Raw genomic sequence first — 144,179 nt, 5'->3', positions numbered from 1 at the left:
GGGCATCTGAATGTCCCACAAAGCAAGATTATTAGTTGACCGGGCTGGTGAGGTTTGAACTATTATTAAGGAGCCATTGGGAAGGAGGATGCGGTTTGCTTGCATGACGGAGCGGTCTGATCGGTTGTCTTTGTTGTCTGATTGTGTTTGTGCATCGGATCCACCTTGCGGGTTTTGGTTAAGTTAATTGTTATCTTTTTGTGAAGAGGACAAAGATTTGATTGTAACATGCAAAGCAAAGGCAGTTGATGTCATTTAGAACCACCCTAACTAGTAACTACAACTAAATCATTTATCTTTTTTCTTTATGGTTGTATTTAGAGGAGTTGATTTTGTTTTGAGAGTCACTTTGAGTTTTAAGAATTCGAAAAAACTCAGTGTAACTAATTTCTTTTTGAATTTTTTTTCTTTGCATATGTGTAATACGTAGGCTACATGTACGTAAAAAATTACAATTTTTTTTACATACCGAATCGACATTTTACATAGGTGTAATTAACATTTACACTAGTGTAATCACCACATATCTTTATTCTCTCTTCTAAATTATTTTTAATCTTAGCACGTATTCCATACACATTTAAATGAGTGTTTGGTTCATATTGAGTTTTTAAAGATTTTATAACTCATCAAGTTCTCCATATTTATACATCTATACTATATATAAAACATGAGTTAGGGACCTTTTAAATTTTAAGAGGTATATAAAACCATGCACAAGCTACAACATACAATGCATAAAATTATGAGATTTTATGGATAATATGGACTTTTCCACCTATTCTATGGTTAACAAACAATATTTAATTCAAAAATATCTACAAGTATAGTCCTTTAACTTCAATCACATTTTGTCAATATATATAATGGTTACATATTTACCCCCTTATTCTAAATTAACTACCCTTACGACTTTTAAACGGCCATAACTTTTCCACGTTAATATTTTAAAAAAAATACACCAAAAAAAGCATTTTATACTCTTTAATTTGAGTATGGTATTGCCATATTTTTAAAATTTTAAAAACTTAACGTTTTATGTGATTACCAGTTAGGACCAATAAACGGGCTCGGTCGAGTGGGCTCGGGTCATGGGTCAAAAATGGTTACGAGCAAAACACGTGATACAAAAAAAGTAAATTTTTACTCTAGTCTGGTTGAGACCGATTACGCGCATACCGATACTGGATTGCGCACGTACAACCATTGCGTGGTGCGTGTACCGACACCGGACGCATGCCCGATGTCACGTTACACGCACACTATCGTTGGGTTACACACATGCCGATGCGAAGTCAGGCGCGTACTAACACCGGTTACGCATTTGATGTCGTGTTTGCACGCATACCCCGCGACATCGCATGGACACCCAGTTAGTATATATAATGCAGGAGTGATAGGCAAAAGTAAGAGTATTGATTTTAGGAGTTTTACTACTTATAAAGCACATATTACAAGCTTAAAGTGAGGCAAAAGGATCATAACGTGCCTTTCCATTTTATTTAAATTAGTTACAATTTTTACCCTTTAACTTTAAGTATCTTTTGTAAATTTTCAAAATTTTTACGTGATTGCGCACATCATCTTTAACCCTCAATTTGACAACTTTATTTTAAATTCTTATTATTTCCATATCTTTTAATATATTATGATATATAAAATAAAAACCGATAAACTGTTGCGACACACATATTTTTGTTGACGTTCTGAAAATTTGGCTCAATACCGACTTATCAATTCTAATATACAAGTGTGACATTTGTCAATTTCGGGTTATTTTATACTTGTATTCTTAATGTAAACCCGACCCGTTTTGTATCCCGAACCTTTCGATATTATCAAAATGATGAATTTTATGTTACATATTTGTTTTATAGTTGTTGGATCTAAAAAAAACACCCTTTTCGGTTCTTAAAATGCCCCGAAAACGCTCAAAACGAACTCCAGGGACTAAAACTACCAAAATGGAGACTTGAAGGACCCATTTGTAGTTTGTGCTTTCTTGGGTCTATAACCAACCCATTTTTATGCAACACCCTTTATGAAAGACCCATTCAACTTACCCTATATATACACACCCATATTCTTCATTTGTGCTTGCTCATTTCCTCATTTCTCTCTCAAATTCTTGAATTCTAAGGTTGTTCTTCATAAGTTAATCTTTTATTTTAACTAACTTCTTAATACTTAAAGCTTGATGTTACAACATATATATAATATACACTCCTTGTTTACCTTCGGTTTTTCATTTCTCCGGTCTCGGCCGGTTGAAATGTCGGGCTAGTAAGGCAAGGTTACATGGAGGACTTTGTAGTCTTTGTTTATATATTTAACAAATATAACCATATAACTTGTTATACTTGCTTAACTTCTGCATATTTTAATTTATTGTTTATATTTGTCAAGTTCCATGGTATTGGGTATTGGTGACTAGCCTCGGTTTCATCCCGAGTTGAGAACCGAACCAAAAACCGAACTTTTGTTTAAAAGCTTTATTGTTAACTTTTTGAATGTAAAACTTGAGTATTATTATTTATAAGTTATTTTACAAGTTCCATGGTAATTGGGTATGTGGTAACCATCCTCGGTCTTATTCCGAGTCAAGGACCGAACCAAAAAAAACCGAACTAAACCGAGTTCACTCGCTTAAGACACACAAGTGTGTTTTTAGCCACCAAAACTCTTATTTTTCTTCAAGATTATATTTTAAATCAATTTTAGTTAATTCCTAAACATACTTGGCATGTCGGTAACCAACTTGATCTTATAACAAGTTCGGACCGATAAAGTCGTATACTCGCTATACGAACGTTAAGGTTCTTCACAATAGAACTACATACTTGGTTAAGTCTATTTTGATTTTTATGGAGTTATCTCATAACATTTATAATTTTGGGAAGTTAACTTTGAGCTTGGTCAATTATCAAGTCTCGAACCGACAATCCCGAACACTCGTTTAAACCTCATTTTGGTATTCATATAACCAAGGGTTTTGCAATATTGCATTTTAACCCACATTATTACTTAACATAGGTTGAGTAAAAAAAAAGAAAAAAACTAATGAATAGAATACCGAGACCTGGTTTCGAGTAAACTTATTTTACAAAACTCGTTTATTTAATTTCTCAAATATTTACATTTTAAATCCTAAATTTATTTATTTACTTTATTTGTCATGTATTTTATTTTAAACCCTTCCAAGACTACCTACTAACACAAGACTTGTTTAATATAGGTCTTGCTCGTTAAACCGATCTCTCCGATTATTCACGACACTATCTTTCAAGTTACTTGTTAATGTGAGTACTTTTTCATCCCCCGTTTTCCATCTTTCGTTTTGGGAGTGACATTGCATACTTATTTAAATTCAAATGATTTATACTTGAGTCTTAAACCATAACAACTATTGTATATGTTTACTTAAATAAATGCTCGATTTGGTGTTATATGCTTTACATGATTATGTGCAAATTCTTGAATGCTAAGGCGGGTAGCCTCTTGAATGCTAAGGTGGGTAGCCTCATCAAAGTATGATCATACGTTAATTCCGAGTATGTATGGTATCCCCATATAGATAGGTGTCGTCAATGTATTCTTATTGACGATTTCATTATTGTCGTCAATGTATTCTTATTGACGGTTTTATTATCTAAATTGTTGCTATTATTTATTGTTTTCATATACTAGTTGTGGATTTCATACTATATACTTATTGTCCAAAACTATGAAAATTGCTCACCAACTTTTGTGTTAACAAATTCTATTTTATGCAATGTTACAGGTTTGATGTTAGCTTGATTGGATTACTTGAAGAAACTTATCATCTTGGCTTTAGGATATTAGAAAATGAAAGAACAAGTTATTTGTTTATCTATCTATTTGGCATTTTGTATGAACAACTGTTGTGTTATTTATGATGATATGGATTTAAATGAGCTGTTTAAATATTGTAACTTTATAGTGTCGTTGTGCAATGAGCAATCATGTTGCGCCTCCACGTTTCCGCCTTCATTGGTTGGGGTGTGACAATAACTCTAATATGCATCAATGTACAAGTTGTTGATGATTATGTAAAACACTTTTTTTTAGAACGACGACTTTCTTATATTTAGGCTACCGCACTCTCCAAATTTGGAGAGCCCCGATGCCCCACTCTGGCCAGACTATCTTGTCTTAACCGAGCCCATGCTGGCTTTAGAGTTTGGCTTGGGCGTTCCCCCGGGAAACCTTACCGTCGACTGCCACTTGACAGCTGTTGTGCCACCACAAGAGCAGAACTCTCTGGCGTAACACACTTAATGCATACACTATGAAGAAACCTATTTCCTTCAATCTAGCAATTAGGCTTCATCAATTTTTTTTCCTCAAACCACCCTTCTTTGGCCATATGATCATAATATCCGTTTTTTTAAGTTAATACTTAAAATGATCATTCTAAGACTTGTTACTAGATTTAATAATGTATTTATTTGATAAGACTAAAACTTTGTCGTCGCTGCAACATCGTGAGGGCTTATTGCTAGTATTAATATGTCTCGCTTTGAAAGACTTGCTAGATATATTTAATTTAGTGCTTAAAATATTGACTGAGGCTGAAATTTTTTTAGCTAAGTTTTTAAAATATTAATGGTTGGAACTAGGAATTGAATTAGAACGATTGTAAAACTTAAAAAAAATGTTTTGAAAGTTAAGTTCATTTTTGTTAAAATGACTCATTTTGAGTTTTAATCATCAACTAGTAACAGTATCCCGCGTGTTGTCATGGGACACGTTTTATACATGAAAAAGTTGGGATACAAACATAATAAGGTTGCCAACCAACATAAGTTCGAAAATGATTATGTGATCCTTAAGGTTAAAAATAGTAACTTAAATAGTCATTGTCAACTGTACATGTATGTCGTCTTCCACAACCATGTGGAGGAATCGCATTTGCATCCAAATGCCCGTGGGTGATTTGTTATTGAGAGTGGTGAGGAGTGAGGACCTTTGTGGTGAATTCTTGGTAGTTTGTCATTCATGTATGAAATCTTCATTGGGTTATGTCCTAACACATAGTCCACCTACCAAAACATATACAAATTGATAAGTTTTTCTTATTGATTTTACACTAAAATAACTATGATGCTATGTCGCTTTATATATTATATTTTCAGATACACGTTTGGTATGGTTCTTTGTATTTTTTGATTTCAGATATATATAAAGCAAAAGAAAAGTTGTGAGTGGAATGCATAACTTGGTTACCTGATTAGCTGAATATGGGCACTTGGAAAGAAAAATTTGAGACTTGATCCAAAACGTTATAAGTAGATTGAACCTCACTAACAGACTATGAGTAGATGAAAAAATTAGCTCTTACTCTATAATATATGATTGTTTATTGGATTACATCGAAACAGAAGGCAAGCGGGCAACAAGCTGCGCCGCTACCCCTTTTTGAATCGCAAAACCCAATCTTTTAAAAACTATATTTGCTGATCTTGGAGTCATAACATTACTATGCATGACCCGCTGATCTTGGACTGCATTTTTCTCTTTTAATAGCATGTTCTCAAACTCTAGGCCCATGTTCTCATTGATAAGGTCATAGATGTTTGGGCTGGATGGTGGTGTTTCTTGAGTTGGTTTAAAAGCTGGTTCAGATAGTGGTTTAGATGAAGAGGTTTCTGGTGAGGGTAATATGTATGATTCAGGTTCTGTAGGAATGGGTTGGGAAGGTTGAATAATGTCAGTAGATACTTGTACGTGTATAGGTGAGGTTGGTGATGTGAGAATATGTGTATCTTGAGTAGTTTCGGCTGGTGGTGAAACAGGTGGTGAGGAAATGATTGGTTCTTGTATTGGGGCTGAATGTGGTGAAGGAATATGTATATCATTAAGTTGTTCAGTGTCAGACAATGCAGGTTCAGTAGTAGCAGGGGAGGAAGGGATATTGTCATCAGCATCTTCATCCTCAAAAGAGTCAGTATCAGCATGATGTTCTTCAGGTAGTGGTGAATCCGGTGGAGTGATCTTTTGGATAGTGTCAGCAACATTTGATATTACAGAGGCTAAATTCATCATCGTCTATCTGCTCAGTCGCCATGTTGCTAGGACCCACAACTGGTTCATCAGTCTGTTCATTCACCTCAACTTCTGGTCCTTTACCACCTTCTTGAGTCTCTATGTTTACATCAGATGCAGCACCAGAAAACTTAACCATCTTAGTTCCAACAGGATCAAGAATTAGGTCATTCACTTCTGCATCATGACCCATATCGTCCACATTCTCTGCTTCATGAGCAACGGGATCATTTACAGGCTCATCTTCAGTACTAGCACCTTGATTATCATCACCATGCGGACCATCATTTCCTCCATCATTCTCATCATCACTATTGCCTGGAGTGTGAGGTACATCAATGGCACCTAAGGCAGGAACAAGTAGACATGGGAGAACATCCCAATCAGCATTGTCAATGAATTTGCTGTTGGCATCCTTCATTCGTTGACAGATGTTTGGATCCTGTAATCTCAGAACTTCTCCTGTTTGTTGTAGCATCTGCAAAGACCTGTTAATGAGGATTTCTAAGAATCTCGGATACATCAGAAATCTCCGAGCCACCCCCTTTTCTGCCAAGTTTTTGGTTGTATATAATCTGATAGTGGTTCAAAGTTAACTGCATATGGTCTTTAAAGATCAGAAAGTGGTACTAGGGGCTGCTGATTGATGTTAGAATATTGTAAAGTGCTTCCAGTTTCCAAAACTACAATTTTTCAAATTGCCACATATGAGCCCAGCCGATCCTGATTCGAACCAATATAATCCCTTTCTAAAGTGAACCGTTATGACCCGAACCAAATAACACCCTTTTTAAATCGTCCCGCTTGACCGAATCAGTTAAGCTCAGCATGCCACCGAACTTGGCCTGCCTGTTTCATCACCTCTAGTTTTGATTTGTGGGTTTATGCTCCTTTTGTTTATCACTTACAATTTAGGCATATTTGGTTTGATCACTAGTGTTTACTGATTGCTATTGTACTTATAAAAGTTTGAAAATTTGTGGTTTTTCTTATAGGAACTGATGTAATTGACTTAAAGTTATGTGTGGATCTAATAAAGAAATAACACATAAAAGTGATCATAGTTGGTGTTTAGATCATGATCATAAAGCAGAACGATTTTTTCTTATTCTAATTTACTGGCGACGATGATTCATACAAGTGGATCACTATGTTCAAAAAATTTGACCCATTTTCTATCCTATTCATAATTTGCTTTTAGAAGCGAGTGTTGCTATTCATACCTCCTTGTTCACATTCTCATTGTTGGCAATTTCTGTCTTCTTTGCGATTCATCTGTACATTTTCTTCCAGTAAAAGAATTTAAATATTGGAAACCAACTATAGTAATATTGTATTCAAATTAAATGGGGGCATTGTAATCGTAATTGAAATTCATGGTCCACACACTTTAGAACTACATATAGTCCAAGTAAAAATAATATTTTCTATATAGCTTGGAGGTTGGTTCTAAAAAGTTGCATTATCCTAATTTTTTAGTAATGACAAATGATATAATAAATAGTCCAAGCAAAAATAATATTTTCTAAATAGTTGGGAGGTTGGGTCTAAAAAGTTGCATTATCCTAATTTTTTAGTAGTGACAAATGATATAATAAATTGCAAATAACAGGTAGTTAAAATAATTAAGGGTTGTCTTGTATTAAAAATGATAATAAATAGTGTTATTTAGTTTTCAACGATAATATGTATAGCAATCATGAATCAGTGGCATTGAAGCCGAATGTCGTTATAAATGTGGGCCAAGCAAATATGGCATACATTAAGTGGCATTAAAAATATAAATCTTAGTGACACAAATACTAAATGACACTAAAAGTGTGTGTCAAACAAATATGGCACACACAAAGTGTCAATAAACCTACATTTTAGTGGCACAAATGCTAAATGCTATTAAAAATGTGTGACATGCAACTATGACACACACAGAGTGTCATTAAAACCTAAAATAGCGGCACAAAAGTTAAATGACATCAAAATTATTAAAAACAAGTTCCCAAAACCCGGGAATTATGCCCAAAACCAGATTTCAATGTATTTAGTAACAGTTTAAAAGAAAAATGTTAATTATTAAAACTTCTGACTAAATATGCCCTCCACCGTCCAAGTAGCCTCGTGCACGTCCAAGCGGTAAAGCATCCTTCTTCTAACCTGAAACTCACACTAACATGCACACAAAGTCAGCTTGAGCTGAGTGAGTTCAAGTTTTAATAATTGACATTTACAATAATCATTCCAAAAATTTTATAATAAAACGGGATACAAACAGTTAAGCCATCATCACAATAAGTATTCATACTTATATGTATACATCTATATAATTATATCCCTATAATTATCATCCAAGTAATAACATCAGGGTCGAGCACACTACAACCCAAACACGTAACATCTTATCCAACGTATGCAAACACGAAGTAGGCATACGTAAACATCCTTAGTCGATAACGACTAATTAACATTGCCAATTATTGGCCATACAATAATACATGTATAAACATACATACAGACATACAATAATACCATCCCAAAGCCTACCCTGTACAAGTAGGCCCATACAAAATAATTTAAACGGTTCATCAAGCAAAATCACTTAGGTGTGCAAGCTAGTCCAAAAACTTAAAAAGAGCAAAAAAGGGGCATCATGAACTCACCTGACACAAGGCACGAGTTCACCACGAGCTAGAGAACCCCTAAGTATCCCCACAACTCAAACGCCTATCAGTTTACATACAATCATTACTAACGACACCGAAAGGACTCGATTATCCTACGAGACGTTCTAACATGGTTCGAGTTACCTAAAGCCTTGACCTCATCAAACTCAATCATAACAGCCCCCGGGGCCTTACATTTACCAACACAACCCTTAGATACTCCCGGGAATAAAGAATTCCCAAATTACACCCGGAAGCACTTGGTGATACTAACACACGCGTTTAAGAGTTGTTTGGGACATTAACATCCAACTCAGCCCCGTGTGGACCCAATATGAGAAATTCACAGCCAACAAGTCCACACGACACTACACGAGCCGAAAGGGTCGGTAATTGCAAGTACAACGCACTAACTATTCAATAAACGTGAATACGCATTGTACCGACCCATTTGAGTAACCGACAACCGATTCAGCCCCAATACTTAAAAAAATCATTTTCCAACAACCTGTACATTAAACCGAAGCTATCCGAACTGAATTGGTCATAATTTACTACATCCCTCGCGTTAAACGCAACAATTCACTATTTTAGACAACCGAAAACTAGTTTTCAATCTACAACTAGTTGACCAGTCAAACGAACACCAATGGACATGATTTTAAAGTATGTTATACTAGACATACCTTGGAAGATGTTGGTGCAAAAACCCCACCCAAACAGTCCCGGAATTTCTCAATTGGACAGCCACCCGGTTAGCATAGAACAAGCCGTTTATCGATCAATACGCGAGATAGAATGACCAATTAAGGTGTAAAAGACTTGGGGAAACATAGAACTAACCTTCAATTGAAGTTTTAGACCCTAATCTTGGCTGCACAAAAGAAAAACGAATGGTTTGGGGGCTTGCCTGCTGCCGATCGGACGTAGGAGAGGGGAGGGGTTAGGGTTTGTTTATGATATAAAATTTGTACACTATAGCACCTCAAATTTTAAAGAAGCAACATCTTGATTGAAAAGTTAAATAATTTAACATACCAGAAAGGTGATAAGGTCATCGAGGAACGCCGGATAACTCCCGAGAAATATACATACTTTACAAGCTTTACATCTTTGGACCGAAAATTAACGAGCGTTACATCGTGTGAAGCTGGGCACTCCAAACATGAAAGATGATCGGCGGCAACATTTTCCGCACCCCTTTTGTCTTGAATTTCAATATCAAATTCTTGTAGCAGCAAGATCCAATGTATTAGTCGAGGCATTGCATCTTGCTTGTTGAAAAGTTATCTAATGGCTGCATGGTCGGTGTAAACGATGGTTTCGAAAGAACAAGATAACATCTGAATTTGTCAAATGCAAACACCACGGCCAACAACTCCTTTTTGGTGGTTGTGTAATTTTGTTGTGCATCGTTAAGAGTCTTGCTGGCGTAGTAGATTGGGTGAAAATGCTTATCTTTTCTTTGGCCTAGAACTGCTCCTACAGCAAATCGCTAGCTTTACACATGATTTCGAATGGTAATGTCCAATCTGGAGCAACCATGATTGGAGCATTGACAAGTTTTTCTTTCGAATGATTGAAAGCTTCCAAACACTCTTCATAAAAAAATGGTGCATCTTTTTCTAGGAGTTGGGTCATTGGTCGAGCGATTTTTGAAAAATCTTTTATGAAGCGGCGGTAAAAACCCGCATGACCAAGAAAACTCCTAATTGCTTTGACAGACGTTGGAGGTGGGAGTTCGGAAATTGTCTCGATTTTTGCTTTATCAACTTCAAGACCAGCTTGGGAAATCTTGTGACCGAGAACAATGCCTTCACGAACCATGAAATGACATTTTTCCCAATTAAGAACAAGATTCACCTCTTCACATCTTGTCAACATTTTCTCTAAATTCTTAAGACAATGATCGAAAGAGTCTCCACAAAACAGAAAAATCGTCCATGAAGACTTCCATTGAGTGCTTGATCATCTCATGGAAAATGGCTACCATACAACATTAAAAGGTAGCAGGTGCATTACACAGCCCAAAGGGCATTCGCCGGTAGGCAAATGTGCCATAAGGGCATGTGAATGTAGTCTTTTCCTGATCTTCAGGAGCAACAGGAATTTGAAAATATACAGAAAAACCATCAAGGAAACAATATAACATTTTCCCAGACAAACGTTCGAGCATTTGATCAATGAAAGGGAGTGGAAAATGATCCTTCCTTGTAGAGTCATTAAGCTTTCGGTAATCAATGCATACCCTCCAGCCTGTGATGGTTCTCATTGGTATAAGCTCATCTTTCTCGTTCATTACCACAGTCAGTCCTCCCTTCTTGGGTACAACTTGAACCGAGCTTACCCAAGGTGAATTAGAGATGGGGCAGATTAGCCTTGCATCAAGGAGTTTGATTACTTCTTTCTTCATAACATCCTGAATGTTGGGATTTAGACGCCTTTGATGCTGAACTACAGGTTTGTAGTCTTCCTCCATAAGGATTTTGTGAGTACAGAACGAAGGACTAATGCCTTTGATATCCATAATTTTCCATGCGATGGCTTTCTTATGAAGTTTAAGAACCTCAAGCAACTTTTTCTTTTCGTCAATCGACAAGCTGGTCGAAATGATCACAGGGAGTTGGGATTCACTTTCCCAGAAAGCGTACTCCAGGTGAGCTGGTAGTTCTTTTAACTCAAAGGCTGGTGGTTCCTTGGTGGATGGTTTATCTTTGGGTCCAAGTTCGCGATTTACAACTTGGAAAACTTCTTGAGATAAAGATTTCTCTTGACTCTCCAGTTCGATGATTTCTTCGATGATGTGATCCTCTCAAATGGGTTCAGAGAGAGGTTTCTCGAGAATTTGTGTATCAAGAGAATTTGAGATGACAGAATCCCTTACATGGAAACTCACAATCGAATCAATAACATCAATGCAATAAAGTGAATCATCATGGTGTTGTGGGTGATGCATGGATCTACCTATGTCGAATGTAACAATCCTCATCATTTACTCTAAAAGTCAGTTTGCCCGTGCAAACATCTATGAGTGCTCTAGCCGAGGATAGGAAGGGTCTCCATAAGATGAGGGGTACATTCTTGTCTTCATCCATGTCGAGGATCACAAAATCTACTGGGAACACGAACTTGTCAATCTTGACTAGTATGTCTCAACAATTCCCTGTGGGTATTTTATGGATCGGTCAGCTAACTGGATGCTCTTGCGGGTGGGTTTTGTTTCACCTATCCCTCATTTTGCAAAACCCGAATAAGGCATAAAATTGATACTAGCTCCTAGGTCGGCCAGGGCATTGCTGACAAACAAATTTCCTATAAGGCAAACTTCCTGGATCAGTCATCTTTTCTAGAAGTTTGTTTTGCAAAATGGCTGAGCATTCTTCATTCAATGTGACATGGGATAGCTCCTCCAGCTTCCTCTTGTTGGTGAGAAAATCTTTCAAAAACTTGGCATATTTTGGCATTTGTGAAAAAGCTTCAACGAATGGAATATTAATGTGAAGTTGCTTGAACAGCTCGAGAAACTTTTCATATTGAGCCTCTAACCTTTCTTTCTTCAAACGTGCTGGATAAGAAATTGGTGGGACGTAGGTTCTAACTGGTTCCTTTGGTTGTGCGGTACTTTCTAGGAATAGTCTCTCTTGCACCTCTACAGGAATCTCAGCTTCCTTTTCCTTGGTTGGTTCTGAAGTTGGCTACGCATTTGTAGTGGTTCTGCCACTCCTCAGGGTGACTGCATTCACAGCTGCATTCGGGTTATTTACTGTGTTGCTTGGAAGGCCACCGGGTTGTCTTTCAGAAATAAGTTGAGCAAGTTTCCCCACTTGAGTCTCGATGTTTTGCAAATGTGCATTCTGATTCCTCAGCTCTATCTCATTCTTCTGGAATCTCTCTTCGGTTAGTCGGTTCCTTTGCTCAGCTAATTTTTTTGCGGTTTCAGTGCTCACCAACAATTGTGCTAAAAGACTATCTGTTGTAGTTCCATTGTTTGTTTGTTGGCTGGTACTTGGCTCTTGGTTTTGGTATTGAGGATTTGGTTGGGAGGTTTGGTTCTGGTTGAAAGGGCATTTGTCAAAACCAGGTGGTGCTTGATTGTTTTCCCCATCCCTCCAGTTGAAATTAGGATGATTCTTCCAACCAGGGTTGTAATTATTCCCGTAGGAGTTGCTTTTCCGGCTTATGAAATCGACTTCTTCAACCTTCATGCTTTGCTGGCAATATTTTGTTTTGTGTTCGCCCCCACACGTGTTGCACTTGGTCTTGGCTTTCACCAACTCCGTTTATAGTTGCTGAAATTTCTTTGAGAGTGCTTCGAGTTGTGCAGTGACGAGAGTGTTGGAGCAACTTGGTGCATACCCTTGTGTGATTGGGTGGATCTTGGTGGGTTGTAAGCAAAGCTTTTCTTGGCTGCTTTCTCTAGGATTTCGAATGCTTCGTTTGGGAGATTTGGTTCTGAGATCTCCGCTGGCCTGTTTGTTTTGGCTTGACTGGGCGTCAAAGAATGTCTGGACTTGGAGCCATTTGTTCAGTCCATGGTGTGGGCATCTTCGTAGCAAGCTCTTGTACCTCTCCCAGGCTGGTCCTCAGAGCAGTTCTGGATTTTGAAAGTATCGCAGATTCGTAAGAATCGAGAGATATGAGACAAGGGGTCTTCATCGAGAAGCCCTTGGAATTGAACAGAATTTTCCACCATATGAATGGTGCTGGATTTTATTTCGAAATTTTCAGTGATCGCCAGTGGCGCCACACCATTGCCATAGCCTTCGAGGGTAGGCTTGCCGTATTGGCTCATGTTAGGTTCGTTGTCTGGATTATTTGGAGCCGCCATGTTTTGTTCCTTTGTGTTTTCTTCGGTCGCTATATCCGCAAACGCCTCGTTTTTTATCGTCTCAGCTACTACGTGTGAACGGTTGCGTAACCTTTGGTGATGTGCGTGCGATGTATATATAAATATTTGATTATTTTCACACGAAATCGGGTTTTAAATTTGTTTTCACCTAAACTTAATAACACACACAAATGACAAGTGTACCAATTGAGTGGTAGTAAAGTATGGGTAAAAACGAGTATCAATCCATGGACATGTAAATTTCAATACTTAATCTTTGCAATTAAAATAACCGTAAGAAATGATCTTAAAAGTTTTTGTTTTTAAAAGTAATTTTAAAACTAGTTACTTAAATAAAACAAGCTAAAAAGTCTAAACGAGATAATAAAGTAATAAAGGCTACCACCATAATTTGGAATCCACTTGACTCTTTTTGACGACGAATTTCTTAAACATGTGATAAACTTACTTTTTAGATAAAGATAGAATAACCTCTTGTTAAAGACAATTATTCTCATGACACGCTGGAAAACTAGAATGAACAATTTACAAACTAATCACCGCGAGTCATGCATAACATAAGTGAGGTAATCTTAAGAAACATATAATGATTAGATTCTATTTCATGTTTATGACATTCAAATCTAACAATCCTTTGGAAAGATTAAATGAACAACAAATAACCCACCTAAGATTGATTAAAATAGACAATATTCATGCATTCCGTTGGTTTATAATCTTTCAAGACTAGCATAACAACCTAAGTATTTTGCGTTAACAATAACTTAAAGAAATTACGACTAGTTAGATTGATTATAACAAGTGTCTTCTTTTTTCAAATATAACACAAGGATGTTATGAGCAAAGACTTTATAATGATTCAAGACTCCCTTTTTATCTTTTCTAGTTTAAAGGCTACATGTTGCATGCATGCATACAATTTATAAACAAATGATATAAATCTAAAGTCTTTTACAAAGGATTGTCATTTATTAATCTTGAAATCATTAATCGAGCATTTAAACACAACTTTTCACCAAAAGATAATCATGCATATGTCATTGCTTCAAAGATAATTACCACATGTTTATTACAATCATCAAACTAGTCACGTTTCATCACAAATCATGGTGGTAAATAAAAATTTAGCTCATGATGAGCATAATCAAAACATCAAGAAAACAAGAGCATATAAAACTCATGGTAATTAGAGTGATCTAACCAAAAATTCTATTAAAGATGTATGGAGATGATAATGCTCTTTTTCAAATGTTGTTGAATCTTCCAAGCCTTTCTTCACCCGCAAAAATCCTTGAATTAAGGAGATGCTGATACTAATTTTTATCAAGTTTTGATGCCCCCCTTTGAATGCAACAAGTTATTCTATTTATAGGCAAAATTCAATAACTGAACATGGGGCGTGTTGAAGCTGAGCATGGGGGAATGCTACAGTTTGAGCATGGGGGCGTGTTCGTTTCCTTTTCGTTTGTTTCGAGAAATATATCGATCAATTCCGATTCTTTCTTTTTCTCTTGATTCTTTTCCGATCGAGATGTATAGATCCTGTTCATGGATTAACGAAAATGTGCAAAAGCTCTATTTGCCTCTGCCATTCTATGAGTCTCTTCCCTTTTGCGTATGGCATCGCCACTCCCTTTGGCAGCATCCACTAATTCGGAACTTAATTTGAAAGCCATATTACCAGTCTGCCTCCTTTCTCTTGAGGGATTATCTCAATCCCCGAGCTCCTGCTTTCTTTGTGTTCTTCACCCGCGCTCGCCGGATGTATCACTCATCCCGCTCCTAAGGTAAGGAGTCTTCTGGAGTTGAGCACGGCCCATGTCCGACCAAGTTGTCAGAGTAATTAATGCGCATGCGCAAGTACATCAGAGCCTTTGACCACGGGGGCGTGTTGGGGTTGAGCAGGGGATATATGTAAATGCCCCAATTAAAAAATATATCCGAGCTAAGAAAGCAAAAGCAAAATCTTGAAAAAGAAGTACAAGAGTTTAACAAAACTGAAAAATGAGTTTTATTTCTCAAAAATTAGAACAATTCTTTGATAATCAGCTTGAGACATGCTCAGCCAAACAAATAAACGAACTAGTTCAATTAATGTTACTAAGTCATAAAGAATGCGAACAAAAATTTTCTGAAAATAAGAGTCTGAGAGACAAATATTTTCCAGATATGAAAAAACAGGTTTTTACTATAAAAGAACCTAAAGCTGAAAAAGAAAACACTTCAGAGCCTATAACCGAAGGAGAAAATTCTTCTGAAAGAGAAACTCCTATGCATAATAGTAGAACAAACCATGCCAATACTAGCTATACTAGCCACAAAAAGAAAAATACAGAATTTTCTATGCCTTATCATAAAGGTATACCAAATTCTAATAATGGAAGTTCAACCGCTATTGACACCATTAAAATAGAGTGTATCTTTGATCTTGACAAAAGAAAAGAAGTTATAGATAAATGGAACACTGAGATTAGTCTCATTATCCAGTCCAATCCAGAAGAATTCTCTAATGCTAAAGCATTATTGCTACTTATCGATCACAGATCTCCGGGAATTGTTCATTGTTCAAGATTTCATTAAAGGCACAGTCTGGAATGAAGATTTACAAGGTGAAGATCTTTTTGATTAAATAATCAACGTTATGTATATGATGTTCTTAGGTCTTTATTTTCTAACAAATAAAGATCATGAGAATCAAAAATTACTTGAAAAAGCGAGACAAAATCTCACAAAAGCTCAACTATGTGATATATGTCTTTTAGACGATTTCACTTATTTATTCAAAAAAAACTTATACAAGTTAGGTACAGGTGAATATCACTCTTGGATAGAAGCCTATTTAATGAAAATTCCCATCATAGGTGAAAAAGCCAAAGAAAGATGAAATAAAGAAAAGAACAATTTAACTATGCATTCTGTTGGATTTGCTACAAGAATTGTTAAAGAAGAAATAATATTCTACTATGATTTCGCTAATAAACAAAAACAGTTAAAAAGATTTAACAAAAAATGTTGTAGAACTTTAATGGAAACACCACTATTATATTTTGGATGCATATTTTAAAAAATATTTTGGAAAGTATAAAAGAAAATACAAAACAAAAAGAAAATTTTGGAAAACCAAGAAAAGAAAGTTGACCCCTGGTAAATACTTTTCAAAAGAAAAACCAAAAATCTGCCCGCAAGAAAAAAAGAAATGTCATTGTTGGATACGTTAAAAAAAAAGTGCATTATCCCAACGAATGTCCTAACAGACAAAAATTCCCAGAAAAAGCAAAGCTTATTCTAGAGGCAGAAAAAGAAGGATATTTCCCTTCAGAAAACATTTACGATGGATAAACTCAAGTATATTCAGTGATAATTAAATTTGATCTGACAATTCTATTTCAAATGACTCAGAATAACTACGACCCTTAAATGGGAAGAAACTGAGACAGACAAATTACATTTTTGTCAAAATATTTTAAAACAAGAAGAATTGGTTTATGCTAATATAACCAATCCCAACTTTATTTATATTAAAGGAAAAATTTTCTTAAAATGATATAAAACAATAACTTTACATTGCTATGTAGACACAGGAGCAAGTCTTTGCTTAGCCAGCAAATACGTTATTCCCGAAGAACTTTGGGAATACACTCATAAAAAAATTAAAGTAACAATTGCACATGAAGAAACAATTAAAATAAATAAGGTTTGTAGAAATTTTATAGTTTATTTTTCAGGAGAACAATTCCCTATTCCTACCATTTATCAACAGGAATCTGGAATAGATTTGCTCATTGGAAATAACTTATGTCAGTTGTATGGACCCTTTACACAATGGTTAGACCTAATATCTTTCCACCTTAATCAAGAAATGATTTTGATTAAGAAAATAACTAAAGCACTTCCTGTAGGAAAACCTGATTTTCTTGAATCAATGAAAAAGAATTCAAAAATAAAACAAATCCCTGGTACCAATATAACTCAAGAAGTTATAAAACCAGAAAAAAAGTATTTTCTTGAAATACAAATATATCAAAAAATTGAAGCATTACTCGAAAAAATATGCTCAGAGAATCCTATTGACCCAGAAAAATCCAAAAATTGGATGAAAGCGTCAATAAAATTAATATATCCTAAAATTATAATCAGGGTAAAACCAATGAAATACAGTCCACAGGATAGAGAAGAATTTAGTAAACAAATTAAAGAATTACTTAAACTAAAATTAATGGTTCCAAGTAAATCACCTCATATGTCACCAGCCTTTTTTAGTAGAAAGTGAAGCTGAAAAGATTGAGGAAAAAAGCGAATGGTCGTAAATTATAAAGCGGTTAATGCAGCAACTATAGGAGATAGTCATAATCTTCCTTGCATGCAGGAGCTATTAACCCTCTAAAGAGGAAAAACCATATTTTCTACTTTCGACTGCAAAAGTGGTTTCGGGCAGGTACTGTTAGATGAAGAATCTTAGTTATTAACTACATTCACATGTCCTGATGGTCATTACCAATGGAAGGTAGTTTCTTTCGAACTTAAACAAGCACCTAGCATATTTCAAAGACATGCAAAATGCCTTAAGGGGATTAGAAGATTTTTTTACCGTCTATGTAGACGATATTATAATATTTTCTAACTCTGAAGAACAAGACTATTTCTATGTTTTATTAGTTCTAAAAACAATTGAAAAACATGGAACTATTTTGTCTAAAAAAGAAAGCAAATCTTTTTAAAACAAAGATAAATTTTCAAGGACTTGAAATAGATCAAGGAACTCACTGCCAACAAAAACATATTTTTGGAAAATTTACATAACTTTCCAGATACGTTAGAGGATAAAAAACATCAAGAAAGGTTTCTAGGTGTTTTAACTTCTGCAGAAAGCTACATTCCAAAGCTAGAACAACTCAGAAAACCACTACAGGTAAAGCTAAAAAAGGACTACGTATGGGAATGGAAAAAATCCGACACGCACTATATCAAAAAGATAAAGAAAAACTTAACAAGTTTTCCAAAACTTTATCTTCCAAAAGAGAAAGACTCCCTTATAATCAAAATAGATGCCTCAACTGATTTTTGGGGTGGGGTCTTAAAAGCAAGAACAGCTGATAGAGAGGAAATTTGTAAATACACCTCCAGAAGCTTCAAACCAGCTGAGAAAAATTACCACAGTAACGAAAAAGAATTGCTGGCTGTAAAAAAACACCATTTCAAAGTTTTCAATTTATCTTACCCCTCTAAAATTTTTGGTCAGGACATATAATAAAAACTTTACATATTTCCTAAAAATAAAAATTTCAGGAGATAACAAACAAGGACGCCTCGTAAGATGGCAAATTTGGTTTTCAAGATATTCTTTTGATATTGAACATCTCGAAGGACCAAAAAACGTGCTAGCTGATAGCTTAACACGTGATTTTCAAAATACGTAACCAATGACGTAATATTTTTCTATAAATAGAATGCATCTCTTTCACAAAATTCATAATGTGATGGAAGAAGAGAAAGAAAAAAATCAAGGCTCTATGCCTAAAAGAAAAAAATTCTTTTAATAGAATTCATTACAAAAAAATGCCATGTAGTGACACACAAAAAGTACCACTAAAAAACAAAAAAGTGCCACTAAAGGCCTCTATAAGAATGTGCGGCACACAAAAAAATTTTCACTAGAAGCGGTGACGCTAAAGCCTTTTGTGACACTTTTCCAATATGCCGCACAAGGTCTTTTCGCTTTTAGTGGCACTTTTTTATTTGCCACAATATTAAAAAAAACTTTTGTGGCACAATTTTTGTGTCTTTAAAAAGTAATCCTAGTTACATATCCATACGAGTTTTAGTGGCATTTTTTTCCCCATTTTTTTTGCCACAATTTAAAAAAACTTTGGTGACACAAATTTTGTGTAAGTAAACGCTGATTAGATTTGAATATATATGTATATATGGAGTACTTATAGTTGTAGATAATTTTACCATCAAAATCAAATGATTTACAATATAAAATAATAGTTCAATCGAATTGTAAATGTAACAATCATTAGCTTCAATAATAATTTAATTGAAACATTTTCCAAATGTTAAAAAATAATTAATAAGTGACATATTCCGAATACAAAAAGTTTACATGGTAAGTCTAAATGTGCTTTTGGGGTAAGAATTCCACATTCATGAAACTTTGCTCCAAAGCTTCTCATTTATCTACTCTGCCATCAGCTTGCCCTTTGTACTTCTTTCGCATAATCAAGGATCCTCAAATCTGCATTAAAATTTACAAGGTCAAACTATAGACTAATAATAATAATAATAATAATAATAACAACAACAACAACATTAAAGTTGGAAACATATAGAATGTTAACCTTGCATAGTTGTATTGATATGCTGTACTTAGTACGTTTGATATTGATACAACACCATGTGTAAACAGGAGCAACATGATTCAAGGCTTTTAACTTGTCTTCAATAATAACAAAAATAAAGCATCATATAATTAAAAACACATAAAAAAACTATTAATATTTTCATAACTAAAAAGGTGGAATATTAATCACAACATACCAGTAAAAATTCTATGGATACTGCTGAGATGGTAATATGGACATACAATTACTGATAAAAAGAAACAATGAGTGTTTGAAGACTTCATAATTTGGCCCATAAAGAACTTTCATAATCTTCTTCTGCACATATAAATTCAAGAAATAATAATATTAATCGACCATCAATGCTGTAGTCATCTAAAAGTACATGAAATTAAGCCCCTTTGGCCCTTTTGCAGTTTTAGATCATTTGATTTTACCACATCCTATTGCCTAAATTCAAATCATGAAAAACATTATGTGTACAAATCTTCAAATTCAGTCAATGCTAGCAATAATATGTGACTCAACTGAATTTAAAGCCTAATTTCCCTAAAATTTATACATAGAGCCGATTCAATTCTGCTTTGCACTATGGTGTCCATTGTTTATGTTACAAATTGTAAATCAACTATATTGTATAACAGTTTTAGATATACTAATGATTAAATTTAAAAACTTACCAGACACTAATTACATCATCTACTCTTCTAGCGAGCCAATAATATAAATCCTTGTCTCTGAAACAAACGAAGCAATATATAATCGTTCTTTATTTGGGTGTCTTAACCTACTAAAAGTAAAAGAAATAAAGAAATATAAAACAATATTACCTACCGCGGGCATCACTGCTGAAACAATAATCAGGAGATGCGCTAACGTAAGTTGTTTTGTATCTTTCATGATTCCTAAAAAGAGTCATGAATGCTCCAGGCCACGAGGCTTTAACACAAAAATAGCCACTGCCCTTTCCTTCCATTTCCTTTTCATACATTATAAACACAACCAATTTTCTTTCAAATTTCACATCAGTAAGATAAATACTTTACATCCGAACTTGTGTAACTCTAGCTGCACTTGATTGTGATGAAAATAATATAAAACTAATGCGTTCCAAATCCAACTCTTATAACTCTATCTGCAGCTGATTGTGAAGCATAAAAAATATTTAAAAAAATTATGAGCTCCGCATTTAATAAAAACATACAGACACAAGAAAAGTTACCTCATGATATTCTAAATTTTGAGGCTATGATAATGCATTGAACTCAATGAACCGATGGAGTCTCTCTGATATATATCCTTCTGTTCAGTACAGTTTCTGCATCAATGTAATATACGTATATGTATCTCTATAAAAGAAGACGTCATTAAAGTTCTGAATGCACAAAGGATATAAAATTGTTATTAAAAATTATAAAAGTTGAAAATTATACTGATAATAATAGTAAATCAATAACAACAACAACAACAACAAAAACAACAACAACAAAACAACATAAGCAAATCTATTAGTGAATATATAATAACAATTTCATTATTAAACTTAGATGCTTACGATGGCTTCTTGAAACAATTCTCCAACATATCTGCGCATATAACAGTTTGATTTCTTTATTAAACTATTAATTAGTAATGTAGCCTATGTAATAGCTTGTAGGGGTGTTCACAGTTTTGGCTTAAAACCGTCCAAACCGGTCATCGTTTTGGTTTCCTGATTGGTTTTTCCTTTTAGTTTTGATCAGTCGGTTCCAAAATATGAAAACCTTATTGAACGATTTGGTTTCTGGTTAACACCGAAAACTGGTGGTATAAAACAGGACCATAAGATTAGACTATTCAGAATTTTCAACTATTATATTTATTATGCTTAATTCATATGGACAAAGTTTATTAACTCAAAGGCTAGTCCTTTTGTTCTAAAATGGGGAGTTGAAGGTCAATTTTATTGTCTCAAACTATATAATCCCTAAACATAAAATTTAATTCTTATGCTAATAAGTAAACAAATCGGTGCACACTGAAATTCATTGAAAAATTTAAGGGTAATTGGATTTTTGGTTACAAATAAGTTGATTAAATACAGAAAAGCAAAACAAAGAACCGTAACAAGCGAAGCAAATGCAGACAAATGCAGACAAATGCTTCGATTAGAGCTAGGTCGAATGATCCGGAGTAGTTGTGGTGTCGGTTCGAGGATGGCCAATTGCTGCTCCGATTATGGATACGGTGTGACGAAGGAGATGGATGCAAATGAGGGAAATTTAAAAATATTAACTTTTGGTATGGGATTATTACTTTTAAGAGGGAAATTAAAAAATGTCAAATTATACTAGGAGGAAAATTTAACATGGAGAAGTTAAAATGGTTGATTATTAGAAAATAAATTAACTTTTATAAATTAAATATTATAATTACACCTAACGAAAATTTTATTTAACTTATAAAACTTTACTACTTATAAGAAAATTTTCTTTTTTTATTATAGTCGAGATTGATAAATTATTGTTAATAGAGATCTGTTACAAAGGGTTATTACTGTAAATATTGGACGACTATGTTAAATCAAGGTTAGGTTTGAATAGTGTCAACACTAGTATAAATTATAACTATGGTGTATCATGATCAATTAGAATAAATATGTATATCAATATTGGTCTTCGCGCATCAATGATGGCCATATAAGGTCAACATTGGCGAATGGTAGTTTATCAGGGTAAATGATGGTTATACGTAAACTTAATAGGTCTTGTTAAGAAATATAACACCTCGTTTGTCCCATTTGGTCAACAATGAGTAATATTCGTCTACGATGGTTAACAGGGTTAATGATTATATGTCAATCGTAGCTAAATATAATGACTCATGGTCATTATTACTCTAATTGACCATGATATGTGGCCCATTATATCTCACTTAGATTTACGATATTGAGTTAATGACTGTCAATCGTAGCTAAATATAATGAATCGTAAGTAGCCCATCATGCCTCACTTACACTTAAGCCGTCGAGTATGGGTCATGAAAGACTCTTGAATGGTCCTACGTGGGCAAAATCCCTCCTTCAAGGGTAAAGGAGGAACACCGCGACGCCCTCAACGGTCATGCGTAAAATGAGAGGAATGAGGGTGGTCATCAGGGCCGTCCCTGAGAATCCTAAAAAATTCGAGGGCTCAGGGCAAATAAAAAAATGGGCCCTAAAAGTTAGAAAAAAATAAAATCAATAACTTATATATACAATATTACAATGACGATTATTAATTATGATAACAATTAACAAAGTGAAGTTATTGTAACAATGGTCAAATTTGTATACTTAGAGCATTCCCGGCCCATTTTATAAAGTTGTCAAACTTATATAATTTAGGGTAACTTTTGAGAAAACCCATCAAAATCACCTCTCCATTCCATTCCCTGTTATATGGATGAGTTATATGACAACTAAAGTAAAAACCTAAATATAGGGTCTTATTTTTTATCCATGCCATATAATATATCAATTATCTCCCAATCACCATATACTATATAACAAGACAGAAGAGAAAAAAATAATAAAAAGAGAATTTATGGATATGAATAGGGAATACAATATGGAAAATTTTTGAAAAACGATAGATAAATTTATGAAATGGTGTTTTTTAGCTAAATTATAGGAAAAAAATATATGAAATGTGCTGGCAACGCTCTTAAACAATTCATGAGTTTTTTTTAGCATTTTTTTATTTTAAATCAAGTTATTTTGGTCTTTAAATATAATAAATAAAGAAACATAAGACATGAGAATATTAAATAAACCAGAAAGAAGAAAATCAAAAATATGAGTGGACCACAATTTTAGTTTAGTGGCCTGCGCTTCTTATCAAGAAATTAAAAAAAAAAAAATCTACCACATGCAAGAATCGAACCCGATCACCCTATTTGAAGATAAAAGGCCCTTACCAGTCGCACCAACTTAATACATAATAAATGTGAAAAATTAATTATGGGACATAAAAAATGTTAGGCCTTGGGCTGTTGCCCTCTCTGCCCACCCTATGGGCCGGGCCTAGTGGTCATACGATCACTCCTCCAAGGGTCCAATAAAAAAATCCTTTTTTTTTCTTTTCCTTTTCATTTCTTTATATTATTAAATAATATAATGGTAAAGAATGAGAAGAATGAACTATAACAAGGGTTTTGTGATGAGGTTGGATGATAAAAAAAAACTGAGTTAACACAATCTAATAGACTATTTAGGCCTTGTGAATTAATATATTTATGTATTACAAATGCCACAAGATACACATAATTTTTATATATTTTAATCTTACTCTTAAAGTTCATTCTAAAATATTCATCCTCGACTTGCTTATCCACGGTCTCTACTCCTTGCAACTAATGTGCAATTATTATATGTGTTTTAACTAACCTATTATAAAATCTTGCAGCCTAATTTAATATTTTTTGTGTAATATAGCACATAATAACAAAACATTGTAAATGTTGGTCATACTTAGCAATCACTATTAGTCATGGAAGAAGATAATAAGTGTAGGTCAAATAATTTGTTAACGGCTGTAATTATGGTAATCCGTAGTGATCCATGTAATCAATATGACCCATAAAAAATTAAAAATAACATTTTAGATTACTGATGGATCTCTGACTCACCTGATCAATTCTACTACAAGGAGAAAACCCCGTATTCTTTTTATTTTTGATTCACAAATTGAACTTGAATCCAAGACGTCTATCTTTTAAAATTTGGATGGATCATCTCAATCAATTGAGCCAGCGATCATTAGCCAGGCAATATGTCATAGATGAATTTCGTAAAAACATAAACTTTTTTTTATTTATATGTTTATGATAATTTAATATTTTTTTGTTTTATTTTATTTATTGATAATATTAAAATTAAGATTTTTCCTTTTGTATTTAAAAACTTTATATACACCCCGTGTTTTGATTACCAAAAACTGAATCAATTTTTACATTAATTTATCTAGTTGACCATATATTTGTTTCCTCGCAACTAGCCTTTTGGTCAACTGAAATGAAAGGGATGTTTAAGACTTCAGATTTTTGAGGTCGTGGATTCGAAACTCAACTCAAAAGGATTTTTTTCACAGTAGTGAGTTTCCTCCTCAATATGAACGATTGACATTTTGTCTCTAGAATACTCACTCGGGTATTGATTGATAGGAGCTCCAAATGTTGTTAAAAATATTAAAACTTCTATACATCCCCAAATTTGCTCCAACTCATAAATTCCCCCCTCCCCCTTTTCCCCAAATTCCCTCATTAATTTATATTACTCCTCCCCAAGATTCCATACGTAAATCAAAATCTCTTCAGAGTTTAGAGCCAAAGTTGAGTATTGAAGTCCTAGTAGCATTTTGCTAGATGGCAGCCTTAAATGCTTACCAAAGAAACTGAGAATCACGTTCAGCCCCAAATCTTAATAGTAAAGCAGAACACAAAGTAAGGTTTAATTTCAATTTTTGAGATGTGATTGTCTTGTTCTCCACCACTAGTTTGTTGAATATTGTAGGTCTCTTTTTCTTTTTTCCTTTTTGATTTCTAGAAAATGTTGAAAAGCACATTGTAAAGTCCTCTTCCTGTCATTCATGTTCTTAGAATAAATCTTTGTACAAAATTCTCTAAGTTTCTTTATATGTTAATGAATAATGATGAATGGGAAGTAGGTTTTCAAGTTTCTCATTATATTTAATTTAGGTTTATTTTTAGTTAACCGACTTTGGTTTCAACAAAAGTCAATGGCATACTCCATTGGTCAATAGAGATTGGATTTGTCATTGTGCAGGCTGTTAATAAACTGTGATATTATTTATAGTGTTTATCAGGTTTGACCGGATCAAAATATTCCAGGAATGTGGAGAATTGGTTAGCTTGGATACCGATGTTGGTGAAGTTGATACATGATGCAAAGATGATCATTTGAATATGGATATTATGTTGTTAGATGCTCAAGTTATAAGATGTCAAATGCTGGACTTGGCCAAGTCTTTGGTTGTATATAATCTGATAGAGGTTCAAAGTTAACTGCATATGGTCTTTAAAGATCAGAAAGTGGTACTAAGGGCTGCTGATTGATGTTAGAATATTGTAAAGTGCTTCCGGTTTCCAAAACTACCATTTTTCAAATTGCCTCGTATGAGCCCAGCCGATCTTGATTCAGACCAATGTAATCCCTTTCTAAAGTGAACCGTTATGACCCGAACCAAAAAACACCGTTTTTAAATCGTCCCGCTTGACCGAATCAGTTAAGCCCAGCATGCCACCGAATTTGGCCCGCCTGTTTCATCACCTCTAGTTTTGATTTGTGGGTTTATGCTCCTTTTGTTTGTAAGTTACAATTTAGGCATATTTGGTTTGATCACTAGTGTTTACTGATTGCTATTGTACTTATAAAAGTTTGAAAATTTGTGGTTTTTCTTATAGGAACTGATGTAATTAACTTAAAGTTATGTATGGATCTAATAAAGAAATAACACGTAAAAGTGATCATAGTTGGTGTTTAGATCGTGATCATAAAGCAGAATGTTTTTTTTTCTTATTCTAATTTACTGGCGACGATGATTCATACAAGTGGATCACTATGCTCAAAAAATTCGACCCGTTTGCTATCCTATTCATAATTTGCTTTTAGAAGCAAGTGTTGCTATTCAAACCTCCTTGTTCACATTCTCATTGTTGGAAATTTCTGTCTTCTTTGCGATTCATCTGTACATTTTCTTCCAGTAAAAGAATTTAAATATTGGAAACCAACTATAGTAATATTGTATATGATTCAAATTAAATGGGGCATTGTAATCGTAATTGAAATTTCATGGTCCACACACTTCAAAACTACATATAGTCCAAGTAAAAATAATATTTTCTATATAGCTTGGAGGTTGGGTCTAAAAAGTTGCATTATCCTAATTTTTTAGTAGTGACAAATGATATAATAAATGGTCCAAGTAAAAATAATATTTTCTAAATAGTTGGAAGGTTGGGTCTAAAAAGTTGCATTATCCTAATTTTTTAGTAGTGACAAATGATATAATAAATTACAAATAACAGGTAGTTAAAATAGTTAAGGGTTGTCTTGTATTAAAAATGATAATAAATAGTGTTATTTAGTTTTCAACGATAATATGTGTAGCAATCATGAATCAGTGGCATTGAAGCCGAATGTCGTTAAAAATGTGGGCCAAGCAAATATGGCATACATTAAGTGGCATTAAAAATATAAATCTTAGTGACACAAATACTAAATGACACTAAAAGTGTGTGTCAAACAAATATGGCACACACAAAGTGTCAATAAACCTACATTTTAGTTGCACAAAAGCTAAATGCTATTAAAAATGTGTGACAGGCAACTATGACATACACAGAGTGTCATTAAAACCTAAAATAGTGGCACAAAAGTTAAATGACATCAAAATTATTAAAAACAAGTTCTCAAAACCCGGGAATTATGCCCAAAACCAGATTTCAATGTATTTAGTAACAATTTAAAAGAAAAATGTTCATTATTAAAACTTCCGACTAAATATGCCCTCCACCGTCCAAGTAGCCTCGTGCACGTCCAAGCGGTAAAGCATCATTCTTCTAACCTGAAACTCACACTAACATGCACATAAAGTCAGCTTGAGTTGAGTGAGTTCAAGTTTTAATAATTGACATTTACAATAATCATTCCAAAAATTTTATAATAAAACGGGATACAAACAGTTAAGCCATCATCACAATAAGTATTCATACTTATATGTATACATCTATATAATTATATCCCTATAATTATCATCCAAGTAATAACATCAGGGTCGAGCACACGTACAACCCAAACACGTAACATCTTGTCCAACGTATGCAAACACGAAGTAGGCATACGTAAACATCCTTAGTCGATAACGACTAATTAACATCGCCAATTATTGGCCATACAATAATACATGTATAAACATACATACAGACATACAATAATACCATCCCAAAGCCTACCCTATACAAGTAGGCCCATTCAAAATAATTTAAACGGTTCATCAAGCAAATTCACTTAGGTGTGCATGCTAGCCCAAAAACTTAAAAAGAGTAAAAAAGGGGCATCAAGAACTCACCTGACACAAGGCACGAGTTCACCACGAGCTAGAGAACCCCTAAGTATCCCCACAACTCAAACGCCTGTCGGTTTACATACAATCATTACTAACGACACCAAAAGGACTCGATTATCCTACGAGACGTTCTAACATGGTTCGAGTTACCTAAAGCCTCGACCTCATAAAACTCAATAATAACAGCCCCCGGGACCTTACATTTACCAACACGACCCTTAGATACTCCCGGGAATAAAGAATTCCCAAATACCCCCAGAAGCACTTGGTGATACTAACACGCGCGTTTAAGAGTTGTTTAGGACATTAACGTCCAACTCAGCCCCGTGTGGACCCATTATGATAAATTCACAGCCAACAAGTCCACACGACGCTACACGAGCTTAATGGGTCGGTAATTTGCAAGTACAATGCACTAACTATTCAATAAACCCGAATACGCATTGTTCGACCCATTTGAGTAACCGACAACCGACTCAGCCCCAATACTTATAAAAATCATTTTCCAACAGCCCGTACATTAAACCGAAGCTATCCAAACTGAATTGGTCATAACTTACTTCATCCCTCGCGTTAAACACAACAATTCACTATTCTAGACAACCGAAAACTAGTTTTCAATCTACAACTAGTTGACCAATCAAACGAACACCAATAGACATGATTTTAAAGTATGTTATACTAGACATACCTAGGAAGATGTTGGTGCAAAAACCTCCACCAAAACAGTCCCGGAATTTCTCAATTGGACAGCCACCCGGTTAGCCTAGAACAAGCCTTATCAATCAATACACGAGATAGAATGACCAATTAATGTGTAAAAGACTTGGGGAAACATACAACTAACCTTCAATTGAAGTTTTAGACCCTAATCTTGGCTGCACGAAAGAAAAACAAATGGTTTGGGGGCTTGCCTGCTGCCGATCGGACATAGGAGAGGGGAGGGGTTAGGGTTTGTTTATAATATAAAAATTTTACACTCTAGCCCCTCAAATTTTAAAGAAGCAACATCTTGGTTGAAAAGTTAAATAATTTAACGTACCGGAAAGGTGATAAGGTCATCGAGGAACGCCGGATAACTCCCGAGAAATATACATACTTTACAAGCTTTACATCTTTTAACCGAAAATTAACGGGCGTTACAAGTCCACCCCCCTTACAATGGGATTCGTCCCCGAATCCCGATGCGACAGGAAAAACTGCGGATAGAGTTTCATCATCTCGTCTTCGGACTCCTAAGTAGCCTCGGAACCCCTACGGTGCTTCCACTACACCTTCGCCTGCCTAACCACTTTAGTCCTCAAATGTCTTTCCAGACGGTCAAGAATAGCGATAGGTTCTTCAACGTAGTTAAGTTTACGATCAAGCTCAATGTCATCAAGAGGCACATGAGCCTCCTCATCTACTAAACATTTCCTCAAATGAGACTCGTGGAAAGTAGGATGAATCCCTGCGAGCTCATCGGGAAATTCCAGTCTATACGCTACCTCACCAACACGGGATAATATACGGAACAGACCAATGAACCTCGGGCTAAGATTCCCCCTCTTACGAAAACGAATGATGTCCTTCCAAGGAGAAACTTTTAGCATAACTCGGTCACCAGCCTCAAACACAATAGGCCTTCGCCTTTTATCCGCATAGGACTTTTGACGAGCCTGAGCAGCCTTCATAAAAGCCTTAATCTTATCAAGCTTCTCCGTCGTAGCCTCAACTACCTCCAATCTACCCAATTGCTTCTGACCAATGGAGCCCTAACAGACTGGAGTCCTACACCTACGCCCATATAAATCTCAAACGGTGGCATTCCAATAGTGGCGTGGTAACTGTTATTATAGGAAAATTCGACCAACGGTAAATGACGATCCCAACTACCAAAATCGATAACACAAGCTCGCAACATATCCTCGAGAGTCTGAATGGTCCTCTCTGATTGACTGTAAGGCCCCGAACCCGGTGACCCTACTTTAGCGTCGGATTTACTCATAAACACAGTTCTTCAAATCAGAGTTTATTAAAACTTTTCGCGGAATATAAAACGTCAATCATTTGTTACAAAACATTAAATCTTTTCCTTGATACCATAACACCAAAACTTTATATTTAAAACATCTTTACTTCTTTCTTCAGATGCCAGCCGTTCAATCCATGCCATGTGCCATCCTCATGCTAACTCTATAATCAGCTCACCTGCGTGCATACTAAAAGTCAGCTACGCTGAGTGAGTTCTAGTTAATCACATAATCATACAATACATTCTTGCATTTCATACTTTTATTCTTTCATACTTCTATACATTCATATATTCATACGTTTTAAAGAGCCTTTCGCCCTATAACCTCACAGATATTATAAGGGTCTGGTCCCTAACATCACAGATATTATAAGGGTCTGGTCCCTAACATCACAGATATTATAAGGGTCTGGTCCCTAACATCACAGATATTATAAGGGTCTGGTCCCTAACGTCACAGATATTATAAGGGTCTGGTCCCTAACGTCACAGATATTATAAGGGTCTGGTCCCTAACGTCACAGATATTATAAGGGTCTGGTCCCTAACATCACAGATATTATAAGGGTCTGGTCCCTAACGTCACAGATATTATAAGGGTCTGGTCCCTAACATCACAGATATTATAAGGGTCTGGTCCCTAACATCACAGATATTATAAGGGTCTGGTCCCTAACGTCACATATATTATAAGGGTCTGGTCCCTAACATCACAGATATTATAAGGGTCTGGTCCCTAACGTCACAGATATTATAAGGGTCTGGTCCCTAATTTTCGAATATTAGAAGGGTTCGATTCCCTCTTCGTCACCATACAACCATACATCATACCTCGAGTATTAGTAGGGCTCGGTACCCTTTTCGTAACCATACATTATCATTTCTTTCTTCTATTATCTCTATCATGTTCATACACATAAACATACATATCATACTTACCTTACACATAGTGTTACAACCTGACAGTACGTGCAATATCCGAAGATCGTTCACGTACCATCAAGCAATCACTCCTATATATCATATCATTCACATAAGGCATACACTTATCTCTTAGGATAAGCGTATTAACAAACATATCGAGTATGCACACAGCCCCGAAAACATAACACATAAATGGGGCTAGAAACTCACCTGAACTCTGCTTCTGTTTCTGATAGCTGTAAATCCCTTCTCTTAACTGGGCTCGGCTGACTGAACAAGTTACACGTATCAATTAACTATCACCTCTCATAACGTATTTCTATCTTTATATGACCCACAACGAACGGGGGTCCGGGGGCAGCGCCCCTGGCAGCGGGGTCTAGGGGCGGCAGCCCCTAGCAGGGTCCAAGGGGCAGAGCCCCTGGCTGGGGTCGAGCTGCCAGGTCAGCTTGGAAAAATTTTATTTCCATTAACTGTCTTAACACATTTCCCATTAGGTTTTTAATTTATTTTCTAAACGAACTTCACTTCAGGCGAAGTTAAACCTTAGGCGAACTTGGCTTCAGGCGAAGTTAACCCTCGGGCGAACTTGGCTTCAGGCGAAGTTAAACCTTAGGCGAACTTGGCTTCAGGCGAAGTTAAACCTTAGGCGAACTTGGCTTCAGGCGAAGTTAAACCTTAGGCGAACTTGGCTTCAGGCGAAGTTATCCTTAGGCGAACTTGGCTTCAGGCGAAGTTAAACCTTAGGCGAACTTGGCTTCAGGCGAAGTTATCCTTAGGCGAACTTGACCGTAGGCGAAGTTAAACCTTAGGCGAACTTGGCTTCAGGCGAAGTTATCCTTAGGCGAACTTACGCTTGAAGGCGAAGTTACGCTTGAAGGCGAAGTTCATCAGGCGAACTTAATCTTGCAGGCGAAGTTATCGCGCTGCAGATCTGTTTGCCCATAACTCCTTCGTTTCTTAGCCAAATAACTCGATTTTGGTACCCACGGAATCGTATGATCAGCGCCTACAAACCCCAACCATCAAATCGGCCTAAAATCGACGTTTTAGGGGTCCGATTTGGGCAGTAAGGTTTCGGGTCCGGTTAACCCGTCAAATCCTAACCATTTTCAGTAATATTAGCTTTGCGGGATTAGTTCTTACCTTACCAACTCAGATCTATCAACAAATCTCGGGTCTCGGCTTCGAATCTTGATCGGTTAGAATGTGTGTGTTTTGAGTGTGTATGGAGTGTGTGTTGGGGAGTTGGTGAGAAATGAGATATTTTGGGATTTTGGGGGTATTTATATCCCTAAAATCCCATTCTCATTTAACCCATCTCAATTAACCCAGGTCCACAACCCACATCCATTACCCAACACTAGCCCGACCCATACCAACTCCTATTATATTATTTATTTCCTGATAACCCGAGTAAACTTTCCATCTATTAATAAGTAATATAACTAATATTACCTTAGAAATTTCGGGATGTTACAAGTCTTTCCTCCTTAAAGAGGTTTCGTCCCCGAAACCTAACTTATTCCCTATAAAAGGAAAACTTCTTACATTTATACGTTTTAAAGAATTGCTTTCGCTTTCTGAGTTACCCTTCCTACTTCCGACTTTACAGCCATCGAATGGTGGTCATGTGTTTTAGCTATTTAAGGTAGCTTGTCCATGAAGCCCTCGATGTGCCAAGTCTCATTTCAATCTTCAAGAGGCTTTGTCTTATATCATATTAATGCTAAAGCCTAAGTCGACACTCTATCACAACACAACAATTTATCATGACTAATTTGCATTCAAACAATTCGTATCATAATTAATAAACACCAGTCTAAACTTCAGCATAAAATAACACGCATAGTCATTAATAAGTCAAACATAACATAAAATAAAGTCATGGCTAGTAGCTAGCCTTCTTGAATGATCTTTTCCAAGCATGCGGAGGAATCTGTTAAACCTCAGGCACTCTTTCCTCCTTCCTGTTCTCCCTTTGGCGTCTTGCAATCCCTTGCTAGGTGCCCACGTCCTCCACAGTTGTGACACCTATGGTAATCATTACATTCCCAAGAGGAATGTCCTGCTCTTCCACACCTGTAACAAACACCTAATCCCTTTCTGCACTCTCCCGCCCCTGATTCCTTGCAATCCCTAGCCATGTGGTCAGCTTCCCCGCATTTGAAGCACTTTGGACGATCAGGGCATTCTCGAGAATAATGCCCACTCTTTCCACACCGATAGCACCTGTCTGTCCCAGTCTTGCATTCTCCCTGGTGCACTCGCCCACATGTCTCACATGTATCCTTGTTCCCACCCTTGGCCTTCCTCTCATCAGTTGTTGTCACCATCACGCCAGACCGCTTAGTAGAGGTAGCCCATTTCTTTTCCTTCTCTCCCCCCACCGTTCTTGTTTCCCCACAATCCCTAGCAAAGTGACCCGACTTACCACACTTATAACATTTCTGGTCCTCGGTGCAATCACGAGTTATGTGTCCCTTCTTCCCACATCGGTAGCACTGATTTGGACCAGCCTTACATTCACCTAGGTGCATCTTCCCGCACACTTTGCACGTTTCCCTTCCCGCGACCCTTGGTATCTTTTTCCCAGCATACTCCACGACATCTACAGATCTTTTGGTTCCTTTCGCTCCTCCCTTTTCATCATCACCACTCTCACTGTCCTTTCCTGCCTTCAAAGTGGCCCTTGCATGGTTTTCAGCAGACCTGTCAGTACGAAATTTCTTCTCTGTAGCAGCTACAGCGTAGGAAATGGCAAATCGAACAGCAGGATCCAGCTGATATCCTTCATCGCTGCTTGGTCCTTGCAAAGTTTCACTTTTCTCCTTTCTCGAGGTAGTAACTAGTTCTTCAGAAGGTTTTCGGACAACGCGTAATCCAAGAGGACGTCCAGTGTGACCTCCCTTTCCAACAAACCTTCTTGCTCCAGCCATTAGTATTCTTAAATGGAAAACACAAGCATCATCACTCAAGGAACTATTTAGTACAAGGATAGCAAGGCTAACAGGTAATAACAGTGGCCAGTTGTGACTAGCTGATCACGTTGCTTTCCGTGTCCTATACACTTCCCTTTATGAGTCTATTTGTGCTGGTTCTACTTAAGCAATTAGTCAAATCAAACAAGCAATTATTCCTATCCCTATCGTTCACATATCTTTTCATTCTAATTAACATATATCATTTAATCGTACACTTTACCTTTACTGATCTTGCTTGAGCGACACATGGCATTCTTGAACTGGCATCTTCTTTCCTTTCTTACTTAAATCCCATTTTCTGTTCGAGTCTAAGCATGTAGGATGCTTAAATCTCTCGAACTTATGCTCTGATACCAACTTGTAAGGCCCCGAACCCGGTGACCCTACTTTAGCGTCGGATTTACTCATAAACACAGTTCTTCAAATCAGAGTTTATTAAAACTTTTCGCGGAATATAAAACGTCAATCATTTGTTACAAAACATTAAATCTTTTCCTTGATACCATAACACCAAAACTTTATATTTAAAACATCTTTACTTCTTTCTTCAGATGCCAGCCGTTCAATCCATGCCATGTGCCATCCTCATGCTAACTCTATAATCAGCTCACCTGCGTGCATACTAAAAGTCAGCTACGCTGAGTGAGTTCTAGTTAATCACATAATCATACAATACATTCTTGCATTTCATACTTTTATTCTTTCATACTTCTATACATTCATATATTCATACGTTTTAAAGAGCCTTTCGCCCTATAACCTCACAGATATTATAAGGGTCTGGTCCCTAACATCACAGATATTATAAGGGTCTGGTCCCTAACATCACAGATATTATAAGGGTCTGGTCCCTAACATCACAGATATTATAAGGGTCTGGTCCCTAACGTCACAGATATTATAAGGGTCTGGTCCCTAACGTCACAGATATTATAAGGGTCTGGTCCCTAACGTCACAGATATTATAAGGGTCTGGTCCCTAACATCACAGATATTATAAGGGTCTGGTCCCTAACGTCACAGATATTATAAGGGTCTGGTCCCTAACATCACAGATATTATAAGGGTCTGGTCCCTAACGTCACAGATATTATAAGGGTCTGGTCCCTAACATCACAGATATTATAAGGGTCTGGTCCCTAACGTCACAGATATTATAAGGGTCTGGTCCCTAATTTTCGAATATTAGAAGGGTTCGATTCCCTCTTCGTCACCATACAACCATACATCATACCTCGAGTATTAGTAGGGCTCGGTACCCTTTTCGTAACCATACATTATCATTTCTTTCTTCTATTATCTCTATCATGTTCATACACATAAACATACATATCATACTTACCTTACACATAGTGTTACAACCTGACAGTACGTGCAATATCCGAAGATCGTTCACGTACCATCAAGCAATCACTCCTATATATCATATCATTCACATAAGGCATACACTTATCTCTTAGGATAAGCGTATTAACAAACATATCGAGTATGCACACAGCCCCGAAAACATAACACATAAATGGGGCTAGAAACTCACCTGAACTCTGCTTCTGTTTCTGATAGCTGTAAATCCCTTCTCTTAACTGGGCTCGGCTGACTGAACAAGTTACACGTATCAATTAACTATCACCTCTCATAACGTATTTCTATCTTTATATGACCCACAACGAACGGGGGTCCGGGGGCAGCGCCCCTGGCAGCGGGGTCTAGGGGCGGCAGCCCCTAGCAGGGTCCAAGGGGCAGAGCCCCTGGCTGGGGTCGAGCTGCCAGGTCAGCTTGGAAAAATTTTATTTCCATTAACTGTCTTAACACATTTCCCATTAGGTTTTTAATTTATTTTCTAAACGAACTTCACTTCAGGCGAAGTTAAACCTTAGGCGAACTTGGCTTCAGGCGAAGTTAACCCTCGGGCGAACTTGGCTTCAGGCGAAGTTAAACCTTAGGCGAACTTGGCTTCAGGCGAAGTTAAACCTTAGGCGAACTTGGCTTCAGGCGAAGTTAAACCTTAGGCGAACTTGGCTTCAGGCGAAGTTATCCTTAGGCGAACTTGGCTTCAGGCGAAGTTAAACCTTAGGCGAACTTGGCTTCAGGCGAAGTTATCCTTAGGCGAACTTGACCGTAGGCGAAGTTAAACCTTAGGCGAACTTGGCTTCAGGCGAAGTTATCCTTAGGCGAACTTACGCTTGAAGGCGAAGTTACGCTTGAAGGCGAAGTTCATCAGGCGAACTTAATCTTGCAGGCGAAGTTATCGCGCTGCAGATCTGTTTGCCCATAACTCCTTCGTTTCTTAGCCAAATAACTCGATTTTGGTACCCACGGAATCGTATGATCAGCGCCTACAAACCCCAACCATCAAATCGGCCTAAAATCGACGTTTTAGGGGTCCGATTTGGGCAGTAAGGTTTCGGGTCCGGTTAACCCGTCAAATCCTAACCATTTTCAGTAATATTAGCTTTGCGGGATTAGTTCTTACCTTACCAACTCAGATCTATCAACAAATCTCGGGTCTCGGCTTCGAATCTTGATCGGTTAGAATGTGTGTGTTTTGAGTGTGTATGGAGTGTGTGTTGGGGAGTTGGTGAGAAATGAGATATTTTGGGATTTTGGGGGTATTTATATCCCTAAAATCCCATTCTCATTTAACCCATCTCAATTAACCCAGGTCCACAACCCACATCCATTACCCAACACTAGCCCGACCCATACCAACTCCTATTATATTATTTATTTCCTGATAACCCGAGTAAACTTTCCATCTATTAATAAGTAATATAACTAATATTACCTTAGAAATTTCGGGATGTTACATTGACCATCCGTCTGCGGGTGATAAGCGGTACTGATGAGAAGTTTGGTACCCATCTCCTCATGAAACTTCTTCCAAAACCTGGAGGTAAAACGTGTATCCCTATCCGAAACAATAGATACCGGCACGCCGTGCCTAGAAACGATCTCATGAATAAACACATCGGCTAGCTGCTCAGAATTAAAAGTTTCTCGAATCGGCAAGAAATGAGCGCTCTTGGTCAATCTATCAACGATTACCCAAATGGTGTCATAATTACCCCTAGGAGTATGAGGCAGTTTAGTCACAAAATTTATCTTAAGATGCTCCCACTTCTACTTGGGTATTTCCAGGGGTTGAAGTTTCCCGAAAGGCTTCTGGTGCTCGGCCTTAACTTGTAGACACGTCAAACACTTACCCACGTACTGAGCCACCTCATACTTCATCACAGGCCACAAATAATTTTTCTTCAGGTCTTGGTACATCTTGGCCGCACCTGGATGAATAGAATGGCGCGACTTGTGTGCTTCATCCAATATTTTACCCCTAAATCCCCCATACCTGGGTACCCATAAACAACCATCCTTATACTTCACCCCATCATCGACGTCTTCCAACAATTTTTCCTGACCCCAAATACGTTCTGACATAATTCATTCCACCTGTAAAGCCTCATTTTGAACATTGGCTATCTGCTTCAAAATATCAGGTTTGAGAATAAGCTGGTAAGATTTCACACGAATAGGTTTCGGTCTCTCCTTCCGGATCAACGCGTCGGCTACCACGTTAGCCTTACCGGGATGGTACATAATCTCCAGATCATAATCCTTAATCAACTCCAACCAGCGACGCTGCCGCATATTCAGTTCCTTTTGTTCGAAGAAATACTTTAAGCTCTTATGATCGGTATACATAACACAAGGGACACCGTACAAATAATGTCTCCACAACTTAAGCGCAAACACAACCGCCGCCAGCTCCAAATCGTGAGTAGGATAATTCGCCTCATGGGGCTTTTAACTGCAGTGAGGCATAAGCTATGACTCGGCCCCACTGCATCAGAACACACCCAAGCCCCTGGTAAAAGGCATCAGAATACACAACCAGATCGTCGGTTCCATCGGGTAAAGCTAGAATCGGAGCATGCGTCAACCTGTTCTTTAATTCGAGAAAAGCCTCCTCCTGCTCGGCACCCCAAACAAATTTAACGCTCTTCTTGGTCAACTTGGTCAATGATGATGCAATTTTCAGAAAGTCGGGAACGAAGCGGCGGCAATACCCCGCCAAGCACAGAGAGCTACGGATTTCGGATGGAGACTTAGGAGATTCCCATTCGTTTACGACTTCCACCTTTGTAGGGTCAACCAAAATACCACTCGAGTTAATAACATGACCCAAGAACTGAACCTCGCGAAACCAATAAGAACACTTAGAAAATTTCGCGTACAACTTGTTCTTTCGCAGAGCTTCCAAAACTTCCGTGAGATGACCGGCGTGATCGGATTCATTTTTGGAATACACAAGAATGTCGTCTATGAACAAAATAACTGAACGATCGAGCATCGGCCTACACACGCAGTTCATAAGATCCATGAACGCAGTAGGTGCGTTGGTCAAACCGAAAGACATCACGAGTAATTCATAATGCTCATAACGAGTGCGGAAGGCAATCTTAGGGATATCATCCTCACGAATTTTCAACTGATGATGCCCGGACCTAAGGTTGATCTTTGAGAACCAACTAGCTCCTTGGAGCTGATCAAATAAGTCGTCGATCCTTGGTAGCGGGTACCGATTTTTCACAGTGAGTTTATTCAATTCACGGTAGTCAATGCACATCCGCATGCTACCATCCTTCCTCTTGACGAATAGGACCGGGGCACCCCAAGGTGGGATGCTCGGTCGAACGAATCCCTTGTCGAGCAAGTCTTCCAATTGAGCCATAAGTTCTTTCATTTCATTTGGTGCTAGACGGTAAGGGGCTGGAGCAACGACTTTTGCACCCGGCACAAGGTCTATCTGGAACTCGACCTCGAGATCCGGCGGCACATCTGACAAATCATCTGGAAACACATTCGGGAAATCCCGAACGATAGGAACATCATCAACGGTAGCCACCTCAGTTTTCACGTTTATAGCATATGTCAGATACGCCCCGCAACGTCGCTGCTTCAGTTTTTCAGCCTTAAGCGTGGATATGATGTAGTGTGTCGCACCATTCCAATCACCGAAGACCGTAACTTGGGTCCCATCCGGGGCCCTAAGACGTATAAGTTTCTGACCACAAATGATCTGAGCATCAACACTCACGAGCCAGTCCATCCCAAGCACCACATCGAAACAGCCAAGCAGCATCAATTACAGTCGCACCAGAAATCTATACCCAGACAACTCGATGGAACAACCCTGAATAGCACTAGACACGGAAACGGACTTTCCTACGGCGACCTCAACCTCAAACACATCGGCTACGCGCTCAAGTGATTTATTCAACGAGGAACATAAAGCGGTAGACACAAAACTTCTACTGGCACCCGAATCAAATAAGACCGATACCTGTATTTCATCAAGTAAGAAGGTACCTGGAATAATATTACACTACTGCTTAGCTACACAATTCACACATACGATTCCGAAGGAATGAGAAATTATAAAAGTAGATTATAAAAATGAATAAGGAAAAAGTACGTGAAACAACGTTCGCATCTTCCTTAGCTTCTCTCTTGGAGATGTTGAAGGCCCTCGCCCTGACCTTCAGCTTCTCTTCCACTTTACCCCTCGAGGAAGTCCCCTGACCGAACCCCCCGCCTTGCTAGTAAGACAGTTTGATGCGAAGTGGACGGCCCCCTTACAGCGGAAACAATTCAGCGACGGACACTCGAAATGGGGGTGTCCAACCTTATCACATCGAAAACAGGAACCAGACCTAATATTACATTCCCCCTTGTGCGGTTTCCCGCACTTCTTGCAATTACCAAACGCTGCATCCCTCTTAAATTCTGAAGTCTCAGTCTTTACCCTCTTCTCAGTTGAATTAAAGTTGTTTCCCCCGAGCCGCTTACCATACGAATTTGAGTTCCATATCTTCCTAGTCTCGGTCTGCGGTATCTTCTGCCTCTGATCATACAATGTGCCTGCTAGGGTAACCACCGAGTGAAACGAGTTCATGTCGGTGGTCACCACACCCCTACGAATATCTGCCGGAAGCCCCTTCACATACTTTTTAATCCTCTTGGCTTCAAGAGTAACCAAATCGGGACATAAACGAGCCATCTTATTAAACTTTGTGGTATACTCCCGATGCGTCATACTGCCCGCCTCCAAGGTCAAGAAATCCTGTTCAATCTTATCCAATTCGTGTGGAGGACAAAACTGATCAAGAACCAACTTCTTCAACTCATCCCAAGTCATCCTCCTAATAGAACGATCACCCATAGCCTGCGCCAGATTATCCACCAACACAGCGCCTTGGAACGAAACGAGGCAGTGGCATAAGTCACCATGTCCTCCCCCTTACACTTACTAACTCTCAAAACTGCCTCCATCTCCCTCACCCACTGATGTGCTGACAACGCATCCTTAGTACCATCGAAAGAAGGAGGGTCACACTTCTTAAAGTCTCCATACGAACAACCCCGGGTAGATATACTAACAGTCTGCACTTCATCTTCATCCCCACTCGGCACATACACCTCCTCCTCCTCGTCGACCTACGTCTCCTTACACTTCCTGCCCTTATTCGAACTCTTACCAACCAATGACTCCTCTATGGCCCTAACGGCCTCAGCAACGATCACGGGAATGGCGCTATGGAGCACCTGGTAAACCTCATCTGCTATTGCCGCGCACATAGCAGGATCTAAGGCGGGGTTATCCCCCTCCTCATGAATCGGGGTTTCTTCCTGCTGGGGAATTGGAATCTCACTTTCGGCTTCAGCACGTGGCTTACGACCATGACCACGAACACTAGGACGGCCTCTCCTAGCTGCACGAGTATTAACCATGACTTATCCCTACAAAGACATAATTTTAACACGGTCAAGTACAAGTGGCATTTAGAACATGTAAGGTAAGGGTAAACTGCTAATGACATTGATCAGGTGTAATTAGTCGTTTACTTTACCCGCCCGTCCTAATCACCCCTGCCCCTAACTACATTAGCATTCTATCTAACACTTAAACAATTAATCACATACTGGAAACTTTAAAATTCAAAGGAATGACTAACAATTAAAATTACCTCTTGGCGTGCAGCTACTCGCGGTGGGCTTACTAGTCTTTTCCCTTACAGTTCGAGTCCAAGCATTTGGGGATGCTCAGTCCCTTGAACCATGGCTCTGATACCAACTTGTAAGACTCCAAACCCCGGGAATCCTACAGTTGGTATTCATACAAGAAACGTACAAAATACTTAACTCAAACCGTTCATTTCATTCCAATAAAACCAGTTCAGAGTATAAATCAGCGGAAAATCAAAATTATTAGAAACAAGTTCCCAAAACCCAGGAATTATGCCTAAAACCATATTTCAATGTATTTAGTAAAAATTTAACAGAAAAATGTTCAATATTAAAACTTCCGACTAAATATGCCCTCCACCGTCCAAGTAGCCTCGTGCATGTCCAAGCGGTAAAGCATCCTCCTCCTAACCTAAAACTCACACTAATATGCAAACAAAGTCTGCTTGAGCTGAGTGAGTTCAAGTTTTAATAATTGACATTTACAATAATCATTCCAAACATTTTATAATAAAACGGGATACAAACAGTTAAGCCATCATCACAATAAGTATTCATACTTATATGTATACATCTATATAATTATATCCCTATAATTATCATCAAAGTAATAACATCAGGGTCGAGCATACGTACAACCAAAACACGTAACATCTTATCCAACGTATGCAAACACGAAGTAGGCATACGTAAACATCCTTAGTCGATAACGACTAATTAACATCGCCAATTATTGGCCATACAATAATACATGTATAAACATACATACAGACATACAATGATACCATCCCAAAGTCTACCCTATACAAGTAGGCCCATACAAAATAATTTAAACGGTTCATCAAGCAAAATCACTTAGGTGTGCATGCTAGCCCAAAAACTTAAAGAGAGTAAAAAAGGGGCATCATGAACTCACCTGACACAAGGAACGAGTTCACCACGAGCTAGAGAACCCCTAAGTATCCCCACAACTCAAACGCCTGTCGGTTTACATACAATCATTACTAACAACACCGAAAGGACTTGATTATCCTACGAGACGTTCTAACATGGTTCGAGTTACCTAAAGTCTTGACCTCATTAAACTCAATCATAACAGCCCCCGGGGCCTTACATTTACCAACACGACCCTTAGATACTATCGGGAATAAAGAATTCCCAAATTACCCCCGGAAGCACTTGGTGATACTAACACGCGCGTTTAAGAGTTGTTTAGAACATTAACATCCAACTCAGCCCCGTGTGGACCCAATATGATAAATTCAATGCCAAAAAGTCCACACGATGCTACACGAGTCGAATGGGTCGGTAATTTGCAAGTACAACGCACTAACTATTCAATAAACCCGAATACGCGTTGTACCGACCCATTTGAGCAACCGACAACCGATTCAGCCCCAATACTTATAAAAATCATTTTCCAACAGCCCGTACATTAAACCGAAGCTATCCAAACTGAATTGGTCATAACTTACTTCATCCCTCGCGTTAAACGCAACAATTCACTATTCTAGACAACCGAAAACTAGTTTTCAATCTACAACTAGTTGACCAATCAAACGAACACCAATAGACATGATTTTAAAGAATGTTATACTAGACATACCTAGGAAGATGTTGGTGCAAAATCTCCACCAAAACAGTCCCGGAATTTCTCAATTGGACAGCCACCCGGTTAGCCTAGAACAAGCCGTTTATCGATCAATACGCGAGATAGAATGACCAATTAAGGTGTAAAAGACTTGGGAAAACATAGAACTAACCTTCAATTGAAGTTTTAGACCCTAATCTTGGCTTCACAAAAGAAAAACGAATGGTTTGGGGGCTTTCCTGCTGCCGATCGGACATAGGAGAGGGGAGGGGTTAGGGTTTGTTTATGATATAAAAATTTTACACTCTAGCCCCTCAAATTTTAAATAAGCAACATCTTGGTTGAAAAGTTAAATAATTTAACGTACCAGAAAGGTGATAAGGTCATCGAGGAACGCCGGATAACTCTCGAGAAATATACATACTTTGTAAGATTTACATCTTTGGACCGAAAATTAACGGGCGTTACATAGTGTGAAGCTAGGCACTCCAAACATGAAAGATGATCGGCGGCAACATTTTCCGCACCCCGTTTGTCTTAAATTTCAATATCAAATTCTTGTAGCAGCAAGATCCAATGGATTAGTCGAGGCATTGCATCTTGCTTGTTGAAAAGTTATCGAATGGGCTGCATGGTCGGTGTAAACGATGGTTTTCGAAAGAACAAGATAACATCTGGATTTGTCAAATGCAAACACCACGGCCAACAACTCGTTTTTGGTGGTTGTGTAATTTTGTTGTGCATCGTTAAGGGTCTTGCTGGCGTACTAGATTGGGTGAAAATGCTTATCTTTTCTTTGGCCTAGAACTGCTCCTATAGCAAATCGCTAGCGTCACACATGATTTCGAATGGTAATGTCCAATCTGGGGCAACAATGATTGGAGCATTGAAAAGTTTTTCTTTCAAATGATTGAAAGCTTTCAAACACTCTTCATAATAAAAATGGTGCATCTTTTTCAAGGAGTTGGGTCATTGGTCGAGCGATTTTTGAAAAATCTTTTATGAAGCGGCGGTAAAAAACCGCATGACCAAGAAAACTCCTAATTGCTTTGACAGACGTTGGAGGTGGGAGTTTGGAAATTTTCTCGATTTTTACTTTATCAACTTCAAGACCATCTTGGGAAATCTTGTGACCGAGAACAATGCCTTCACGAACCATGATATGACATTTTTCCCAATTAAGAACAAGATTCACCTCTTCACAACTTGTCAACATTTTCTCTAAGTTCTTAAGACAACGATCGAAAGAGTCTCCACAAAACAGAAAAATCGTCCATGAAGACTTCCATTGAGTGCTCGATCATCTCATGGAAAATGGCTACTATGCAACGCTGAAAGGTAGCAGGTGCATTACACAAGCCAAAGGGCATTCGCCGGTAGGCAAATGTGCCAAAATGGCATGTGAATGTAGTCTTTTCCTGATCTTCAGGAGCAATAGGAATTTGAAAATAAACAGAAAAAACCGTCAAGGAAACAATAGAACATATTCCCAGACAAACGTTCGAGCATTTGATCAATGAAAGGGAGGGGAAAATGATCCTTCCTTGTAGAGTCATTAAGCTTTCGGTAATCAATGCATACCCTCCAGCCTGTGACGGTTCTCATTAGTATAAGCTCATCTTTCTCGTTCACTACCACAGTTAGTCCTCCCTTCTTGGGTACAACTTGAACCGGGCTTACCCAAGGTGAATCAGAGATGGGGCAGATCAGCCCTGCATCAAGGAGTTTGATTACTTCTTTCTTCACGACATCCTGAATGTTGGGATTTAGACGCCTTTGATGCTGAACTACAAGTTTGTAATCTTCCTCCTTGAGGATTTTATGAGTGCAGAACGAAGGACTAATGCCTTTGATATCCATAATTTTCCATGCGATGGCTTTCTTATGAAGTTTAAGAACCTCAAGCAACTTTTTCTTCTCGTCAATTGACAAGCTGGTCGAAATGATCACAGGGAGTTGGGATTTAGTTTCCAAGAAAGCGTACTCCAGGTGAGCTGGTAGTTCTTTTAACTCCAAGGCTGGTGGTTCCTCGGTGGATGGTTTATCTTTGGGTTTAAGTTCGCGATTTACAACTTGGAAAACTTCTTGAGATGAAGATTTCTCTTGACTCTCCAGTTCGATGATTTCTTCGATGATGTGATCCTCTCGAATGGGTTCAGAGAGAGGTTTCTCGAGAATTTGTGTATTAAGAGCATTTGAGATGACAGAATCCCTTACATGGCAACTCACAATCGAATCAATAAAATCAATTCAATAAAGTGAATCATCATGGTATTGTGGGTGATGCATGGATCTACCTATGTCGAATGTAACATCCTCATCATTTACTCTAAGAGTCAGTTTTCCCGTGCAAACATCTATGAGTGCTCTAGCCGTGGCTAGGAAGGGTCTCCCTAAGATGAGGGGTACATTCTTGTCTTCATCCATGTCGAGGATCATAAAATCTACTGGGAACACGAACTTGTCAATCTTGATTAGCATGTTCTCAACAATTCCCTGTGGGTATTTTATGGATCAGTCAGCTAACTGGATTCTCTTGCGGGTGGGTTTTGTTTCACCTATCCCTCAATTTGAAAAAACCACATAAGGCATAAAATTGATACAAGCTCCTAGGTCGGCCAGGGCATTGCTGACAGACAAATTTCCTATAAGGCAAGGAATAGTGAAACTTCCTGGATCAGTCATCTTTTCTAGAAGTTTTTTTTGCAAAATGGCTGAGCATTCTTCATTCAATGTGACATGGGATAGCTCCTCCAGCTTCCTCTTGTTGGTGAGAACATCTTTCAAAAACTTGGCATATTTTGGCATTTGTGAAAGAGCTTCAACAAATGGAATATTAATGTTAATTTTCTTGAACAGCTCGAGAAACTTTTCATATTGAGCCTCTAACCTTTCTCTCTTCAAATGTGCTGGATAAGAAATTGGTGGAACGTAGGTTCTAACTGGTTCCTTTGGTTGTGCGGTACTTTCTAGGAATAGTCTCTCTTGCACCTCTATAGGAATCTCAGCTTCCTTTTCCTTGGTTGGTTCTAAAGTTGGCTAGGCATTTGTAGTGGTTCTGCCACTCCTCAGGGTGACTGCATCCATAGCTGCATTCGGGTTATTTACTGTGTTGCTTGGAAGACCACCTGGTTGTCTTTCAGAAAGAAGTTGAGCAAGTTTCCCCACTTGAGACTCGATGTTTTTCAAGTGTGCTTTCTGATTCCTCAGCTCTATCTCATTCTTCTGGAATCTCTCTTCGGTTAGTCGGTTCCTTTGCTCAGCTAATTTGTTTGCAGTTTCAGTGCTCACCAACAATTGTGATAAAATACTATCTGTTGTAGTTCCATTGTTTGTTTGTTGGCTGGTACTTGGCTCTTGGTTTTGGTATTGAGGCTTTGGTTGGGAGGTTTGGTTCTGGTTGAAAGGGCGTTTGTCAAAACCAGGTGGTGCTTGATTGTTTGCCCCATCCCTCCAGCTGAAATTAGGATGATTCCTCCAACCAGGGTTGTAATTATTCCCGTAGGAGTTGTTTTTCCGGCTTATGAAATCGATTTCTTCAACCTTCATGCTTTGCTGGCAATATTTTGTTTTGTGTTCGCCCCCACACATGTTGCACTTGGTCTTGGCTTTCACCAACTTCGTTTGTAGTTGCTAAAATTTCTTTGAGATTGCTTCGACTTATCCAGTGACGAGAGTGTTGGAGCAACTTGGTGCATACCCTTGTGTGATGGGGTGGATCTTGGTGGGTTGTAAGCAAAGCTTTTCTTGGCTGCTTTCTCTAGGATTTCGAATGCTTCGTTGGGAGATTTGGTTTCGAGATCTCTACTGGCAATTTAGTCGATAGCCTGTTTGTTTTGGCTTGACTGGGCGTCGAAGAATGTTTAGACTTGGAGCCATTTGTTCAGTCGATGGTGTGGGCATCTTCGTAGCAAGCTCTTGTACCTCTCCCATGCTGCGTGCAACGATTCGTCTTTGGTGGTTCTGAATCCGGTGATACTGGCTCGGTACTTTGCGGTTTTATCTGGTGGATAGTAGTTCAGGAGGAACTGATCTACCATCTGGTCCCAATTAGTAATGGTGCCAGATTGCAGTGATTCTAGCCAATCCAAGGCATGACCTCGGAGGGAGAAGGGAAAAATCTTGAGCTTAGCTTGGTCCTCAGAGTAGTTCTGGATTTTGAAAGTACCGCAGATTCGTAAGAATCGAGAGATATGAGACAAGGGATCTTCATTAAGAAGCCCTTGGAATTGAAAAGAATTTTCCACCATATGAATGGTGCTGGATTTGATTTCGAAATTTTCAGTGATCGCTGGTGGCGCCACACCATTGCCATAGCCTTTGAGGGTAAGCTTGCCGTATTGGCTCATGTTAGGTTCATTGTCTGGATTATTTGGAGCCGCCATGTTTTGTTCCGTTGTGTTTTCTTCGGTCGCTATATCCGCAAACACCTCGTTTTCGATCGTCTCGGCTACTATGTGTGAACGGTTGCGTAACCTTTGGTGAAGGTGTCGCTCGGGTTCCGAAAGTGGCGAAACAAGCTCAGGTGCGGGCGTGGTGGACATTCATTACTTAAGAAAATAAATAACTAAACAAGTAAAACAAAACTAAAAGTAAAGCGGAAATAAATAAACTCTTTCTTTTTTTTAAATAAGTTGAACTAATTTTTTTTTGAACAATTATAAACCACAGTTAAATAAAAAGTTGGATTTGTATTAAAATTTTACTGTGTTCCCGGCAACGTCGCCAAAAACTTGATGTGCGTGCGATGTATATATAAATATTTGATTATTTTCACACGAAATAGGGTTTTAAATTTGTTTCCACCTAAACTTAATAACACACACAAATGACAAGTGTACCAATCGAGTGGTAGTAAAGTATGGGTAAAAACGAGTATCAATCCATGGACACGTAAATTTCAATACTTAATCTTTGCAATTAAAATAACCGTAAGAAATGATCTTAAAAGTTTTTGTTTTTGAAAGTAATTTTAAAACTAGTTACTTAAATAAAACAAGCTAAAAAGTTTAAACGAGATAATAAAGTAATAAAGGCTACCACCATAATTTGGAATCCACTTGACTCTTTTTGATGACGAATTTCATAAACATGTGATAAACTCGCTTTTTAGATAAAGATAGAATAACCTCTTGTTAAAGACAATTATTCTCATGACACGCTGGAAAACTAGAATGAAAAATTTACAAACTAATCACCGCGAGTCATGCATAATATAAGTGAGGTCATCTTAAGAAACATATAATGATTAGATTCTATTTCATGTTTATGACATTCAAATCTAACAATCCTTTGGAAAGATTAAATGAACAACAAATAACCCAACTAAGATTGATTAAAATAGACAATATTCATGCATTCCTTTGGTTTATAATCTTTCAAGACTAGCATAACAACCTAAGTATTTTACGTTAACAATAACTTAAAGAATATTACGACTAGTTAGATTGATTATAACAAGTGTCTTCTTTTTTCAAATATAGCACAAGGATGTTATGAGCAAAGACTTCATAATGATTCAAGACTCCCTTTTTACCATTTCTAGTTTAAAGGCTACATGTTGCATGCATGCATACAATTTATAAACAAGTGATAGAAATTTAAAGTTTTTCAAAAAGGATTATCATTTATTAATCTTGAAATCATTAATCGAGCATTTAAACACAACTTTTCATCAAAAGATAATCATGCATATGTCATTGCTTCAAAGATGATTACCACATGTTTATTACAATCATCAAACTAGTCAAGTTTCATCACAAATCATGGTGGTAAATAAAAATTTAGCTCATGATGAGCATAATCAAAACATCAAGAAAACAAAAGCATATAAAACTCATGGTAATTAGAGTGATCTAACCAAGAATTCTATTAAAGATGTATGGAGATGATAATGCTCTTTTTCAAATGTTGTTGAATATTCCAAGTCTTTCTTCACCCTCAAAAATACTTGAATTTGGGAGATGGTGATACTAATTTTTATCAAGTTTTGATGCCCCCCTTTGAATGCAACAAGTCATTCCATTTATAGACAAAATTCAATAACTGAACATGGGGCGTGTTGAAGCGGAGCATGGGGGAATGCTACAATTTGAGCATGGGGGCGTGTTGGAGCTGAGCACGACCCATGTCCGACCAAGTTCTTAGAGTAATTAATGTGCATGCGCAAGTACGTCAGAGCCTTTGACCATGGGGGCGTGTTGGGGTTGAGCACGGCCCATGTTGCTTCCCTTCAGGAAACATGTACTTTTTATCTTTATATGAGGCCAAGCATGGGGGCATGTTCAGTTTGAACATGGGGCATGCGGCACTGTTTCTTGAAGCATGCTTTTGTCTTCATATGTAGATGACATGGGGTGTGTTGGCTTTGGACATGGCCCATGTTTCGAGAGTATTTAGCGGAATTTCCTTCTTTTTCTTTATGTTTTAGTTCCTTTGCTCGTTTAAGGCCAAAATCATCCTAGAAAACAAAAGTAAAGCAATAAGTACTAGTTTCAAGTATTTTTCAATAAATATATGTAAAATATGGAGTATTTGATGTATAATTGATGTATAATTTTGTGTACATCAAAATACTTATTTAATTATGTCATTAAAGGTAAAACAGTCATTTAATTAGTTAATTTTAATGAAATGGGGAGATATGTAATATGTGTGGTTTAGGGATGGGAAATAAGTAATTGATTTTTAAGGGATGGGCAATATGTAATAAGGTAACTTAGCAAGGGGATATATGTAAATGCCCCAATTAAAAAATATATCCGAGCTAAGAAAGCAAAAGCAAAATCTTGAAAAAGAAGTACAAGAGTTTAACAAAACTGAAAAATGAGTTCTATTTCTCAAAAATTAGAACAATTCTTTGATAATCAGCTTGAGACATGCTCAGCTGAACAAATAAACGAACTAGTTCAATTAATGTTACTAAGTGATAAAGAATGCGAACAAAAATTTTCTGAAAATAAGAGTCTGAGAGACAAATATTTTCCAGATATGAAAAAATAGGTTTTTACTATAAAAGAACCTAATACTGAAAAAGAAAACACTTCAGAGCCTATAACCGAAGGAGAAAATTCTTCTGAAAGAGAAACTCCTATGCATAATAGTAAAACAAACCATGCCAGTACTAGCTATACTAGCCACAAAAAGTAAAATACAGAATTTTCTATGCCTTAACATAAAGGTATACCGAATTCTAATATGAGAGTTCAACCGCTATTGACACCATTAAAATAGAGTGTATCTTTGATCTTGACAAAAGAAAAGAAGTTATAGATAAATGGAACACTGAGATTAGTCTCATTATCCAGTCCAATCCAGAAGAATTCTCTAATGCTAAAGCATTATTGTTACTTATAGATCGCAGATCTTCGGGAATTGTTCATTGTTCAAGATTTCATTAAAGGTACAGTCTGGAATGAAGATTTACATGGTGAAGATATTTTTGATCAAATAATCAACGTTATGTATATGATGTTCTTAGGTCTTGATTTTCTAACAAATAAAGATCATGAGAATCAAAAATTACTTGAAAAAGCAAGACAAAATCTCACAAAAGCTCAACTATGTGATATATGTCTTTTAGACGATTTCACTTATTTATTCGAAAAAAACTTATACAAGTTAGGTACAGGTGAATATCACTCTTGGATAGAATCCTATTTAATGAAAATTCCCATCGTAGGTGAAAAAGCCAAAGAAAGATGGAATAAAAGAAAGAACAATTTAACTATGCATTCCGTTGGATTTGCTACAAGAATTGTTAAAGAAGAAATAATATTCTACTATGATTTCGCTAATAAACAAAAACAGTTAAAAAGATTTAACAAAAAATGTTGTAGAACTTTAATGGAAACACCACAATTATATTTTGGATGCATATTTTAAAAAATATTTTGGAAAGTATAAAAGAAAATACAAAAAAAAAAGAAAATTTTGGAAAACCAAGAAAAGAAAGTTTACCCCTCGTAAATACTTTTCAAAAGAAAAACCAAAAATCTGCCCGCAAGAAAAAAAGAAATGTCATTGTTGGATACGTTCAAAAAAAAGGGCATTATGCCACGAATGTCCTAACAGACAAAAATTCCCAGAAAAAGCAAAGCTTATTCTAGAGGCAGAAAAAGAAGGATATTTCCCTTCAGAAAACATTTACAATGGATACACTCAAGTATATTCAGTGATAATTAAATTTATCTGACAATTCTATTTCAAATGACTCAGAATGACTACGACCCTTAAATGGGAAGAAACTGAGACAGACAAATTACATTTTTGTCAAAATATTTTAAAACAAGAAGAATTGGTTTATGCTAATATAACCAATCCCAACTCTATTTATATTAAAGGGAAAAAATTTCTTAAAAGGATACAAAACAATAACTTTACATTTCTATGTAGACACAGGAGCAAGTCTTTGCTTAGCCAGCAAATACGTTATTCCCGAAGAACTTTGGGAATACACTCATAAAGACATTAAAGTAACAATTGCACATGAAGAAACAATTAAAATAAAAAAGGTTTGTTGAAATCTTATAGTTTATTTTTCAGGAAAACCATTCCCTATTCCTACCATTTATCAACAGGAATCTGGAATAGATGTGCTCATTGGAAATAACTTCTGTCAATTGTATGGACCCTTTACACAATGGTTAGACATAATATATTTCCACCTTAATCAAGAAATGATTTTGATTAAGAAAATAACTAAAGCACTTCGTGTAGGAAAACCTGATTTTCTTGAATCAATGAAAAAGGATTCAAAAATAAAGCAAATCCATGGTACCAATATAACTCAAGAAGTTATAAAACCAGAAAAAAGTATTTTCTTAAAATACAAAAATATCAAAAAATTGAAGCATTACTCGAAAAATATGCTCAGAGAATCCTATTGACCCAGAAAAATCCAAAAATTGGATGAAAGCGTCAATAAAATTAATATATCCTAAAACTGTAATCAGGGTAAAACCAATAAAATACAGTCCACAGGATAGAGAAGAATTTAGTAAACAAATTAAAGAATTACTTAAACTAAAATTAATTGTTCCAAGTAAATCACCTCATATGTTACCAGCCTTTTTTTAGTAGAAAGTGAAGCTGAAAAGATAGAGGAAAAAAGTGAATGGTCGTAAATTATAAAGCGGTTAATGTAGCAACTATAGGAGATAGTCATAATCTTCCTTGCATGCAAGAGCTATTAACCCTCTTAAGAGGAAAAACCATATTTTCTACTTTCGACTGCAAAAGTGGTTTCGGGCAGGTACTGTTAGATGAAGAATCTTAGTTATTAACTACATTCACATGTCCTGATAGTCATTACCAATGGAAGGTAGTTTCTTTCGAACTTAAACAAGCACCTAGCATATTTCAAAGACATATGCAAAATGCCTTAAGGGGATTAGAAAATTGTTTTACTGTCTATGTAGACGATATTATAATATTTTCTAAATCTGAAGAACAAGACTATTTCTATGTTTTATCAGTTCTAAAAACAATTGAAAAACACAGAACTATTTTGTCTAAAAAAGAAAGCAAATCTTTTTAAAACAAAGATAAATTTTCTAGGTCTTGAAATAGATCAAGGAACTCATTGTCCACAAAAACATATTCTGAAAAATTTACATAAATTTCCAGATACGTTAGAGGATAAAAAACATCAAGAAAGGTTTCTAGGTGTTTTAACTTCTGCAGAAAGCTACATTCCAAAGCTAGAACAACTCAGAAAACCACTACAGGTAAAGCTAAAAAAGGACTACGTATGGGAATGGAAAAAATCTGATACGGACTATATCAAAAAGATAAAGAAAAACTTAACAAGTTTTCCAAAACTTTATCTTCCAAAAGAGAAAGACTCCCTTATAATCAAAATAGATGCCTCAACTGATTTTTGGGGTGGGGTCTTAAAAGCAAGAACAGCTGATAGAGAGGAAATTTAAGATCCAGGTTCCATAACTTACCACAGTAACGAAAAAGAATTGCTGTCGGTAAAAAAACACCATTTCAAAGTTTTCAATTTATCTTACCCTTGTAAAATTTCTGGTCATGCCAATAAAAACTTTACATATTTCCTAAAAACAAAAATTTCAGGAGATAACAAACAAGGACGCCTCGTAAGATGGCAAATGTGGTTTTCAAGATATTCTTTTGATATTGAACATCTCGAAGGACAAAAAACGTGCTAGCTGATAGCTTAACACGTGATTTTCAAAATACGTAAGCAATGACGTAATCTTTTTCTATAAATAGAATGCATCTCTTTCACAAAATTCATAATGTGATGGAAGAAGAGAAAGAAAAAAATCAAGGCTCTATGCCTAGAAGAAAAAATTCTTTTTATAGAATTACAAGCTATTAAACAGCAAATCGCGTTATACAACGAATTTCTTAACGCCAAAACTGTAAATTCAGTACATGAAGACGAAAGTCTCAGAATCTATTCCTTTACAAACGGCTAGATGTAAAGAAAAATCAAGTTTGTTGATCCCTGATGCTTTGGGAAAAAGCATACATTAGGAAAAAGATGGGCCACAATCATCTTCTAGTCCGGAAGCAAACGGCTCCAGTAAAGAGAAATCAAATCCGTTCACGGCTGATAGTTTGCCAAAAACTATTAAAACCACCTACGCTTAAAAGGTGATATCTCCAGCAAATCAAAAATCAAGATTCTATGTCATTTTTATAGAGATCACAGGGGAATCTATGAAGACTGGGCTATTGCCTCAAAATACGTCCTAGAATACAACAGTTCACTTCAAAAATTTTGGCTCTTTGTTACAAGCTCAACAAGAAGCCACGAGATATTCTATAGAATTCAGAAATAAGGAAATACCATTAAGAGTTACCGTCTTTTCGATGCCTCCAGTAAAAACAAAGAAAACCTCACCAGTTACCTTTTCAAATTCACCATGTGAAAAAAGAACAGAAAAAGAATTGAAGTCCAGATTGAGGAAATCTATCTACTCAGCTTAGACGAATTCCGATCAGCTTGGTCAAAAGCCAGGGCTCTTAGCCCAGAAGACTTTGAAGTCGAACATATATATACAGAAGACAAGACAACAAAAAGTTTATATAATTTCTGCCTAGGAGTTGATCCTAATTTAGTTTATCTAGCATTTTCTGCAGGGCTAACTAAATGCATATATTCCTCTGCAAATCTACAAGAAATCAACTTGTTTACAGAAGGCATGAAGAAGGCTATAAAGACCTTCAGAAAAAAGATTGCAGCAACAAAAGATGCCAATATCTACATCGAATGCACCTTCGCATTACCTTATTGGTATCAAAGAAGAAGCTTTCCCGCATTACATCTACTAGAGGTCAGATTAGCAAAAACAAGAAATGTCCAACCTTCCAAAGTCATGGAAGAAAAAGAAGATATCAGTAATTGGGTCTCCATTAGAGTTAACAAGTATCTAAGAATTCTAAAAATCCTTCAACAAAGTACCGTTGGAAGTTTCAAAAATGTCAATTACTGCAGCCAAAACTGCATAATTATCAGTTACAGCGGAACACCCCTCCCTGTGCACAAAAAACAGGCACTAAAAACCATCGAGCAGAAAATAATTTTCAATAAACTTGATGAAGGACCTGCCACCAAAAAACTATTGTTCCAAGAACTGACAAGCACGATAGAAAAGCATGCATGTAAAGAGTGCAGCGACATCCTCTTAGAAAAATAATGGAGGATACACGTGAATTAGACCCCACCCACGTAGTTATATAAAAACATGTTAATCTAGACACTAAGTAATAAATTCTAGACTCTTAAACTTAACTAAACTACAAACCGGCAAGTGAACCGATCGACTCTAGTGCGGCTAAGTAAGTCCGGATATCGAACCCTCAGGACACTTTAAATTACGTTAACTAGCTAAATTTAGACTTAACTACAGACATGATTATTTATTTATTATTATTGGGGGGGGTTATTAAAAACTAATATTAAATTAATCACTAAGACTTAAAGACGACTTAAACCTAGACTTATTTCAAATGATGACAAGCAACCACCTAGGCTAGAATCCCTAATGCATCAATTATCAAATGGTAGGAAAATGCTAAGTTATGGAACCTGGATCTTAAATTATTCACTTAAGGGGAAACCGAACAGGACCCTCGACCCTTCTCAAGGAGACACCTATGGAACCCTAATAAACTACTAAAATTACCGGTTTAATTAGACTCGCTTACGGTCGGTAATTATTTTATGACAAGTACCTCTATAAGAAATCCTACCTTACAACGCAGAAATCAAAGGTAGTTTAAAGTATTCACTTGACTAGATAAATAAGGTTGAAAAATCAAACCTAGACGGACACCTTACGAAGAACTAAATCTAACAATCTTAAACAACCAAGACTTATCATATAATCTATCACCTCTCAGCTATTTAGATTAGCGGCACACTTAGGTCTATTTGATTTATTAATAATGCTCCTATGGTTTTAATGCATATCAACCATAAACTAGTCAAAAACACACAGTAGACGGCCTAACAGAATCCTATCAAATGAAACACAATCACCAAGGAAACCGTGAAACAATAAAGCTCATCAAACAATCCTAAGCACACATATGCATCGAAGGAATAACAATAAACCTCTTACTTAATCATAAACCATAACAAAAGCAAAGTCCAAACTAAAATCCAACGTCAACAAAAGTTCATCATAAACCTAGGTGGTTTAAGGGTTTAGCCAACAACCATACTCAATAACAAAATAAAATAAATAGGTTTAAATAATAAATTCATGACGAAAAAAATAAATTCAAACCAATAATAAGGATGCTTGGATGAGTAGATGTTAAACTCAAAAACTCTCTGCTCGAACCAAAGCTTTATCTCCCTTTCAAAACCACTTGCCTTCTGTTCATGTATCTTCCCAGCCACTGCCCGCAACAATGATATATATAACTTTTTTTTGTTGTGCTAAACCCACTTACCTACCTATTTTTTCCAAACTTACATCCCATGGTGCCGACATAATAATCGTAATGATCATCCAGAACCTTCTTATTATATATCAAACTCTTGAAAGCCCAAGTTTACTTTTTTTGTATATTTTCGTCTTATGTGGTCCATGATCCAGCAAACATGTGGGATTGTGTGCTGTAGATTTGATTTTCTGAATCAAAATATAAATACAAGTTAATTGTTTTTTTCCTTTATTTCTATACATATAAATTTAATTATATTATTATGAGAATATGAAATTCGTCAAACTGTTGTTTTAGTTATTTGTACAAAGAAACATGATTTTTTCTTCTTACTTTCGTTTTCATGGATTTTATAAATAATAAAAATAATAATCGTTTATTTAATCGTTAGTCACAAGTTTAATAAAAACACTTCATTTTAGCTCATTGTTTTTTGAAACCTTTACACTTTAAATATGAACCGAGACCAAATATAATTTAATAAAAACTACCCCAAAGCTACTCAAAAGTGTAGGGAAAAGTTATAACATTTGTATATAATTAAGCCTATATCAGCATGTGAATAATGCGGGCAAAACGACATCCTCTCTGTCACCCACACAGGTTCATTAATTGAGGAATTACGTAAGCACTTACGTAACAAAAAGAACTTTATATTCCTTTTCTTTTCTATATAATGTAATCTGTGTAAGGGAAGAAAGGCATCAAATCCTCTCCCAGAAATCATAATTTATTTGTGTAATCTTAGAAATGTGTGAGTAAGCTCCCCTTTAAGGGAAAATGATGTAAATATCCAGAAGTTCTTCTTCCGGGAAGAACAGCTATGAAATAAAATATTTTCTTTTATTAACATGTCTGAATGTAAAGCCAAACATAACATATAGATTCTGCTCCAAGAAGAGAGGATTGTGTAGGTTGTAAGTTCTTGTTATGAAACCTGAAGTCGTGGAGTCATTTTAGTTCCATCAAAGCAGTTGGCCATAGGAAAGTAATGATTGGATAGTCACTCATCACTAAGGTTTAGAGACAATGAAGATCTAAGGTATATCTATCTCATAACTGTTATACTTCATAGGTATTTTACTCAATTTTCCTTAAATTAAAAAATTATAATCTTTGATATATATTTTAGAAATCATGAAAACAAGATATCCATAATTTGTGGGTTCTTTTTGATATATCAAAATATCAAATCTATCATAGAGATTCTCCATACTTATTTTACGATAAATCACATCCTACACCCTGGAAATTCCTCACATGATTTACAGTAAAATTATTGGTAAAAGACAAAACAAAATGGGATCACGAGTAGTGTTTCGCGCAGCTCACCAATCATCAAAGTATCTCATTAATACTTAACAAAAGATCCAATTACAATAGCGAGGCAAGTAAGCGGGCAACAAGCTGCGCCACCATCCCCTTTTAAATGACAAAACCGATCCTACTGAAAACAAAGTTAGAGTTATTCGGCGTCGATAAGTTACTTTGCACGACCCGCTGAACTATTTTTAGAAACGTAACCGCTTCGGGGGCAAGAGACCCAAATGTGTTAAAGCAAAAGGAATAAAGACGTGTTGATTCTCAGCACATGCTTTCTCATGCTTAGCAATTTTTCCTGATTCCGCCTTTAATACGACATGCCTAACAACAAATTCGTTGTCCCTAAGCCAAACAAGGGAGGATACTCCAGTAAAGTCTACACAAGCGTGCTTCCCCCTGAACATCCAAACACACGAACGTCCGTTGGTCGGAGAGTAGGCCTCCCTTCAAGTGGATCCGACAATAAACTCACAGGAGTGTTTATATTTGTCGAGATCCCCGCTGTTCTAACGCATCACAAAGGGCATCCCTAACCAAATCATGTCTATATTTAAACCCCGGAAGCTCCTTGCATTGAACCGAATGTTCACCAAATTTATCCAAACAAAATTTACAGCAAACTCGACAGGGTTCATCAACTGGGAACAATGGGATCATTAAACGATATTTAAAAATGGCCCGATACTCCACTGCTAAAATGTGTTGGCCTAACCCTTGGATGGGAATGACGGTAAAGAAATCTTGAACATGAGCCTGAAGACGTTCTAACACCGCTTTCTGTCGAGACGATTTTACTATAAAGGGCACTCACCCAAGCATGGGGGGGAGGGGGTGGGTCCTTATTAGCCAACCTGCCAAGATCAAGATCGGGAAAGGAACTATGCAACTAATCCAACGCACATCCATAATCTGATCCAACTTATCAACACCACAATCCCGCAAAATGTGGTACTGCAACTTCCAAGATTGTGCCCTTGATGATACGAAAGCATAGGTGGAAACATTCTCAGCTGAATATAAACCGAAGCCCCCCAAAACGGATTGGAAGATAGGCTAGTTTCCATTGAAAATCCCCCAAAAATGAACCCCCACGTACCAAACTATCCTCAATCGCCTCTCAGCCCTTTATCAAAAAAAACAGAGACAACATCCCTAACAAACAAAGGCTGGCATGTTCGAAGACCAAATAACAATTGCAACCCCCATACAGGAGCGAAGTAAGAGGAGCCCACATTGAGGGTCACGCAAGCGAGTAAGGCATCTCATTAGGTCCAATGCGTTCGAAGCTTTATTAATGGCCAAACCTACTAATAAAACCGATGTCCCGGCTAAACGCTCCCCCAAGGAGTTTCACACCCAACTCCGGCCTCCCAATCCAGTTAGGAAGTAAACCTAATTTTGTTTTTACCCCATTGCAAGATGGCTAAACGACTTCAGATTTTTTTTATGTTGAGCTCAAGCCCCAAACATGACCCCTCACACTTAATAATATCTAAGGCTTTAGCAACTTAAATGACATCTCCTATAATCATGCCATCATCTAAGTTACCATGCATGAAAAAGTAGTTTGCAACAAGCTCATTAGCTAATGAATGAGAGAGTGTAAAGCTAACGCAAATAGGAGGGGTCCAAAGGATCCCCTTGTTCACCAATGAAGATATAAATCCATATTTTCGATGCAATTTTTTAACAAGTTTTCATCAAAAAACATTTATTATTTTGAAGATGAAAGGAAGTACTTTTTGAAACGATTTTCTAGGGACACCGCCCAATTGCTAAAACACCGGCCTATACGCCGCGTATAGGTCTATACGTGGCGTATAGGCCGGTGTTTCTAGAAAATCCAACCAATTTTGTCTTATTATGTTTTTTTTATTTTTTTTCTTTGTTATTTTGTTATTATTATTATTATATATTAATTATTTATTTATTATTTAATATCCTTTCGGTGAAAAACAGTTAACACATATATATACCAAAAATCATTGTTAAATCTGTACAAATAAAAGAAAATACGACAACTAAAACATAAAATCTACGTGAAGTCCCCATGTCCATGCCCATGTCGTCGTTGTGGCCCACGAGCCCCCCGAACGCGTCGCCAACGTCGGCGTCGTCCTCTCCCTGCGCCTCGGCCCCGAACCGTCCGGGGCATCCACATCGTCGCCCCGTCCGCGTCTCATGCCAGACGTGCTCGCCTCGTGGTCAAAACTGGGGGGTGGTGGCGGTGGCACGGTGTACTGCTGTCCAGACAGCTCCGCTACCCGACTGGCAACAAGCCAGTCGATCTGGTGCGACATCTGGCTCATCCGCTAGTCAATCTGGCGCGGCATCCGCCTCATCTCCAACTCTAGGGCCTCCAACCTAGCGTCGGTGGCGGGACCCAGACGCACCGCGCGATATGTGCGTGGAACGTGCTGCGTCGGCCCCTAACAACAAAACCACAGAAATACGTTTAATACGAAGTCGAATAAAAAGAAACGATAAAACGATAATATATTAAAACGTACCTGAGATGCGCCCGGATCCTCACGTCCGGCACCACCATTGTCCGAATCCCCGCCGACCCCCTCCCCCGCGTCGACAGGCTCATGGACAAGCTCCACCTCTGGTACCACGATCGGGGGAGGCCTGACTAAAGGCACCAGGACATAAGGCGCACGTGCCCCCGCCACGGCCACCAGTCGGTCCCGCGGGGCGTGGGGCCCGGGGAACGAACGCACAATGTGCATGCCGCCGCAACGCTGGCGGTCCAGCGGGCAGGGTGGGGTCGGAGTGATACGCAGGCCGTCCACCAGGTCTCCATGGCCTAGAGATATCGCAAGCTGGGTGAATACCCGCCACCCATCAAGGACCCTCGTCCCTGCCTGAACTGGTAGGCAACAAAATAGTCTGCAAACCCCCTAGCGAGGTTGCAGTGCCTGTGAGTCAGCAGACACCTAAAAAAAAACAGGTCGCGTAGGCTGCAATGATCTGCGCCCTGATTGCGACCCGCAATGGACATCGCAATCAGCCTGTGAAGATACCTGTGTAATATAAGATAATATAATTTATTAACAATAATAATAATATAATGTTATATTCTATTATATTATACTATATTAACAATTATATTATATTATATTATATTATATTATATTATATTATATTATATTATATTATATTATATTATATTATATTATATTATATTATATTATATTATATTATATTATATTATATTATATTATATTATATTATATTATATTATATTATATTATATTAAGAACGTACCTGTGCAGCGGGTCCCTAATAGACGAGACCTTGGAATTGGTGTCCAATGTCCTATCCCCGAAGTCGTGATCGCTGATGGCCCACCACCATACCGCAGCTCGTCCTCCGGCATTTGGTGGATGCTCTCCGCGTATATCGGGCTGCGTACCTCCTGCGCGGTGTATAAGCCTAGAGCAACTGCGAACTCCTCCATCGAGAGATGGACGTCATGCCCGAACATGAGAAAGTAAACCTCCGACTGTGTCGTATCGGCGCCTGGCACCCTCATCTCAATCTCTGACGTACCAGGCGCGCGGGGCCTGTAATAATATAATATAATATAATATAATATAATATAATATAATATAATATAATATAATATAATATAATATAATATAATATAATATAATATAATATAATATAATATAATATAAAAATGTGGAGTAAACTTACGTAACGCGTATCGTGGAGTAAACCTCCAGTGTCAGCTCCCGGTGAGCTGATAGTGGCATACTGAAGCATCGGCTCCAAGGCGTATCCTGTCCAATGTACTCAGCCGCCCGCTGGTGCGCTTCACAAGACTCCAAAAACGGGCAGGATATAATCGTGCTGGGAAACGGGTGCATCTGGCGTAGGCGAATGTATCGTGTGTGGGCGGGAGTACCCTCATCAAACTGCAGATGAGGGTAGCTGAGCAACACGTTGTTGCGCTCGGGGGTTCCGCGGCCCCGCCCCTGGCCCTGCCCGAGCTGCTCGAGCTCGTGCTCAATCTCGTCGTCCACAAACTATAATAATAACAAATAATAATAAAAATTAAAGCAATAACAATTACAATAATAACAATAACTACTAATAATAAATATTAGTAATAATATTTATAACAATATTTATAAAAAAAATAATAATAATTATAATAATAATTATTATAATAAAAATATTAATAATAACAATAAATATTAATAATAATATTTATAACAAATAATAATAATAATTATAATAATAATTATTATAATAAAAATATTAATAATAACAATAAATACTAATAATAAATATTATTAATAATACTTATAACAAATAATAATAATTATTATAATAAAAATATTAATAATAACAATAAATACTAATAATAAATATTATTAATAATATTTATAACAAATAATAATAATTATAATAAAAATATTAATAATAATAAATACTAATAATAAATATTAATAATAATATTTATAATAATTTTAATATTAATAATATTATTATTAATAATAACAAAAATAAACAGAAAAAAAATTATATCAGATGTCACGTATAGGGCTATACGCCGTGTCTGATAGTCCCTGTAAACCGACGGCCAGACTCCGGCCAATTTACGGCCGGACTCCGGCCGATAGTTTTATCCATCCAAACAACATAATCATCATCATCACATCATCAACAACACATCTTCATCATCAAGTTAACCAAATCATCATCACTAATATAATATTAAAAAATTACCTCCATATCGTGTCGGTGTCGGTGTCGGGTGAAATCTCGTCGGCTCGTTTGGTATTCCGGTCGGTGTCCGTCCGATATAGGCTCGTGTGTGGATGCTCGGTTGTTCGCGCGGGAGTTTTGAAATTTGAAAGTGTGGCAGCTGAGCAGACGTCTGCTGAGATAAGGGGTCCTAGACGTCACGAATAGGCCTATACGTGGCGCCTTAGGCCTAAGTGTGGTAGCTGAGCAGGCGTCTGCTGATATAAGACGCCACGTATAGGCCTATACGTGGCGTCTTAGGCCTATTTTTTTATTTAATTATCATTATTTATTAGTATTTATTATTTATTAGTTATTAATATTAATATTAATTTGTTATTTAGTTATTATTATTATTTATTATTATAATTATTTTTTTATATTATTTAGTTATTAATATTAATATTAGTTTGTTATATTATTATTAAAATTATTGTTATTTATTATTTATTATTTAATATTTATTATTATTATTATTATAGACTTTTTGTCCATTGATACAATGTCTTCTATAAGCTGTCTAGATCTACGTTAGAGGATTCCCTTCGCCAACCCTGACGTATGTCTTCGTACTCCTTCAAACGCTGTCCGAACCGTGTTTTCCATTCAAGCGCCGCCGGTACGGCGCTTCTTTCCCAATTAGGGTTTGGCGTAGGCATTGGGAAATCCCCTACCAGGTTGATATATATCCAATAATCACCTCCCCAGTTAGCGATGCCTATAACCTGTGGATCCGGAACCAAGTCAGGACCGATTCTCAATGGGAAGTAAGATTCGGTCTGATTGCCAACTAGGTTGACTAACACACACGCGTATGTCTGAGCAGCCACGTGCCCGTGACCGGGTAAGCTGAACCAACGACTCGGCGACGCCGGTTTGACCGTGTTGTAGTACGGAATGCTGGAATGAACCCAGCCGTACAATCTGTCATCATCTTTGTTGAACATCGCCCTCCACCACTCTTCGTTCGTTTCCAGCTCGTTCTGCATCGCCCGCCTAATATCCGCCAAACTCTCTCATGTATCCCCAAACCCACTGCAATTGATCGAAAACCGCAGTTACCGTCTGGGCGTACGTTTTTGATGTATGCGACGAACGGCTGGCCCAGCTAGGAATGACGCTCCTAAACGTTTCTATCGTCAGTACTTCCGCTGGCGAAACCATCAAAGGAAGCCCGAGGTGAGCTCCCGTAGGTCGTCCACGAGGAGTTTTAAACCGCGACGCTGACTGGGACAACGAACGAGTCAGTGAGGATGGGGTGGGGTTTTCTTGGCTGGGCCCTGTGACGAGGATGGGTTGTAGGAGCTGTGTCTGGGGAGATCTGGAGTGGGGGTGTATGCGCTGTGCCTCGGGGGATCTGGTTTTTTGGGACGCCCCCGAGGATCCTCTCTTTTTTCTGGCTCCTTCTTTTTAGATCTCCCTGGAATAGCAGACAAGAGCCTGGCGAAAAAACTTTTCTTTTAATTAGGGTCATCTATGGACGATAGCGTATCTGTGATGTCCCGTAGACCTGCTGCGTAGTCTGGCTCTTCGTTCGGCGGACAGGCTGGATTAAAATTAAGCCTCCTCCAAAACGGGTCAACATCCTCTATTGGGATACACGTGTCGTTAACTATGTATCCCTCAATCCGACAAGCACATGGCAGCCCTGAAGACGAATACAAATGGTGGTCGCATGAAGCGCCGCCGTCACGCATCTTGTGTATCAACCCATACTCGTTCACAAGTAGACCCAGAGCGTGAATCGACACCCTGTTTATTAGCTTCTTCAACCAGACGTGCTGTCGATGTCCTTCCATGACCTTCGAACGGGAGGCTTCAAAAGATTTACCGATTTCTTTCATCTGCGAGTTGACCATTTTAAGGATTTGCCTGGCAATTGTGTCAAGCAAGTTGTTGCTTCCATTGAGGTACCTTTTCATATTTGCGTGCTGGCTCTTAACTCGGTTCGTCGAAGTTTCGTCGTAGTTTCGGCGTTCGTCGATCCAGCAGGCTACAAACTTGTGTTTGTATGGATCCAGCCAGCTCTTGCGAATGTATTTTCAGACCTCTGAAAAATAAAAGGAAACGTTATTAACGCGTATGTTTAGGCTATTAAAAATTGTCAGGTGATACGAAGGACTCACCGGCTCTATCGTCCCATATCAAATGACGCTCCATGTTGAGGCGACGGTGGTCGTACTCCTGAATCATCGGCGACTAATACAGGACCTTCCACCAGTACGCAAAGTCCGTCCCCATTTCTGTGCTATATAGGCCCTTAAATTTTCTCCTTATATTCTCGGATATGTGCCACCTGCATAAATTTTTGGTGGCATTAGGGAAGACCGCGTCGCATGCGTTCATGAGGGCCTGGTCCGCATCAGTCAGGATCACGCATGGCTCCATGCAGTCGTAGAGCATTTGTTTAAGTTTCTCCAGAGCCCAGCTGAAGTAGCTGAAGTTCCTCTACTGTTCCCTGATCACAAACGCGGCGCCGATACAAAACGACTGTGATGTCGAGGTCACACCGATAAACTGAACCAACAGCCAGTCGTACATGTTGGTGTTGTACGTCGGGTTAACCATCAGCACCTCGGGGAACGCACACCACATCTTATGCGATTTACTATGACAGAAGAAAATTTCCTCTGTCCTGTCGTCGGTATCACTCCCCCGGGTATAGAACGTGAAACCGTTGCCTGCGAGAAAGTTTTCCAGCGCCTGCATTGGATGAAATAAAACTTTGCTAAATATTACAAGTACACATTAAAACTACAAGTGTTTTGAACTACCTTCATAGGGGTGTCGCCTAGTAGCCCATCCCTCCTAATATTGGCGGTGTGATTGTATATATCTTTTAATACAGGTTGCACACCGGGAAACTTTTCGCAGAGGGCTGCGTCGATTTCTTGCGGCTTCACGCCGACCCTGTGTAAACTCTCAACCATATCCAGCTGGTCGGTGTTCATTTTTCTAAAAGACGCACACCCCTCATCGAATTCAACGGGATCGTGGTTTTGAGTCTCGTTTACCACTTGAACCCTCCAACATGCACCCCTCGAGTCGTACCTGCCCAGGATCTTAAACGGACAACATTTTTTGATGCTGTCGGTACGTCTCACCTTCGCTTTTATTTTGGGTTCGCCTCCACGATTGCATGCAAAGTCCACAGCGTTTTTCCTTGACCTCTGGACCACAACAACAAACCCATGCTCTCGTCCTCTAATTTTTACCCATTTCTCCAGCTCCTCGCTGCTCTAAAAATCTTAAACAGTTTTACGCTAATTCTTAAGCCGTTTATTAAATAACATACAAACAAATAATATTAACTTAAACAAAACACACGGTGTCTTACAGCATCTGTTTTATACGAAACCTTCACCTCGCGTATGTAGTCGTCATCGTACCCATCTTCGTTATTTGGGTTTGGCCCGGCATAATCATTTCGCCCGTGGTGCGATGAAGACTCGGTTCCATAAAACGGATCATTTGCTACTGGTGGCTGGTACGATGACGTAGCCTGACCTCCATAATCCGACCAGGCGACAGATGAAGGGTACGAAAGCTGTCTACCGTAATCCGACACGAAGTACTTCTACCATACATAAATTAGAAATTCAAACAACAGTGCCAGCGGTAATAATTAATAATAATAATACCTATAATAATATAAAATATAATATTTTAATAATAAATAAGAATATTAAAATAATAATAACATAACCGTATATTTACAAAAAGAATGTATAACGAAACCTGGTTCAAGTTTGGCAAGCCCGGCGAGCCAGTGTTACCATAAAACTGTTCGGGCTGGGTATCATACCCAACATACTCCTAACAAAACGTAATGCAGCATGTGTTAGTAAAAAAAACCTACCAAATTCATACTAAATAAATATATAACGAAACTTGGTTCAAGTCGGGTAACCACGACGTGCAAGGCTGATCGTTAGCGGCGTAACCCGGGTCCTCCTCTGGAAATAAATGGTTAAACCAAGACATTCCGGGTATATATAGTACAAATGTTGTGTTGTTTTTTTGTTGAATGATGAAACATACAACAACGATATTTATAATAAAGAAAGGAAATGAGGGAAAGGAGGGGAGCCGGCCTCCAATAATTCAGCAACATCAAGACGTCGCGTATAGACCTATACGCGGCGTCTAAGGTACGAGTTGACAACCTAGCCCAGCTTTTGCAGGGCAAGTTGTAATCCAACTTAGACACCGCGTATAGGTCTATACGCGACGTCTTTCTCATAAAAAGACGCCGCGGAAAGATCTATACTCGAATGATAGGGGAGCTTTTCTAGAAAAACCCACCAGCTTGTCTTGTTATGTTTTTTGTTTTTTTTTTCTTTTCTTTTTTTTGTTATTTATAATAATTATTATTAATATTATTTTAATTATGAATAGAATATTATTATTCACAATTCGGCAAAGCGTGTTCGGTAGCAGGCCTTATATGGGAAAATTGACATTGCAAAACGACCCTTCAATTTATTGGCTGCTATCGTTATGGACCTCTTGAATCAGTTACGGTGATTACCTTGGGAAAAACTGACAGTGTCAAACGAACCCTTTCTTGGATGCTCTCGGTATCGGCACCTCAAATCCGCCTCTTCGATATCTTCAAACTCCAACGGTCTTGACCTTCGGCCACCACCGGCAACCGTAGTTGTGTTCTCTCAAACACATATCAGTCGTCACTAAGCTTAAGCTTAGGCTTGTTATTAGTTTTATTTTTAGCTGTGGGTACTCTAAGTTGGTCATGTTGCGTATATTAAAGAATTATCAGGATATAAATATATATACGTATACATATATAGTAAATATGCGTTATAAGAATTCATTGCGCCTACATAACCAGCACCAGATCGAGACGCTAGTTTGATGAGTTTCAATCTCTCGGATCCGCGGTATCCGTTAACGGCAGTGAGAACGTGAGCCCATACTTTGGACAGATAAGTGGAAATTCGGTTATTGCTCCAGCTCAACGAGCACCAGACTGAGATATTAGCCGGGACTTACCTGAACCGGTTGACACGTATGCTGACGTGGATTTAGGCTCCGTGTTGGCGCTGATATTAACACGTTTGCATAATACACAATGAAAGCACAAACTCAAACAACAATCCATACAATAGCAATTCTCTTCAACGACCAGTCAAACAAGAAGAAGAGAAAAATAACGAAGACAATTGCTATTGTATGGATTGTTGTTTGAGTTTGTGCTTCCATTGTGTATTATGCAAACGTGTCAACAAATGCTGTAAACAAACGTGTTAATATCCGGGTCAGCACCGAACCTAAATCCACGTTTGCATACGTGTCAACCGGTTTAGCTAAGTGCGAACTAATATCTCAATCTGGTGCTCGTTATGTTGGAGCAATGACCGAATTTCCACCTATCTGTCCAAAGTAGGGGCTCTCGTTCTCGCCGCCGTTAGCGGATACCGCGGATCCGAGGTATTCAAACTCATCAAACTAGCGTCTCGATCTGGTGCTGGTTATCTCGACGCAATGAATTCTTATACCGCACATCTACTATATATATACACGTATATATATAAGCCGATAATTCTTTAATATACGCAACATGAACAACTTAGAATACCCCCAACTAAAAATAAAACTAATAACAAGCCTAAGCTTAAGCTTAGTGACGACTGATATGTGTTCGAGTGAACACAACTACGGTTGTCAGTGGTAACCGGCGGTCAAGACCGTTGGAGTTTGAAGAGCCAGATTTGAGATGTCGATAACGAAAGAAGCCAAGAAATTGAAAGTTCGTTTGGAAATGCCAGTTTTCCCAAGTAAGCCACTGTAACTGATTGAAGATGCCCATAACGAAAGCAGCCAATAATTTAAAAGTTCGTTTCGCACTGTCAATTTTCCTAAATAAGTCCTGCTACTAAACGCCCTTTATCGAATTTCCAATAATATGTTATTGATAATTAAATATTATTAATATTAATAATAATCATAAATAACATTAATAATAACAAAAGAAAAGAAAAGAAATAAAAAAAAGGAAAAAAAAAACCATAATAAGACAACACTGATGGGCTTTTCTAGAAAAACTTACTAACATAAATATATCATAATACAATATAACATAATATAATATAATAATATAATAATATTATTATATTATAATTATACAATACGCTATACAAACGTACCTCCGAAAGTCTTGCGTCGCCGCCTAACCCCGGCATCTGATTCTCAAGCGTACATCAGGTACCTAATAATAATAATATTTTAGTACTAATAATAATAGAAAACTAAATTCTTTAATACTAATAATTATATGTTTAGAATAAAAATAATAATAATAATAATATAATAATTAATATTTTAATAGTATTTTACTATAATTATTTTGATAATAATAATAATACTATTTTAATAAATACAATAATAGTATTTTATTTTTACTAACAATAATATTTTCATAACAATAATATCTTAATAATAATATTAATATTTTAATAGTAATAATATAATAAAAATTTTAGCGCTAACGGTAACAATACGGGAAATCTATTTTAAGTTTAGGAGGCCCGACGAACTAGGGTTACCGTCAAACGGTCGGTGCCTAGATAATTTCTAAAGTAAACCATTCACCAAATCTCTGTCCTAACATCTACAACTGTGTCATAACATGTAAAAAATAAAGATAAAACGAAACCTGGTTTAACCCCAACTGACCGTTAGCGTCGTCCTGCATCTCCTCGTCCGACTCCAGAAACATACATGGTTTAACTCCGACTGACCGTTACCCGTCCGGCATCTCCTCATCCGACTCCGGAAACATATATGGTTGTTGGTGTTGGTTGAATAAAGAAGGTGAGGGTTAAGAAAAAAAAATAAAGGAAAAAAGAAAAGGTGGAGAGGGAGGGGAGGGAGCCGGGCTCCAAAAATATACAAAAGACATACGCCGCGTATAGCCCTATACGCGGCGTATAGCCCGTACGATCCGACAACCCTATGACAGGCCAGGCTAGGACGTCAAATCATACCCTAATACGCTGCGTATAGACCTATACGCGGCGTATAGGGTGGTGGTGAGGCGGTGTCCCTAGCAGGACCCTTTTAAAAATCTAAAACTTATTTTAAAATTTTTAATTTTGTTTTTAAATTAAACAAGATTTTCAAAAATGAGTTTTGAGGGTAAATCCTGGTTCACTAGAAAATGATATTTTATTTGCTACTAACTTTGTTTATAGAAATTCAGAGGAATATAGCGTATTAAATGTTTAGCGGGATGATAAAAAATTTTGAGAGTTTATTAGAGATTACACAACCCCACCAAGTGCGATGACATACATTCATTTAGCGGGTTTTCGTGGTGTTATCGATCACAGTTGTAGTACCGTTGATCATCCACTAGGTCCGTCTTTTTATTAATTTTTATCAAAGCGGGTATCACCATAATAATCTTTTAAATAATGAGCATCAAATGTAAAATGTTGTGAATAGTTATTAACGGATGCTCAAAAATATTTCACTAAATCCATCAAAATCTACAATCTGAATTCATCATCAGTGACCTCTTCTTCAAGAAGCATACTAACCCGAATCAACTAAAAGTGTTGGTTCAACCTTGTGGTCATATAACAAACCTACCATCGAATCAATGGTGTATTATTTGAGATCATTTATTTATGCAAACAAGACAGAGCTGTTAGGAAAAACGACCATCTAGCCACGAACGGTAAACGAAAATGCGGAATTAATCTTCGTTTGGCTAAACTTTTTCCCGACCCGAATGAACCAATGAGGATGCAAACAAATAGGGTATAATTAAAAGTAAAAGTGACACAAATAATTTTAGCTTGGAAAACCTCTCAAGACGAGAGTAAAAACCACGGGACTACTAGAGCCGATTCAAATCCACTATCACCAATAATGAGCAATACAAAAGTCTTCTTTAGGTAAAACTAGAGGCATACACAAATCACATAATCTTGGTACAAACAATTTTCAAGTATATGGAACCAAATACAAAAGAGTAAACGAGTAAGAGGAATCACCAACAAGATAATGAATCGATCTCTGACACGTCTCTTATCTTCACAAAACACTAAAACCTTGGAGCACCCTTTCTTCTCTTTTGTAATCTTCTGTCGGAAGTTAGCAGAAGACAAAACCAAAAGAAAACCTCAATTCCTTTTCGTGTGTCGGGTGAATATGCATCATATAAACCTTTTATAATTTGCTTTTCGCGCTACCCACGTGAAGCCCACAAAGCCAAACTTTGACTAAAGGCCCACATAAGACAAAACGTTGTGGTTGTTATGCTGACCACAAAAACGTGAACATGTATATCTTTTGTTTCTTTATTTTCCTTTATTACTAATTAATAGTATTAGTAATAAAACCCATGTCATCCTCGAATGATCATCAATAAATGTGACAAAATATAAACAACCCCCAAGTGATCTAGTCTTCATAGGCCACATACATCCGAATGCACCAAGTCGAGTATACTTTCTTTTCTATGAGACGGATGACTGCTTACCATTCATACAATGAGAACACTTCTTCAAATGAACATCTTTCACACCGGACAAGGCATCTTTCTTCAATAAAATAGACATCCCCTTTTCACTCATATGAACAAGTCTCTTCTGCCACATATCGGTTACATCAGAACTCGTCAACGAATGAACCGAGTCCCTGGAAATCTTTGGATGTGCCATGTATAACTTTGAAGTTCTTTCACCTCTTGCCACGATCAACGAACCACGAGTGAGTTTCTAAATTCCACCACCAAAGGTACTGTGGAAACCATCATCATCTAATGTGCCTGCGGAGATCAAATTAAGTCTAATATCCGGAACTTGTTTTACATTGTGTAAAACCAACTCTATCCCAGTATCAAACTTCAAGCAAACATCCCCAACGCCAACGATTTTTGACAGCCCATTATTACCCATCTTAACATTCGGAAAATCACCAGGAGTATAAGACGAATAAAAATCCCTTTGTGATGTCACATGACAAGTAGCACCACTGTCAACAACCCAACTCGAATCATCACGTGCAATGTTCACCCTATCATAATCACAATAAATATGAGATTCTTTGGTGGCAGTGTTAGTTTTAGAAGTACCTTCATCACCGCCGTCTTTCTTGTGGTTGTTCTTTTTATTGTTGTAATTAGCCTTCTTGTTCTCCTTTTTCAATTGCATACAGAATTTTACTGTGTGCCCTTTTCTACCACAATGATGGCACTCAAATTCTTCAAACTTCCTTTTGGACTTACTACGGTGCTTTGCTCTATTACTCGAACCTCTACTATGGCTTCTCCCCCTACTTTCGGTAACTAAGGCATCTGAATGTGAAGAGGAACCTTGTGACTTTCTTCCCATCTCTTCATTTATAATACTACCTTTAGCCAATTCCATAGTAATAATACCGTTTGCTACGGAGTTGGACAACGATGTCCTAAAAGTCTCCCAAGAATCTGGTAACGTACCAAGAAGCCATAAACCTTGTATCTCGTCTTCAAACTTAATACCCATACTTGCAAGCTGATTAATGACACCCTGAAAAGCATTCAAATGATCAGTAACAGGCGTACCATCACGGTACTTCAAGTTTATCAACTGCTTAATCAAGAACAACTTGTTGTTCCCAGTTTTCCGAGCATACAACTCTTCAAGCTTGGTCCATAGAGTACGAGCATGAACCTCCCCGCTAATATGGTTCAAAACATTATCATCAACCCACTGCCGAATATACCCACAAACCTTTCTATGCAAAATATTCCACTCTTCAACAGTTTTATCTTCAGATTTATCGATAGTGAACACAGGCAAATAATAATCCTTCACGTAAAGAAGGTCTTCCATCTTGCCTTTCCAAACATGATAATTAGCACCATTCAAATTCACCATCCTGCTTGTATTAGCTTCCATTGTTCAAACAAGTCTTAACCCAAGAATAAGAGCCTAAGCTCTGATACCACTCTGTTGGAAAAACGACCACCTAGCCACGAACGGTAACAAAAATGCGGAATTAATCTTCGTTTGGCTAAACTTTTTCCCAACCCGAATGAACCAATGAGGATGCAAACAAATAGGGTATAATTAAAAGTAAAAGCGACACAAATAATTTTAGCGTGGAAAACCTCTCAAGGCGAGAGTAAAAACTACAGGACTACTAGAGCCGCTTCAAATCCACTATCACCAATAATGAGCAATACAAAAGTCTTCTCTAGGTAAAACTAGAGGCATACACAATCACATATACTTGGTACAAACAATCTTCAAGTATATGGAATAAAGCAAAGGAGTAAGAGGTAACACCAGCGAGAAAAATACCAATCTCTGAAACGTCTCTTATCTCTTTAAACCACCCAAAATAATGGAGTATACAACCTTGTCTTCGTCTCTGTTGGTCTTCGGCAGCAACAAAGGAAAATCACCAAAAAGGTTTTCTATTACTTTTGAATATGTGTGTATACGGCTGAAAGGGAATAATCCCTATTAATATGTTTGATGTTACTTGTTGTCCACACAAAAACCCACCAAGCAATCTTCAATATTAGTGGTCATGGGCCCAAGTAAAATAACCGATTCGGTTCTGTCCGTTTGGGAAGCAACATTTAATAAGCACACATATTTTATTTTCATATTTATTACTAAATAATAATATAGTTATAAACCCATGTAGAACAGTATTTGTTGGGCTTTTTCATGGGTAAAAAAATACCCTAACAAATCTCCCATTTTTTTTCTATGAGAAAGAACTCACCACCCCGGCGAGCGAGCAACATTTCAGTCCGTAATAAGTCCAAAGGGAAGTTTGAAAAATTTGAGTGCCATCATTGTGGTAGAAAAGGGCACACGGTAAAATTCTGTAGGCAATTGAAAAGGGAGAACAAGAAGGCTAATTACAATAATAAAAAGAACAACCACAAGAAAGACGACGGTGATGAAGGTACTTCTGAAACTAACACTGCCACCGAAGAATCTCATATTTGTTGTGATTATGATAGGGTGAACATTGCACGTGATGATTCGAGTTGGGTTGTTGAGAGTGGTGCTACTTGTCATGTGACATCACAAAGGGATTTTTATTCGTCTTATACTCCTGGTGATTTTCGGAATGTCAAGATGGGTAATAATGGGCTATCAAAGATCGTTGGTGTTGGGGATGTTTGCTTGAAGTTTGATACTGGGATGGAGTTGGTTTTACACAATGTAAAACAAGTTCCGGATATTAGACTTAATTTGATCTCCGCAGGCACATTAGATGATGATGGTTTCCACAGTACCTTTGGTGGTGGAATTTGGAAACTCACTCGTGGTTCGTTGATCGTGACAAGAGGTGAAAGAACTTCAAAGTTATACATGGCACATCCAAAGATTTCCAGGGACTCGGTTCATTCGTTGACGAGTTCTGATGTAACCGATATGTGGCATAAGAAACTTGTTCATATGAGTGAAAAAGGGATGTCTATTTTATTGAAGAAAGATGCCTTGTCCGGTGTGAAAGATGTTCATTTGAAGAAGTGTTCTCATTGTATGAATGGTAAACAAAAGAGAGCTTCTTTTCACAGTCATTCGCCTCATAGAAAAGAAAGTATACTCGACTTGGTGCATTCGGATGTATGTGGTCCTATGAAGACTAGATCACTTGGGGGCTGCTTATATTTTGTCACATTTATTGATGAATCATTCGAGAAAGGTATGGGTTTATACTTTGAAGTCTAAAGATCAAGTATTTGATGTGTTTAAGCAGTTTCATGCCTTAGTTGAAAGACAAATTGAGAAGAAGCTCAAGTGTATTCGAACAGACAATGGAGGTGAGTACATTGGTCCTTTTATCTAGAGAAGACTTTGTATTGCTCATTATTGGTGATAGTAGATTTGAAGCGGCTCTAGTAGTCTCGTGGTTTTTACTCTCGCCTTGACAGGTTTTCCACGCTGAAATTTTTTTGTCTCTTGTTACTTTTATATTACCCTATTTGTTTGCATCCTCATTGGTTCATTCGGGTCGGGAAAAAAAGTTTAGCCAAACAAAGATTAATTCCGCATTTTTTGTTTACCGTTCGTGGCTATGTGGTCGTTTTTCCCAACAAGAGCACCCCTAATCAAAAGCAGCTAGCATCTGGCTGTGTATCACAATATTTTCAAACACGTAACTGCCTGCGTGTAGCATATGAATAAGCTATGATCGAAGCTCCAATCCTATGCAACCCCATACCGACTTCCTCTTCGTGTCCCACCAAACAAGCATGCCATATAATATAACCATCCTTATATTATTATTATTATTATTATAAAAAAATGATCTAAAATTCCAAGATAGTTAACATCGTAAAATTCCCCATTAATCTCCTGAAACCCTAGGAGCTAGAGTAGAGTAGAGTAGCAACAGTCACTGAATGATCCACAAACCCATCATCGAATTAATGTTTATATATCTTCTCTTCAGCCACCAAAGAAACAATTATCAGGTCCATTATGAAGAAAATAGGAGTGGTGTAGAGAGCAAGTCTCTTCTTCTTGGCTTTCAATTTCAATGTCAATGTCTCCTCTTCATTGTCATTGTGATTACGAGTAGAAGGAGTTGGAGTAGGTTTTCTAAGGCGGTCAACGTCGCCATCATTGTGGGTCAGCGACTATCACGCCATGCTTATGCTTTCTTCCTTACAAAGGGATTTATCATTTTTTATTTTATTCTATTTTTTCAACCGCCAACAAATACGAAATTTATCATATATGTCGTCTTTTGATCCGGAATCCCCCCAAAAACAAGTGAACTAAATATGATCAACTTAATTAGCATTTCGTCCGGGTAAGGATGTATAATCACATGATTCAAGGTTATCACCAATGTATCTTGCACCGTTACGAGAAGGGGATTATGGGGTTCTTCTCGTAACCACTCTCCAGCGTGAGAATCGGTATTGACTATTGAGAGTAATAATGGAGAAAACTCGATGCCTAAATTGTTAATTCAACATCCTATTTATAGCCCGAGCGATAGAGAAGATTTGACCAGGCTGTCATCGTCAATCGAACCTTCTATTTGTTCCCTATGGGTGAGCGAGCACGTATGTGGTCTCTGATTGGTCACAACAACTGGCAGGTAGAATGGTTGTCACCTGAAGGTACAGTGTTAGCCTCTCCTAATAGGCTCTCCCAGTTCTTTCTATACGACATGTACTCTGAATGGGGTTCCGCACTCTGATTGTCTGTAGGACTAGTCGTTATGTGTTGTATGTCTTCCGTGGGTGACTATCCTTTAGATTGTTGTCTTTGGGGGCTGGCTCGCGGGAGCAAGAGAATGTTGCAGGTAATTCTCGCTGCTTCCGCGAATGAGTGTGGGACCCTACCTCTAATAATAATAATAATAATAATAATAATAATAAAGGCTCCGTCTTGGTTGATCTTACCTTTTTGGTGCTTTCACTTATGGTGCATTATTTTAAATCACACGTAACTACATAATATACATAATAATGTACAAGACAAGTTTGGTGAGTGAGTTATAGCCTTATAGGTGGGTGAATTGTTTTATAAGTTTTGGATGCTTTCTTGGTTGGGAACTTGATTCTCATGTCCTACAAATTGTTGAGCTGATAAGTGAGGACCAAAAGTTATTGTGAAGAGATTATATATATATATATATATATATAGGCTAAGTATAAAATGAAAACCCACTTTAAGTTGTGAAAACTCTAGAAACTCATTATCAATCACATGTTTTTAATTAATGTTTAAATCTTGTGATTCACAATTAAAGTGAATAAAAAATGTAAATACAAATATAACTTTTTCTCTCTTCTGAAAACATATATAAAAATTAGTAAAAAAATGTTAAAAAATAGCAACACTTTTTTTTTGATGTTTCGATGTTTTGTATTAAATGTTACAATATATATTACATGTAACAAAAAAAAAGTTACATAGAGTTTTCGCGGGTTTTCACAACTCAAGTGGGTTTTCATTTTAACCTTACCATATATATACATATATATATATATATATATATATATATATATATATATATATCTTAGATAGTAGTTAGGGAAAATATCTTAAAAGGGATAGATTTAAATTGTGGTGCTAATTTGTAGGGTATGTATATATCATGGCGTCATGCTATATTTAATACTTTTAGAATGATTGGTGTAGTAAAATGAATTTCGTTCGGCCTTGTTCTGCCTAACATTGATATATGTAGTTAAACAAGTTTCATCTTCGGAATGAGTTTTGTTCATATGGTATGATGAATTTGATGCCCATTCAAAAAACCAAATTCGGATGCTAACGCAATTCAAAAACCAAATACAAATGAACATCCCTAGATCCGATTCGTTTGTTCAAAGGTTATACACTAAGCGGATCCTTTGTTCATGCTAACCACAAATTTTGTACAAAGTTAATTGATTTTCTAACACACTCTGGTGCTGAGCTATACATGGTTTATGCTGGCCAACAAATTTGGCAAACCCAAGTTAAATCTAGACTTATGTTTACACTTTTATATTAGCATAAATATACTCTCCACCTCTTAATTTGCATTATTTAAATCTCTTTTATTTAAATTATCAAACCAGTTACAATAAACTATGTTTATGTTAACAAAAAAATCACCCCAGGAAAGTCACATTGACAAACTTGGAAACAAAAAGATTTCATTTGAAAACCAATATTAATATTATATCAAACTCTAGTCTCTACATACATTTAACACAAACATGCTAACTATACATGTATAATCAGATCTTCCATTTTCATAAGTAAATCACCACATCCACAACCAGCTTTCTCCTAGCAAAATCTTGGTCACTATAAGTCCAAACAACATTAGAGAGAAAACAACAATCACGAGCCGAATCAGTGTTCTCAAGGCTTCCAAGGAGCTGGTGGTGGCGGTGGATTCGGATACATTGGGGGCACTGCTGAAAACATAGTCTTTTGATCAATCTTTGTTGTTCGGTCACCCGAAAGGGCCACTAGGGCCGCAACTAAACCAGCATTTCCAGCAAGAGTTGGTTCTGTGTAATTATAGTTTGTACGCACATCATGGAAACCATCGTGTCTGTCGGGACCAGCAACCATGGCACCTACTATAGTGTTCGGGTTCGCACTTTTAGCATCTCTCCACTTAAACCCGCCTGTGCAGCTGTACTTGATTCTGTTCTTGGGGATAGATGCACCCCTGTGATGGACTTGCTTCGGATAATGGTTGCCAAAACCGACTACATAGCTCATCTTTTTCGGGTTCTTTCCAAGGATATAGTCAATCTATCAGAGCAACATAACATTGCGTTAGTACATAGTAATAAGTGCTTCTGATCAACCCGACCCAATCAAATATATATGTACTAAAAGCAGGCCTCTAAATGAACCGAATATACACAAAGAAAGCATGCGTGCTAAGTGCATTCATTTGACTTTAATGAACAAATGATCATTAGCAATTAAATAAACGAAGTTTTCTTGTTCATGTTCGTTCATTAAGACAATGGACGTGTTCATGTTCGTTCGTTGAAAGTACAAGCGAACAGCTTTAGAATGTAAACGAACAAACATATATAACTGAACATAGGTAAACAAACATAACTGAGCTAAAACCAATTAAAAGTAAACGTGTCCAATGAGTTGGGCTAAAAAGTTTTCGAAACTTGAATAAATTGTAACGAGCCTAAAGAATTTTATATAGATATATCAACGAAAGCAAAAGAACGAACACAAACAAATTTAAATAAACGAACGGTCACGAACATAAATGGACGAACGAGACACATGCTGAAGTTCATTTGTTTATTGAACGTTCGGTTCGTTTAAAGGCATAACTGAAAGTTACCCATTTTTGAGCAAAACATGTAACCAACCCATTTTGCCACCTCTAGCTATAATGCATACCTGAGTCTGTGCAAATTTGCGTAACTCGTTGGTTGAGTAGAAATTAGGCCCACAATACCATCCAGGCGTATCTGCAGCATCGAGATAGTCACTGTAAAGGGTAGCTAAGAAAGCTGCATTTACAACATACTGAAGTGGCTGCGGTCTCCCGTGATTTAACTGGATCAACCCACCTGCAACGAACGGTAATCACTATCACCGTCAGTATGATTGAATGAACATTGAAGTTAGTCACTACTTTACCTTTTGTTCTGTTGAAACTTGAAAAGTATGGCAAGTATGAGCACATGACAATGCTTGTCTGGTTATGATATGTTTGCAATGTTTCCTCATACGGATAACCCGGGCTCAGAAACAATCTCAACCTCGTTAGTAGGACCTAAAAACATAACAAAATAGAACATTAATAAGCATTGAATAATCGATAACAGATTTGGTTTAAAGGTTTAAGTTTTCTACAAGAAAGAGCCTGATTTTAATACCACAACTGTAACACCCTAACTAGGGGTGCGATTTTCTGAAACGACACGAACCTAACATGAAATATTTGGGTTTTACTTCATAAGTTATATTGGCTGGGTATTTAGAATATAAAAAGAAAAATTGATATAAGATTTTATTATTAAAATGTAAACGTTTTAAAAAGTTGTAATTTTTGTTGTGAACATGTAAATATAAAATGATACTATGCAAAAAATAAAAAATTTGGGTTAAACAAGGTCATGTTTGTGTTGTTTTCGGGTCCACGTGTCTGACACCATTTTCAGGCCCATGTCGTGTTCGGCTTCGTGCCAAATTTTCAGTTTCGTGTCAGGTCAGACCCATCAAACCATACACGCAACCCATTTGGCACCCCTAACCCAACCAGATAGAGCTGAAATGTTATTACTAACTTACTTGAGCTCCAGTAAGCTTGTTATCCCAGCTAAGAACACCATAATCAGGGCCACCCCAAAACGCACCAGCATGCTTAGCAAGTTTAGGGTGGCTAGAAATGTAAAGATACGATTGATTCCCGGTTGCATAATACATCCAAGTACCACCCCATACGAACTCATCCCAATACATACTCGAATTATAAAACGTTGCAGCATCGGCTCCACCACCAGTATACATCCCACGCTGATCTCTAGCAAACTGCCACAGGGTTGCAGCACCTTTAACAAGTTTCTTTGAGTAGGGTTTGCTGTCTCTGAAAACAATTGATGCGGAAGCTAACGCGGCTGCCATCTCAGCAGCAAGGTCCGAGCAGCTAGAGCATTCAGTAATGGGGCGAGGGTAGTCGATGTCTTCAGGTCTCATCCAACAACTGTGATCATTGGGATCACTTGTTCCTCCTGATGTATCACCTTTCCCAACCTACAACATTATACATGTTGTTTAGAAAATGAGATTATTTTGAAAAACAAACATCCTAAACATACAAGTCACCTGAGAGACGATTTGGTTGATCGAATCAGCCGAAGAATTGAACGTTTTGAGGAAATAATCGGTTCCCCATTTGATAATCTCTTTCACATGATTGAGCTCACCAGCAGCTTCATATTTTGCTTTGTATTCGATCACACTCCAGCTTAGCATTGTCATGGCAAAGGCTTTCGGGAAATGAAACTTGATCGTGTCCCCAGCGTCATAATACCCGCCTACAAGATCTTTCAAGACCGCCCCGGACTTATCTTCCTTTCCATCATTTAAGCATGAGTTACCCCTCCATGAAACATTGTTATGCTTTGGGAGTTTTCCAGCTGCATGTTGCAAACACAAACAACATGATGATAAGCTGAAAGATCATACAGGCTAGTGTGCAAACAAAAAACGTATTTGGGCTATAAAGATTAGTGTTGGACTTAATTCTTGCCCTCCAGCCAATGAAGCTGGTTGGGCCGATCTCGAGTAATGAGACGGTTTAGGCTGCGTCGCTTTCGAGTTATGGAATTTGGTCGATTAATTAAATCAACGAGAGTAAATTAAATGAGTTGAATTTAGTTTATGATAACTAATTATGTTAGTAGTCAAACATGTGGGTTTTATTTATTATTTAATTAGGAGTTCTAGTTCATCACTAATTGTACCGAGTCATAGTCATAACCTAACCAACGTTGTGATTCTGGTTACATGAGTTTGTAATCAGTTTTACAGTTATATTTTTCTGGTTATAAAATTGAGAGTTATTCAAGCTAAATTCATCGGATACGTCTAGGTGAGTTATATCAATTCGTGTTTGAATTAGATCTTTTAGAGTCTCTTAACACATGCGAGCACTTGACGAGTATTTGTTAACAGAGGTCGGTTTTCAAGTTATTTTGATAAGTTAATTAAATTTAAAAATTTAGAAGCGTAACGCAAATTTGAATTAGAATTGAAAACCGTTTTGAAAATTTGAGTTATGCTTTATTCGAATGACCCAAACTAAGAAAAAAAATATGTATACAAAATACATAAAAAAAATTCATGTATATTTAAATATAAATAAAAAAAAGTATATAATTCGAATATTCGGATCACCATTTGCTAACGTCTGATTCGAATAATTAACACCATTTTTGTTACACATTATATATCATATTTGATGGAAATACAAGAAAATAAGAAAACTTACATTTTTGTGCATTAAAGAACATAAGAGCTTTCTGAAGGGCAATAGTGTAATTATCCGGAGGAGGGTGATGCTTGTGATGCCTAGGAACAGTATTGACAATCAATGCAACGAATCCAGCAATAAATCCTGCTGCCACTACAAATCCAACCGTCCAAACAAAGATCTTACGGCTAATAATAACACAACCAAGATCAACATACTTCTTCTTTTTCTGTTCTTTGGGACCCAACAGCCAACTCTGTTGGGTCTCATCTAAAGGCCGCGACACTGCGGCCTTATCAAAATCATTCAGGTTCCTGCTCCGGTCATCATGGTCCGGAGCATCCGCATTGTTTATTTCCAATGACCCACCCCATGGATCTCTCCCAAACATGTTTGAAATGTGAATGGATCAAAGGTTGTTTATGATTCTGTATATTATGGTTCCAAGTGTGCATCTTACTTAAATGCTTTCTTGATGAAAAGTGTAGGAAATTGGGTGGTGAGTCGACTTGGAGATGAAGACATTTTAGCTTACAACATTTGTTTGCTTCACTCCCTATACTATTGAAGAATAGTTGGAAAAGTCCCTTGTCTTTGTCGCTAAATGCGGTAGTTTGTTGTAAGAAGACGTACATTACATATTATAAGCCCGGTCGGATTGTCTACCTAATGGATCAAGTTTGGGAAAATATAACTTCAGGTGGTTGTGCATTTATATAATTTTAAAAATATAAGTGTTTGTCGTCATATGTAGAACAAGGAACCATGCATAAGTCATGGCTCCCTATTTTAGACGCACCTAGACTGTTTTATAAAAAAATATTGTTTTCCGTCCTAAAACTTGGATGCCCGAAAAACTCTTTTAGAATAGGATACAACGGTGCGAAATAATGAGATTTGAGTTACGCTTTGATGGTGGTAAATATCCACGATATGTATGATAAAAATATCAAAAGAATACGACTTTTACAGTTTATTTGAACGTTAACCTTACAAATTAAATAGTGGTTGATAAAACAACAAATGTAAAGAACAAGATGTTTGGACCTAAATTGCTAACGATAATAGTTAAGGGATGATTCTTATAATTTAATCCTTAAATTTGGTGGCAGGTACAAGTGATTGCTTCCTTACGCCTACACTTGCTTCGAGTGCAATGCATTGATGTATCAAACGGTAACCGTTGGTTTTACCTTATGACCAATCAATTTCTTTTATTAATAATAGAGTTACGCAAGGCTCCTATTGAGTCAAGGGGCGCTCAAATAAGACCCAGTAAGGCTTATATTTGGCTATTTGTTCGGTCCCTTCTATAGAATGAAAACTCAAAACCACATAATGTGTTCACAAATAATAATCTAAATGTTTTTAGTAGCGCCGGTCCTGAATATTTAAATGTCTCGGCCAAACAAAAGAAAGGCTCTTAACAAGTAACGAGTTATATAGACTGTGTATTACACATGTAATTAATTAAAATAAAATATTTAATAAATAATTAAAGTACTAATTTAACAATATACTTATCATACACGGTAATACAAGGTCATCTTACATTTACAATAATTATATAGGTAATTGACATTATTTGTTGTTAAATTTCATTGAGACAGGGTCGGCTCAACTAATGTGGAGGCCTAAATCGAACCAAGATTTTGTGGTCATTTCATCAAAATTGTTAAGAAAAAAACTATACTTACTACAAGTTTTGAACTCATAACTTATACTCTAGTAATAACCACCATACTAATACATTACTTAAGTTTACTTTACCCATTACCACCACACCAATACACTACTTAAATTTACTTTACCCATTATAATATATCTATATATTAAGTTTTTTTTTTACTTGGAGGCCTTAATTAAGTGTGGGCCTAAAGCTTTAACTTGTTTTCGCTGTCCCACAAGCCACCCCTGCATTGAGACTACATTTACAGCAATTACATAGGCATCCACATTATCTGCCACGCCACCAAAAACTAACAGCATTAGACCCCATTTAGTTAAGGATTGGTGGAAGTAAATAGTTTATAAGTTGGGACTCTAAAGGAAAATTTCTTAAGTTGAAATTATTACTGACCAAAGTGTGAAATTTAGGATTAATAAAATTCAGTGTCCCAAATGAGCGGCAAAGCAAAGAAGCCTTTGGTGGTTATGGAGGTGGGCAAATAAAACGGGTTAACCGAACCGACGTGAAAATCGAATTGAAACCGAACCAGTTTGAAAGCGATTATGTAGAAACTAGTTTGGAATCAACTGAAGCTGTAGGTTCGGATCCGGTTTGTAATTTTCTCAACCAAAACCAGTTCCAAACTGGTTAACCGAACTGAAATCGGCAAAAACCGGGCAAAAGCCAGTTTCAACCTGAACCGAAACCGATTGCAACTTGGTCAAGAAACCGGTGAACCGAAACCAATTAGAAACTGATTTTGACTTTTATTGATCAAACTGTACCGGTATCGGTTTTGAGTTTTAAACCGGTTTATGCATCTCTAGGTGGTTAATCCAATAATCCATCATAATCAAGCGTACCTTATCCTCTTACTGTTTCCATTTTGAATTTTCTTTCCTAACTAATAATTGGAATGTAGACATGTAACCCTATCTATGATCTAGTCAAATCCCACCATTAATAATTAAATGTGCAGAAAATGATATATTACCGTGTCGTAAAATCTTGTGATCTGCCCAGAAGTTTGGCAGTTGATTGAATATCATATGTGGCAGTTGAATTAAATGTGAAGAAAATGATATATTTGGCAACTAGTCTAGTCTAGTCTCATCTTTTGGTTCAACGTCCACAAATAGGATTCAGAAAAGAAACACAAAGGGAGGATTAGTCCATTTTTAGTAGGCATGGCAATTCGTGCCTTAACAGGTTATAAACGACGCGCTTAACACAAGTATCAAATATGAATACGACTCGTTTAACGACTTTATATGTCATGACTAGATAACAGTTTTAAGTTTCATGTACAAATAAAAGAATATGATAGAGTCTAGCCTACTAATTTTAATTGTTTAAGAAAATAAAAAATCACATACCACACTTTTTTTGCTTAACAGGTCTTATCGTGTCTTTAACAGTTACCCAATTGTCAGCCCTAAATTTTAGGTTACTAACAGTTTAATTTCTTTTTTGTTAACCATGAGAACCATTACTGGGAAGCTTAGGCAGCAGAGTAAATGAGTCGAGCTAAGTCCCGAGCTCGACTCGTTTCGAGCTCTAATTCTAAACTCAAGCTTGATTCATATATGAGTAGTTTTTTCAGCTTGGGCTCAACTTGTTTATTATTTATTAATTAATTTATATACATTTATAATTATTGTTTATATATATTTTAATTATATTTTTTATATATATAACGTAATATATATATTATTTAATTATTATCACAATTTTATACACAAACGTTATTATATAAGTATAAGTATTCGATATATTAATAAAAACTATATAAATGATAGGCTTGTTTAGGCCAAGGAGACAGCTAGAGCTCTATAAATGAAGTTTGAGGCCAGACTCGTTTATTAAACAATATTATTTTTAGCCTCGAGCTCGACCCGATTTTAAGCTTTTAGTTAGCTCTCGAGCAGCTTGACTTGTTTACACCCATACTCATAGGACCAGCCGATATTCTGCTAACCAACTAGACAATAGACAAGTTAAATAGAAGCTTGTGCTGCGCAGGTGTTAGTCAAGACTCAAGAAGTATGATAGGAAATTTGTGGAAGCAAGATTCAAATCCTTAGACCTTTGCTAATGGAGAAATATTAGATGCTTGAAGGTTATCATCTTCTAACCAGTGAAGCACATGTCATTTCAAAAGTCATCTTCCTCGTATAATTCATCATATGGACTGTTAAGTTTGACTAGTTTTTAAGTCTCTATAGCTAATCAATATCAGTCATACATCATTAGTAATAAATAGAGTTTGAAGAAGTATGCAAGCAAGTGGTTGGGCATTTAGACGAAGACTCATGGGACCGTAATTAAACCAGTGGTTTATAAATATTGAGGTTCAAAGTACCTTGATCTCTAACACACTCTACTACCTTGAGAATGAATATAAGAATTGTACTGTTAGTTGTGCTACCATTGATATATGCATTGTTTGCATGCGGTCAGAGTCAGGATAGTAAGTTCTTTACACTTGTTCAATGTTTTCATTCATGAAGCACCCTTCATAAAGTGTTATCTCAAAATAAACATCACCTTGTCTCTGGTGCAGTTGTATATCTGCAAGCTCTCATGGATAGTTGGCAGAATAGGCCACCCAGTTGGGTTGGCTCTGACCCTTGTGGAGACAAATGGGATGGGATCTTCTGCAACGATTCACGTGTAACATCCATGTGAGCCTTCCCGCTATGTAGAGAAAATGATAGGGTGGTTTAAATGAGACTACAAAGTAATTAGGAACAAAATGAAGCACTTTTTAGCAGGCTGGATAATGAGGTTGGATGAGACGCGACACAATCGTCTCTTCCACGCTATTAATCATGATCATCCCTTCCTTTATGTCTGGTTTATGATCGAGAGCTAAAAAGTGGTTTCTTTTATTCATAGTTATCAAAAGGGTCTTATTTGAACTCATCCTATACACACATATATACACGCGCACACACAAATATTAATGACTACTGAAACTATCTAACTTTGCTGCTTCATAATTTCAGAACCTTAGTAAACATCAATTTAATGGGATTTCTTTCTGGAGACATTGGACAATTATCTGAATTGCAATTGCTGTATGTCTTATAAACCTTTTTCATTGGCCCATGAAAATGCATAAATTTTGAATTTGAGAATTGTTGTTTGCTACATGTAGGGACCTGTCTTACAATAAGGGTCTGGCGGGATCTCTTACTCCAGAAATTGGGAAGTTAAAGAAGTTAGCACATCTGTAAGAAAATTTATATTGTTGTGTTACGGTTTACAACTTTACGTTGTCATGAGTAAGCTAGTTGTGTAACATACAAACTTGTTTTGAAACTACTTCCCAGACATCTTATTGGTTGTAGTTTCATTGGCCCACTTCCACACACATTAGGATCTCTACCCCAGCTGAGTTCCTTGTAAGGATTTGATTATTAACACGTGTCCCGTCAAATTACATGGATGGTCCCTGTGGTTTGACTCAAGTTATGAATTTCGTCCCAAAGGTTTAAATATCTCAGGGATGAAATCGATAATTAGGCCAAATCACATGGAACATCCATTTAGTTTACTCTTTCTTAATTTCTATTTTGGTAATCATTCTGCAGGTCTTTGAATGCTAATGGCTTCAGTGGACCTATTCCACCATCGATCGGGAATCTGTCTAAACTTTTTGTGTTGGATTTAGCTGATAACATGCTTAGTGGACCCATACCAGTTTCTGATGGAGTCAACCCGGGCCTTGATTTACTTTTTAACACAAGACACTTGTACGCACAAATATCCTCCTCGTATTTTAATGTCTATAGCAGTAAAGTAATATAATGTGTGTGTGTGCGCGTGTTTTTTATTTATTTTATTATTATTATTATTATTATTATTATTATTTTGCATTTGATTGCAGCCACTTTGGAAATAATAGACTCTCGGGTGAAATACCATCTCAGCTCTTCAACTCGAATATGACTCTTATACATGTGTATGTTCTTGCAAACCTAATTTTATAGTGAGTTACACATGCGAAATTTTATATGTGACACATTATTGTGAGCTGATATACGTTAATTGAGCAGGCTATTTGAAGATAACCAATTAACAGGCACCATTCCGTTCACACTAGGACTGGTTCAAAAGCTCGAGGTGTTGTGAGTAATTTTACCAATTGCATACTCAAAAGAAACTTTTGGAGGTTTGACCATTTCAACCTGAATGAATGGGTGATTTGGGTTATGCCTCACTCTAGCTAAACATATATCTCACCCCAACTTAGGGCCTAGACGTGTGATCATTAGTTGGTACCTATTTTATAAATTTATTAGAATTAAAGGCAGCAAAGTAAAAGTCCTGATTAAAATATTAGTATATTTCATAAGTCAGAAATTAAATACCAGATAGTAGTACAAAAGTGTTTGAATAACAGAAACTATAATCTACATTATTTTATTATAAAAAAACTTCATCTGAGCCATCAGATCGTCTAATGGCTATCCTTCATCTCCAAATACCTATTCCTAATTACCAGTAAAACAGTTTATAAAATACGTCAGCAACACATGTTGGTGAACATATTGACACTAAATAATTTTGATACTTGATTATCCCATCGGGTATCTTATGACCCGGCCCATCGTGGCTTAGGAAATAACCAAGTTCTGAAAGTCTGAATTACTATTAAAAACTCCAGCTCAACTTGAAACCACTTAGGTGCTGTTTGTTTTTGAAGACAAAAACTGTCTGCAATCTGATTTCATCTGATTTCATGTCTGCAACTGAAGATGTGGTTTGAAGGTCTGCAATCTGAAAATATAATACTGTTTGTTTTATAAACTGGGTATCGTTTGCATAAGATGAAAATTAGTTACCTATCATACATATCACAATAGATAGAAGTCATTTAACGTCTGTAGACTAGTAAAATAGTTGGTGGTGGGCGGTGGACTGTGGTGGTGGTGGACGGTGGGTGGTGGTGGTGATGGACGGTGATGGTGGTGGGTGGTTGTGGCCGACGGGTGGGTGGCAGTGGTGATGGACGATGATAGTGGTGGGTGGTCGACGGTGTTAGTGGCGGATGGTAGGTGGTGGTGGTGGGTGGTGGTGGTGGTGGCGGACGGTGAGTGGTGGTGGTGGATGATGGTTGTGGCCGACGGGTGGGTGGTGGTGGTGGGGGATGGTGGTGGTGGTGGTGATGGACGATGTGTTGGAGGGTGGTGGATGGTGTTGGTGGCGGATGGTAGGTGGTGGTGGTGGGTGGTGGTGGCGGGCGGTGGGTGGTGGTGGACGATGGTTGTGGCCAACGGGTGGGTGGTGGTGGTGGGTGGTGGCGGCGATGGACGGTGGTGGTGGCGGACGGTGGGTGGTGGTGGTGGCGGACGGTGGGTGGTGGTGGACGGTGGTGGTGGTGGCGGCGCATGATGGGTGGTGGTGGTGTTGGACATTGAGTGTTGGTAGGATGTTAAGAAGTGTGAAGATGTGTGAAGAAGTTAAACAATAGCTTCTTTTTTAAGACCATAAAAGCAGTTGTAGATCTTATTTAAAAAAAAAAACAAACAGTCTTCAGAAGCTTATGTCTGTGCGTCCGCAGACATAAGCCTCCTACAGATGTTTTAAACAAAAACAAACACCACCTTGCTAAACATCACATCGCTCGAGGACTTAGCAGCTACCAATATACACAAGATAATCCCTTCTCGGACATTACTTAGGTCCGGTCCAACATGGCGGAGGCATTATCAGGTGTAGTGCGGTGTGCCCACCGTCTACCCACATATGAAAGGATCTAGACAAACGTATATGATAGCCGAGGGCCTGCGATTACCTTTTGTTTATAAATTTTTAGGGATACACCATCCCATGTAAACATTTGTAAGACTTGTTATAAAAGTTTGCTTATAAAGAGTTTAGACGTATTCACCTTTGTTCTTTATCAGCATGTCTAACTGAGTTATACTTGCTTGTTACCTTGGACCTATAGTACGAGAATAACATTTTATAAATAACTAGATCAACGATCTAGCTTTAGACCTTTAGTCTATTTGCATAACCTTTACCTTGATAATCGTTTCTTTATAAAATATGTGAATCTTTAGTCCATTATTTATTTATCATCTATACACTACGTTTCTTCTTCATGAAGAAACGTATATACCAGGTTTCTTCTTTCATACGAAACATTATAAAATTTTATATTTATAAATAAATAATATTTCAACTATACCCTTGTCATATAAAATCTATGTTTCCCCTTATTATTTGTTCAAGGTATGGAGTATACCTCTGACTAGGGTCTAAACCATTTAAAATAAAATAATCGCGCGAAACCTCTACCTTGTATGATTACATTATAAGAAATGCCTAGGCTTGACGCGGGCAACACTCCCACTTATCGTCGGTAATCCAGAGAAATAAACCGACAGAACTTCTACTTCTTGCACGTATTTCAAAACAACGAGCGAGTCGGATCGTTGGAATTGAGGCAGACTCTTCAAGGTTATGTGTGTATGATTGGAGTCCGGATGGATGAATGGAGCATTACCCCATGGTTGCCTTTTATAGGCAAAAAGTGGGGTTCCATAGTGTAACGCGATAGAGCTTTAGACAAGGCCATTGCGTAGTGCGATGGATCTTTTAACCGCCTTCGAACATAATATTCTGTAGAGACGGAAGATTTGGGTTGGCCATTGCATATCGTGACGTTGCCCACTAGGCCTGATTTGTCAATAGGTTGACCTGTCATGTGTCGCCACGTGGGTGGACACGTGTCACAATTGCTTAACCTGGTCATCGCATATCGGGATGACCTTTAACCTCAGGAGGCCGCGTAGCGCGACACCGCCATTTCTGGGATTTTATAATATGCCCATCGCGTAACGCGATGGGTTGTTTTCTATCCATTGCGTAGTGCGATGGGTCTTGATTTCCATATTGTTCATTTTGAGTCCTTTGACTTTTGGAAATTTAAATTTTGGCCCAAAAGTTTAGGGATGTTACACCCTCCCCACATTGGAATGAATCTCATCCTCAAGATTCGTTAAAAAAGATGTGGGTATTTCTTCCTCATCTCTGATTCTAATTCCCAAGTAAATTGTGGTCTTTTTCGGGAGTTCCATCTTATCTTGACTAACTTTATTTTTCGCTGTTTAAGTTTCTTAACTTTGAAATCTTCAATTTGTAGAGGTTGTTTTACAAATTTTATATTTTCATTAATTTCAACGTCTCTTAAAGGCATAGCTAAAATTTCGTCGATCAGACATTTACGTAAGTTAGAGATGTGAAATACATCATGTATTCCTTTCATCTCTTCTGGTAAACATAAGCGATACGCTACAATACTGATTTGTTCTAATACTTTGAACGGTCCAACAAAACGAGAGCTTAACTTTCCCTTTTTACCGAATCGGACAACACCTTTCCATGGTGAAACTTTCAATAAAACTTTATCGCCTACTTGAAATTCCAATGGCTTTCAACGAACATCCGCCTAACTCTTTTGTCGATCTCTTGCTGTCTTGAGCCGTTCATGGATTTGCAATAACTTATCTGTTGTTTCTTGGACTATCTCAGGTCCATATATTTGATTATCTCCAGTTTTAGACCAACATACCGGTGTTCTATATTTTCGTCCATATAATGCCTCGAATGGTGCGTCCTGAATGTGTGATAACTATTGTTATATGAGAATTCCATCAAAGGAAAATGATCATCCCAACTTCCTCCTAAATCAATCTCACAAGCTTAGAGCATATCTTCAAGCATTTGTATTGTCATTTCGCTTTGCCCATTAGTTTGAGGATGATAAGCAGTGCTAATATTCAACTAAGTTCCTACGCTTGCTGAAAACTATTCCAAAAATGAGATGTAAATCTACTGTCTCGGTCAGATATGATAGATAATGGCACACCATGTAATGATACAATGTTTTTTACATATATTTGTGCCACTCTATCCATAGAATAGGATTCATTGATAGGTAAGAAATGAGCAGATTTAGTTAACCTATCGATGATAACCCAGATAGAATTATGTTGACGGGTAGTTTTAGGGAGTTTTGTAATAAAATCCACTGTTATCATCTCCCATTTCCAAACAGGAAGTTCAAGTTGTTGAAGCAAACCTGAAGGTTTCTGATGCTCTGCCTTAACTTGCAAACAAGTTAGACACTTGGCTACATATTGATCAATATCCTTTTTCATTCCATTCCACCAGTAGTTAGGCTTAAATTTTTGATACATCTTATCACTACCGGGATGCATCATGTACTTTTATTTATGAGCTTCACTCATAATTCTTTCTCGCAGTTCCCCAACAATTGGTACCCAGATTATGTTTCCAAGTATGAGTATATCATCATCTCCTTTGACTAAAGAGTCAATTGTACCATTACTCTTTTCTTCGAATATTTATTTTCTTTGATGACTTGTTTCTGAGCCCTCTTGATTTGTTCAATTAAGTCTATCTGTAGCTCTATCTTAAGGCTTGAACTCTCTTGGGGTTTTCATGTTCTTTTTAACTTAATACGGCAGCTACCACATTTGCTTTACTCTCATGATAAATGATTTCGCAATCATAATCATTTAAGGTTTCCATCCATCTTCTTTAACGCATATTAAGTTCTTTCTGATCAAATATGCGATTTAATCTTTTATGATCAATATACATGATAAACTTGACTCCATAGAGATAGTATCTCCATAATTTAATGGCAAAAATTATGGCAACTAACTCTAGGTCATGAGTTGTATAATTCTTTTCATATATTTTTAATTGCCGAGAAGCATAAGCTATTACTTTCTTTCTTTGCATTAGTACACCACCTAAACCTGAATGAGACGCGTCACTAAATACAACGAAATCTTTCGTACCTTCTGGAAAAGCCAATATTGGTGCGTTAGTAAGCTTTTGCTTGAGTAAATCAAATATTACTTGATGCTTGGTTCCCCATTTATACTTAACTTTCTTCTGAGTTAATGAAGTTAAGGGAACTGCTATTCGAGAGAAGTTTTCAATGAATCTTCTATAATATCCAGCCAAACCTAGGAAACTTTGGACTTCGGTTGGTGATCTAGGAATCTCCCATTTAGCTATTGCTTTAGTCTTTGCGGGGTTTAATTGAATTCCATTTGCATTGACAACATGACCAAGAAATTATAACTCATGCAGCCGGAATTCACACTTAGAAAACTTAGCATATAATTTCTTGTTTCAAAGTAATTCAAGCAAGATCCTAAGATGAACTTTATGATCTTCTCCTGATTTAGAATAAATGAGTATATCGTCGATAAATACGATTACAAATTTATCTAAATAAGGCGTGGAAATCCTATTCATCATGTCCATGAATGCGGCTGGGGCATTAGTAAGTCCAAATGGCATTACGGTTAACTCATAATGTCCATACCTTGTTCGACTCTTGAACTTTTAGCTAATGGTATCTAGAGCGTATGTCTATTTTGGAGAAGAAACTCTCTCCTTGCAATTAATCGGATAGGTTATCAATTCTAGGTAGCGGGTATCGATTCTTAATAGTTACTTTCTTCAAGGCTTTGTAATCGATACACATTCTCATTGATCCGTCTTACTCTTGGCGAATAGTATCGGAGCTCCCAAAGGTGATGAACTTGGACGGATAAATCATTTTTCTAGAAATTCATCCAATTGTTTCTTCAACTCCTTCATTTCCGTTGGAGCTAATCGATACAGTGATTTAGCTATTGGAGTGGTTCCAGGTATCAAGTCTATTCTAAACTCGACATCTCGATTGGGTGGTATACCTGGAAGTTCATTTGGAAAGACTTCGGGAAAATCAGATACTATAGGTACATATTTTATCTCTTTTGGTTTGATTCCCGGGTAACATAGGCCATAAATGCTAAACCACCTTGGTTTAAGAATTTGTTAGCTTTAATCATGGAGATTATACTAACTTGGTCAGCATCCTTGTCACCAGCAATTTGAATTGTTCGCTTGTCAGGGGCTTGTATTTTTATGATTTTCTTGTTACAAATGATACAGGCATGATTATCAAATAACCAATCCCTACCTAGAACTATGTCAAAACCAGCTAATGTCACAGGTAATAACTATATCGTATGATGTAGCATGCTAACAAGATCTTTCCATTTTCTAGGGTTTCTAAAACCTTAACTAACTCACCACTGGCTGTCTCAGCGTTTATAGTTTTATTTAACTTCTTTAAGGGTTGGTTTAATAGATTACAAAAATTATAATCTATAAAACTTTGATTTGCACTTGAATCAAATAAAACTCTTGCATAAACGTTATTAACTAAGAATGTACCGGTGATGGTGTCCGGTAAATCTGCAGCCTTTTTGGTGCCAAGTACGAAGACTCGAGCATTCCCTTTCTTCCGATCATTCTTGGTGCCGCTTCCTCCAGCACCTCCACTAGCAACAACATTTTTCTTTGGACATTCAAAGCTGAGATGTCAGGTCTCCTTTCAATTAAAGCAAGTCGTTAATTTCTTCCAACAATCCACCACAACATGTCTGTCTTGTTACATGAATCACAAACTACAGATGTTAACACTACAAATTGGCACCGACCCAAATGGTGACTCTTACAAATCTTGCACATTGGGTAATTAGGGGTAAAACCTCCCTCCTCTTATCAACCTCTTTTCCCTTAAAACGAGTACTTCCTCTTACTTTATTGTCATTTGTTGTGCCACCCTTCTTATCCTCTTCTTTTTTTCGGATAAGACCATTCATCAAGTAACCAGCCAGTTGTCACACCTCGAATTAGGGCCTAGGCGTGTGACCTATAGTTGGTACATGTTTTGTAAAAATATTAGAGTTGCGGGTTATTTAGCAGGATACTTTGATAATAATAAAATAATAATTGATGTGCTTAAAGTAGTTTAATATTATTAACTAAAATTACGCTAATCTAGATACTAAATAATACTCTAGACTCTCTAAAACTCGACTAAACTACTAACCGGCAAGTGAACCGGTCGACTCTAGTACAGCTAAGTAAGTCCGGATATCGAACCCACGAGACTCTTTAAGTTACGTAACTAGCTAATTAGACTCAACTAATACTGACACGACTATTTGTTAGTTTAAAGGGGGGGGGGTGTTTAAAATACTAAATTAAAACTAATTAAGAAAAAACAAGTAAAATAAATGAAAACACAAGTTTGAGTAAATAAGATGATGATGAGAAAACTACCTAGGCTAGAATCCCCTAAATTTCAGATATGAATTAACCGGGAATATATTAAGTTATGGACTGGGATCGTAAAATAGACACTTAATAGAAAACCCAAACAGGACCCCTGACCCTTCTCAAGAGACACCTCTGAGTTTCTAATAAGTTTTAACGTACACCAGTATTAAAATCAAGTTTCCTTACGGTCACCTAATTATTTATGACTTAGTTCCTTTATACGAAATCCTACCTTACAGCGCGGAAATCAAAGGCTCTTTAATATATTTAATTGATTCAATAGACAATAATTAAATAATCAAACCTAGACGGACTCCTAACGAAGAACTAAATCTAGCAAGATCGAATAATAAAGATCTATCAATAACCTAGCACTTCACAAATTTAGGTTAGCAGTACACTTAGGTTTATTTGATTAATAGTTATTATTCCTATGATCTTATTGCAAATCAATCATCAAATAATCAAGAACACAAAGTAATTGACCTAATAGCAACCTATCATAATGGCAAACAATAATCAAGGCAACTATGGAATAATAACAATTAATATCCTAAATATCCATATGCATCAATTTAATATAATTAAACCTTTTACTAAATCATAAACTATAACGATAAGGAAATCCCAAATCAAAACACAACGTCAAAGTAGGTTCATCATAAGCCTAGGCAGTCTATAATGTTTAGCCTATCATTATAAAATCAAACAAAACAAACTTAAAGGAAATCATGGTGAAAAATAATGTAAACGGAAGAAAATATGTGATAAAACCCGTAGTCTTCATTCTTGATCGATTGGCACTTCACCGGCTGATCCTTGCCTTCAAACCCGCCAAATATTGCAATCCTAAGATCTAGAAAACTCCAAATTCGACTCTGGTTTTTAGGGTATGCTCAGGATTAAGTTTAGGGGTGTTTATATAGGTTTCCTGGGCCAAAACTGATAAAAAACCAAGAAAATTCGAGAAACTGGGTGCCCAGAGCGCCGCGCGGAGGAATTTTGCCCCCCGGTCGCGCGGCGCCGCAGGCTAGGAGTGGCTGACCGGTTTGATTCATTTTTTGATGCGGTCGGGTTCAATTCTGATGCCCCGGTTCACCGGTTTGGCTTGTTTTAGCTCTTTTTCTCCCTTTTTAACCATGAACAAGTCCCGAAACCTACATTATTCAAATATATTAGTAATATACAAATTCTAATAAAAACCAAACAAAAACTAATGAAATATTAATTAAAATATACAAGGGATTTGTATATATTTAGCATTATATCAATAATTTATCTTAAAATTTTCTCGGATAATAAATATCCAATTATTTGATTTACAAACCTAGTTTGATCTTGTTTGCAATATTTTAGTAATTAAAAATTGAGCCATCTCTATGAGCGAGCATCTAACTCCATGAATGACTCTAATTCCTTACTATCTGAGCTACATCTGTGTCTCTGAAATGTGGAGGAAAAAACGTCAGTGATATGCTGGTGAATCATTGACTCTAAAAGCATTTATTAAATCTTTGACTGACAAGATAGTTTTCTTCAACATACTCAGCAAAAACATCTTTTATTTATGGGACTTGTGCCACTTGCCATACACACACAATTATGGTTCTCCCGGAACTGATGCCCATTGGAGAACTTTGGTTATGACTGTTAGCCTGCGGCTACGTAGCCTTGATTGATAGGCTAGACAGATATGTTTGGATCCAAACACATGTGTACTCAGTGTGGGTTGCTTTTATTTTCTATCTTGTAATTTAGGGATCCCTTTAAATTTAGAGATCATGTAATCTCATACAACATTTGACTGACTTGTTAAGATAAACAACCCGTTTATCTTAATGACTAGCTGTAAAAGGTTTAATGTATTCACCTGTGATTCTCTTTTCTGAATAATGTGGTGATCTCTTTTGAAAACCTTTGTGAATGAGTGGTGTGTAACCTATAATAAAATAGGGTTATATAAATACCAGACCTTTAGTCTGGTTTTATCAGCTTTAAACCTTGACTGATAATTTGTTTGAATGAAATATTTAGACCTGTTGTCTTTCCATTTATTTAACAATCATATGCTGAGTTTTCTTTTTCATGAAGAAACATCTATTGATAGGTTTCTTCTTCAAGAAGAAACATTAAATGACTATAGCCTTTATATGTAAAATCTTATGTTTCTTAGTCATGAAGAAACATAAATTTTAACTATATCCCTTGTGTATATAAAACTTTGTGTTTCTTAATCATGAAGAAACTATATTTGTCTATCTCATCTTGTATGTAAAAGCTTATGTTTCTTAATCATTAACAAATATTATTTAAGCTATAACCTTTGTATGTATCACGCTTATATAAACATTATTATGATCGTTGTTTGGGCTATACCCCCGACTATGGTCTAAGCCATAAAATAATAACTTAAGCGGAACCCCTACCTTACGCGGATATTCGGAGTTTGTATGCCTAAGCTTGTACGGGCAGCACTTCTACTTTTATGTTTTTTACCGTGGCTTAAACCGTCAGAACTTTGGGGCTTGCTACGTACTATGAGAACTGACACGCAAAACAATGTTAAGTGTGTGAGAATGACGGTGTTTTGGTATGAAGAGGGTTGTGCCATGAACCCTCCTATTTATAGTAACTTTTAAGTTACTTCGCATCGCGCGAAGAAGAAATGCTATGGTTGTTCGTGTAGTGCGAACCGCCATACAATTTGATGAGCTCGCCACGTGGCGCTACGTGGTCTGACACGTGATGCCATGTGTCCACTCGTGTCATACATGCATAGTAATTACTTCGCGTAGCGCGATGTAATCACGTCTTGGTTCTTCGTGTAGCGTGAAGCCACACAATGTCGGTTTATGTATTTTGTCTTTCGCATAGCGCGAAGACTTTAATCCTGATCCGTTCACGTAGTGCAAAGGATCAAAACTCAAAATATTACTTTTGGTCCTTGTACTTTCCAAAAATACTAAAGTGACTTTCATACGGCTCGCGACGATGCGAGCGTGCGAAGTGCGAAGTACGTCATCAAAGAGCCGCATTGCGCCCATCGCCCAAGCCCGTGCGCATGCATGTTGGGTGCTTTGCACCCTCCTCTAGGACTACTGAGAGTGGTTAGCCACATAAGAATATTACTATGGAAACTTTCTTTCTTTTAAAGAGCTTCCGAATTTTATAATTTTCTAATGTGGGAGGAAGCTTTTCTTTCCTATTTATACCCATGTAGAATGCTTCCATTTTCTTCCTTCTTTCCATATGGAATGAATCGATCTTCAATATGGATGCTTCCACCTCCATATTTTATATTTTCTATTTATTTTGAAGAAATTTTAAGTCCCTTATCTTTCAAAGTTGACATATTTGGCCCAAAATTAATATGGGATTTTCCGAGTTATTACAGGCTCCCCACCTTGGAATGAATCTCGTCCTCGAGATTCGTTATGGATATTTTCTTTCTTACTAACTTATGATTAGATCGTATCTAATCCGTTTCTCGAGTTTAACTCTAACTGTTTAAATAGTTGAAGTTCCTTATTTGTTGTTAACTTTACATCTTGAATGATGTAATTGGTTAACGGTTCAGAATATCTTAAGTAATTGTAAATCGCTTAACATAGTGGACAGTTGTGTTATTTATTTACCTTTCCTTTTGTATTCTAAATATTTACTGATGTTAACTAGAATGCACTTGGATTCTGTCTATCGAATCTTTTCAAGTTATTCATTTTGATAACTTTCAAGATGCCCATACTTGAATTATGATATCCTTTGCATGTGGGATGAATCCATCTTCAATATGGATGCTTCCACCTCCATAAATTATATTTTCTGTTTATTTTGAAGAAATTTTAAATCCCTCATCTTTTAGAGTTGACATATTTGGCCCAAAATTAATATGGGATTTCCCGAGTTGTTACACCAGTTCCATGGTAGAATCGGCGGTTTGTAGCAAATGAGACCTTACCATGTCTTAGATTTCCCTAGGTAACCCCTAAAGATAACGGGTTACCTTTCTTGACTCCGGTGTAACCAACTGAGGAATAAGTTTACAATACTCTTGAAACTTTGTATTGTAGTCTTTCAAATTAGTTTCGACAACCTTGTGGTTCAGGAACTTGGTTTTAATTAAATCTGTCTCATGCATTGACCAAAACTTTTGCAGAACCAAACTTTTAAGCTCTTCCCACGTTAATTGATGCATAGGTCCTCTTCCCGTTAGCATTATCAGAGTGTTCCACCACTCTAGCACTTCACCTTTAAACATTTGAGAGGTGTACTGAATCTTCTTTTCTCAGTACATTTACTTATTTTCATGATTGACTCCATCTCTTCTAGCCGTCTTATTGCGGCTATGGCGCCTTTTTCACCGTAAAATCCTTTTGGTCCATAAGTTTTAAAATCTTTAAATAAACAACCTTCAGTTCTCAATTTCTTTTTAAAGGTTCAGTTAAAATCATCACCAGTATTTGAACCATGATCACTTTCTTCACCTTAGTTTGTAGGGTTAAAGCAATGGATTCATTGCATTAGTTATCATTTCTTGCATCTTTGTTATTAACTGCTCAGGAATTTCTTGAGCAGGCTCAATTCTGGTTTGGTTGCTTCTTGGGTTAGAAGTTTCCTTGCTTTACGAATGATTGGTTTGATTTGACATATGAGATTATAAAAGAATTGATTTAGAAATAAAGTTTTTATTTATATATCGGTAGATAGGTTATCTCACAAACCAAAATATCTTACAAACAAACGACTACAACACAAGTACTACAAACCGACTCAGAAAAAACGATACAGATACAACAAGATACGTTTACTATTCTTTCATATAGTCTTCTATCATCTTTCTCATCTTACTACATTTCTGTAGTAATTTGCTTCCAAATTTCTTTTTCTTGCTACTCTCAGTAGCAACCTTCTTCCTTAATTCATCGGTTTCATGCAATGCTCGATCCAGATGTTCCTCTTGGGATTGTGGTATGAAATTGGAATATCCATATCATGGGGGTGGATCTCTATAACCCATCATAACTATATCGTAATGATTCCTTGGGTATGGTGGTAGGGGACTTGCTTTAAACGGTAAATTATAAAAAGCGTCAGCAGCTTCCTCTTGTTGCCTTATTCCATTCACCTGTTCTAATATGGTAGGAACAACACCAGTATAGGATGAAAAACTGTTTGGGGATCCTTGAACATATGGATATTAGGTGTTATAGCCAGAGGGCATGTGAAAGGATAGGTCTTGACAACCGGAGTCTTCAGGACATCCACATCTCATGTTATGCTAAACATAGGGGCATTTATCACTATTTTCCTCAGAGGTTTCTTCTTTTGGATCTTTCTTAGATTCTTCTCCTGAATCAATTTCTACATCATTCATGTTTAAATCTAGTTGGAAGGTAATATTCTCCTGGGGTTGCATCACACCTATCTTTAGTCTTTTAGATGGACCTACAACTGAGTCTGTGTTGGAAACTGTTGGGTTGTAAGTTGGGGTTCCAAAATTCCATCTACTTTTATCTGAGTGGCATTGCATTCAACTAGATGATTCCTGCTCGAGTTTGATTGGGTTATCAACTTGCATTTCGTTATAAGGATGATAATCCGGAATATCGGAAGGACGATATTTAGGAGTTGGAGGATCACTTGGTATGATGATTGGCATCTATCCCATGCTTGGGAAATATATTGGTAGAATTTCATAAGGTAATAAAGACACAACTAACCAATCTTGACTAAAGAAGTTGGTATAGTAACTATCGCTTCCGTCTCCTTCATGATTGGGAATAGCTGGTTTCGAATGGTTTGCCATTCTATGTTCCTGGCAGAAAGTGTCGATATACTTCATGAACAACATCTATTAGGACTAGAATAGTGAGGGATAGGAAAGAGTACCAACTTATCTTATCCCTATAATATAATAAAATATTGAAGCTTATCCCTGATCAAAGCTTAGGTATGATTAAATACCTAATTCGCTAAGATCGATGGCCTTGATACCAACCTGTCAGACCACAACTTAAGGCCTAGAAGTGTGACCATTAGTTGTTACCTATTTTGTAAATATATTAGAGAATTAAGGTTGCAAAGCGGAGGTCTTGATTAAAATATTAGTATATTTCAAAAGTCGGGAATTAAATACCCAATAGTAGTACAAAAGTGTTTGAATAACAGAAACTATAATCTACATTATTTTATTGTCAAAAACTACACCTGAGCCATCAGATCGTATAATGGCTATCCTTCATCTCCAAATACCTATTCCTAATTACCAGTAAAACAGTTTATAAAATACGTCAGCAACACATGCGTGAACATGTTGACACAAAATAATTTTGATACTTGATTATCCCCTCGGCTATCTTATGGCCGGCCCATCATGCCTTAGGAAATAACCAAGTTTTGATAGTCTGAATTACTATTACAAAATCCTGCTGAACTCGAAACCACTCAGCAAACACCGCAACATTCGAGGACTTAGCAGCTATTATTATACACAAGATAATCCCCTCTCGGACATTATTTAGGAGCGGAACAACATGGCGGAGGCATTATCAGGTGTTGTAAAGTGTGCCCACCGTCTACAAACATATGAAAGGATCTTAATGAACGTTACCATAGCCTGAGGGCCAGCGATTAGCTTTTAGACGTATTCACCTTTGTTCTTGATCAGTGTGTCTCACTAAGTTATACTTGCTTGTTACCTCGGACCTATAGCACGAGAATAACATTTTATAAATAACTAGATCAACAATCTAGCTTTGGGCCTTTAGTCTATTTGCACAACCTTTACCTTGATAATCGTTTCTTTATAAAATATGTGGACCTTTAGTCCCTTCTTTATTTATCATCTATACATTACATTTATTCTTTATGAAGAAATGTGTGTACCAGGTTTCTTCTTTCATAAGAAACATTATAAAATTTTATATTTATAAAGAAATAATATTTCAACTATACCTTTGTCTTATAACATCTATGTTTCCCCTTATTATCTGTTCAAGGTATGGGCTATACCCCTGACTAGGGTCTAAGCCATATAAAATAAAATAATTGGGCAGAACCCATACCTTGTATGATTACTTTATAAGAAATGCCTAGGCTTGACGTGAGCAGCACTCCTACTTATCGTTGGATAATCAATAGAAATAACTCGACAGAACTACTACTTCTTGCACGCACTTCAAAAAAACGAGCGAGTCAGATCGTCGGAATTGAGGCACTCTCTACAAGGTTATGTGTGTGTGATTGGAGTGTGGATAGATTAATGGGCATTACCCCGTGGCTGCCTTTTATAGGCAGAAAGTGGGGTTCCATCGCGTAGCAAGATGGAGCTTTAAATAAGGCCATCGCACAGCGCGATGGACCTTTTAACCGCCTTCGAATATAATTTTCCATCGTGTATCGCGACGGAAGATTTGGGTTGGCCGTCGCGTAGCGCGACGCCGCCCACTAGGCTTGATTTGTCAACAGGTAGACTTGCCCCGTGTCGCCACGTGGTTGGACACGTGTCACAATTGCTTACCTAGTCATAGCGTATCGCAGTGACCTTTAACCTCAGGCGGTCGCGTAGCACGACACCGCCGGATTTCTTAATATGCCCATCGCGTAGTTCGATGGGTCTTGATTTCTAGATTGTTCATTTTAAGTCCTTTGACTTTTGAAAATTTACATTTTTGGCCCAAAAGTGTAGGAATGTTACAACAGAAAATGGGTTAAACTTGTAATCATAGACTACGCCCAACATTAGTGCATAAAAATGCCTAGACTATTTTGTTCATAAATTTAGATTATCTATGAAATAATATAAAATTTGTAATCATATTTGGCTGCACTATTATTCAAACAATCTAGAATTTATGGGATATAAGTGTAATGTTGAAACCAGCCAAACCTTACCTATTTTGACTTACAAAATTTTGTGTTTGGCATGTTAACAATCCGTCCATGCGGCATGCCACTTCTAATAGTTCATTACTTTGTTAATAATAAATTACATGCCTAGCATTAGGGTTTAATTATGTCTAGCCCATGGGCCTGAGTTAGTTATGTCCAGCATTGATTGTTCTCAAACATTTTAATGACATAATTCGGTTAAATGTATCCAATTACTGAGATAAACTTGGTAATGGTGGTGATGGGAGAGGGAACCGACTTGAAATTAGATAGGCATACACATTCAAAGAGGTCCTTAGTATACTTCGGTTGAGAGAGCAGTATCTCAGTCCCTTTGCGGGTAATTTTAATGCTGAGAAAATAGTGAAGCTAACCCGTATCTTAAATAGCAAAGGAAGAACTAAGGCTGGTCACAACCACTTCGATAGCCCTGGAGTTGTTACCTGTCAATATTATGTCATCAACATAAACTAACATATAGAGAAGTGTTTCCCCTGCCGAGTAGATATATAGAGATGGGTCTGTTTTGGAACCCTTAAAACTGAGAGTAAATAGAGCCAAAGACAGGCATTCAAACCAGGCTCTTGGGGCCTACTTGAGACCATATAGGGACTTGTGAAGCAGGCAAACTTGATCCAGGTTTTGAGAATCAATGAAACCAGGAGTTTGATTTAGATAGACTGTCTTTTTGAGATCCCCGTGAAAAAAGGCATTTTGAACATCTAATTTTCGAAGAGGCCACTTGTTGGTGGAAATAATTGAGAGAACAACCCGTATGGTGGTAGGTGTGAATCGGGCTAAATGTTTCATGGTAACCGATGCCTAGTTGTTGATGAAACCCCTTAGAGACCAGACATGCTTTGTAAAGCTTACTTACGCAGTTTGGTCTTGTTTGAGTTTGTAAACCCATTTACAATCAACAATATTTGCATTATAAGGATGTGTTACCAAGGACCAAGTTCCATTTCTCAAAAGGGCCGAATACTTTTCGGTCATGGCCTTACGCCTATGAGGGTCTTTGTTAGCAATGATAAAGGCGGTTGGTTCGTGGATGGTGGATGTGTTTTGGGTTGCTTTGGTGCTAAAAGAAGTTGGGTTAAATTTGTTAGGCTGTTTATGGTTGGGTCGTAAGTTTGCAAGACGAGTGCTGGCAGGGTGTGAGAATTTGTAGCCTTGTGGGCATGGTAGAAGGCCGGTCAGGTTGTGAGACATGAGCACGAAGCTTGGGGCGCCTACTGTAGCTTTGTAAGGGCGAGGTTTGGGCTAGTTGAGAGTGGGTTGTAGGTTTTTGGCCTGGTTGGGAGTGTGCTGTAGAAAATTTGGCTAGTGGGTATTGGGCAGAGGGTGTGGAGTAAGATGTTGGAGATGAAGGTGGAGTGTATGGTGGTGTTTGGGGGGCGGAACAGAATTGAATGCGGGAAGGTGGTTTGGATATGATGAAACATAAGGGTCGTGAGATGTAGTGAAAAAAGTGTCGGTAGAGGTATCCTGAAAGGGAAATGAGTGTTCATTGAAACGAACATGACGAGTAACATAAAGGTGTCACATATTGTATCTAAGCACCGGTAGCCATGTTGTAAGGTGCTATAGCCAAGGAAAACGCACGGTGTTGAGCGAAAATTCCTTTTTTATTTGTTGTAGGCACGAAGATAGGGGTAACAACGACATCCAAAAACCCGAAGGAAAGAGATTTCGAGTTTGTGATTGAACACATGTTCAAAGGATAAGTGTTGGAATTGGTGGGGGATGGCATCCGATTAATTAGATAGATTGTCGTGCCAAATGCGAAATGCCAATAACGTTTTGGAACATCGGATTGAGCTAATATTTTGAGACCGGTTTCGACAACATGCCAATGGCGTTGTTCAACAATGCCATTTGTTTCACTCGTATGTGGGCACGAAATTTAGTGGATAATATAGAGGGAGGAGAAAAAGTGGGATAGATTCAAGAATTCTCCTCTCAAATCAGTTTGTACGGATTCTAACTTTCTTTGAAATTGTTGTTCAACCATAACTATAAAACGCTTAAAGGTGGGATAGACATAAATTTAGAAAAGTGATCAACACATAATGGGAAATAGTTGTGATCGTCAAACGAAGTAACTGGGACCGGACCCCCTACATCACAAAACACTAAATCCAAAGGACAATTACTTTTATAAGTACAAGATAATAAGTGAAGTTTTGAAGACTTCCCAATGGAAAAAGAGTTACAAAGAGAAGTTGAACTGGTATTAGAAAATGGAAGATAATACTTAGATAACATAAATTGTAAAACTTGTGAATGTGGATGACCAAGTTGTTGATGTCAAATTGTAGAAGAAGCATGAGTTACAGAAAAAAGCTATCTTGGGAACCAGTTGAGTCTTAGGAAGGCAAAAGGAGTAGAGCCCATCATTACTTGGACCTGTGAAGAGGGTATAGTGGGTAAGCTCGTCCTTCACAGCAAAGAAACAAGAGTGGAATTCAAAATACACATTATTATCATGGCAGAATTTTTGAACCGAAAGAAGGTTTCATTTGATTTCGGGAATATGAAGTATATTTGTAAGAGAAAAGGTTTTAGTTGGTGAATAAAAGTGTGAGGAACCAATATGTAAAATGGTAAGCCCTTATCATTGCCAAAATGAAGATCATCCTCACCATAGTAAGGTTCATTACGATCTAGGCTAGACAGATCAGGGGCAACATGATTAGTAAAACCTGTGTCGGGGAGCCATAAAGTAGAGGCTTGTGGCTAGTAATCAGCAAATTTGGTAGAAGGTTGTCTCACCCAAAGGGTGGCAGGGTCACGGCTTGTACACAATGACGGAATATGACTAATACCACATCTGTTACATGAGCCATACACGATGTTCTGGTTAGAAGCCCAACTGAATTGGCCTCGGTTTCCACCTCCCTCATTTCGGTTGTAAGAATAGGTGCTGATGTGCTAAAAATAGTTATTAATTTATTAACTAAATAAACGCTAATCTAGACACTAATTAATAATTCTAGACTCTTAACTTAACTAAAACTACTAACCGGCAAGTGAACCGATCGACTCTAGTACAGCTAAGTAAGTTCGGATATCGAATCCATGAGACTCTTTTAATTACGTAAACTAGCTAAATTAGACTCAACTACATACACGACTATTAATTTATAGACTAAAGTGCCATTTTCATCCTTGTGGTTTGGTAAATAATGCGAATTTAGTCCAAAAAGTTTATTTTATACATATGGACCATTCACGTTTCCCAATTCTTGCCAATTACATCCAAATCACTAACCCCGTTAAATTTAATCGTTAAATCAGGGGTAGACATGTCTTTTCACTCCTTCTTTATTATATGAATAAAGTGCCAAAATCGTCCCTGAGGTTTGTCTCATTTGCGAATTTTGTATGAGAATCTAGGCTTAGGAGAACTCACACCCACTCGTATGTCGTTATCTTTATCCGACCGCTCAGTGAAGTACCCAAGGGGAATTGTAGAAAACTTGCTCGTTAAAGTCGATAATTTAGTTTTCCCCATAGATTTTGTAGTTTTAGATATGGAGGCCGATAAGAGAGTTTCTATTATTTTAGGTCGTCCATTCTTGTGTACTGCTAGGGCACTCGAAATGTGTTTGAAGGTAAGATCACTCTTTGAGCCAGCGACGACAGTGTCACTTATGTTGCTAAATCCATGAGACACCCGAGCCGGCGACGATAAGTCTTTTCCATTATCTATCTTGCTTGTTTATTTTTATTTTTATGTTTATTTTTGTTTTTAGGCTTTTAGTTTTTTTTTTGTAATCCGACTTTATTTTTATTTTTAGTTCTTATCCTTGCATTGAAAAGACTTACCTTGACCACTCGGGTGTCTCATGGATTTAGCAACATAAGTGACACTGTCGTCGCCGGCTCTAAGAGTGATCTTACCTTCAAACACATCACAAGTGCCCTAGCAGTATGCAAGAATGGGCGACCTAAATAATAGAAACTCTCTTATCGGCCTCCATATCTAAAACCACAAGTTTTCTACAATTCCCCTAGGGTACTTCATTGAGCGGTCGGATAAAGATAACGACATACGAGTGGGTGTGAGTTCTGCCTAGCTTCTCATACAACGGATATGTCATTAGGTTTATGCTAGCTCCTAGATCCGCCAAGGCTTGACATGAGGTATCCCTACCGAACAAACATGGAACAGTGAAAATGCCGGGATCGGGTAATTTTTCCGATACTTTATTGAGAGCCACCGCAGTGTAACACCCCGGCTTTAAGCGGAATCTGCCCGGGTGTAACATACAGATCACTCATAAGCTCGTAACACTATTAAAGCGACAATAATTATATTTATTTCATTCCATAGCATAACAAGTACCCAAATTGTTCATAAGAGTAAAGGAACAATAAACACTTCATCAAATCACAAATAATTTCTTTATTTAAATAACCAAAGGTATACTAACGATTTTCATCCTTAGCACTTCATCGTATCAACCTGTAGCACGTTTAAAATAATATATTTTGTCAACAACACATGTTGGTGAGTTTTTCATAAGTTTTTGCGTATACATACATACATACATATATATGTATATGTATATAAACTCACGATTCAATGATCTTCATGCAATAAATATTCAAGCGTAAAGTAAATGAAATCAAATAGTGTCATCCTCCCGTTCATTTAGCCGAAGCCGTTGAAGTCGGGGAAATGAGAACCACCTTACGTAAACAACCGAAGTCGTAACGTTAGACGGTGCAGGTACGTCCCGTCGGACCCTCCCACTATGTTTATGCGTATGTGTTTGCGTAACTTCTACCAATGAAACAATAAACACGTTGCAAGCAAGCTCACGCATAATCATAAACAATATGCACGAATAATATTAACATGTACGATATAAGTGAATCGGTTTGTAAACAAGCGCATAACTAGTGAACGAAAAACTTGTGACGTGCTACACCCTGAGAGAGCATAGATGGATCTAGATCTTGTGATTACATCGATGTTCATGTTGATTCGTTATACGATTAGGCTATGGTTACGTTAGTAGGTGTAGTGTGTGTATTGAGATGGCAATCGGACAGAATAACGAGAGGATGGATGGAAATAATCAGAACTGTTATTATGTAATACATTACAGGGGATATATATAGGAGATGACCCTATTCGTTAAGATAAACTTAACGAATAGGTCATTCGCTACAATTACTTTAACGAATAAACATGTTTATTCGTTAATATATTAAATGATAGCGAATGGCCCTCATTCGTTAAACATGGTTAACGAATGAGCTTACATTTAGACGAATGTGTTACATTCGTTACTCCGTAACGAATGTAACTTACAATAGAGCGAATGGCCTTTTTACCATAATTACATTATAACCCCTATACTTTAATCTATTAAATTAATAACCCTGATAAAGATCGAGACGGACAAAATATGCATCAACAAACTTCCCCTCGTCTCAAGCTCTTTATCATTTATCTCTGGAGAATCTTGGTCTTCCAATCAACGCAACTGTGAATCTTGTATGCGTAACAGACTCTAACAACCTTCTGAAACTGCATAGCAAGCTCGTAGTCGCATATGTTAGCAAACCTGATCTAACTTGTAAATAACGCATCATTATCAGATTCAGATAAGTTAACCAGCCACATTGGATCAATAACTCGTATCGTCTTCGTGTTTGAACCATGACCGAATACAATAACGGCTTCACCTGTATGATTGTCGTAGTACCAATAATTAAATGAGGTGAATAGGCTCTGAGGAAATGTCTTCATTAGAACCCCCTTCATCGTCTTTGGCGGCTTTACTTGTAATATCATCTTCCTCTAGCCTGCGTGTATCAATCTCATCGATATACTTGTGAGTAGGCACCTGTGGCTTGAGGAACTTGAAACGAAACGTTTTTCATGTAATAATTGCTTATGGAACCACCCAGCCCACTGATCGTTCCCACGATTAACAAACGGTCTGTTTGCTAGTGTTCTCACATCCCATCTGAGCATAGATAAGATATCGTGTGGGCGCTTGAAGTAATAAATACCGTGCTCTCATTTCACGATGTATACTTTAAGTTCTGAATCAAACTGCCATGCCACCAAATCACCTCTCACATCTTTAGCTGGCTTGTACTTCTTCATTTGGTATGCTGATGCTCGAGCCTTTTCAACTTTGACTTCTTCTCGTTCATGATAACGAAAGGTCTTGATCATCTTGTTCATCTTTGCAACATTATGTTCAAACATACCATCCAAAGCACGTTTACGCTTCTTCTCAGTACCAGAGACATGACTTGATTTAGCAGCTTTAAATTTATCTTTTTCTTCCCGCAAACGACGTTCTCCTGCATCAAAGTGCTCAGTAGTAAAAAATGGAATTCCTGAGTCATTGTTATTGTCAGTGTAGAACTCCGGATATTCCTCAGCAGTAACATCTTCTACCTCCACTTCATCAAAATCAGGTACATTCCCACGAGGAATACCTGTATTCATACTTTATTCAATCTCAATATCCACATCCACACTCTTTCCCAATACATCCGCCTCTTCTTCATTTAGATCCAGAAGCAAGGCAATTTGTTCTTTTGTTAATGAATGATCAACAAATTCACCTTCTTCGATCTCATCCATATTCACCATACTATACACAACTCCATCCATTCCCACAAACAGAAGCATATTATCCGGAATGACATCAATTGGTTTAGCTCTTGTGTAATCCTTATACGGTACTATCTGGAGCTGATTATCTCCAGATCCACCAGCACTCGCATCAGTCTTATTTCCTGCCGACGGTGTGGAACTTCCGCCTGGTTGCTGATCTACCCCACCACCAGTACCATCTTGATCATCTTCATTGTTCCTTAACTTCTTTAACTCATCTTCTTTACATGTCAATTGAAAAATGATTTCATCCTGTTTATCCAATCTCTCCCCCTGAGCAGTAATAAGGGCTCGAAGTTCCATGTTTTCACGTTGAGTGAACTGAATATGACATAACAAATTTCGTTATGCTAACTCATGGGCTGCTCTATCAGTTTGCATTTGAGTCTTTTGAAGATGCAACAGATTCATCATATGAAACCATTGAGTCTGAAGATTCAAGCCAAAGAAATTTGGATAAACTGGTTGCAACGGACCCTGAGGACGAGTAAATGTCATAAATGAATGCTCAGGTCTTGGCAACGGTGTCAGAATAATAGGAGTAGCAGGAGTAGTTGGCTGTGGTGTAGGCATCTGTGCCAACACTGTTTGTAATACGTCTCCAAAGTAAGGATCAGACCTCACAGAAGTAGCCAAAGTCATAGTTGGAGGCATAGGAGAAGTAGGCATTTGCACAGGTGTCGGAGAACGAGGAAAATATGTAATTGGAGTAGGAGTAGGAGATCGTGGAATTCTCTGTTGAGCTGGAGAAACAGTAGCAGGAATACCTGAAGCAGAAACAACAGTAGACGGCACAAACGGTTGACTAGGTATCTCTATACCCGAACCCCTTCTAACCCGTTGTTTCTTGGGTTTCTCCCCCTTTTCTACTATTGGTTCTTTCCCTTTACACCTACGTTTCTGTTCATAACCTAACTCGACTTGTGGTCCTAGACCACCATCATCTCCACCATCATTTCCACCATCACCACCTTCACGTTCTGAATCAGAATCGTCGTGAATCCAACGATCATTAGATGGTGCAACATAATCAATATTAACCAAATGACCAATCAAATGTTTGAACTTTGGTCGATTTGCCAAACTCTGACCTCTATAAGATCTCAACCTTCTCATAGTTTCTTCGTTCATGTGTTCAAGCTTCATAACATCAGGTTGATCTTTCTCCAAGTCCGGCACCAGATCATTAATTATCATTTGTAGATATCTTGGACACATTAGAAATTTATGTCTGCTTGTAATGTTCTCTTTCAAATGATAATATACCAATTTAGAGAAGTTGAATGGTTTATTCAGAACAAGTGCAACGAAAGCAGACAGCAGCATCACCCGATATTCATCAAATCCACATTTACGTCCGTCGAGGCAATGAGTCAATACATGAAGCAAATACTTGTATTGTTCACACAAGTTTGCTTTGTTATACATTAACTTTCCCAGATCACCGTTATACTTTACCCTTCCAAATAATCCACGTATCAATGCTCTATCAAACTCAAACCTATCATCGATTGTGTCATTAAACCCTAATGAATCTCTGATTACGCCCACATCAATCACCACCCATATTCCTTGAATTACTGCTTCAATTTGATTTTCTACTTCATTGAGTCTAGCAGTATTCCAGAATTCATGAATTATCTTCTGATAGACAACCGCACGAGTCGAGATCGCCTTGTAAATTCTCGAACGTATCAGAAAGCTAACCATACCCCCAAAGATAGGAGTATCCTCAAACTTAGGCTCAAGATAGGCACAAATGTTGTGGCTTTTGTTCCATGACAGCATTACAGGAGCTTGAACAGGTTCAGCTTGAACCTTAGGCTGTAGCACTGGATTATCTTCTGGTTATTGCTCGGGAACAGGGTTTTGAATATTCTCGTCAGCCATATCTGTTTAACAAACAAACATTAGTAAAATATTCAATAATATAATACTGATTTAACAAATATCTATCTTATTTGTTAAGATGATTTAAACGAATAAGACATTCGTTAAACATTATCTATCTTTCATTCGTTACATATAACGAATCACACTCATACGTTAAAGAGAATGAATTTGATTTTGATTTTATTATATTAACGAATCACACCTGATTCGTTATCCTATTCGCTAACAGTGGAATACCTCATTCATTACTTCTAACGAATCAAATTGTCATTCGTTAACAGATAAACGAATCTGACTATCATTCGTTATATGAATAACGAATCTGATTAAATAAACAAGTTGACTACACCAGAGTCAATTTACATTTTAATTTTGACTCATCAAAGTCAAAAACGACGAACATCACCGTCGAAACCGTTGATTATCCATTACAATTACGAATTAACCTTATCAACAATGATCGAAATCCTGCTCAAACCACTAGTTAAGAATTTTCTAATCGGTTAACTGTTCGATTCAAATTCAGATTTTCAATTAATCAATTAGCCCATACAACAATGATGAAAACCGATGAATCTCATATCATTGTGATCGCTAATACTTGTAGAATGTAAAGATGTTAATCAAAATCGGCAATAAGCAAGCAAATGATTCTGGGCAAAATTTGCAATAGTTCGTTTAGGGTGACAGTGAAATAGGAAAATGGCGAATGAAACGAAATTCGTCTGTTTTTGGGTTTATAAACCTCAATAATTCACACACCCCGAGGTCATTCGTTCAAATTTGAACTAACGAATGGCCTCATTCGTTAACTTATGATTCTGATTCGTCAAGGTTTTTAAACGAATAGGATTCACATTCGTTAAAACTTTAACGACTCTTACATTAATTCCTCTTATTCATTAACATTTTAACGAATAAAGAAGTCATTCGTTAACTCTTAACGAATGATAGATTAAAACATTCCATTCGTTAAATGTTTAGACGAATGTCATCCATTCGTTATGCACAACGGAAGCGAATGTCTTGATAACGAATAAGAAACTCATTCGTTATGATTAAATAATGAATGGCTTTACATTCGTTAAACCATTTTAATGAATCACCATTTTCCTTAGCGAATGAGACAAAATTCTCATTAAGGAATTAAATAATATTTAAAACCAATTAGGGTTTTAAACAACGATTTAAATATTCAATTAAATCCAATTTAGGTTTTAATTGCATACATTAAGATACCTGATCAACCTTTGATCGGTAACATTTAACTTAAAACGGGTTTTTTACGTTAAAATACAACTGATACCAGTTGTAAGTTACGTTAAGCACGATTAACTTAAAAATTTTGGGGATCAATCTTTTTTTTTCTTTTGAATTATTCGCTAGCTTGGTAAATCGAAACTAAAGCAGAAATGAAAAAGAAATAAAATCTTTTTGGATTTTCGAAAATTTTCAATTAACAAATGACAAACAAGAATATTAAACTATACTAATAAAGCAGTACATATTTTTGTGAGTTGAGCAGGGAATCATATTGACAAAAACGTCACTAAGTAACACTTCAATTTCGATGATTATTATACACGTAACCCAACAATGATTGCAGATATAATTGTCCTGTTAAACTTTTCACAGACTTGTCGGAAACTTTACGATATGCTTTAATTTAGTTCAATTAGGCACAAAACCATATGTGGACCCCATCAATCAGATATAACATTTCTATCTCTTATACAGTGAATATCACATGTACGTTTTTCTTTGATTTTCCAAATTTTGATTAACTGTGACTCATGCAAAAATAATAAAAATAAAATAAAGCAGAATGTCAAAATTTTCCCTTAAAATCAGTTTTACTACACGCAGATAAGGTTCCATTTCAACAAAATAAAAAGATCAAAATAAGTTGAAGTTGAATAAAATCTTAACTCTCAATTCGGATAATCCCGTATTATCGCGCGGAGAAAATCCAAGATTTTATACGAAACACCAAGAAAATAAGGCAGAATACTCAAATATTAACCCTCAGGTCGGATATTCTTATCGCGCAGGAGAGGATCTAGTATTTGAATAAAAATAAAGAAAAAATAAAGTTAAATTTCTTAGCAAAATAAAATAAAAACAAAGCAGAATTTTCTTCAGTAATGAAAGCATGCACACACAGTAATCATTTTGACTTTTGACTTTTCTATAAATCAGATATAGTATCAATCTTTCAAGATGTAATTCCACTAGGTTCGGCATTCATTATCTTTATATCTTATCATTTTCTATATAGTCTGTCAAGCCTATCTTCGCATATCATATTGCTGGCCTTACGGTAATTTTTAATCTAGTTTATCCATGTACTAGATCAATCCCGTCAATGTACTATCATTTTCCCTTTTTGCTTCAAAACACATTTTGAGGAGCATTTTTTCATTGCTTTTGAAAATTTTCAATATTTGAATGTTTTTGGAGTTTTTAATTTCTGGATACAAACTGAAAAAACAATATTTTTTGTTTTTATATTTTTCTCCCCGTAAAAACAACAAAACAAGAAATAAAATGATTCAACCAAGCTTTTGAATATCTTTTAAAGTTTTTAAACCATTTATACCCAACAGATATTGAAAACGTGTTTTGTCAAATGCTTTGGTATAAAGATCAGCCTTTTGAAAATCCGTGTGAATTTTATCAATTGATATTAATTTATTTTCAAAACAATCACGTATGAAGTGATAACGGATTTCAATATGTTTGGTTTTCGAATGGTGAACCGGATTTCAATTTTTAGGAAACCCGCTGTAGTAGACTTGAAATTGATTTTGCATCCTCCGTAGTCCGAATCAGTGAAAGCGGTGAGATCGAACTTATCGTCTTTGGGGTACCATAACCCTATGTCTGGATTTCCCCTCAGATAATGTAAGATGCGCTTTACTGCCACCAGGTGAGTCACTCGGGGACTCGATTGGTACCTAGCACACAAACAAACAGCAAACATGATATCAGGTCACGATGCAGTTAGATACATGAGAGAACCAATCATAGCACGATACAGGGTAGGATCAACAGTATCCTCCAATTCATCCGGTGATAAATTGTTACCCACTGGAAGAGGTGTCGAAGGAATTTTGCCATCAGATATCTTGAATCAGCTCAAGACATCGTTCACATATTTGGTCTGATGGATAAAGATCCCGGAATCAAACTGGTGAACTTGCAATCCTAAGAAAAAGTTCATCTCTCCTATTGAGCTCATTTCGAATTTGGTTTGCATTGTCTTTTCAAAATCTTTACACAAGCTGTTGTTCATCGAACCAAAAATTATGTCTTCCGCATAGATTTGGACGAGGAGCAAATCATCACCCACATTCTTATAAAATAATGTACAATCCACAGTCCCTCTCGTGAATCCACTCTCTAGAAAATGGTCGGCCAACGTGCTGTACCAAGCTCTCGGGGCTTGGTGTAAACCATAAAGAGCTTTGTTTAATCGGTAAACATGCTCTAGAAAGTCTGGATCCTCGAAATCGGGAGGCTGCTTCACATACACTTCCTCATGAATAGCTACGTTTAAGAACGCCGGCTTCACATCCATTTGATAAACCTTAAAATTTTTATAGGCTGCATAGGCAAGAAAGATACGTATAGCCTCCAGTCGTGCAACCGGAGCATATACTTCGGTATAATCTATGCTTTCTTGTTGATTATAACCAAGTACGACGAATCGTGCCTTGTTTCTTACGATTACCCCGCGATCGTCCTTTTTGCACTTAAAGACCCATTTAGTTGGAATCGCCTTTTTCACGCGATTGGGTTTATCAATTAAGTCCCATACACCCAGTCGTATGAACTGTTGCAGCTCCTCCTGCATAGCTTCAACCCAAGATGGTTCCTTGAGTGCCATTGTGACACTTGTCGGTTCTATCTGTGATAGGAAACAGGTGTATTGTGCAATACTGAGGATACCCGAAGAGTGCAAATCCGCATAAGCACAAACTATTGAATCCTCGGTAGGAGATACGTTACAATCAACTTGATCATCACATACATTAGCTAATTGGTGTCTTGTTCGAACCTCATCGTTCACATTACCAATTATCTGTTCCTGTGGATGATTCGAATGAATCCTTAAGGAAGGATTGGCAGGAACGAATACGTTATCACCCAAATTGGTGATATTTTTTTCTGCTGTGTCTAAAGAGACAGTCGGTGAGTCATCAACAATTTGAATTGGCTCGTTTGTTACTGAAACTTCATCCAAGGGTACTGACGATGAATCCACAAGCTCAGCATCATTAGAAGATTCAGAAATTTCATTCGACGTTTTTGATACATTAGGAAAGTCATTAACATCACCCGAAGAAGACCTTGACATCGGAAGATATTGTTCTTCTAGATAAGACCTAATAAGATCTTCATGTACTTCTTCAACCACTGACGTAAAAGAATTAAATAAAACCGTCATAATCGAACATCCAGTTCGGACCTGTACCAGTTGGCGGAGTAGTATAACTTTGGCAATCAACGTGATACCATTCTTCCACACACCCCGAAGAGATATTGAAGATTCGTTTTTTAGGAGAATTGTATCACAAAAAGTAACCTTCAAACGCCTTTTCATCAAACTTTCCAGCATCTCTCTTTAACACAGTACACGGACACCCGAATGGTTCCAAATACTTTAAGTTCGGTTTACGATTGTTCAGAAGCTCATAACTTGTCTTATTGAACTTCTTTACTGTTAGTACGCGATTCAGAGTATAACACGCTGTGTTCACTGCTTCGTTCCAGAATTGAACAGGAAGCTTTGAATCAGCGAGCATCGTTCTTGCAGCTTCAATCAACGTACGATTCTTTCTTTCAGATACACCATTCTGTTGAGGAACATAAGGCGCACTGAATTCACGATGAATTCCTTTCTATATGCAGAAGAAATCCAATACATTATTCTTAAATTCAGTTCCATTATCACTACGAATTCGTCTCACTTTTAGTTTGTAAAGTGATTCGATCTTAGTAATTAGATTCTGAATTAAGAAAGGTGTTTGATCTTTCGATCCCATAAATAACACCCATGAGTAACGTGAGAAATCATCAGTCACCACCAAGCAGTACCAATCTCCAGCAATACTAGCACGATTCGCTGGACCGAAGAGATCCATATGACGTCGTTCCAGTGGTCTGACAATAGTGTTGAGTGACCTGCTTGGATGTGATTTCTTCTTTTGTTTCCCCTTTTTGTACGCAACGCAAAGATCATTGATCTTGAAATTTTTAAGGGAAACACCATCCACCAACTCATTTGTAATAAGAAAATTCATCTTGCGTATGTGCATGTGTCCCATGCGTCGATGCCAAAGAATAGATTCCTTTTCAGTAGCTTTAGACATAAAGCATATAGTTGAGGGTGAAACATTGACATCATAACTCATATCCAGAACATAAATATCATTTGATCATGGTGATCTCATGACAACCATATCTTCAGGAATTGTGTATCCCGGTTGAAGGATAATACATTCCTTGTCTGTGAAGACGGTGGTAAACTTTTTATCACATATCTGAGACACACTCAGTAAATTGTGATCCACCTTTTCACAATAATTTACTTTTTCAAACGTTACTTTTCCGTTTGAAACTTCTCCTTCTTTCGTAATCATTCCCCCATTGTTACCAGCAAACGCAACATATCCTCCTTGAATATCTTTAACATTATTCATAAGATCGAGGTTGCCAGTAATATGCCTAGAACATCCACTGTCCAAAATCCATTTCTGAGTAGACATGGACCTGGATGAACTCTGCACAAACAAGTAAATGATTAGTTCAAAAAGGCAGCCCAAGCCTCATCTTGGGCTCTCCCTTTGATATTTTTCGGAGAATAAGTTAACTTAACACTATTATTCGGGAATTGAGAATATGTGACTGATTTCTTGTTTTTCTTCTTTAGGTACCCGTCACGAATAATTCCCGAATCAGTGTTTAAACAAATCGGTTGAGCACGGTCAACACATTTTTTTGTTACATTAAAAGATTCAATCCTAACAACTTTTCTTGGATTGACATCAGAATACATTATTATACTCTCATCAACTTGGTTTTCTTTTGGTTTTACTTTCAAGTCAGACTTACACTTTGATGACTCTTTGATCTCATTAACCTTTGTTTTACAGTTTTTAGAAACATGTCCAGGTTCACCACATTTAAAACATAAGCGAGAATCTAAAGACTTATGTAGTGAACCACTAGGTTGATTTTCCTTCACAAGTTGAATCTCAGTTTTTGATGCTTCAAAAGTCTCTTACTTAGTACCAACAGATTTAAATCCCTTCTTATTTTGGAAAAATTCAAGATTGGTAGAATTTGATGAATTCTCCATTCCAGACGATTTGACAAATTTTATGGGTTTAAATGTGGTTTTCTTTGCTTTTTCTTGAACGTCTTTGAATTTAGATTTGTTAAATTGTTTTTCAAGTTTAGTGACTTATGAAGTGTCATCCTGAAAAACACTTTCAATTAATTTTGGATTAAGAAGATTCAAAGGAACTTCCTTATCCGAAAACTCCTTTGAAAGACCCTTTAATTTAAAAATCTTTCCGCCTGAAGATTTTGGTTGAGGATTTATGAATCTCATCAACTCCTCATCAGACACCGAAGGTTTGTCTGATTGAGATACATTAGGTTTTACCTTAGGAGTTTTCGAAGTTTCACCCAAAGATTTTGAACCATAGACTGCCTGTTCAAATTCTTCTGGTTCACATAAAATGTGATTGTCAGCAGGAATATGCTTATTTTTGACAATCTCATTTTGTTCGACTAACTCCTCAACAGAACCATCTTCTTCACTAATGGTAAAAACAGAATTACTATTAATGTGAATCGGTTCTTGAGTTGATTTGTTTTGATCAACATTTTTAGGTTCAACTGTAATCACTTCAGGACATTGTTTAATGTCTGGAATGCTATAGTAATCTTCTTTAAAGGGAGGAGGAATTTCAACAAACCCTAAACCTGCTTTCCCATTTTTCTTGTGGGAACTGTTTACTTCAATTATTTCATTTAGTAAAAACGAGGAATCTTTCCAAGTTTATTTTTTAATTCCAAAATTTCATTTTCCAGTTTAGAAATGCAAGTTCGGAGTCTGAGAATCTCCTGAAAATGTTGTTCAACCACTATAATCTTACATTGAACCTCAGCTTTTAGATCATGATTTCTTTCAGACAGTTTTTGAATTTTTAAAGTTGATTGTTCTAGTAATTTTGATTTCTGTTTGTAGCATTCATTGATCATAAAAAGCTCTTTTGTGAGAGAACTGTTATGAGTTAAAGCGATTTCTAGTTTAGATTTGATTTCAGCATATTCAGAACATTCTAACACAACATTTAAAGGTTCAGTTACGTTAACATGAGGTTCAGGACATACCTCGTCAAACTTAGCCATGCAAGCATACGATTCAATGTGATCAGAATTTGCATTGTCAGATTTGGCTTGCACAGTTGAGTTATCAGATGAACTCTGATGAGAATCAGTTTCAGAGTCTGATGTGTCACTCTCTTCAGATACTTGATCACTACTAGCATCTTCAAATTTATCAACGGGTTCAAATACCGCAAGGCTGGCCTGATTTCCGAACACCTCTGCGACCAATCAACTCCTTCATTAGAGGCGAAAAGAGCTTGATTGTTGTTTAACTTGTTCTTATCTCCTTCAGAGGAACTCCTGTTGCCTTGATCATTACCTGATGAATTCTTTCCTTGTGATCTCTCAACATTGCGTGGACCGGAATATTCCTTTCTTGGCTTGTCACATTCTTTGGAAAAATGACCAAAGTCCCCACAATTGTAGCATTTAACTTTCAACTTATCAAAACCAACTCGTTTATTCAAAGTTGGAAGATCTTTCCCTGTTCTTTGCATGAACTTCTTGACCTTTCTCACAATCATAGCCATATTCCATTTTAGATCCATCAATTCAAGATCATCAGGATCAATTTGATCATAATCCTCATCGGTTAGATCACTAGTGGCAATTTTGCTACCCACCAATTGTTCGTATGATGTCATGAAAGCACATAGAAAAGCAAACTGATGTTCAGCTTCTTGAAGGTTTACTTTAGGTAATGTACTTGAAGTATTGGTGGTAGACTCTGATTTCGACCCTGAGGCCATAAAGCATACATTAGCTGAATTGTTTACATTAGAATTTTCCTCTTCAGTTTGAGTGAAGAAAGCAGTAATTGAGACTGAACTTTGACTTGAAGAGTTTGCTGGCATTGCTCCACCATAAATTGAAGGATTCTGATTTTGATTGTCCTTCAATGACGTTTGACACTTTAATTCAAATTCTCTTTCTTCAATTTTATTAATAAACTGAACAGCTGTAAGTTCAGTATTACGAAAGAAACCGTTTTCTTTCAACACAAAGAGAAAAGTCGAATATGATGAAGGCAATGCGTTCTTCAACGTATCTATCTTGTCATTTTCTGTCGGCTCTAGATTAACATTGGCCATTTCAACCACTAGATGACTAAAACGATTTATCATTTCTTCAACCGTTTCATTCTTCATCAAAATAAAGTTTCTGAATTGAAACTTCACAAGTGTTTTCTTGCTCTCTAATGTATTCCCCAGGCTTCATCAAAATAAAGTTTCTTCAACCGTTTCATTCTTCATCAAAATATCTATCTTGTCAGTTTCTGTCGGCTCTAGATTAACACTGGCCATTTCTTTAACCGTTTCATTCTTCATCAAAATAAAGTTTCTGAATTGAAACTTCACAAGTGTTTTCTTGCTCTCTAATGTATTCCCCAGGCTTCTTCTTTTCAAAGTATCAAATAATGATGCACAAATCTTTATAGTGCTGTATTGATGAAAGATTTGTTCAGGTAACGCCATAGTGAGTGTTGAATAAGCCTTAGTCTCACTTTCAAAGTCTTTTAATTCCTGAGTTTCATAATTCTTGAATTCTTTCGGAGTTCAGCCGAGATTGTTACTTCCAACCAACGGTGCAACATACATAACATCAAGATAACGAACACTACTCGGATGAACGAATCCCAATTGAGCACGAAATCTCGGTTCCCACCGAGCAAAGTCGGATAATTTCAGCAGTTTTGGACACTTGTTGTGGCTCCTAATTTCATTGTCCATGGTAAGCATTTGCTGCATAAGGGAACTTTGAGAAGCTAAAGCATAGAACGAGGCGTTTTGAGAAGCCATGATCACACTTTATTGAAACTTCAAGGACTAAAATTGTCAATACTTAAAAACTTCAGGTTACTATTCACACGAATGGGAAAACAGTAACGAATGTGAATTGCTTAACGAATGAATGATATTCGTTAAGATGAATGAACCGAATGAGCAATATAACGACTGAGTATCACGAATAGAGAATGAATAGCGAATGGGTGAACGAATGAGCTTTTAGCGAATAAGGTTTAAGCGAAAGAAGTTTATGTAACGAATGTGGTTTTAACGAAAGTGAGGGATTAACGAAAGAGTCGTTGAGTTTTAGCGAATGAGCGGTTAAGTCTTAACGAATGAGTAGTTAAGACTTAGCGAATGAGCAGTTCAGGATTAACGAATCAGTATTCATCATTAACGAATAAGAACTCATAAATTCAAACTTTTCAATCCTATTCAGTTCTTAGTCCATATCAATCCGTATTAGCCTAAAGTCATTAAAATGACTTTCAATCTATTCGTAACTTGATTCCGAACCTAATCTCACTTGTCCGGATTCATAAACAACAACTAATACGATCAATTAACCACCTCGTTCTTAACCAGTTTGTAACATCCAAACCACAACTCAATTGAACCTTAATCCGTTATCAATTTAAACTCTAACTTCATTCAAACGAACTCTAACTTTCATGATTATTCAATTAACTGATCAATTTCAATGAAATACGTTAATTACAGTTCCAATTTCAATGAAATACGATCCTCTGTTTCAATTCAACTCAATTAACCTTCAAATCCTATCAATTCATCATGAATTGAATCAAATACGAGATGAATTATACGATTAATCAACACGAGAATCATCAAAGATCAGATCTCAGGCTCTGATACCACTTGAGAGAGCATAGATGGATCTAGATCTTGTGATTACATTGATGTTCATGTTGATTTGTTATACGATTAGGCTATGGTTACGTTAGTAGGTGTAGTGTGTGTATTGAGATGGCAATCGGACAGAGTAACGAGATGATGGATGGAAATAATCAGAACTATTATTATGTAATACATTACGGGGGATATATATAGGAGATGGCCCTATTCATTAAGATAAACTTAACGAATAGGTCATTCGTTACAATTACTTTAACGAATAAACATGCTTATTCGTTAATACATTAAATGATAGCGAATGGCCCTCATTCGTTATCCCATTCGTTAAACATGGTTAACGAATGAGCTTACATTTAGACGAATGTATTACATTCGTTACGGAGTAACAAATGTAACTTACAATAGAGCGAATGACCTTTTTACCATAATTACATTATAACCCCTATACTTTAATCTATTACATTAATAACCCTGATAAAGATTGAGACGGACAAAATATGCATCAACACACCCCAAAACATTATAAAGCGTTAAAAATGGGATTATGAAGAACTCACCTTGATATCGTAGGTAAACATGAAATAAAAGCCGTAAGCACGATAACGACACCGAAGCAACCGAAAGTGCGGTAAAGAATCCGAAATAATTGAACTTCTCGAGCTATAATTAAAACACAACAAAATCTAACTATCGGGATTTGAAAAGGTTATATATATATTTGGTGAACGAGATATTGCAGTATTTTAATATATTTGATTAGCATTATATTTAACTTTAATGAAAATTTATAATGAACTATAGGATTTTAATATTATAACTTTAAAAACCCAATATTAATATGGGAAAATTGAGGCATAGATTTTATTGAAAATTTTATCTTAAAAATCAACGTGTTATAAAGTTAACGAAGAAATTTTACCGAATTAAAGCTTACCGAAATAAAAGCTAACAAATTATAAACTAACTTTAACAGTTTAAATTATTTAATTAATAATAAATAATTTATTATTAATGAGAGGACCTTTATATTTATAGAATACAAATTTTATCGTTCTAATAATTATTCCGAATATGATTACATTATAGAGTTTAACGAATCGAAAAGAAGATATTATATTTAATGTTTTTAATGAAACTTTAGCGAATATGAAAAGTTGGGTTTTTGGATGAGCTTTGATAAAATTAATTTGTAATAATTTTTATGTGACAAAAAAATGATTTTTATTTGATTAATATGATTTTTTTATTTTAAAAGATTTATATATATATATATATATATATATATGGTTTATAAATAATTAATTTAAATGATTTAAAAAAAAATAAAACAACATTGTGCACTAACCCGGGTTCAAACCTGGGTCCGGTGTGTATAACACTTGTATCTTAAACAATTGAACCAATAGCTTGTTTGTTAAAAAATACAGAAACAGATTTATGTATATAGTATATCCATATCTTCTTCATAATATACCCTAGCTTTCAATCTATTCAATCCTTCCCATATTCGTAGAAATTGATTTAGGGCTTATGTTATACGGCTCAAAAGGATTCAAAAGCATATAGAAATACCTGTTAATGTTCTTGCTTGACAGAGAACTATGGTGGCCGGAAAATGATTCTTGATGGATTAATTTATTGATGTAGAGAGTTTGTTAGTGTATGTAGATGGTTGTAGCAAGTTTAGTCGTAGGTTAGGATTGTATTTATACTATGAATTGAACAAATACTCGTTAATTGGTGTTAAATGGTCTTTGGCCGGTTTTCCGGAAAACATCGCGGCATTACGGGGATTAAATCAATGATTAGGATGTTATAAATCAATTAACATGTTGATTATTGTTTGATATTGAAGTCTAAACACGTTACCACGAAATAATCGGTCAAAGATGCGAGAATATCGGGTGTTTGGGGGCTGCCGGAATGCGCGGACGGTGGCCGGAGGAAGCTGCCGGGGAAACGTGGTCTAGGTGGGGGTTTGGGATTGTTTTTATATATTTTGAGTATTTTACACATCTAGCCCCTCAGCTTTCAATAATTATTAGAACTGCTTTTAAGTTTCATTTACAAAAGCGACCCTAAACTTTGAGAGGTATAAGGTATGAAAATAAAAGTTTATAAAACTTGGATCTCTTGTATATTATTCCCGCATAGTTCGCAACTCAATTAAATTTAATAAAACTTTAAATAAAAACGTTAATCCCAATTTTTTATAATTGAACAAAGCATGAACAAACGATAACCGTGAATCATCGAGAATATTATATTAATATTAATGATGAACGTTGAAAACAAATGAAACGACGAAATGGGTTGATTTAACGAACGTAAATATAAATCTAAATACGAATAAAAATGAGACACAAAATATACGTAATGAAATATATATATGTATATATATTAATATACAAAACCGAAAAAATTTAAATGGGCCGGATTTTCGGGTTTGAAAAGTAACGAATGTTACACGCAGAACACTCTCCGTTCAGTGGAACGGTCGAAAGCTCCTCCAGACTTTCCTTTCGTTTAAGAAGATCTTTCAAAAACTTGGCATATTTCGTCATATGCCGGAGGGACTCAATAAACAGAAGGTTAATCCAAAGCTGCCTAAACATATCTAAGAATTTCCCGTACTCTGCTAAATTTCTGATTCTTAAGACAGGCTGGATACGAGACACGAGCATGATCTATAATCGATGAAGGCCTAACATCTCTCGGTTTCTTCTCTTCACTCCCTCCAACTATGGGCTCACTGGTTGGTGCGGTACTTGCTGGGCCTAGCCTAGGTTGCACCCTTTCAGGAGTCTTCATCATTATCTCCTCATCTATCAACTCATCTCTCTCCTCTACCTCAACATCTCTCTCTGGACCTAAAACCCTACCACTACGGGTGGAAATGCCATTTAACTGAGCAGCCAGATTTTTCAAAGTGGAACCTGAAAACTAACCTGGGTGTCTCTCATCTAAACGTCGGGATATAACACCTACGGTTATTTGAAGATCTAAGAGTGCGGACTGATGATTTCTTAATAGCAAATCATGATCGGTAATTTTCTTTTAAGTTTCCTGATCTCTAACTAGTATTTGCTTCATCATCTCTTCTAACCTACCCATACCACTACTCAAATCCTACCCACTACTCCCACCCTGACTACTTTGATCCCCCCTGAATGACTGATCCTGCCCCCGGTTAGGATTTAGATTTGACGGGAAACCAGGGGGTGCACCGGAAGAACCCCAATTAGGGTTATAATTATTATTTTTATAATTGTTTCAATTTGAATTATTATTTATATTAAATGCACTAGGAACCGTATTCTGCCCTCCTAGACTCTTAACTTAACTAAAACTACTAACCGGCAAGTGAACCGGTCGACGCTAGTACAGCTAAGTAAGTCCGGATATCGAACCCACGAGGCTCTTTTAATTACGTAAACTAGCTAAATTAGACTCAACTACATACAAGACTATTTATTTATATTATTGGGGGGTTTTACTAAAAACTAATATTAAATTAATTACTAAGACTTAAAGATGACTTAAACCTAGACTTAATTCAAATGATGTTAAGCAACCACCTAGGCTAGAATCCCCTAAGTTTAAGTTATCAAGTAAACGGGAAAATATTTAGTTATGGAATTGGGATTGTAAAATAGACGCTTAAAAGAAAACCCGAACAGGACCCCTGACCCTTCTCAAAAAGACACCTATGGCTTTCTAATAAGTTTTAACACTCACAAGTATTAAAAATCAAGTTTCCTTACGGCCACCTAATTAATTACAAACTAATTCCTTTATACGAAATCCTACCTTACAACGCGGAAATAAAAGGCAGTTTAATATATTCAATTGACTTAATAGACAATATTAAATAATCAAACCTAAACGGACTCCATACGAAGAACTAAATCTAGCAAGACTAAATAATAAAGATCTATTAATAACCTAGCACTTTACAGATATTTAGGTTAGCAGCACACTTAGGTTTATTTAATTAAATAATATTATTCCTATGATCTTATTCGAAATCAATCATAAAATAGTCATCATAATGACAAACAATAATCAAGGCAACTATGGGATAATAAAACTCAACAAACAACCCTAAACACACATATGCATCAACTTAATAATATTAAACCTTTTACTAGTTCATAAAACCATAACGATAAATAAATCCCAAGTTAAAAGCTAACATCAACAAAGGTTCATCATAAGCCTAGGCAGTCTATAATGTTTAGCGTAGCATAAAAAAATCAAACTAAACAATGAAAAAGGAAATCATGGTGATAAACAAAAGAAACAGAAGATTAAAGGTGATAAAACCCATGGTCTTCGTTCTTGATTAATAAGCACATCACCGTATGATTCCAAGCCTCCAAAACCTCCAAAATATCACCTCTTGAGCTCCAAATTTCGTCCAAGTCGGCTGGTGGCTTTGTTTAAAGTTGAGTTTAGAGGTGTTTAAATAGGTTTTCAAGGCCCAAAATAAACAAAAATCGAAGTTTCTGGAAAAAAGTGCCCGCCGCGCCGCGCGGCGGGCCTTGTCCCTCCCCGTCGAGCGGCGCTCCGGCAAATGGGAGGGGGACTGGTCTGGTCCGGTTCAATTCTGATGCTCCGGTTCGCCGGTTTAGCTCATTTTTGCTTGTTTTTAGCCCTTTTTAACCACGAACAAGTCCCGGGACCTACATTATTCAAATGTGTTAGTAATATACAAATTCTAATAAAAACCAATTATAAACTAATAAAATATTATAGAAAATGTACACAGGATTTATGTATATTTAACGTTATATCATGTGTCGAGTCCACGACAATTATTCTGCCTGCGACCACGCCCACGGTTGGTGTAGAAGGCTTGTGGGGCGGGTGATGGTTGTGGGGCAGCCTGTGGTTGAAGACCTAGTTGAGCAAGAAGTTGTTGAAAGGTTTGAATTGTTGAAGACGAGGTTGCCTGGTTACGATTACCTGTGACAACTGTAAAGGCCTGAACATGTGAGACATCAGGGGTTGATTTCTTGATCATGAAGTCATGATCGGATAGAAGGCCATGTAGTTCAATGAACATGGATGGGAATTGGCGAGTAAGGAGAGTGGTCTTCATGCCATTTTACTCTTCCCGAAGACCAGATATTACAACCATCACAATGTCCTTCTCTTTCATTGGTTCACCAAGGCTAGGGCATCAGAATACTCTTGGGCTCGAGAAAGATAGGCGGATGGTGTTTCATCTTCGGTCATTTAAATTTTCAACAACTACGTTTTGAGGGTGTATTCCCTTGAGGAAGTATGCGGGGTGTAAGCACGCTCAAGGGACAACCAAAGGTCGCAGGATGTAATGCCTTGAACATGTCGAAAGAAGGCTTCGGAGATGGTGGATAGAAGAAGCATCCGAACATGAGCATCATTAGAGACCTAGATGGGGTGACTTGGGTTGGATTGTCGTGTTGGTGTAGCGCCCTCTTTTCCTGAGGAGGTTGCTGGAGTAAGGATTTTCGGTGGGTAGGGGATTCTCCCATCAATATAACTGAACAGGTTGTTGGTAACAATGAAGGGTTAGATCATTGCCTTCCAATACCCATAGTTTGTGTTTGTGAGAGAGAATCCAAATTGGTGTGGTAACAATGAAGGGTTAGATCATTGCCTTCCAATACCCATAGTTTGTGTTTGTGAGAGAGAATCCAAATTTGTGTTGATTTGAGCAGTTTTGTCTGCTATAGAAAAGACAGTAATGAGGTCCATTGTTTGGCTAGAAGTTGTGTTTGATCTGTTTGACTTTGATACCAAGATAAACTTGGTAATAATTAGTTGTATTGATTAAAGGAGAATACAAGAAATAATATAAATATCATATTTACACATAGAACCCTCTAATAGTTAATATAGGGACTGTCTGATATCCTCTAGTAATCAATATATAATTAATAGAGAGACTGTGTAATATAGTGTTACAAAGTTAATCATTATGTGTATAACGCAGGCGATTAGATAGGAACTTATTAAGTGGACATATCCCTTCAAACATCAACTGTCTTACATTGCTCAGACAGCTGTAAGTTTTTTTTCTTTTAGCCCAAAAAATGCATATTTACTTTGAAGAATTTTGTTGACTTATTTTGTTTAGGTATCTATCGAACAACAAGTTGGAAGGTCCGTTGCCCGATCTATCTAGCATGACAATCTTAAACTATTTGTAAGTGACTAATGTTGCGCACATGTATTTCTTACTTCCACCATTAAACTTGAAATTATGCCAAACAAGTACTTTTTCTTCAAAACGACATTACAGGGATATGAGCAATAATTCTTTTGAATCATCAGAGATTCCTCCATGGTTTTCATCCTTGCAGTCTCTTACAACTCTGTACATTTCTCTCCCTTTGGATTCATGTTACATGTTCTTTCGTTTTACATTAACAGTCTTACTTCAAGATCATTAAATTTGTAATATCAGGATGATGCATGATACCGGGCTTAAAGGAGAAGTGCCTGTTGACTTGTTTCACATTCCACATATAGAGACTTTGTGAGGACATATGAGTATATGACATTTGATTGTCTTTTTTCCTGTTTAAGTACTAAATAGCTTTCTAATTTTTTACAGGGTACTAAGAAACAACCGACTTAATGGTACCCTCGATTTTGGAGATTCTTATAGCGAAAGTCTTAAGCTTATCGATATGAGCAATAACTTAATTTCAGCCTTTGTGCAAAGAAGTCACTCTGCTAATCTCATGTATGTTCTGCAGAACTGTGATTTCCTTGACTTTAATAAATAAACTGAGTTTTACATATGAATCAAAAATATTTTTTTACAATGATATTCTAAAAGATGAAATCATGGACTAATAACCAAGTTTCAGTATTGTTCCAGTAAAGTCACTTAAAACACTTTTATCTAACAAAAACTACTCTTTTAAAAACTATATTTGCTGATCTTGGAGTCATAACATTACTATGCATGACCCGCTGAACACGGGTAAGTAGCTTCACAGCTTCAGGCGCGAGGAAACCAAAAGTGTCAAAAGCAAAAGGAATAAATACATGTTGGTTGTCAAGACACGCCTTTTCATGTTTTGCCACCTTACCAGAAGCAGCTTTTAATGCGGCTTGACCGACCGCGAAACCACTACTCCCTAAGCCCACCAAAGGAGAAACCCCTGTTAAATCCACACACACGTGTTTCCCTCCTATCCATCCAAAAACCAAAATGTCAGCCGGTCGAAGAGATGATCTTCCCTCCGACGGGTCAGTCAGGAAATTCACAGGTGCTTCTTTCTTAACAGAAATTCCAGCTCGCCTGAATATATCAAAGAGCACATCCCTAACCAGATCGTGTCGGTACTTGAACCCCGGGAGCTCTTTACAGTGCACCGCATGCTCCCCATATGAGTCTAAGCACGCTTTACGACAAACAGGACATATCTCATCAACCGAAAATAGGGGAATCATAAGGCGATACTTAAGGATACTACGATACTCCACTGGAGACATATGCTGGCCTAACGGGATAGCAAGAAGAAAATCTTGAGCATGTGGTGCTTGTAGACACTCAAAAATGGCTTTTTGTCCGCTTGTCATGTTAAAGTGTGACTCCATGTCGTGAACAATTTTACTAAAAAGAGTGCTCGCCAATGCATGCTGGGCTTTAGAGGGGGCGGTCTCTTTATTAGAGAAACTGCTAAAATCGAAGCTTGGAATCATATCACGAAGACAAGCCAGAGCACAAGAATAATCAGAATCCATCCCACATATACCACTGTCTCGCAAAATGTGATCCTGAAGCACCCACGATTGGGATCTCGAGGCCACAAACGCATAAGAGGAAGCCTCTACTGCCGAATACAACCCCAAACCCCCATTCTTAATGGGTAAGGAAGCAAGTCGCCATTGGAGGTCTCCAAAGAAAGGACCGCCACAAACTACAATGTCCTCGATCGCCTCACGCAATCCCTTGTCAAAAAACACCGCTGCCTCCATCATGTGTACAGGTTGGCATGTTCTCAAACCGAAGGAAAGTTTAGGAATACCCATACATGATCGAAGCAAAAGTAACTCACTCTGCGGGTCACCAAGTTTTGGGAGAAGACGCATCAAATCAACAGCATTAGTAGCTCTCTTCTTTGCCAAACCCTTAATAAACCCGGTGTCTTTACTAACAGCTCCCCCAAGAAGCTTCACCCCTAATAATGGTCTCCCGATGTCAGCAGGGAATAAACCGTCACGAGACTTCGTACCATCACAAGAAGGCCAAAATAGCTCAGTTTTCTTAATATTCAGTTCAAGACCCAAAGTTGGACCCGTCACCTTAATGATATCTAGCACTTTAGCCACCTCCATTGAATCTCCAATGACTGTCCCATCATCAAGATACCAGGCATGAAGAAGAAGCTTGCAATTGTCTCGAATATGATGCACAAGGGGGTGTAAAACCAAGGAAAAAAGGAGTGGTCCCAATGGGTCTCCTTGTTGAACCCCTGTGGTGGACCAAATATTATCATCCCCAAGATATAGTCTTGATGGCTGCCCATATAAAATTCCACCCACAAGGAAATAGAAGGGCATCTGATCCTTATCTCATGAAGTAAAGCTGATCTATCCACCATATTAAATGCATTAGAAAAATCAACTGTAAGCATTGCAAGAGACTCATCAGTGTGTCGCTCACTCAATACCCTGTTGGCGCTATGTAATATGGCCTCCGCACCACCCGACACACCAACCCCAAACTGGAAATCATTAAGGTATTTGGTCATTTCTTTGCCAACCCCTTTCATAGCCACCTTAGAAACCAAACGCCTCCATATAGTACCCGCTGCAATAGGTCGAATCCCGTTGTCGAGTTTTAAAAGTGGTGTAAGAGGAGCAGACGCGACAAACTCTGCCAAAGTAGACGGACATCTCCCTCCTAACCATAAATTAACCACTGCAGTGATAGCACATATGAGGTCAGTGGCAATAGCCGACCCTTCTCCACAAAGAGCATCCAAAATATGTTGCGCTCTCAAACCGTCCCTCCCACACGAAGTTCCTTTGGGAAACGATTTAATGCAACCAAGGACACTATCAACCTCTGCCACAAGAGGAGGCTCGGAATAAGTCATGTTCGGCATAGACGGTGGCTTCTTGTACGGGTGTTTAGCTTCTAAAGCCTTTGTGGTATCAGAATTGTAAGGTGCAACACCAGATGAGCATAACACCTTTACTGCAGCAGTAAAGTGACCATCCGCAACTTTTCGAAGACACTGTTTAACGTTATTGTTGACAAGATCCCCCTCCTTTTGAATATCCATGTCACCTTGGCCTAAGGACCTCAAACCAGAACCATTTAACAGATTTTTAATTAACATGGTAATACCGTCAACTTTCCCCCATGTGGCTAAAGAACTCATTATTGAATGATGTTGCATGGCTTTCTTATTCCCGGACCTGCTTTCGTGCCTATTTTTGGGTCTGAACACCTGTAAAGTGCAACGAGGAAGAAGTAACAGCCTAACCCACGCATCAACAGAATCTGGTTGAGCGACCACTTTATAGAGTGTTGTTTTCAAAGCTTGCGAAAATGCCATCCGACAACTATAAGGGATACTCTTGACGGTAACGATAGGTGCCTTAAGTACACGATCAAGGAGGGAGACATCCAACACGAAGGACTCATGAACAGTTGTCTCGGGGCCCTTGATAAAAGGTTTCGAAATCCCAATAATGTGTGTATCCGAGTCAATTGCATGATCATTAAACTTCACAATGCCATCAGGGTGATGACAAGCACGTTTCAAGCTCTGAAGGTTCATGCAATCCCCACACAACCATTGATCCAACACCTTCAATGTTTCATCCACTTTCAAAAACAAGCCATAGTCTATAGAGATCGCCTCCCGCAACACACTTTTACGTTCTTCTTTAGTAAGGTGCACACTCTTGAGATGAGAGATCAAACGAGAAATCCCCTTATTTCCCGCTCCACCATTCGAACAACAATGAAACGCACGGAACGGACACGGCCATGAGCCGTTCAAAGTAGAGGAATGAGTTGTCATAAAATTTGACAAAACGATAGTAAAACTTAAAAAGACATTTCATCGAACACTTGGCGCGCAGTTATAAAGAAAACCCCGTTTCACAAAAAGGGGTAGCGGTGCAGCTTGTTGTGAGATTGGGTTTTGCGATTCAAAAAATGGGCAGCTTGTTTTTAAAAGATTGGGTTTTGCGATTCAAAAAGGGGTAGCGGCACAGCTTGTTGCCCGCTTGCCTTCTGTTTCGATGTAATCCAATAAACAATTAATAGTACATTAATATATAGTTTAAAAACTACTCAAGTTTCAATATTATCCCAATCTTGTGATTTTTTTTATAAATGCTAATATTTTTTTCAAATTAATTGACCTAAATTAAAGATATATGAATCTTGGTTACTATTTTGTGCTTATTTTAATCAAGTTGAAGTAAATGGAAAAGTTATAAAACTTGGTTCTTATTTATTGAATCCTTTTCACAGTTACCTCTAATTGTAGGTTGAACTTGAAAACAAAGATGATCACCAAGGTTGCATATAACTTCAATTTAAGTCACTTAATTAGAAGCTTTAGCATTTATAAACTTTTTTCTTTAGATCAGAACAATATTGAAAGTTGGTTATTATTTTATGATTTCATCTCTTTTAGAGGAAAACCATCACCAAATATTGAAACTTTGTTGCTATCAAGTGAAATATTCCCTTAAAGTTAGTTATAAGGTTTTACGCATTTTGAATGCATTTTGATTCATTTTCAGGCTCATCAATAATCCAGTTTGTAAACTTGAAGCAACAGAAACATATTGTCATCAACCTAAAGAGTCCAACTCATCATATTCAACACCTTCAAACAACTGTATTCCTGCTACCACCTGCAGTTTGGATCAAATTTCAAGCCCGAATTGTAAATGCGCATATCCGTATACAGGCACCTTAACATTCAAGGCTCCTTCATTTTCTGATCTGGGAAACTCAACTATCTATACATCCATTCAAAGTTCCATGATGAGTTCTTTTGAATCTAACAGGCTCCCTGTTGACTCAGTTTCACTACTTAGTCACCCCAGCATGAGTTCGTACTACTTCGTGGTGAACCTAGAGATTTTCCCATCTGGTGGTGAACGGTTCAGTAGGTCAGAGATTTCTATGATAGGATTTTTGTTTAGTAGCCAAACATATAGACCTCCATCCAGTTTTGGACCATACTCTTTTCTAGGCAACACATATCTTTTCTTTTCAGGTAAAGCATCATAATTAACTTTCTAATTATAGAGGTGTAAACGAGCCAAGCTCGACTATTTTTAATTTAAGAGAGCTCAAGCTCAGCTTGTGAGTATCTTTTCAAGCTTGAGTTTGGCTCATTTATTAGTTACTAATTAAGTTATATACATTTTTAATTACTTTTTATATATAACATAATATATGTTATATTTAGCTATTTTTATCATAATTTATATATAATAATTATTATTATAAAAGTATATGTTTAATATACTTGATAAATTTGATAAAAAAAAATATTCTCATTTAGGCTATCAAGTCAACTCAAGCTGACAAGTGAAGCTTGGTCTCAGGTTCGCAATCGGCTTGTCGGTTATTTATTTATTAATTAGTTTTTATACATCTATAATCATATATCCTTCTTTTTAAATTTTGTGCATAAATAACTTACACTATTTAGTTACTTTATCATACTTTCATGTATAATATTAATTATTACAAAGTATATACTTAATATATTAAATAAAAATCACATAAACATTCAGGCTCCGGAGCTAGCTGGGCTTGATAAGTGAAGCTCTGGCTCGTAGCTCGTTTATAAACAAGCTTATTTTTAAGCTTGAGCTCGTTTAAGCTCAACTTAAATCGAGCTTTTTGCGAGTAGCTCACTAGCGACTTGGTTTGCTTCACCCTTACTTTCTGTGAAGCTGATCCATTGCTACTTAATGCATATTTGGCTTCAAAATAACCTTTTTTATTTATTCCTAATTTGAAGACGCAGAGAAGGGAAAACACAAAATGGTTAGCATTGGAGTTATCATTGGAGGATCAGTAGGTGGTTGTGTTCTAGTCTTATTACTTTTCATTGCTGGACTACATGTTTACCGAAAACGAAGAGCTGAAAAGGCTACTAGCATGAACACTCCTTTCGGTAAGTCCTAAAAGATAGTAAATAATATTAAAAAGAAAAAGAAAAACTTGGCTGAGGCGGAAGAGTACGTATATGGTGAATGATGATTGATGAGTATAAAACTTTACTCTTGCAGCTTCTTGGGACCCTGACAAAGGAAATGGTGATAAACCTCAACTAAAAGGGCCAAGATCTTTCACATTTGAAGAGCTTAATGCGTGCACAAATAACTTTACACCAACCGCCAGTATAGGCTCCGGCGGTTATGGGATGGTTAGTTGTAGTAAATTTGCAACCGCGTTTGTTCGTGTTTTTTACCAGCTTTTGCTAACAATATATGTGTAGGTCTATAGAGGGACTCTACCAAGTGGGCAACTGGTTGCCATTAAAAGAGCTCAACATGGATCAATACAGAGTGGAGTTGAGTTTATAAATGAGATTGAGGTTCTTTCAAGGGTTCATCACAAGAATCTTGTTAGTCTTGTTGGTTTCAGTTTGGATGCAGGCAAACAGATGTTGGTCTATGAGTATGCTGTAAACGGGTCCCTCAAGGATAGTCTTTTGGGTATTCTTATTTTTTCTTCTCTCGAATGCAAAATGTTTGGAAAAGTAACTCTAAAATGCTTCTAAACAGGGAGGTCCGGGATCAGGTTGGACTGGACCAGAAGACTTCAAATAATCCTTGGAGCCGCGAGAGGTTTGCAGTATCTGCATGACCTTGTTGATCCTCCCATCATACATAGTGATGTCAAGTCAACTAATATCTTACTTGACACCCACTTAAATGCCAAAGTTTCTGATTTCGGTCTTTCCAAACCACTCGGTGATTCTAACCGCGCTCTTGTTACAACTCATGTCAAAGGCACAGTGGTTAGTCAACTTTCTTCCATGTCCACTTTCTTTTTTTGACCCTAAAGATTTGTACATTGTAAAAAGTGACTGAAATAGGCCGCAAACGAACTGAACACTCAATGAACTTTTGGTGAACAGTGTCGTTTATGCTCGTTTATTTAATAAACGAACAAACATGGACACCATTGTTTATTCATCTAGGTAAAGGAACGAACGTGAAAACATGTCTTGCTCATTTATTCATGTTTGTGGACATTCGTTTTCGTTCATTTATTTAAATTCGTTTATGTTCATTCGTTTACGTTTATTTATAAAACTATTTTGTTTTTTTGGTCCACTACAATTTCGTCTAGTTTTATGAAATTAAATTATCGCCCATTACAATTTACTCTAGCTTTAGTTATTTGTAATTTATTTTGGGCCCAACAGATTGATGCTCACATTTAATTTTAATTGGTTTTCAATCAACTATGTTCCTTTATGTTCATTTTATCCATGTTTAGTTATGTTCGTTCGTGTATGCTCATATTGTTGTTCGTTTAAATTATTAATGAACGAACACAAACGCATTCAGTTTCTTAAGAACACAAACAAGAAAACCATGTTCGGTTAATTGTTCATGTTCAATCGTCTGTTTGGTTATTGTTGAACAAACGGACATGAACAAACTGAAATTAATAATATTTCTGAAGGACATAATTAAATGGAGGAGAACCCTGAATATGCACAGGAAATAAACCCTAGACAAATCTATAATGAGTCCACGGATTAAAGACAACTAAACATGGATAATGACTAGTGATAACTATATTTAGCGCGTCTTAACTGAATAGTTTTAAACTAAATAAGCTCTAAAAGTAAATGCTTTTAATCATTACAGGGCTACATTGATCCCGAATACTACGTGACTCAACAAATGACTAAAAAAAGTGATGTTTATAGTTTTGGAATAGTGATGTTGGAGCTGATAACAGCTAGGAACCCGGTTGACAACGGTAAGCATATTGTGAGGGTGGTCAAGGAGTCAATGGACCGTAACTTTCGTGAGGTTGTTGACCCAACCATTGGTTTGAGCATTGACCTACACGGGTTAGAGAGATTTGTTGATGTTGCATTTAGGTGTGTGGAAAAAGCAGGAAACCGGAGACCGAAAATGAGTGACGTTGTGAAAGAGATTGAAAATATTATGGAAGCTACGGGTGTTAATCCGAATGGCGAGTCAGCATCCACGTCAGAAAGTTATGGATGGGAAACTAATGGAAACAATCAACTTGAAAGAAGCCCTCTTTACATGTAGTTAAAAAGTAAAAGCAGATGGTTTATATTTGTAAACCAAAATATGGTTTTTGTAGTGAAGTATTTGTGACCGGTGCTTAAATGATCTTGAGTCGAACCCGCTTTGACTAGCTACCTGTAAATTGTTTTGTGAAATTGCAACTGTTTGTGTTTTAAAATTAAGATTTGTATTATTAATATCAAGATGATTTATTTTTATTTCTACTACTAATACTATTATTATTATTATTTTATGATTAATTGGTAATATTCTGGGATGATTTAAAAAGTTATTAAGAATATGGGAAGCAGGCTATTTGCTGAGACCTTTGACTTTCCATATGGCAACCTAATATTCATTGCCAGCAATTTTATCATTTAAATCAAAGATGCTCCGTCCTTACATTCAGGGAACATATATATAATATATTTGTTGGCTTTTGGTTGAATTTAGCTCTCAAGTATCTTAAAAGAGACTGTGTTCACTGTAAAAACTACTAAACATTTGACATTGTTACATAGTTGTAAAGTTTATTATAAATTAGGTTAGTAACCGTGTTAGGGCGCGTTTGTTTCACAGAATGAATTGGAATTGGAATTGGAATTGGAATTGGAATTGGAATTGAAATTTGTATAGGATTTGGAATTGAAAATAATTGGATTTGGAATCTGAACATTCTGATAAGAATTAGAATTTGAAGGAATTGAAATCCAATTTCATTATTGATGTGTTCGTTTGACAAATGAATCGGAATCGGGTTTTTTTTAATGAGGATAACAGCGGAAACATTTTGGTGTTTTTAGATTTTTTTTTTTATTTATATTTTGCGTTATGATTTTTTTATATTTTTTGAATTTTTTAGGGGTTTCTATTTAGATCAAAAACCCCTCAAAAAACATTCAAAAACAATAATAAAAAAAATTCATAACTCAAAATATAAATCGAAAATAGAAAAGTAAAAAAAACTAAAATTTTTTATTCGTTGTTCTTGTTAAAAAAGTCGAGAAAAAATTTTAACAAATTCACTTAAAATCCTCCACATTTTGGAATGTTTTAAAATCCCTTTATTTAAAGGAATTTGAAAGAATTGAATTCCAATTCCAATTCCTTGACAACTGAACACACCAAAATGAATTAAGATTCCAATTCCAACGAAACGAACACGCCATGTCATAGGATTTTAATTCTAAATTCTTTGAATTCCCATGAATTTTATGAAATAAACACGCCCTTAATATATATATTTTTAGCGGCGTTTGGATCACTAACGGGCTACTAACCCATCCAATTGTCTTCATGCTATCCTAAAAAAAATTCACCATAGGCAATGTTTTAAAAACCGGTATGTACCGGCCGGTTGAACCGATTATACCGGATTTTTTGTAAGACAACCGGTATTTAGGGCCCGTTTTTGAGCAGTTTGCTAGAACATCGTACCCCGATCCTTTTAAAAATACCAGTTTAAACCGGCAAACGATTTAAATCCAAGAGATTTTAGATTTTTTTGCAGCCCATATTTTTTAAAAATGACTTTTAACATAGCAAATAAAATTGAAACGAGTATACACGGTAAACGGCGATTCGTTAATCAACAAATTTTGTATAATGCAAATCCAATATGGTTTATTTACATATTTTGTAATTGAGTAATTTCGTATACAAAGTACAAACTTTCTATCTAACTCGATCATTGCTCATGTGTGGTATTTGGTTCAAGTTCGATATTTATTAATGCACTTTCAGGTTATTTTTTGAATAGAAACTGTATTTATATGGAGTTACAAGGTAAATTATTCAACCCGTTTGAACATCCCGATTCAGCCGGTCAGTGGCGGATTAAGTGTTATTCAAGTGGGTATAGACACCCACTTAGATTCGTTTAGTACCTTATATGAGAAGGAAACTGATAAACAGAAGAAAATTAAGGAGGCTGAGTTTTGTTTTTTTTTTTTTTTTTTCCAAGAAAGCCATGAAAGCTCTGAATAAATGAAGAGAAGATGAAATTGTATTGGGAAAGCAAATTTCCATATGAAAACATATGGTCACTTAAAGATTAAATACAAGTTTTAAAAATCCCGTTTTTGTTCAACCAAAAGAAAAACAAACACCTTTTATTGATTTGAGATTTAAACAACTTAGGTGTTGTTTGTTTTTAAGATAAAAATTGTCTGTAATTTGACTTCATCTGATTTCATGTCTGTAACTTAAGATGTGGTCTGAAGGTTTTCAATCTAAAAATATAATACTGTTTGTTTTATAAACTGGATATCGTCTGCATAAGTTGAAAATTAGTTACTTATCATACATATCACAATAGATACAAACTGTGGAAGTGGGTGGTGGTGGACGAACTGCGGAAGTGGGTGGTGGCAGGCGATTGGGGTAGGCGGTGAACGGTGGTGATGGACGATGGTGGTGGTAGTGGACGGTGGTGGTGGCCGCCGGTGGGTGGTGGTTGGTGGTAGGGGCCAACGGTGGGTGGCGGTGGCGATGGACGGTGGTGGTGATGGCAGCAGGCGGTGGGGTGGTGGGTGGTGGTAGTGGACAATGGTGTGGCCGACGGTGGGTGGTGGTGGTGATGGACGGTGGTGGTGGTGAGTGGTAGACGGTGGTGGTGGCGGACGGTGGTGGTGGGTGGTGTTAGTGGACGGTGGACGGTGGGTGGTGGTGGTGTTGGACATTGGGTATTGGTAGGATGTTAAGAAGTGTGAAGAAGTTGAACAATAGCTTATTTTTTAAGATCATAAAAGCATTTTTTAGATCTAAAAAAAAACAGTATTCAGAAGCGTATGTCTGTGCGCCCACAGGCATATGCCCCTGCAAATCTTTTAATAAAAAACAAACATAACCTTAGTAATTTAACCTTCCATGTTAGATATAATTGTAATTCATGAGTATGAATAATTTGGAATATCATTAAGTAAAGAAATGAATTGTTTATACCCAAACCCTAATAATCGAACTTATTTGACAGACCCATTTTGATCAATTCATCTTATTTGACATAATTTTCCCCCATTGACAAAAACTTCTAGATCCACCACTGCAACCGGTTGCACCATTTTTAAACTAAATTGGTTTGAGTAAAATACCAATTTTTAAAACATTAATCATAGATGAGAAAACTCCATAACTTAACCTGAAAACCTCTATCTTTTTATCATAAGTGTGAATTGAACTCAAGAGTCAAGACCTTTCTTTTTACAAAGACGCAACTTTATAGAATAGTAACTAATTTTTAAAAGTTTTTCAATTAGGCCAATTAACTTTAAAAAGTGTTCCAATTAAGTTGATCAACTTTCATTTTTGATTAAATAAAATGTTTTAACATATTTTTTTAGCTTTTTTCTTTTTTGTTTCACATTGGCATTCTTTTATCTTTTTTTTTAAGTTGAAGCTGAGTGACGACGTGAATTTTATTTTTTATTTTTAAATATTAATATAATTAACGTTTTTAATTCTTTTTAAATTTAACTACATATATTGCAAATTTCGACTCCAACATCTTATCCTTTATTTCTTTCTTAACGAGCAAAAAAATCGGTGGGACTTGATTTGAAAATTTAATGACCAGATTTGAGGAAAATATGCATCAGTGAACTAATTTGAATACTTTTGAAAGTTGGCTACTATTGTATGATTTTCCTTTTTACAAATTGTAGATGATTGTTTTTTTAAAACATGAATTAATTTTAAAGAAAACAAAATATATAATAATCATATTTTATATCTGTTAATTTAAATATTGTAAAAATTATGATTGAAACAATAATGCAACTCGCATGACTTTTAAGGTATAAGTAACTTTATTAAAACAGTATTAAAATTTGATTATCAGTTTATAACTTTCTCTCTCGGGTTAATATTTTTTATGGAAAAAAACGTTGGTATGGTAATCTGTTGAAGAAGTCAAACCAGAAGAAATAGAATATTATTGGTTGCTCCACCATCTATGTATTAATGACAATTTTTTTTTTCTAGATGCTTTGATTAAGTAATGGTTTAAATCAACTTTTTTTTTTTCGTTGACACGTTATGTTCAATTATTAGATGGCATGGGTTGAAAGTCTTGTTGTATACGTTTAGAGTCTTCTTCAAAAATGATGAGGGGCATGGTGCCGACTGTTGATATAGATATTCTAAGTTTTTTAAGTAATATTTGCATTTTACATTTTTAATGAAAAAATTAATACGTGAATGTTGAAAGTTGCGTGTCATTAGTTAATTATACTGATGCTTCCTGTGGTTTGCATCAATTTCATGTTTGGTCCTTAACTTTAATTAGTTACACTCATGCTACCTGAAACTTCGATGCGGGTAACACTCGTGATCCTTTAGATGGGTGACGTTATATTTTTTAGTTAAGTACACATGAGATGAGATTACTTTTTTTTTACCCTTAATAAGAAAACAAATAAAGATAAATAAAATATAAAATCAAATACACAAGACCCCGCCCATCATCTTAATCCTCCGAGTCCATCCCCCATCCACACCACCGGAAACCTGCAACAAGCCGAAAAGTTGTCGGAAAATGCCAAACCGAGAAGACCCCTAATTTCTATGACCTACGAAGGGAAAAGGCATAATCAATCATGAAAAAGCATAATTGATAGCTTGGTGGCGTGGCTAACCATCGCCGGTTGCTGATTGAATGTAAGTGGGGTTCACCACCAACCCAAACTATACTTACACCATTGAAAACTCGCAATAAGTTGGAATTTCGTTGCCCGTCGTGAAACTATCTCCCCCCCCTCCCCCTCCCCCTCCCCACCCCACTACTTCACCTACATCTGCAAGTCGGAAATTTGTTGTCAACGAGTTAATCTAAGAAGGCGCATCACCATATGTGTAATCGTCATAAAACAGGTCTATAGAGGTAGAGTAAGAAAAGGATCCATGTAACACCCACAAAATTTTGGTTCAAATTTGACAAGTTTATAAAGTAAAATGACTAAAAATATTTATGAGATAAGTAATAGGAAAAGCAAAGTAAAGAAATAAAGGCATGTTTATGTTAAGGAAATAAGTATGGAAACTCTATCCCTCATGGAAAGTAGGAAAGAAATGAAAGCCCTTTATAAGGAAAGAATTTTCCATGGTAATGTTCTTGTGCGGCTAACCACTCTCACTAGTCCTAGCGGAGGGTGACGCGCACGCGCACGGGCTCGGGCGATGGGCGCAATGTGGCGCTTTGATGGCGCACTTCGCACGCTCGCATTGCCGCGAGCCGCTTAAGAGCCGCCTTTATATTTTTGGATGATGAGACAAAATCAAAATAGGGCAAGTTACCAAAAGTTCAGGGACTAAAAATGAACAGATTCGAAGTCTTTCATCTCCGCGATACGCGAAGAATCCAAGCTGCATCTTCGCGATACGCGAAGTTGCGGGACACGTCACGGGACACGTGTGACCATGCGTGACACGTGGAAGGCCTAGGTGACACGTGGCAAGCCTACGCAGCGACTTAGCGAAGCTAGTGCATCTTCGCGAAGCAGCTTCGCGATACGCGAAGTTGCAGAAATTTTTCTATAAATAGATCGGCCATGGGGTGTTGCTCATGCATCCTTCACACCTCCAACACACACACTTTACTTCGAAAACCGTGCCATAGCCCCGACAATTCTGACGCATTAATTGTCTAGAAATACGTGCAAGTAGGAGTACTGCCCACGTGAAGTTTTAGAGTTTCATATAAACAAGCCATACGAGGTAGGGGGTTCTGCCCGATGATTTTATTATATTATATATGGCTTAGACCCTAGTCGGGGTTATAGTCTAAACCTTGATTAGATAGTAAGTGAAATGTATTTTTCATAAGATAAGGTTATGAATAAAATATTATTCTTTATTATAAAGATATTTCTTATGAATAAAGAAATGGGATATATATATATATATATATATATATATATATATATATATATATATACACGTTTCTTCAAGATAAAGAAACGTAGTATATATATGTTTTATAAAAGAAATGAATGTCAAGGTAAAGGTTATGCAAGTAGACTAAAGATCTAAAGCTAGATTATAGATCTAGTTATTTATGAAATATTATTCTCGTACTATAGGTCCGAGATAAAGAACAGACATTTGTCAGTGAGATACATTGATATCACAAAAGGTGAATACGTCCGAACCTTTTTATAGTGTGAAATGTTTTATGACGTGAATACGTCTATGTACTGTCTTTATGAAAAGATATTTACTCTTGTAAACTATAGACAATTATCCATATGTAAAGAGTTATGAAAATATTTGCATGAGGGTTGGTTCAAATCCTCTAAAATGTTTTGATGCAAGGTAGTACTATACACTCAGGTTAAAATACACATGTGTCTGGATCCATACATATATGATTTGTAGTGGGCACACTACAAACATACTAACCATGAGGCAAGTGACTGTCTCTAGGGCGAGTGAAGTCCAATTATGTGGTCTATTGGTATTTTTAGTTCCGATGAGATGGGATGAGGCCCACTGAGTTGTTGAACACTATTGGTGTTGTATCATAGCGAAGGTGATATTGTATATGATTTATGTTATGACAAAATTTGAAAACATTTTATTGAGTCAACGTTATTCAGCAGCACATAGCTGACGTATTTTCCCCACATTTCAGGGAAATAGTAAATGTTAGAACTGTTAAGCAAGACAGATTAGAAGATTGGGGACATAGTCATTAGAGGTAATCTGATGGCTCAGATATTTTATTTAAAATATTGTGAAGAATCATATTTTAAAATGACTGGTATTTGAAATATCGAAACGGGTATTCAATTCTTGAGATTTCAATATAATGATATTTTATTCAAAAGACTTCCGCTAAAAGAATGTAACTCTGATATATTTACAAAACAGGTACCAACTATTGGTCATACTCCTAGGCCCTAGGTCGGGGTGTGACAATCCAAGAATCTATGAAGGTTTTGTGGGTCACCCATGGCACCGGCGGAAGCAACCTGCAGGCCAAAGAATATACAAACCGGAGGCTACCCGCAGCTCGGGAAGGCAACAAGGAAGAATAACTTCACGCTTTGGAGGGAAGAACAGTTGTAACAACATCCTTCTAGAAGATTGCTAAGATATTCCCTGATAGTGACACATACCTCCTTCACAGAGCACACGATACGACCAATTAGGAAAAGACAGCTGGACGCCCTGTAACAACCATGCACATGGCCAGCTGTCGCTTCCTATCAAAACAACACTGTTGGGTCATAGTTTGTGGTTTATACTTTGTAGTTTCAGTCTTAGTTGGGCTATATTATGTAAACCAAAATCTATATATTTCGGTTGGCTTTAGTTTGTTTTGGGCCTAGTTGGTAGTCTATATATACGATTTATGTTTATTATTGTAGGGTTGTTCGTCTAAGTTTCTCGATCACCCGTGTAAGTTTGTTAAAGGCTTAAGCACCTGACGTATCAATATGCGTGTGCTTTGAAGCTTGTTTATCGTGGTTTATTGTCACTGTGTTGGTGTTAAAGAATCGGCTTGTTGATTAGTTTCCGCCTAATCATCGAGTTATTTGATATCACATTGAAAGATCCTTTCTCAGGACTTACAATTGGTATCAGAGCCTATAGACCTATTCTAGGCTTGGTTTAAGGTGATGTCAAGGATTTTACCGATGATTCACGGGTGTGTTTTTTGGTTGAAGATTTCTAGATCTTGAAGAACTGTTCTTCGTGTTCTTCGGATTGGTGAGAGTTTTCGGAATAGATTGTAACGTCCGTAAATTTCAGATAAAAAAGTTTAACCTTGTAGTGTTGTGTACACCTTCCAGGCTTGACCCGGCATTCTTCCGAGGGCTCCTTGACCACCCTTGAAACCGTTTCTCACTTAACTTTTCTTCCAAGTTCAACCATTAATAAAGTGGAGGGGCCAGAATGTTAATTTGTTATTATATATTGTATAATATATATATATATATATATATATATATATATATATATATATAACCTAACCCTAGGTCCGATCGGCGCAACCCCCACCCCCCCTTCTCTCTCGTTTTGCGTGCAACTCAGCCACCATCCAGCCTCCCGAGGTTCATTCCAGGTCGGTATTATATGTATACAACTCTTTTTCACCTTAATTCATCCTTATGGCGCATTTATTCGTCGAAATTCGGTTGTTTTTAGGCTTGTCGGGTGGCTGTCCAATTGGGTAGTGTCGGGGCTGTTTCAGCTAAGGTTTTTGCACCACAAACTTCCTAGGTATGTCACTTACAACATACTAAAATTTCATGGCCAATGGACGTGTTTAGGTCGGTCAATCGATTTTAGTTCGAAACCTAGGATTTATCGGGTGTAGGATTGGCAATTGTTAAGTTTGATGCGTTAATCGATCGGATGACCGACAAAATCAGTTTGTACAGCCCTAGGGGGGGTTTAAGGGCTGTGGGAAAATTAAAATTTTGATACTCGGGGCCGTTTTGATTGGTGATTGGTCAATCGAGTCGGCGGTGCACGAATTTTCGTTTAAATGTTAAATTGAAAGTTGTAAAAAGGAACCGTCAACCCTATCAAATCGGGTGACATAATTATTATGTAAGAAAAGGTTAAGATAGGAATTTGGTCCATTTGGGGCTGATTCGTTCGACAATTGGTTTTAAGATTTATTACGCGCGTATTCGACTCGATTTGATTACCGGCGGGTGAATTGTGCATCATGGTTAGCCTCGGCCATAATCGTAGGGTGGATTTGGTTAGTTGAAAGGTTTTAGGGGTGAGGTAAAGTAATTGGGTTTAGGTTGTGCCTCGGCCCAAGTGTTTGGGCCTTGGGCCAAGTTGTTGGGCCTTGGGCCAGAGTATTGGGCCTTGGGCCAAAGTGTTGGCTTGAACGACCCATTAGACAAGAGTGTTCTTACGGTCTAGTTTAGTAACGCGTTGTGTATAATTTACAGGCCCTTGCTTGTGATTGTGCACTTAGGGATTTCCTAACTCGTTGCAGGTGTTCGATTGATTCAGGTGAGTTCATGATGCCTTTTTTACTCTTTTTACGTTTTGGGCTAGCATACACACCGAAATCCAATTTTATACGATTTTACCCGTTACAACTATTTGAATGGTACTACATGGTCTCACTCGTGATTGTGCGTTTGAAAGTTATATTTTAATTATTTTATATGCTTTAGGATATTTTAGACTCGTTTATGGTCTTGTATCCTTTAAGGTTACATACATTATTAATGGTCTAGACTCGAGGATGTTAATTGACTTGGTAGTAATTGAATATGAGTAGACCTATTTACTTAGTTCCCGTATGGGATGATATATATATATATATATGTATGTATGTATGTATGTATGTATGTATGGAGGTATGTATGAGTATGTGTTACCTTATAGCCTACGGTTGTGCGATAATATTTAGTTCCTCGTGACTAAGAATGATGTGAGTAGGCTTATTGATGTGTGTGTGCATGGTGATCACGTCCGGGTCAAATATATTACTCGAGTTTTCAAATCCCGTGGTGGAGAGGCCCGTGTGGCGTGATCATCATTCTGGCGGGTCAAATATATTACTCGGGTTTTAAAATCCCATGGTGAAGAGGCCCGTTGAATGTTGAATGTTGAATGTTGAGCCGTGATCGGGTCAAATATATTACTCGGGATGTACCCGTGGTGGAGAGGCCCGTATCACGTGCTTGGATGTGTAAGCTGTGACCGAGTCTAATATATTACTCGAGTTTGACCCGTGGTGGAGAGGCTCGTGTCACATGCTTAGGTCTTACCGCGTCCGGGTCAAATATATTACTCGAGTCTTGACTCGTGGTGGAGAGGCCCGTGTACGTGTGTTCGACAATGAATGTATTATTTGGTGAATTATATTAATTATTTTATTATTATCCTCTCTATTGTTTAGAACTATAATTTTGAGATAAAGTATGAAATATTGTTTATGAAAACTTGAACTCACTCAGCTCAAGCTGACTTTGTGTGTATGTTAGTTTGACTTTCAGGTTAAGAAGTGGATGCTACCGCTTGGATGTGCTGGATGCTACTCGGGAGGTTGAAGGCATTTCTGGTCAAGGATTTCAAATAAAATGAATATTTTATTTACAATTGATTTTGGACACCTGTACCCGTGTTTTGGGATTTTTAATACTTAAACTTTTCCGCTGTTATTTACTCTGAACTGGTTTTAAATACAAAGAATTGTTGGGTTTTAAATTTTTGTGAAATTATGGATGTGATTACCAACTGTAGGATTACCGGGATTCGGGGTCTTACATAGATTTTGGTAAATCTTGAGTTTAATTCAAATCCCATTATTTTCGGGATTTAGTTATATCTCCAAAGATTACCATATCTTGAGCTCTTATTAGTTCTTCGTAATTTTGTTGGGTTTTTGGGAAGACTTCAGGGTTCTCGGATAGACTTCAAGGTTTTCGGGAAGTTAGGGTTCTTGGGAATATTTCGACGTTCTCGGGCAGACTATTGTGTTTTCGGAAATAGTTGATTGTTTCTTGGTCAACTTCAAGAGTTCTCGGGAGAAACACTCACTATTTTCGGTTTCTCTTCTCATC

General features: G+C 37.1%; 4 protein-coding genes across 4 annotated transcripts in view; 2 read left to right on the top strand and 2 right to left on the bottom strand.

Moving 5' to 3' along the window:
- Positions 1-64, top strand: part of LOC143628383 (DEAD-box ATP-dependent RNA helicase 3, chloroplastic-like) — a 6,311-nt gene extending 6,247 nt beyond the window's left edge. The window contains exon 11 of the mRNA XM_077097996.1: positions 1-64. This exon is cut by the window's left edge and continues 44 nt beyond it. Within this exon, the coding sequence (XP_076954111.1) occupies positions 1-35 (35 nt within the window). The 3' untranslated portion in view covers positions 36-64.
- A 63,952-nt stretch (positions 65-64,016) lies between these two features.
- LOC143628382 (uncharacterized) lies at positions 64,017-67,771 on the bottom strand. Its single transcript, XM_077097995.1, has 5 exons — positions 67,736-67,771; positions 64,958-65,145; positions 64,620-64,802; positions 64,343-64,523; positions 64,017-64,271 (listed from the first exon to the last, which is right to left on the bottom strand). The coding sequence occupies exons 1-5, from the start codon at positions 67,769-67,771 to the stop codon at positions 64,017-64,019; spliced, it is 843 nt and encodes a 280-aa protein (XP_076954110.1).
- Positions 67,772-76,342: 8,571 nt separating this feature from the next.
- LOC143628390 (endoglucanase 25-like) lies at positions 76,343-80,447 on the bottom strand. Its single transcript, XM_077098004.1, has 6 exons — positions 80,046-80,447; positions 78,878-79,191; positions 78,344-78,805; positions 77,690-77,825; positions 77,447-77,619; positions 76,343-76,825 (listed from the first exon to the last, which is right to left on the bottom strand). Exons 1-6 carry the CDS (start codon positions 80,416-80,418, stop codon positions 76,424-76,426), a joined length of 1,860 nt encoding a protein of 619 aa, XP_076954119.1. The 5' UTR covers positions 80,419-80,447; the 3' UTR covers positions 76,343-76,423.
- A 3,535-nt stretch (positions 80,448-83,982) lies between these two features.
- LOC143628381 (leucine-rich repeat receptor protein kinase HPCA1-like) lies at positions 83,983-133,662 on the top strand. The gene is made up of 19 exons (XM_077097994.1): positions 83,983-84,166; positions 84,260-84,380; positions 84,705-84,776; positions 84,857-84,931; positions 85,032-85,103; positions 85,293-85,454; positions 85,589-85,663; positions 85,758-85,829; positions 125,348-125,419; positions 125,492-125,560; positions 125,657-125,731; positions 125,822-125,893; positions 125,972-126,103; positions 130,141-130,622; positions 131,379-131,534; positions 131,650-131,786; positions 131,859-132,078; positions 132,148-132,383; positions 133,246-133,662. The coding sequence occupies exons 1-19, from the start codon at positions 84,091-84,093 to the stop codon at positions 133,660-133,662; spliced, it is 2,793 nt and encodes a 930-aa protein (XP_076954109.1). The 5' UTR covers positions 83,983-84,090.
- The last annotated feature ends 10,517 nt before the right edge of the window (positions 133,663-144,179 follow it).

The sequence above is a fragment of the Bidens hawaiensis genome, unplaced genomic scaffold, assembly GCF_021521415.1.
Source record: "Bidens hawaiensis isolate Kalapana, Puna unplaced genomic scaffold, B.hawaiensis_p1.1 tig00004931_1, whole genome shotgun sequence".
In the NCBI taxonomy this organism is placed as follows: domain Eukaryota; kingdom Viridiplantae; phylum Streptophyta; class Magnoliopsida; order Asterales; family Asteraceae; genus Bidens; species Bidens hawaiensis.
The sequence above is the reverse complement of the archived record's forward strand: the minus strand, read 5'-3'. Positions and strand labels throughout refer to the sequence as shown.

Coding starts and splice junctions, on each gene's coding strand:
- LOC143628382 (XM_077097995.1), bottom strand. CDS start 67,771: ATGCCGGGGTTAGGCGGCGACGCAAGACTTTCGGAG. Junction 64,803..64,957: donor AACCCAAATAACGAAGATGG/GTACGATGACGA, acceptor TTTTTAGAGCAG/CGAGGAGCTGGAGAAATGGG. Junction 64,524..64,619: donor CCGTTTAAGATCCTGGGCAG/GTACGACTCGAG, acceptor TGCGTCTTTTAG/AAAAATGAACACCGACCAGC.
- LOC143628390 (XM_077098004.1), bottom strand. CDS start 80,418: ATGTTTGGGAGAGATCCATGGGGTGGGTCATTGGAAATAAACAATGCG. Junction 79,192..80,045: donor GTTCTTTAATGCACAAAAAT/GTAAGTTTTCTT, acceptor TGCAACATGCAG/CTGGAAAACTCCCAAAGCAT. Junction 77,826..78,343: donor ACAAGCTTACTGGAGCTCAA/GTAAGTTAGTAA, acceptor TTATGTTTTTAG/GTCCTACTAACGAGGTTGAG.
- LOC143628381 (XM_077097994.1), top strand. CDS start 84,091: ATGAATATAAGAATTGTACTGTTAGTTGTGCTACCATTGATATATGCA. Junction 84,381..84,704: donor GATTCACGTGTAACATCCAT/GTGAGCCTTCCC, acceptor TCATAATTTCAG/AACCTTAGTAAACATCAATT. Junction 85,830..125,347: donor GTTCAAAAGCTCGAGGTGTT/GTGAGTAATTTT, acceptor TGTATAACGCAG/GCGATTAGATAGGAACTTAT.